The sequence below is a fragment of the Thermobia domestica genome, chromosome 2 (assembly GCF_964235325.1).
Source record: "Thermobia domestica chromosome 2, izTheDome1.hap1.1, whole genome shotgun sequence".
Classification (NCBI taxonomy): Eukaryota; Metazoa; Arthropoda; class Insecta; order Zygentoma; family Lepismatidae; genus Thermobia; species Thermobia domestica.
Window position 1 is genome coordinate 48470429 of NC_137455.1, and position 118614 is coordinate 48589042.

General features: G+C 35.7%; 1 protein-coding gene across 1 annotated transcript; it reads left to right on the top strand.

Annotated features, from left to right (window-relative positions):
- The first annotated feature begins 13339 nt into the window (after nucleotides 1-13339).
- LOC145671791 (DNA (cytosine-5)-methyltransferase 1.S-like) lies at nucleotides 13340-100934 on the top strand. Its single transcript, XM_081741010.1, has 27 exons — nucleotides 13340-13526; nucleotides 18015-18171; nucleotides 19891-20368; nucleotides 25323-25527; nucleotides 26129-26356; nucleotides 26785-26903; nucleotides 29575-29819; nucleotides 31638-31819; nucleotides 33714-33882; nucleotides 34587-34717; nucleotides 39737-39931; nucleotides 43606-43755; nucleotides 49127-49336; nucleotides 51611-51685; nucleotides 53012-53105; nucleotides 55153-55284; nucleotides 58906-59152; nucleotides 62672-62874; nucleotides 69297-69572; nucleotides 75019-75150; nucleotides 77355-77557; nucleotides 79315-79426; nucleotides 81094-81243; nucleotides 87292-87458; nucleotides 88895-89135; nucleotides 93338-93454; nucleotides 100609-100934. Exons 1-27 carry the CDS (start codon nucleotides 13474-13476, stop codon nucleotides 100726-100728), a joined length of 4791 nt encoding a protein of 1596 aa, XP_081597136.1. The 5' UTR covers nucleotides 13340-13473; the 3' UTR covers nucleotides 100729-100934.
- Nucleotides 100935-118614: the final 17680 nt, after the last annotated feature.

Below are 118614 nucleotides of genomic sequence, written 5' to 3' on the forward strand. Positions count from 1 at the left end.
TCGGGGCTTTCCCGTTTCTTCCTACTTTCTTCATTCCAGCATTTCATTCATTTCTCATCATCACCATCTCTCTTAGCCTCCGTGGCACGTTAAACTAGATATTACATCATTTCAAAACATATTAGTGGTGTTCTTCTAAAACTAAAGAGAAATGTAGTATTGAACATCGGTAATTCGCTACACTATAGGTGCGGACTACATGGGTATGACCTCGGCTCCAAGGATCAAGCACCTGTTAGAAAATTTCAATGTGTGCTAAAAAAATTAATATCAAAGTAACAGTTTCATAACATTGAGAAACTTGTATATGTGACCGCAAGTTTGATTTCATGGGCGGGTACTTATACGTTGAATAATTGTTTATCAATATAACTTTTAGCCTTCTCAGGTATATGACACACAAGGATATAACATTATACAACAATAAATAATCCATATTCACAAGTGAGAGTGATTTTGTACAATTATTTTTAATAACCTGGAGATGGACGCAATGTGTTTTTGTATTTCTAATATAGGTCAAAAGTATTTGTATAAGTTGAGTTTACACAAAAGGCATGAACAGTTGAGTCATTTTCAGTTTTTACTCAAATTATACTAAAATATTAAGATGTTTGATTATCATCGTTATTATTTTAATTTTTCTCTTTGTTTTTGGCCAATATTGCTAACATATCATCATCATAGGTATTCTGTCATTATTGGCAGGTCACTTGTTGCAACTCAGAAGCTTCGATATACGGTGGTCCTCAGCTAGTCTCTTCGTTTTCACGTAGAAATATTCTGTTTTAATACCTTCCTTCAACTAATCTCCTTTGCCCCTCCCTCTCTTTCCTTCCACCATACTCTCTTGCTTGTCCCTTATAATAAAGTTCCTCCTCAGCCAATGTCCCAGCCAGTTCCTTTTCCTCCTCTTAATTACATCTAAAATTCTTCTTATATCCTCTACTACTACTATTTCTAACACTTTCTCACTCGTTTTCCGTTCAACCCTGCTAACTCTCTCCTTTTATCGAAAGCCTCCAATATTTTTTTCATCGCTTTTGCAAATGTCCATGTTTCTATTCCATAGAGTATATATTGGAATCAGTAAAATAAAATCTCAATATTTAATTGGAAGTTTGTTCAATACAATGATTAGCCATTCTTGGTTCAAAATAAAAAATGTCAGACGCCTTTAGAGCGTAAAAATAATTTAGTAATTTATGATATTTCAGAAATCTGTACCGTCTTGATTTTCTTTCATGCGTCTCCCGAATTTGGGAACCTGTGGAGTATTGAATCTGTTAAAAATATAAAAAAGATTACGAAACGTTGTAATTTATCTTACAAGTAGTAAAGCGCGGGAACCCATTAAAAATAAAGATTATCAGCTATGTTGTATACTATCATCATACATGAAGTCCATTTAGAAACATACATTGTATTTCCGTTACTATTGGCGCATTGTAGAATTTATCCAGAGTAAAATTTACGTATGAAAGGCATAAGATTTCTTAAAAGCAAGACTTGCAAGACTCTTGCAGCAAGACCAAGACCAAGAGCAAGATTGAGTGTGCAAGACCAAGGCCAAGACTACGACCAAAGATTCTAGTGCAAGACCAAGACCAAGACTGGGTGTGTAAGACCAAGACCAAGACCAAGATGGTAGTGTGTGAAAATGTCTCTCATAGAAGTATGATAGGATTAAATAGAAGTCAAATTGGAGGGTATGAGAAGTGAGAAAAATGTCGGTAGAGTGATATGAATCTGGTGAATTGTGAATATATTGAAAGCTAATAGTGAATCGAAGTGCATTTAAGTGTTGGCTTTTTGCTTAATACTGTGAACAAATACTTATACTGTTGGCAAAAGTAAAATAAACACCTTATCTTGCGGGATAAATCAAATTAAGTGTTGAAATTGCAGGGCAATCGTTCAGTTAAAACGATTGTGTGTTGTTTTTAAAATTACTGAATGTTTACTTTAATATTAATTTTAAGATATAATTTTAAGTTATAATTAGCATGGCTCTTGCATGAACTTTAACTGATCTACCTTTAAAGTAGATTAATAAGTTTTAGGTTAAGATGTTGTTTCAAAGATTGATGAGGATAATAGTTTATCATCAACATAAACTTCTGATCCAAACATGTTGATCAATATGGCGGATCAGATAGATGATATGTCGGTAGCTGAAAATATTATAGTTTCAGATCTAAACTCAAAAGTACCGTTATTTTCAAATACGGGAAACAATCTTATTTACAATTCCAATACTAAACTGAAAAGTAAATCATTATTTGTAAATGAAAATACGAACTTTACGCACCTGGAACCTAATCAGTACAAAACATCTTACTTAACACCATATTACGTTTTTATAAAATCAAAACATGAGGAACTGGGCAAGAAACATATAATGTCAATTAGCCGTAAGCTATACTTTGCGAAAATACCAGGTATAGAAAAAATTGAAGGCATAGGTAGAGATCTTCTTAAAGTTCAATTCCGCTCAGGCGAGGAAGCAAATATTTTTTAGACCATGATATATTAACACAATATAAATGGGAAGCATTTATACCGAATCATCTGATCTTCACTACGGGAGTAATTACGGATATCGATATTGATGTTACAATGGATCCTTTACTAGCAGATATTCAGTGCGACATTCCAATAACATCGGTGAGAAGAATACATAGAAAGGATACCAATGGCAAAATTCAACCGACAAAAACAGTCATTGTTACCTTTAATTCACAACGATTACCATTAGACGTTAAGCTATATTATATGTGCAGGAAAGTTGACACATATGTTCCCTCCATAAGACAGTGTTCAAATGCCTGTTACAAATAAGGATATTTAAAAAGAAATTGCTTTATAAACAAAGCATTGTGTAAAAATTGTGGCTCTGTTCATCCATTTGAAACATGTATGATCCCAAGCAAATGTATTAATTGTGGTCAACAGTACATGGCAGATAGCACTGATCGTCCTGAGAAACTGCTACAAAGACACATTGTAGAATTAATGGCAATAAACAAAATCTTCTTTAGTGAAGCCAGTAAATTAGTAAATAAAAGAAATGATAAATCCAATCCTTCATACCAACTTTCTCAGGGAGTATTTACAAATCACATGGAAAATAAACAATATCCCAATCAAGCAAAAGCAAACTCAACATATGCTAGTCTGTCATATAATGCATATACCTCTCAAGTTTTACAACAGAAAACAAATGTTAGGTAATCACCTCCAGAAAAGAAAAGACGGAATATTAATGATTCGCCAAATCTAATTTCTCTCCCTCTTTAGAATAAAACAAATATTGGGGTGAATTTATTAGTAAACGATTTGAAGATCGTTTGTCACAATCTGAACATTCGAAATTCAATGAACTAGCTACAACTAATGAACACGAGGAAAATCGTTCCATCAAAAGAAAAAATAACCGTTATACGAATAATTCACACCAGGAATTACTAATAAGAACTCCTTTCATCAATAAAAAAGAAGACACTTTCAGAACCAAATAGAGATAAACCCTCAACTTCATTTAATGCCTCGTCCAAGACGAAAGGTTTAGATACAATTACCCACATTAACAACAAATATAAAGATGCAATTAGAAAGTGCTTATCCATTGTTTTGGTGGCCCTTTAGCAAACAAATTTGACACTCATTTAGAGGCTCTATTAACATCTTTATACTCTTCTCTAAATAAATATTAGGATGAAACAGAATCAACTCAATAGATTCACAATAATTCAGTGGAATTGTCAGAGTGCTTGGGATAAAATACATCATATCTATAATCTAATTCAAACTTTTCATCCTGACATTATTTTACTTCAAGAAACTTGGTGCAATACCAAGTTCACCTTAAAAATAAAAAAAACATACAGTAGTTCATTAATACAGAACAAATAATTACGGAGGTATTGCTATTTGTATTAAAAATACATTTTCATATTCTACTTTTACACTTCCAAATACTACTAATTCTCCACATATTCAAACGCTTGGAGTCATTGTAAACAATATCAAATTTCTTAATATTTATATACCACCTAAATCTCACATAGATGACAATTTTTGGGATCAATTACTAAATAACAAATTAAATATAAATTACATTGGAGGAGATATGAACATACATCATGTCATATTTGGCTCAAATCGCACAGATTCAGCTGGGAAATTATTTCTATCGAAATTAGCAGGCTATCAATATCTCTATTTAAATAATAGAGCTCCCAGCAGAATTTCTCATAATATATTAATTGCGAAGTTTCACTATTATGGTATTACTGGCTTGCAATTATCTTTAATTGCTTCGTATCTTAGTAATAGAAAACAAGCTGTTTCTATGGAAATGAAAAGTCAAGTCATGTGTGTAACAAATGGTGCTCCACAAGGTAGTGTATTGGGCCCCTTTCTTTTTCTTGTATATATAAATGAATTTCCAAGTTTTTTGCCCAATAGTTGTGTTTTATATGCTGACGATATTACTCATGTAAATTCAGAAAAAATATAATTGATATTCAAAGTAGGAATAACGAAATGTTAGAGTTGTCTTCTATATGGTTTAAATGTAACGGACTTACAGTAAATCAGGATAAAACAGAAACTATGTAAATTAATCTTAATAATTCTACGAGTCATTCAGATACACGCAAATCTGTAAAACTGTTAGAAATGTACGTCGATTCAAAGTTAAATTGGAATGAACATACAGAAAATTTATATAGAAAGTTATCCAGAGTATTGTTTTTATTGTGTAAATGAAATACTGTAATTAGTGAGAAATCTCTTATAACATCGTACAATACTTTTTTTCATTCACATTTGGAGTATGGAATAATATTCTGGGGTAATTCTTCTGGTGCACAGAATGTCTTCCAATGGCAAAAAAGAAGCAGTAAGAATAATTAAGGGATTGCCTAAAACAGCATCATGTAAGGAAGTGTTTAAGGAAATTCAAATTCTGACAGTGCCTTCTTTATTTATTTATTGATGTCTCATGTATATAAAAGAAAATTTAGATAATTTTAATCACCGAAGTGATGTTTATTCCTACAACACTAGGCATAAAGACGACCTTAATATGTTACAAGTTAGGTTAACCACTACTCAAAAGAGTTATAAGTATACAGGTATGAAATTATTTAATGTATTACCACAAAATGAACGCACAATGCCTCACGACAACTTCAAAAACTTTTGTAAATCCTTTCTTATAAGCAATTATGTATATAGTATTTCTGAATTTGAAAAATCTGTTATCAGGAGTTGAAAGCAAGAACAATGATACATAGATAAAACTTGCCTGATAGTGTGATAAAACTTGTGTGTATGTATGTATGTGGGTATATATATATATATATATATATATATATATATATATATATATATATATATATATATATATATTGTGTGTGTGTGTGTGTGTGTGTGTTGTGTGTTATCTTTAACAATGTCTATTGCAACAAATGTTTAATGACAATAAAGCATATCTTATTTTATCATATTTCACACAATTCGGCCACAAAATCAGGGATGGTACCGAGACCGAGACGGACTTTTACATACCGAGACGAGACCGAGACAGACCTCTATAAATCGAGACGAGACCGAGACGAGACCATGGTCAGTCTCGAAAGTCTCGGTCCCGTCTCGAATATTCATAGTTATTTTGCATTTACTCAAAATTTGTTTCGTTGCTGTATGAGATAATATGGGAACGGTTGACTGATGTACAGTGGCGTATTTACGGGGTAGGTATCGGGCTCAAGCCCCTCCCGAAATAAATTTGTAATCATTTTTTCGCATTGCACGTACAATACAAATGTTTGTTACCTGTTCCTCAAGCCTCTCCCGAAACAAAATCCACTGCTGTTGTATATAATCTTCTCTCTCTCTCTCTCTCTCTCTCTCTCCATATATATATATATATATATATATATATATATATAGATAGATAGATAGATAGATAGATAGATATACAGGGTGGCCCATTTTAAAATTTCCACGGAAATGTCTCGAAGACGGTTGAACATAAATGAACTGAATAAAAACTAAAATAAGAAATACCATGGGGCAGATCGAATGGCGATGTCATGTGGCCCCCGGGGCCGCTCTTCAAGGGCGCCCGGGACCCAAATTTAAAACCTTAAATGGAAACATGGGTCGAGTGACACCTCGTTCAATAGGTCTTTAAAAACTAAAAAGCAACATGGCAAAAGATTTTTCATATCGGTCACCGTATTCAAAATAGCCCGCAAGATATGTTACCTGCATCATATGAACATCCAGTAGCACTAATGTGAAAACGGTTGAACATAAATGAACCAAACAAAAATTCGAATATTAAATTCACGAGGCAAATCGAATGATGTTGTCGCGGTGCCCTCCAGGGCCGTCTTTCATGGGGGCTCAAGCCCAACTTAGAAATTTTAAACGAAAATATGGGTCAAGTGATACCTCGTTCGATAGATCTTCATACACTAACCAGCGTTTTGGCAAAAGATTGTTCATATGGATCACCGTTTTCAAAATGGCCGCCAAGACATGCTGCCTGCCAGATAAAACGTCCAATACCACTAATATGAATACGGTTGAAGATAATAACGATGAACAGAATAAAACTCCTATAGGAAATCACAGAGGGTATTTATCATTCCAGGACTCGAAAATGTTGCAACAGAGGAGAAGATGCTTATAGTAAAAGTGCCATAATGCAAAGGAGGAAATCTAGTTCCTAGAAAATCATCGTTCCAACTTCCTCCGTAAGTGGGTGAAGCGGGACGGGAAGAAACGGTGAAATTGCAAATGAGAACCTTAGTTTTTGCAAATTGTATCTACACAACAAAATTATCTGAAATGTGATTTTATAACAGATATGTGTCTGTAATAGAAAAACGTAGGTAAAATTTTTGTTAAATATTACTTTCCATTTTGATTGCAGGCAATGATTTGTGCAAACATGAATCAACTGAAATACGAAACCAATTTGTCGAACAATGCAATTTTAGAACAACGTGTACAAATGTTGGTTTTGCTCAAAAGTCGTCTGCACAATATTGGTTTATTATTTCATTACAGTACCAGTCACTTCTACACCCAAATGTTTCAGACAAACCATACCTATTGCAAGTAAAAGTGGGGTTCTCATTTGAGATTTTATCATTCATTTCCGCTTCACCCACTTACAGAGGTAGATCGGAAAGATAATTTTCTAAGAATTAGATTTCCTCTTTAGCATTATCTCACTTACACTTTAATAATCTTTTTCTCCGTTTGATTATTCTCGAGGTGTGGATTGATAAATACCTTCTGCGATTTCCTATACGAGTTTTATCCTGTTCATTTATCTCCAACCGTTTTCATATTAGTGGTACTGAACGTTTTATCTAATACAGGCACGATGTCTTGGCCCCCATTTTGAATACGGTAACCGATATGAAAAATCTTTTACCACAACACTTTTTAGTTTTTAAAGATCTATCGAACGAGATATCACTTGACCTATGTTTTTTCCATTGACAATTTTTAAGCTGGACCCTGGGTTCCCATGAAAGGCGGCCCTGGGGGTCACCACGAAATCATCCGACGTGCTTTATGTCATTTTCTTGTTTCACTTTTTGTTCTGTTCATTGTCACAACTCTGTTTAGTATTTGAAGGTCTATCGAACGAGGTATCACTTGCCCCATGTTTCCATTTAAAATTTTAAAGTTGGGCCCTGGGCCCCCATGAATGGCGGCCCTTGGGGACACCGCGACAACACCATTCGATGTGCCCCCATGGCTTTCCTATTTGAGCTTTTGTTTGGTTCATTTATGTTCAACCGTTTTCATATTAGTGCTACTGGGCAATTAACTGATATAGGTAACATAATTATCTTGGCTGCCATTTTGAAAACGGTGACCTATATAAAAACTCTTTTGCCACATTCCTTTCCACTTTTTAAAGCTCTATCGAACGAGGTGTCACTCGCCCCATGTTTCCATTTAAAATTTTAAAGTTGGTCCCCGGGCGCCTTTGAAGAGCGGCCCTGGAAGACACCATGACATCACCACCCGATTTCCCCATAGTATTTCCTATTTGAGTTTTTGTTCAGTTTTCGAGATATTTCCGTGGAAAGATTAAAATGGACCACCCTGTATATATATATATATATATATATATATATATATATATATATATAGGCGTGGATCCGGGATATGATCAAGAGAGGGACTAAACCATTACTTTGCCCCTTTATCCAGTGTAAAGAAGGATTGAAGCTCATTTTTTCAGTGTATACCTGAGCGTTAAGGGCGGATATAGCCCCTATAGCCCTTCCCTTGGATCCACGCCTATATATAAACATGCAGTGTTACCAACGCAAAATAAAGTTGCATTTTCTCAAATTGCACTATGTAAGGTATTACCTATTTCTAATTTACATATTAAAGAAAACCACAATACCACATACATTATTCAGTGTGGTAAATGACAATACAGTATCACTAACATCAACATTTTGGAGATCTCTAATAACTCAAATAGCATACACGGTGCAATGCGCATCATTTGTATCTTAGCGTCAAATACTATGATCATGGTGTAATGCATTTCGAATGAAGGAAGGACCAAAGTTACAAGAAATGAAAAATTTAACTTTTTCTAAAGACTTTACTTCGAAAACGTGCTGATATATCACGTCTCATCATGTAGATGCTTCCAAAAGACTTAAGTGATCATAATGTCATTTACAAAGAATTGTTATTTCAAACCGTTTCAGAGATACCAAACACATGGATAGTGATTGTTTTATTGCTTAAAATAACGCATTTGCGTTAAGTTTTTATAATGACTAGCAGCGTTCACCCCGCTTCGCTGCGGTCACCCCGGAACGCAATAAACTTTGTTACTTAGATAATTTTTACTTTTTCGCTTTCAAATTGCAGTAAATGTTAACATTATAGCGCCTGTCATTTATGTTAACCCGCCGAGTGACACGGTCATGCGGGTTGCATATAAATACGTTTATTTTTATACCTATGATGAACTAACAAAGGATTTGTACGTTATGGACACTTGAATGGTCAATTATCTCAAGACACTGGTAATTAAAAATTAAAGTGATATGATAAAAACCATCTAGGGTCCAAATCCTAATAACCCCCCAAAAATGAAAGAAATTGGTTCAGCCGTATTAGCGTGATGAGCTAACAAAGGATTTGTGCGTTCTCTTTTATATAATAGATTGTTGTTTTAGTTTGCTTCTATAACATTACAACAATAGTTTTTGGTTGTTTTAATTACAAGTTGCAATTCCATTATTTTAAGCAGTGCTGCCAACTTAAATAAATTGCTAAATATTATTCTAAATATAGTGCAAACAACGTAACTAAGCTGCAAAATATTTTAATAACTCGTAATTTGCTTTATGGTACAAGAATGGTTTCAAAAGACGACTTTTTTCATAGTCTTTGGGCTATTTATAATGTTAATGTCAAAGTTTTCGTTCCAGCAATACACGTAAATGCAAATTGTAACTGAAATTAAATGTAACTGACAACTTTTCAGTAACACTAGTTGTTCTCCTAAGCCTTAAGTCTGATGTACACAAAACCATGCTTAATTAAAAGTTCTAAATACAACCTAGTCACATTTCACTTGTTTTAGTTAGACCACCGACCACCTCAAACTCGATCCATACCATATAGCTATATGCAATTATTCAAGGACTTACAGTTAGTAATACCCATTGTGTTGATTTTTGGTTTGGTTTGTTTTAGTTTAACGTCCCACGATTATGCTAGGACGTCTAAAGGAGACGTGGAGCTAATGATTATAATGGAATCCGAACCACTTCGGTCGTTCAACTATACCCCCACTGGAAATCGAATTCGGGACCACGCGAACAGAAGTCAAGCGTGCTAGCCGCTAGACCAAATAGAGGTCCTCAGATTCTGTTGATTTAAATCATTGAGTCAGTGTTGCCAGATTCGAAGATCAAAAAGTAGCGTGTCTGTGCTCCAAAAGTAGCGGATTTGAACTATTTGTAGGCCAAATATATACAGTAGAAATGAATTACTTGGCAACTAATGACTGGTACTAAACCCTGTTCGGCCTAAGCTCTAAACTGCGATAAACAAAGCCACGTGAAACTAAATCTTGCTGATTTGCTGTTGGCCTAGCGACGCTTGTACTCCTCCGCAAACTATTTCATTTGATTTGATTATTACTTTCACTCTGAAGCTCGATATAAAACTGCTACATTATTATAAATGACAAAAATATAATAGGGATTATATAATAATACTGCAATCGAGTGTGGTTAATGAAACAATAGAAATAAACATTAAGCATGCGCAGTAATTATGGCACCAAATAAACTGTGAAGGCGTGTTCTGCTTTTAAGTCTGAAAGATGGCTGACATGAATCCCGGTTCAATGAGTGCTGTGGTGAAACACCAAGGTAACCTTTACTCACTAAGCAGCAATTGTTTACCAGCAAAATTCAAATATATACATATTTCTTTTTAGTCTTTCGAGTTTTTTTCCCTTCTTTTCTGCTGCTGCTGTAAGTATCTGGACAACGGGAGACAGTATTGCCAAAATGCACATGTATAATTTGCTCCTCCCCGTGGGGAGTGGGAGTGATACATCACTAGCCAGTCGTATTTGTGACAAGCGGAAGGATACAAATATTGGGCCTTATGCAGAGTCGTTTTGAAGCGCGATTAGTGTCATACTAAAGAGTTCGACTAACATAAGGCTCCTGCAGTAGTCAGTGTTTTAGTATGATGCTAATCATACTTCGAAACGACTCTGCATAAAGCGGATTTTGTTTATCGTAGTTTAGAGCTTACGCTGAACAGGGAATAATTGTATAATTTTTAACATGGGCTGGAAAACGTGCTGAATATATTGCAAGAAATTATGATCGATGAACAAAAACAATTCTAGACAGGATACCACGAGATAAAAACAGCCTAGGAAACGTCCTTATACAAGAAGGTTTGACGAAATCAAGAACCGCTTGTTTTGCCGGGACAGAAAAATAGATACATGTAGCTCGAATTACCTATATACTTACATAATATGTATGTCCGTGTTTCGCAAGTAATTTTCAAGCAATATAAAATTTCAGCGTAATGAACGCATGATTATGAAGATCACATGCACCGCTGAGAAAAATGAAATGAAATATGTGAGTTTTACGTCCCACGGTTATGCCGGTTAGGCTAAAGGAGACGGTGATAATGAGTAATGAATGAAATGGTGGAATGAAGAAAGTGGGAGGAAACGGGAGAACAACGAGGAAACCCACGCAAAAAGTTCACTTGGCGGGAATTGGGATCAAACCCGGGACCCCAAGCACCAGAAGTGAACGCTCTACCACTGAGCCACCACGGCCCCATGCACCGCTGAGAACTCAGGGATAAGCTTAATCTATGTTACGGCACTGGATATATGTTTATATAATACATTACGACCTTAATAACTTGTATAAGAAACAGAATGTACTTAAAGTGAGACTTGAATCTAACTTGTTTAGTGATCCAACCTGAGACCACAGATAGCAAAGATGACTGCCGTAGCTCCCACCATAAGGTTAAGGAAGTGCTTGTTTTAAAGTGTTAATTAAACACTGAGATGTGAAACGGTATTAAAGCAATTGATCAATTTGAAACAAAATATATGGTAGTAATAATTTACTCTATTTGTTAAAATAATGAACGTTATATTCTGTTTTTAAAATGACAATCAGAGTAGAGTGTTTTGGATACTAACTGAGAAATTGTAAAAGGAAATTGTAAGGAAGTAAATAGACCCCTAAACTGCTGTATAGTACTGGGATTAATTTAATAGATTTTAATTGTGTAGGCAGTACTGAGGCTATTTGAGACAAAATCTATTGCTGAAAGTGAAATATGGGTTACCATTAAGGTTTTATACCAGGTATGTTATACCCACTGATGATTGAACCCGGAACACACGCATGGGTAGCATTAGCGCTAGCAAATTAGCTACGAAGAGGTACATCATACCATAATTCTGTCAAGAATGAAGGCAAAAAATAAGAACCAGAAACGACAGACTGTACAATAATTTCATACTATTTATTTCGAGACTTTCGAGACGAGACCCGAGACCGAGATCGAGACAAGCATCTGTTGACCGAGACGAGACCGAGACCAAGACGGCGTTTTTTGACTCGAGACCGAGACCTCTACTTCTCAACCGAGACGTGACCGAGACTGTACAAAGTCTCGTCTCGTCTCGTCTCAATACCATCCCTACACAAAATGTGCAAAGATTCATTGAACAGTCTGATAATTGTCACATGATTCGAATTGTCACATGTTGTTTGGAAATTATTTCATTTTTCAGTACACCTACTATAACATTTCCCACTTTCCTAACACTAACAGAATTACTTGTTGCACGAATGCTCACCCAAAATTTTTCCATTTTTATGGACCTAATGTGTGTTAATGTTTCTTCATAGCACTTGGGTATCTAATTTTTCGAAAGCGTTCACTCATCTGGAGGACTTAAGTTCATATATTTAGTAAGAAAATTTCGGAGCTCGGGATTGTTTATCATAGATAGGGGTATGTCAGCATGTCATTATGTAGCCTATTCTCTTCCCGATGTTATTTTTTTCGAGAGAAAGTAAGAAACAAATCGTTGTGAAATTTAGAAAAAATAACGGACAATTATTAAAAATATGTATTTATTACAAAAAAGTCCAAAATATTTATTTACATAACTTTTTTCAGAAAATATTTATTTTTATGTGAAATAAAATTTGTAATTTACACTTACAGACTCGTAAGTGGGATAATAAACTTTGTTTTGGGCTTGTACGTGTTTGGAAAAAAATATGTTTTTCCATATAAATCCGGGCCTTAATTATTATACATTGCATTGTGGAATGAAGTAACATATATTTCCGAAAAGTGATATGATACTATGTGCATTCAACTTACATGTATTTTTTTATATTGAATACTTTAATATTTCAAAAATAAAATACTTCCGCACAATTTGTTTCTCATTACGTATTTTAGAAAATTCTCCAGGAACGCGTTTCTGCTGTAAATTTTGTGAATTTCTTAGATTTTGGTCCTTTTCTGCGGAACAAACTCCGTACTATTGTGTGAATAGCTCTATGGTATTGAGTACTGGGGAAGCTATATTCTGTCTTCCTATCGTCTATTTGTTCTTTGTAAATGTACATTTTGGGAGCTTGTTTCCTAGTCAATTTTCGAATAATGAATGGTAAATATTTATTACGTTATTTGGCAACGCTGGTGTCACTTCTGATTGAACGAATCGAAATTTTCAGTGATTTGTATCACTTTTATATGTAGGTTTTTATCCAACAGTATTTATATTCAGTGTTTTGCGCGGGAAATTGCGAAGATAGATGTGTATAGTGATTGGAAGTTAAGAAATTGTTTATTGTGGATGTGTACAAGAGTGTAATGTCAATCATGGAGCCGTGTGAAATTGATATTCCTCTGGAGGTGAAAAGAAGGTAATTTCAAACTAGAAAAGTGTAGTTATGACCAACACACGCTCGTCACGAACGCCATTATTATCTTATATTTTCAAAACTTGCAATTTTTGAATGTAAAGTAAGAGGGTGATTATTTACAAATTTAATGTATTAGTGTATATATAAAGAAAAAAAATCATAGACCTAAGTAGGTGGAGTAAGAAACAATTTCGGTTAAGGTGTGTAGATCGCGTGGGCATATTGCAAATTAGAGGGGAAACCAATTGTACCGGTGCGTTATAATTTGCATTTATTAAGTTGAGGGTGATCATAAAGAGATGATCAAATATTAATTAACTGGTTATTAATAGAGTGTGACAGTCATTTTAATGGATACCGACATTTCAGATTACAAATCAGAAGGCGCGGACGATCCGTTACGAACGATCTTGCTAAGTATACAGAAATGTATTTTACAGTATAAGTATTTGCTCGATTTTATGTAAGGAAATTAATTTTTATGGAAGAGTTAATGGAAAAATAACCAATAAAAACTTAAAAACGTAATTAGTACGGTGATATATGACTGTCATCATGCGTATTTAGAATTGAACGTACGAGTTCTGACAAGTGACAATCGGGAGCCGTTTTTATATTGTAATTGATTTCAGTTTCATTTCATATCAATTACGATATGAAATGAATATAGGGTTCTGCTGAACTGCGCGTCATTTTAATGAACACTTTCTTGTTTGTGACATAAAGAGGGGGCTAGTAGTATGTAATAATACTTATTAAGATAGAAGTTATCCGTTGAACAAATATTAATTTGGATATAGTATACGTAAAGCCGCGTCTGTTTCCGAAGGAGCTGGACGCTCATACTTTTAGGGATTATTCATTGAGTATCTACGAACTTACCAAGGGGGTAACAAAGCGACTTTGATTTACTTATCGACTGATAACGAAAATAAAAAAAAAACGTACCTGTACTTTATATCTGCATGTGTAGTGCCCTTGTACTTTATCTATGACTATGTGTGTGTGGGGGGGGGGATTTAACGCATATCGCATGTTTTATGCACATGGATACTTCTTACTATTGCACTACGTAGAAAATTTATAATATTTCATGTAGAAGTGGTAATAGAACACAGAAGAAACACAGATCACGGCGTTCTCATGTATACTATTACCGCACGTTGTTTTATGTCTTCGTTACGAAAGTTCACTTGGTTTTCCACACATAAGTTACTATAAAGTTCATGTTCGGTAATCTAGAGATAATTAGTTAAAATTTTCATCACACTTTGCTTAAACATCAATTTTCGGTAACTTTAAATCATCCTTTTTTTTAGTGCCCCCCTCCGATCTCTAAAGTGTTACAAGAAAAAATTTAATGAATTTTACTATTTAATTCTTTGCAGTCCGATTTTTATGTCTCAGAAAGAGCCTCGTCGAATTATATTCCAAGTGGTAATAAGTGCAGATACTCTTTGCCAGCTGCTGTGGAAACAAAGAACTATCAGAAAAACCAAAATAAGTCAGCTGAGTGCAAATCGGAATGCAAATGATTAAATATATATATATATATATATATATATATATATATATATATATATATATATATATATATATATATATATATATATATATATATATATATATATATATATATATATATATATATATGTCTGTTCATAGTAAACGGATAAGGTTTATGATTGTTTAGCAGGTGTAATTCATCTGCACGCCATTATTAACTTCATCTGAATTTTGCATCAAATTTTTAATTCTTGTTACGACTTGTGTCTGATAAATAAATATCAGATAATACCTGAATTTCAGATGTCCGTTGTTCGATTTTTTTAAAGGAGTTGTTGTAATTTAATCTCATAAGTTTCAAGGAAATACAAAATACTACTTAAGTAAACTTATTAATGATTTTTCTTTTTTTTTTGGGGGGGGGGCGGGCGGAGAAAGTCTTCGGTCTATTTTGTCTCTAGTTTCTTGTCCATTTTGTTTTCTGAACGTATGATACCATGATGAATCTATTCTTTGACAGTAGGGAATGTATTTTTTTAATAAGCTTATTGCCGCAGAGTAAGTTCACTGTTTTTCAGGCTGAGAAACGTGAAATTTTTGTCATTCGTGAGGAATCATTGTCATTACCGTAGAAAGTGTTTCTTAAGAATTCTTCGTTCTATATTCACTTTACAGTTTTGCGTGTAAATACTGCGTTCGGATATATGCCATAAGAATTATAGTGTAAAGAAAACCTGTGCTAGCTGTCCAATAAATAGCATGGATGCTATTTAATCGAGTTAGGGCGGGGCACAGTTGGGGGTGGCAAGGAGATCTATCCGTAGGAAGTAGGCGCGTAAATAAGGAAGTCGCTAAAAGCACTAGGTCTGTCTTTTATAATTTTGCATCGATAACTATAAATAATAAAACCTTCTCTATGGACAACTTCGTACACTCAAACGAGGTACCTTTTACTGCTGACTTTCCAATGACCGTGCAGTTTTACTGCACAGATCCATAGTAGAAGTAGGAATAGTAGTAGGAACGGGTTAGAGCCCCTCCGGGGTTCGTTGGGTTCTGTTCTCGACATAAAATTGATTGAGATCTTGTGTATTGATACTTGCAAGAAGCATGAAAAAACAACCTTCTTCCTGCTTTCCATCCTTTCTTGCATTACTTGTCTTTATTAACTCCTCTTCCGTTTTTCACCTACATCATAACATTATTTTTTATTCACATCATCGTCACATAATAAACACTTAAAAGTCATTGTCGTACAATGTGTAGCTGCTAATGGCAGCATAACACAACAGTAGACACAGGTTACATCTGCATACGCTCAGGCCGTTAGGAGAACTAAGCAAGATGTGAGGGATGTATTAGGATTACAAAACTCAAGGTCATGGAATAAATAATAATAATAATAATAATAATAAAGAAAAATCGCATGCAGTCTAAATTCTCCATTTACTATTACGTACTGTAGAATGCAAATGCTACATTATCATTTTACAACAAGCTCTTTCTCAGCAGCTCAACTACCGTACGGGGGATGGACAATAATATCTTAAAACCTGAAAAATTTTACATTACCTTTATTAATAGCGAGTAGGACCACCTTTACCACCAAAGCAGCTGCAAGTTGTAGACACGATTGTGGTGGGGAACGGGTTCGCACCTGAAAACTAACCACGAGGGCTTAATGATATTGAAGTCTGGCAAATGTGGAGGCCATGGCAGATGTGACACTTCATTTTCGTGCTCACCAAACCAGTCCTGGACGATATGAGCTGTATGAACAGGGGCTCTGTCATTTTAAAACACGGCATTATCATCTGGAAACAGAATTTTGCACCATGAAATGCATCTGGTCACTCAAAACCGTTACGTAGTTCTTGGCAGTGACATGTCCTTGCAGGGTGATGATGGTTCCGGCAGAATACCAGGATATGGCTTCCCAAATCATCACTTAACCACCGACATGCTTCACTCTTGGTAACAGACATTTTGTATCGTGCGCTTGTACTGGCATTCTTCACACGTAAACTTGGCCAGCAGTTGAAAACAATGTAAAGGAAGACTCTTCCGACCATGTGACAATCTTCCACTGCTCCATTGTACAGTTTTTATGGGCGTTGCACCACTGTTTCCGTATAGCAGCATGGTCAACAGTCACGAGTGGTTTGGGAATTGCAGATCTGCCATAAATACCCAGCTTGTCTGCTTGTTTTGCCACTAACAGGGTTTATAAGCATTGTATTCAGCTCAGTTATGAGTTTTGGCGCTATTGTGATCTGCTTGGTCACAATCCTACCCAAAGTGCGTCAGTCTTTGTCACGCGATGCACGTTTGCATCCACGCTGGTGCTTCGCTGGTGAGTTTTTCCGTAACACTTGTAGGCAGTCATGATCTTCGAGATTGTGGCTCTTGATACTCCAAACCTTTCCGTTACTTTCGTCACAGGAGCTCCCACCATACGCACAAACTTTTAGCGCTGACATGATTCACGATAACGTGCATGAACCGGTCGCTGAATTGTGACTGGCCCATCTGTTCGATTTACCAGGTTGTATACCTAACAGGAAGTGCCGGTGACCACAGTGACACCTACCATTCAGACGCAAATCGTGTTTGAAAGACTACCCCTTTTATACCAGGTGTTCCCATATTTTTGTCTATTCCCTGTGCTAGCTTCTCTTCTAACAGTTGGAAAATAAATGTGAAAATGTCATCTGAAAGATTTCAACAGGCAAGTTAGTTTGTACCGTAGAATATATATCTCCCCAAGGAGATGTGAAAAATGAGAAACGGGCTGTGCTTCTTGAACCTATTTAAAGAATATGGAATAAAGGTGTAGTATTGTCTTACCGTAACAACATTCTTAATCGGTTGTAATATAGGACCAGAGTCGACATTCTTGTGGTGTATTATAGAAATTCTAAAATTAATAACTAATGTAAGGATAAATACTTGTACATTCCTAATATATTTCGTATATTGCAGTCTCGAAGAACTTGAAAATGATTTCCTGGACGGAGATATCACGAAGAAAGGTTATTACAAAAGAAAATGTAGAATACTTAAGCCGTGCTTACCGGAGGCTGGAACGAGAGAGATACAGAAACTATATTCTGAGTTGGAATCGATACATATAGTTGAGGTACGTACATATGTAGAGGCATTGTATTCTTGTTTGATATTGGAGATCATAGTTAAATGTCATGCACTGCTTAGTAATTGTACAAATAGCATTATAGCCGTCACCAGGTTATATAAGTAATTTTTGTGGACAGAAAAGAGTCTTTCATCGTTCACTCATACATATGCCTGAAACCTTTTTTAACTGTGAGAAGTTTTTAGTGAGTAACAAAGGCTACATGCATTATGTGAACTACGTATATGATAATTGTATTTTCTCTTCCTTGGGTCCTCAGTGTTTCTTCCTTACTCATTAATATGCAAAGACTACGTTATATTAGCACTTGGAACTAAGTTGTTTTCTTCAATTGCTTATGAAAATACTAGATCACAGCTGCGGCAGGCGAGAGCAGACTGCCAGTTGTGTGAACGACTCACCAATGCCAACCATATCGTTCAGGGAGTTTTGTCTAGAAGTTCCCACGATGAATTTATCGTGTACTCTTGCATTGTGGCCAGTGAACTGTGAATTAACACATTCTTTTAACATTTAATTTGCGTATCCATACAGGTGACTTAACCTAATTACATTTTAAAATCAACTGCCAACATTGGCCAGTCCGTCAGTTCAGCTTATACGTAGAACACCTGGATGCGAAGAGTTTTCTCTACGCATCGATATAGCTAACACGTTCGTTTAACTCAATATAAAGGGGCATGAGCTAGTAGCGGATCAAAGACTTATATAGCGGCTAGACCCCACTTAGTGAAGTCCCGGGTCCGCTGACCCTGTTCGTATAAGTACTAAAGGTCCTCCAATGTCTTAATTCTACATTGTGACTCCATGTATCTGTTCGGTCGTTATGGACTTTCCTCGCAGCAGCCAGGAACTTACGTCGTGGGATTACTTAATTTTACCCCACAGTGTTAACCCCCACGTCCATTAGTGAGTGGTGTGAGAGAAGTGTTTATGGCGAACCCCCAAATATATATGTGTGTGTGTGTCTGTGTGTGTAAGTAAGAGAGAGATACAAATCTGAAGGGCTATAACGTCGTAAAATGTGAAGTGTAATTTCCTGTTTGTGGAAATAATTAAGTGTCTGCATCCATATCAGTGTTTAGTGTTGTGATTGTTTTTCTTCTATATATATCAATATTTTTTCATAGTGCATTTAATAAATAAGCATAGTATCAGTTTATTTAATGTGTTTTCGTTGCATGTATGAGTGATATTTTTGTATCGTGATCTGAACGATCATCTGAATGTCCGTGAGGATTTCGAGACGAGACATCCGAACCTTTCGGTGCTTGATGCTCATCTCATTGTTGAGACCGGAGGGTGATCCGGGAAAAGTTCTGTAATTCCTTTTTGGAAATGTTCTCTGATGTCTTAACCAGGTAAGTTCAGGTCTCCTGAAAGTACTCGTTGGTGGGACAGTGGGGGGGGGGGGGGGGATGGGGAGATCCGGAAAGCGGTTACAGCATAATTTTAAGCTGATACTCTTCTATACGCATTCCCTTCATTAATTAAGTAATTACATTTTTTTTAATTAGAAATTTGTCCAAATGATGAACACTACAGTGATTTTGATAGTATTTGGTACTATTTAAATTGCGTCCGGTCTATTATTGAGTTGTGTGGTGTCTTGCAATAAGTTTTAAATTTGAATATTTATTTTGTTTCATCTTGTACTATGCACTTGCGACATTAATGAGAGAGATTAATACTTTTCATTTTCAGGATTCCTTGAAGCAAAAGCTCGATAGGTTTTTCGCTACTTACATATTGGTTGTCCATAATAGAGATGTTCCGGTTAATAGAAAAAGTTCTCATGAAATTGAACCAACTCTGAAACAGTTCCATAAAAGCCCAAACAAGAATGCAAATTTCGTTGCTAGCAAGGTAATTTCGTCTCATACCAATGGTTTATCTGTATCTAGTAATATGAATGATAATGATATTGATATTGAATTCGAAGATCTTTCTGTTGAACCAGCAAAGGAAGAACCTGTAAGACGCTCCGAAAGAGGAAGGCGTTCCACTGCGAGAAATGCTCATTTAATGAGTCCTACAAAAGTTAGCGACGGTGAACAGTCTGAAAGCAGCTACCGTAGTAGAACACACCGAGAGCCAAGAACGGCTCCTCCAGAGACTCCAGAAAGCAATAGAAGATCCACCTCAAGATTATCCATGGCAACACGAACTCCAGCGAAGCAAGGTCAGTTTTATTGGAAAAGTAAGAATATTTACTGATGTTTTAATTATTGTTTTCTGTCCTGTCACTTTGTATTACTCAACGTTCTAAACTTAAGCAATGTGTGATCTTAACTAATTCGGAAATGTTAAAAGCAGTTAGTTTTAGCATTCATGTAGAAAGATATTTAAACATGAGAAACTATTCCTGTAAGATCTTGGTAATATTAGTTATTTTGATTTGATTATTGATTTAAATTAAGTATATATCAGTCAATATTACAAAATTTCTTAATGAAGAATATGTTAGGTTTAAAATCATGCTTTAGATACACTTTTATATTTCGTAATAAATCAACTTTGTCGTCTAATATTGAAGCTGTTATTATTATTAAAGATGCTATATCATGCCATTTTTAGAAATGCTGTATTTCACCTATTTTCTGCTTTCACTACTTTTATATGATACATGTAAAAGATGGATGATCAGTCAACCATGAAATGCACAGGATTTAAGCAATAGCTAAATACAAAAATGTTAACTTTCAAGAAATGAATAGCTGAACAGCGCATTTTTTCGGGGTCATAAAAATATTACGTAATTGTACATCATTAAAAGGACTTTGGCGTAGTTAAAAAGAAAACACATTAACTTTTTCCAGGAAGAGAATTATAAATATATTTTGGGATTTGGGGGTGATCTCTTGTTCACGATGATAGTGGTTTAAAACTGTCTGATTTCTTCAACACGGTGGCCACTGGAGTGAATAACCTGGAAAGAAATACTCTGTATCTGTCTCCGCGTTTCTTAGTACTAGTTATATAGTGTGTATACCAATACTCATTAATTCAGTGGAAACATCTAAAGAAAAAAAAAAGTGCAGCTTACAAGCTTCCCCTCAGTCTGTCACTGGTGTGGCATATTTATTCAACTTATTTTTTCAAAATGATTTATTTCTACATGATCTAATCTACATGGAAGTACTAAGATCTTGAATCGTTACCGGTAACGCCGGATCTGTGTGAACATCATCGCTCGTTCTTACATTTTGTGTTGAAAATAGGACTTCATGAAGTCACAGATGCAGATCATGTCAGGCGTTTCCACTATTAAATGAGCTGTTTAATTCAAATAACTTGGAATAAAATTATCAGAAAAGAATTAAACCCAAATCACAACCTCATTACTTGATAACCTTTATTTGCACATTAAAAACGGGTCAGCAGTAGTACTCTGAATTATGAGCTATTCATGATTCTTCGACTACGCATTCATTAAACGTAATGTTTATTAGCAACTCTTGATAAGTCAAGCATGATTGTCGTTCAAGAAAAAAAAAACTTAAAACAACGTGTTTGTATTGTTTATGTATAGATCACGTACATGGCAAAATCATTGTGCTAAGTTGATTATCTAGCAATGATGGTTGTATGTTTATTACACATAATTTGAGACCGATTCAGCGTTATAATTTTGGAATTTGAAGCAGCTTTAGTAAGCTAGATAGTCGGACTTAAACCTGACACTTATTAACAGGACATAATTATATCGATCTCCGACTAAAACAGCATTTCACTTTCAATAGACATTACGAGATTTAAACTCGTTGTCACATATGTATTTGACTTTAGAACTAATTAATCACAATGAATGTTATATACAACGGAATCAGTATTTTAGATTCTACTTCTTACAAATTGAAACATACAGTGTGTGTAAAAGGGAATGAGTATTGCATAATTATGTGCAAATTCGTGTGCAGAAATTATACACTGAACATTAATAAATTACCCAATAAAAACATAATTACCAAAATAACCTTATATCAGTAACATAAATAACAGTGATCAAGAAACTCGGATAAAATTCAACAAATAAGATAAAAAATATATATTACATACATCCACGGAATATCTCCGGGAGTTCTCATAGCTTTGGTTGGTAACCACAAACAATTTAACAGCGTAAAGATTAACAAACAGAAGCGGAACCAAAGTGGTTCGTAATAAACTTACCAGATGACGTTGGGTCATATTTCGCCCTCAGAACAGTTCTGATGCGACGCGGAACGGAATCATAAAGATCGAAAATGGTAGCAATTAAAATATTTCACCATTTGGCGTGCAATGCATTACCGAGTTGTGTGAAAGAGAATGAAGGCGGAAATTTGCGCCGGATTAGTCCCTAAAACGGACCACAGATGTTCAATTATTTTCAGCTCTGGGGATTCGGCTGGCCACAGGAGTTCATCTTCATCCCACTCCTCAAACCACTTCGCAACAACTCCAGCTATGTGAATGAGCGCATTACCATGGTAGACTATAGTGTCGTACCTGGGAAACATTGGACCTTAAAATGGCGAGATTATCACTATCAGTGATTAGATTGGTAAGCGTCTGAACAAGACCAGTGACACCGGGATATTGCGGCTCTCAGCGGCTAAGACTGCAGAGCATGCGCTTCTTTGGGTGTTTGCCATATACAAACACGATCAGTAGTTTATAATCCGATATTTTATCCGACAATATCACACATTTCCAGTCAGCGAAAGAGTTCTCTTTCCAGCGGTTTTTACCTGTGCAACCTGACTCAGTATGTCCATGTCATGTGCCTTGCGGCGGACTGAGATTGTCGACAAGGCTGTGGGAAATGCTGCTTGAGTTCGACCCTCACTTGCCCCAGTTTCGTACGCGGTTCTGAGTGATAATCCGCTTTAATGCTGTGCGGGACATAACATTGGGAATGTTCTTCGACCACGATTTCTTTTCACCGATGTGGTTTTATAGGCCGCCACGACTTCGGACACTGTCTCTCGCGACACATCCAGCACGTATTATTTACGTCACACTCAAACCACATAAGAGAGCGCCAACAATTTGCCATGTTTTTAAATCTGAGGCCTCATTTTACACTATCGCCGTCTGGTCAATTTACTGCCGTTGCACATTACGGAATTTGCACTACACATACCACCAATAGCTTGGCGCTGCGATAGCCACCTGACTATTGCTGAACCATACATCGTCTGACGCTTTTTTTTTTTTTTTTTTCATTCCAGGTATTTACATTAAATTGATAAGTATTTGTTAGATTGATGAAAATGAAATGCCTGCTTCGGCGTCTAGTAGTAAACTCACTACAGCAACACAATACATGGATAGACTAAAGGCATGCGTTTAACGTCACAAACTCAGTACACGTTCAGCAAACAGGGATGTAGCCTGACGGTCAGAAAGCAGTGCGTTGTTGAATACATTTGTATGAAAGTGCTCTTCGGAAAACACAATTATGAGTGATTTTTCTTTGCGAATTCATATTGAGGTAAACCACCAGTTCGGATCATTATAAAGTTCATAAAATGGAGCTCAAACTTGTCCGCAAGCACCCATCATTGGCTGACAGGCAGATGCCCTCAGGTTGCACAACAATTCATGCCCACATGCTACTCAAAGGACAGTGAGTTAGTGTGCAACCCTTCCTCATCCACCATATTCTGCTGACGTTTTCCCCCCCGGACTAATACCTTTTCTGACATCTCGATCACTTATTGGAAGGGAAGATTTTTCCTGACCGGACGGTGCACCGTTAGACATTTCACCACGGAATCCAATCGTTGGCTGGGCGATGGCTTAGTGTGTGGTTTCAGATGGCGATTGTTTCTATTAACGAGATTTTGTACGTATTATTGTTTTGGCTTTGGAAATGAGACACTTAGGGTGGTCATTTTATACGCACCAACCTAATACTTTTTTTTTAAATATATACAAGTACCTAACTGCACTTAACTTTTTAAGATTTGGAGATAATTTTAGATTGTGGAGTTTATAGTGAATTTGACTTCCTAATTTATGGTAACGCATTAAACTGAATTACGAAGCTAAAGATGGATTTAGAATATTTCGTTCCAGGATCTGCACGCTAATAAAGGTTGTTTCTAACTTATATGCAGAAGTAAAAAAATACTTTTTTTTAAAGTAAATAACAAGGAATCAGCCCAGTTTTTAAAGCATATTCATAATTATTTCAAGGCACGCAGACGAGCTCACTAATTAAATAAAGTATGCCTAATGAAATCCATATCTTGTTGCAATAATTATTTTCTTATTGTTTTTAATATGCCTGAATGTTACCGTGATTATACTAGTTTGCAAAACTTTAATTTATGCAGTTTTATATCTAAAATCATCTCATAGCAATCTTAGGTTGCATGCTTCAAGAAATTCTTTAAGTAGATGATCAGGTGTACGCGTCATTTCTGGTATGTTATCTTCTAGTATGGATATAGAGCTTCTAAAGGAGAGAAGTGTGTTGTTTTAATTGTACAATAAAACCACTTTCGACTATGAGTTCAGTCTAAACACAAAAGATTTAAGGGAATTACGTCAGTAAGTGTTACATTTAATTTAGTACATACATAAACTTAAGGGCCTTATGCAAAGTCGTTTTTAGCGCTGTATTAGGAAATTGACTAACTCATGATGCTAACTTTCGTATTTAGAAACATGTAAGTGAAGTTAACAACATCAACATCGAAAAAGGCCAACCACGACTTTACCTAGGGATGTCCAAACATTGTAGGAGAAATCAATATAAGAGAATAGGACTCACTCGTCTTGATTTCTCCCAAAGTGTTTCGACAACCCTGCGAAAAAGTCGTGGTTGGCGTTTTTCGATGTAAATCGTTGTTAACTTCATTTACATGTTTCTAAATACAGACGTTACCATCACGTGTTATTCAGGCTCTTAACACAACGCTAAAAATGACTGCATAAGGCCCATAAATTTTGAAAGAATTAATGTATATTTTTAGCCTGAAAAATGTTTTCCATTTTGAACGTAGTATATTTATCCCTAGCAACCTGATATGTTAGTTTGTGTCTAAAGCAGTAATTGCATAAAGGTATTTATTTTATTTGAAGTATTTATATTAGTTTAATTGAAGATAATTTATTTATAATTGATCTTATTATTCCTTCAGATCAGATTGTAAGTCCACCTTCGAGACGAGGACGAAGAAGTGCTACAGGAACAGATACTTCTCAGCAGCAAACAATAACAGCTATGTTTTCTAAGATGTCAAAACAGAAGATTGTAGAAGAAAACCATATCAAATATGAAAATGATTTCGATGACGAACAAAATAGTAAGAAAAAGAGATTGGAGAAGACTAAAAAGGATGATAGGTAAGTTCTGTCAATTACGAGGGGTTTTCGAGAAGTAACTACTGAAAATTCAAACTACTCAAAGCAACTACTGACTCAGAGTACTGTATTTTAAGTTTTACATGCTACTCTTCTCTGTTTAAGCTAGAAGCTTTGAGAAATTAATGGTAACTTTTCGACAGTAGTGCCAGATTTTACTGAGAAATTAATTCCAAAGATTTTGCCTAGAATAGAAATAATTATTTTTTTCATGATACGTAAACAATTTAACATTAGTAATTACAATAGTCAAGTCAAATCATATTCTTTCAAAAAAAAAAAAAAAGTAAACGAAACTTTTTAAATTGGAAGAACAAATCTAGTAATTTCTGTCTCCCTCTCTCTTTAAAAAAAGTGTGTCTATTCCTTGTCTTGTTCGGAAGATGTCACTCATACTCCTTTCGGTGACGCGCATACTGCTTGTAAAAGAAAGTATTCAAAGTACAGTATTGGCTGTGTACGTGCGTTTTATATGAGAAAACTTGCAATGGAGATACAAAAGTAGTTGGGTTGTGGGCATTATTTTTAGTGATGATGCTGTAGAATTATTTAATTTATCAAATTTCGTTCTTTACTTTTCCAGCAAAGGACTTCAGTCTTCAAAATCCCCTAAAAAAGGCATTCCATCACGCTGTTCTCATTGCCGTCAGTCTTCAGATAACCCTGATCTTCAGTTGTATCAAGGCCATCCAGAAGGAGCTTTGGAAGAAATTATTGCCTTGACAGACGCCCGAATGTCTGTTTTCACAGGGAAGGAGGATGAAATTAACGAGCATGATCTGAGGCCTCAACAAAAACTGACAGCGTTCAGGTAACTGCATTTTTCTGAGCATAAACTAAGTATACGAATAGGAAGAAGATAGGGGAACTAAAGAGATTATAAAGTTCGTTTCAAACTCTCCCTTGTTAAGTCCGAGTCGCTGGTTGGATAGTCTTGTAATTACAAGCCTTAGAATTTTCTAAAGCAGCTGTCCAGGTTTCTAACTTTTAGGAGTTAATCTGCATTGTTAAGTGAATAGAGAAGACAATTTTATGATGACGTGCGGGATACAGGAGGCGAAGGTGTGTCAGTACAGCGAACAAATTAAGTTGCATATTCAATTAATTTGTATTTTAGTTTGTATTCATTGTAAGTAATAGGTATGCATTATGTATTAACGATATATTTTCGTTAACAGTAATTTTTTTCGATACAAAACATATATTTTCTTAACTTAATTTTCTTTGTTCCTTTTCCAGTATTTACGACAAAGAAGGTCATCTGTGTCCCATTGATACAGGACTGATTGAAAGTAATGTGTTATTGTATGGATCAGGATACATTAAATCAATGTTTGAAGATGATTCAGATCCAGAAGGTCAGTGAAGATATTATATTCTTAAAATTTTTTGGTAGATAATTGATACATAGATTGTCTGAGTTTAATTTTTCACGTGTTGCTCACAAGGTTCACGATATGGTCTAAAGCCAGTATGGCGTCCTTAGTTACCGCTCTTTTCTTTCAGTCTCCCTCCTACTTCTTCCTCTTCCTGTCTGGTGAGTTGTCAGAGTAACCATTTACAGTATACAGGGTGTTTCAGGGAGAAAGGGCAAGACTTCGGGAAATGGTTACTGTGACTCTTCGTTTGGGAATTATTATAAATTGGGTAATCATTGTTGCTATCCAAGTCCTTTAAAATATTTTTAACTTCTTAAATTTCTCTCAGTACCTTTCCGTCCAAAAACACAACCGTCACGTGTTCCACAACTATCACGTTCACGTTGGAAAGGCCATTCCACTACCTTTCAAATACTCTGTGTCTTAGCTCTGTAGAATAATAACAGCGTGAGGAATAAGCAACATAAAACCAAAAATGGTTCATGACATTTAACTTTCAAACAGTTGAGAATAGGACTCATGTTCATATGAACTTTTTAGCGGAGACTCACCTATACTACAGTTTCCTAAATATTGGCATTTCCCCTTGAAATATCCTGTATACTATACGTATGTGAGTTTAGTTATGATTTCTTGGTAAATAAATCGACACTTATTTGATACTTACTTCAAAATAAAGATTCATTTCTCTAAAAAGAATGACGGAAATATAAAACACGAAACAGCTACAATTTAGGTATTTATATCTCTAAAACTCCAGAAAATGTATATGCTTGTCCTCTGGAAATAATGCAGTTTACCAGCAGTTATCAATACAATTAAAGCTTTCTGTTCTCCCTGTCATTGAATTTACGAAGTCAAATGTTAAGTACACTAAGTTAGGTAGGTTACCTTTGTGTTATTGGTAACGTCTAAGTTCTGGTGAAATTGGTAATGCCAGAGAACGTTGATTCACATATTGCTTTGTTGCATTCAAATGTGTTAACCAGTTCAGATAGTTGGTATGCAGTTTTGAAAGCAGAACTTTTTAAATATTTCCCGGAAAATTGTCCCTACCTACGATGTTCTGCCTTAGTAAATGTTCCTTCACAACCAAAGCAATTTTCTTGGACGGAAGGGAGATTGCTCGGGATGAAAAGTACTTCATTTTTCTTCAGAATCAATCATAGACACTTCCAGTTGCTTCAATTCAGTTATCAAAGCTAGACTTGCAGCTTACTGTTAATAATGCGTATGTGTTTATAAAACAGCTTCAGAAAATTTTATGAGAACTCGAAATAATGTCTGAGAATAATGTGAGTTCTTTTCAGCATTGAAATTAAATGAGACGTGAATGAATTCGTAGGTTAACGTAGGGTCCCATCTACATATCCGGACCGGAGGACGTGGGGTCTGTACCATAGATCGAATACAGATATTCTTCGGAAAGGAAAACTTAAGTACTAGACACAAGGAAGCTCGAATTGACTGATTCTTCGACTTGGATTAACGTACTCTACATCTTAGTATGTTTTCTCCTCTGTCTCGGTTATTAACAAATTACTGATAAAAGTAACAAATAATCTTTAAAAGCAATTAAGGATGTGAATAACGTACATAAAGCAGGATATGTTTGAAAACCACGTGTAGTTACAGAATACATGAAAACACCACACAAAGGAACAGTATGGTTTCTTGTTAATGTTTACATAGAACACTAAAAACTATATTTAGTGTAAATTTAACACTTAGCCTACTCAGATGCAACACACACTAAAATAGGTGTTCTAAGCATTTGATTTTGTTTTATGATCACTGTATGAAAAATTTTATATTCATGATGAGATAGAGTGGAAAATAGGAATGATATGTTCATTAGGAGATAGGGGAAGCAAGAAACAATGTGTACAAATCGTCGGTGTATGTGAAAGGTGCGAGGAGACAGAAAGAAAGAACACTTACTACAGAAGAAAGAAGAAGCGTAACAAAACAACAAAATAAAACAAAAAAAGTTAAAAAGAGAAAGTTGGATGCACAACTGAAAGACTTATAGGCGCAGGAACGTTTGAAAAGGGGAAATGATTTTAAATATATTTAGAAAATTATTGTGCGAACTTGATTTGCCATTTGATTTTTTTAGATAAATAAATAAATAAAATAAATATACTCATAAAGTTGTATTATAATTCAACCGAAAGTATTGTAGCATACAAGTATTACTGATTAGTTTCTGAAACAGCTTTACTATTAAACACTCGTTTGTGGACCCTCCGCACTTAGTAAATGACTAATATAATCTGTAAAACATGACACACACACACACACACACACAAAAAAAAATCCATCGTTAAAATTTCAAATCTTTTCCATGAACCTCTATCCAGAGCAACTCTTCAAATGTTCATGTACATTATAACTGGAAAAACACCTTGAAACTGGGTAAGAAAAAAATAGAAAAGTTAAGGAATCCATCAGAAAATTGATGAGATAAAGTTGACTGTAAGGGAGGACGAGGGCGATTTATAGAGAAGGTTCCTAGCTCTGCCATTTCTATCCAAAGTTAAGGAAAGTCAAATTTGTAGAAAACCTGGTGTTCCTCTCTCGAGACTTAGGGAAATGTTTTCTTTGTTTCGTGTGTGTCTTCATATTTCATGTGTTCGTATTTTTTCAGGAGGCATTCCTGTGAAGGATCTCGGTCCTATTACTGAATGGTGGATTTCGAACTTTGATGGTGGCGCCAATTCTCTAGTAGGCTTTTCAACAGGCTATGCTGAATATTATCTTCTGGAACCTAGTGAAGACTATGTTCCTTTAATGAAAACCGTCAGAGAAAAGATTTATATGAGTAAATTAGTCATTGATTATTTGTTAAATGAACCGAATGCCACATACGAAGATCTACTTCATAAACTTCAGGTAAGTTATTGTCCTTTAATGAAACATATTATACTTGAACTATTATTTATGTTTTATATAAATGTACGAAATGAGTTAATGTAATTCTTACGCGTGAGTATGTGAAAGCAGGAAAGATCATAAGTCGTGTAGCTACATATTAGATGTGATGTAGAGATGTTTATTTATATAGCTTTAATACGTTAAAGTTTTCACATTTAATATGGAAAATAATTTTATGTACCGATGGATAGTTCTGTTACAGTAGTGGAGACTGGGTTCATACAGGGTTGAACTAGGAACCACGCATACCAAAGGCACATGTTCACTATTAGACTACTTAGTATTATAAGATTTAATATCCGGCTTATAACGTCTCCTGTACTGAACTTACCATTTCAGTCCTCAATAGTTCATTTTCTTCATTAAGTTTAGATCTCTAAGAAAATGCTCATATCACACAAACTGAAAAGAATATGGCAAAACAAGTGGGTTAACAACGAAAAGAGTAAAACCGTTAAAGCAATAAATAAAAAAAGTAAGCTGAATGTAGTGTAGGGCTCAAAATTTCCGGTCGCCGTTGGCAACTAAAAATTCAGAACTGGCGACCAGTATTTAGTAGGAATGTTTTCTGCGTAAACTCACAGGACTGCGCAATTTGTTTCGCACGAAAGTAATTGTGACTGAGAAAAAATAATTGTCACTGATATGAATTTGTCCAATCCAATCCTGCATGTAATTGTCTGGTTTTGAAATGTTATGCGCTGATGCAATATCTTCTTTTTGTCAAGTCCAGGGAGGGGGGAGGCTCTCATAATTTGTACGTGAGAGATACTGCCGACCATCATTTTTGGATTGGCGAGTGCGTCTGACTTTGAAATTTTGCGCCTTGATGTGTGTCCTGAAACATTATCTCCCTTCGTGGAAATAAGTGTGTTGACAGATTACCAGGTGCTAGTTTGGTGATTGTCCTGATCCTTTCCTTTCCAATGTGATAAGCTTGGATATGATGTTTAATCAGTCGAAGCCACGTGATACCTTTCAAGTGTGCCAGAATACACGTTAACATGACATTGTGGATTCTTTTATCAAGCTATTTAACGGATATGGGTTTTTCCTCCTAATCTGCAAAACTTGGCTCCAGTGCAACGAATATTATGTAGAAATATCATTGGAACGAAGGAACATATTAGAGACTTGTGTAGGGGGCACGGTGGCTCAGTGGTGGAGCGCTTACCTCTGATGCGTGGAGTCCTGGTTCGATATCCGGCCAAATAAGTTCCTGAGGTACAAGATCGTGTCCGTGGGTTTTATCGAGAGCACTCCGTCCCACATTCTCATTCCACCAATTTTCCTATCATCATTCACTTGGCTTAATCATCGTCTTCCTTACCCTAAAAAGGGCATAATCATGGGACATTAAACTGAAAGATTTAATTTCATTTATATATATTTCCTCATAGCAGCTGAAGGAGGCCCTGGAATTTTGCTTTATTTTGACCGTTATTTCAAATTATATTCAGTTTTCTCTTGGATCATTTTAATTCATTGTTTGTTGTACCCTTTTGGTAGGTTTACCAATTTCTTGTAATATATATGGCATAAACGTAATCTCAAATAGATGAAAACAATGAAAGGTGAAGAGCTGGACCGTTAGTTCCTTTTCCAATACTTTCGTTTTAACTTCAAATACTTTCAAGCATTCTATATTATATAACACATTGACATACTTTGATATTAAATTTGCAGGAGATTAACTTAGTTTCCTGCGAGAAAGTCTTATATACAGAACTTGGAAGAAAATAATTCGGCAGCTGTTTATTATTTGTTCGTTTGTAGACTACTGCACGTCCGCGAGGCATTACAGCATTATCTGAAGAGTCGTTGGTGGAACATGCCCAGTTTATCTGCGATCAGGTGGCAAGTTTTGATTCCTTAGCAGAGGCAGAAGAAAGATCTCTTATTGCCGCGCCCTGTATGCGGACACTAGTAAAGCTTGGTGGTGTAACGTTTACTAAAAGGTTAGTAATTTTAAACTAAATTCATGTTTTGTTTGATCAAATCTTCTCGTATTTAAAAACAGTTTTCATTTGCAATATTGCGTGCATTCTTAATATATATTTTATAACCAGTCCACGGTTCCATGATTTTTACTCGAGTGCACAATGAATTTTCACCAATATTTATTTGTTCATAACATTTCTTATTTTGTGTGAGAAACGCGCAAGCTAAAATGTTCTGAAATCATCAATTTTCTTTTTTTCTTTTCGCAACAAACAAGGTACTTTTCATTCAAGAGACCAGTCAGATGTATTCGAAACTTTGTGAATCCCAAAGCTTAACTGGGCAGAAAGTCAAACTAACGATAACACATTCAGAATTGCCAAGTCATGATTATTTCGAACTCGTTTTTTGTGTATCGTTAACATAAAACATTTATTAAGTCGTTACATTTTTCATTGTAATCAGTCAGAAATATTGATAGGAAATTGGAATTGTGAGAAATACTTATTGGACATATTCTCAAGAAGGTAAAAGCGAGTAGTGACTTTCAGTGTGGTTCGAACTAAGCGTATCAGCGTAAGGGGAGTTATTATACACCCGTATATAGATTATCATCTATGTACTAGTAACATGTTAAGGAGGCTACTACAAACACCAGGATATTCAAGTTTTGCTGATAACGCCCAAATCCAATGCTGAGGAACTTTGTATTTCTCAGAAGCAGTGTAGCCGAGTACTTCGTTGGGCCATTCTTGAGATATTGAATATAGCGCAGTGGTGTTCAGTATTTTAAACTTTATACAGATACTATAGTTATATAATATATAATAGAAAACGCGCTAAAACGAGAGTTAACGGTTTTTCATTGCGGGAATGCCGTTACACCATTCGTTTTTAAACGAATTACAAGATTTTCAGATAGCTTAATTTTAACATAGCATTAGCGAACCTAAAAATTTCCAACATTAAGTCTTTCAAAACATCTGAAAGGTACAAAATACACAATAAGAAAGTGATAAGTTATTAAATCATATAAAGATGTGTGGGCTGTTTTTCATGCGAGCGAAGGGATCAAAATTAAACTTCGACATAGGCATCTGGAGAGAAGCTGGAATATCATTGGCACCTACCGTCATCCTAGTCACAATGTAAGTACAATATTTATTTATTTAAAGAAATACTTCCCAATGTACAACCACGTTATTCAGTAGGCCATCTATAAACTTCCAAGAGGTTGTTTTTGCATAATGTTAAGGACTACAGCCAATAAGACATAAACATATGTAAGCGAATATGAGATGCGGTACAATACGAATGATATATATTTGTTCTTGCTCCAGACTAATTACATGACCAACCGGAATGAAAAAAGGGAATCGAAAGACTTCCAGTTCCCTCTGTCACATTACAAAGAACTCTGAAAAAAAAAGTCAGAAGGTGTAATATTAGATATATAAATTTATTCAAAGTAAATTCATATTAAAACTCAAAAGAATAATTACTTTATAGTATAATGAAATTGTCTATACAGTTACTATGGGATTGAAGCACCAGCTTTTGTATAATTACCGTTAAAAGCCAATTGATTTTTTTTATATATTTTAAAAATAAAAATTGTGTAAAATTATTGTCTCAAGAGATGAGTCTGCAGTCTGAAAATTTTATGTTTATTAAAATGTCTTAAAGATTAACGTTTAAAAAGATAATAAAATCAAATAAACAAAAGATTTGCTTTTGTTGTTTCGAGGGGGACTTTAAATCTCCTTCACTCGTGTTACAGTAAACAGTTATAAAACAATAGAGTTCGTAATAATAATAATCTTTTATTCAGTGTGCTACTCCAATTGATCTAGTAATACCATTCCTTGTTTCGCTTTGTTTCGTAGTGTTTCATTTAACTTTCCTTTGTAGGCGAGCAATGCGTCGCATCGAACGAAAAGATTTTGTAGAAAAAAGAGCAGAATGTGCTAAAGCTGCCAGCAAGAGGACACGACTGAAAGCAACGATTACACCATGTGTAAATGATGTCATAGAGACTTTTTTCAATGATCCTGTACTAGAAGAGGAGGAGGCAAACAAGGTATAATAATTGCTACTTGATGTAAGAGAATGTATGCTCAATATTAATTTTAAAGATGTCCAGAATTATCCAACTGGAAACATTTCGGCAAAAGGTTATTACCTTCCTCAGCTCAAATCCTGTCAGAAAACTATCGAAGTCTATAGAACTACACCCCGTTGATTGTCTTCTGAATATCTTCTCTCTTTTAATTTCAGTAGTCTTACATAAAATTTCCGTTCTACTTATGAACCACTTTTCATAAGCACCAAACTGTATCTGGATGCTTTTGAAGTATCTAGTAAGTACTTTTTTAATGAATATATAGGCATAAGACATAAGAAGTGGTGAATCGTTCACAGTAAATAAAACTCCTCAATTTTTTTTTCTTCGATGTGAAATGAAGTTATTTGCTTTTAGGCGAGTTTCTTTTGAAATGTTTATCGCGCATATATCGTTTCGTGCTTGATTTGGAAAGTTTATTGAAATATGTTGTATTGATCTATTTGATCCAGAGGGCTAATGCGTGAGGAGCAATCCAAATGTTAAATTCGAATTGTCTGCACAGTTCCATTTCGAAAGCAATGGAAATCAATATATGCTAAAGTTGACTGTATTAAATCCGTAGTCGAAATTATTAATTATTTATTAGTGGAATTATATTATTAATGCAATAGTTTGTGATAGTTTTACGAAATATTTTCTACATACTTATCTTATTCCAGATACTTCGTCGTAAACTATGTGGAGCATGTGAATATTGCCAGATTCCTGATTGTGGCGTATGTACAATTTGCGAAGAAAGTGTATCATTTGGAAATATTGATAAGCACAAACGACCCTGTTTGAAACGAAGGTAAGAGATACTAATTTTTCCATTTTTCCACGTCGTTGTTAGGAGCGGTTTGGTAGGTATTCGTGGTAACTTCCAACATATTATTGGTAGAAAAAAAGCTTTCAGTGTTATGTCCCACGGTTATGCCGGCTAGGCTAATGGAAACAGTATATTATTGCCATGTATACTAGGCCCATCAGGCGCCAAGACCACAGAAACCAACACAAGGAATTTGTAGAAGCATATTTGGAAATGGTCCAAATATTAATTGCATGTGTAGCTCAAAGTGCGTGAACTTCTGATAGTGACGGCTTATCAATTGACAAGAGATGGAGTAAGCCTAAAAATTCGGTATTCAGTTAGTGGCAACCAAACTTAGTCGTAAGTTAGCAATTCAGCTATAAAATTTAATGACAGACTTAAGATATAAAAATAAAATAAAATTACAAACTTAGAAAAATTAGACCTTGTTCAAAACTTTCGAATAATTTCGCTAAGTTGGTAAAGAAGTGTTAACTTTCTATTTATTGTTCAGGTTTCACTGAAATTGAAGTTCGTTAAAAGAAAAGAATCAGAAGATAAGTGGTATATCCGATGCAACCATTGTTCCATTAGCCAGATAAGAATTTACAGTTTTTCCGAAAAATCGCTGCAATTTCAAAATTACTTATCGCGTTTGTATTTTTAAAACTAAGTTTTTCAAAATTTTTGAACATTAACTAACAAAGTGATTTAGTACCAGCAGAAAAACGTTATAAATTTACTAATGCTTATTGATTTCAAATTCTAGATAAGTATTTCGAGAGACTTCAGCAAAGTATTTCTTTAAAAATTCTTGAAGTGAATAAATCAAGTTAGAAGTTCTCTAAAAGTCAATGATTCTTTAAAGTGAGGAAGGAACATAAGTTCGAAGTTAATTTTATGGAAAGATGAGTTACCCGCTTCCAGGAAGTACGTCCTACGTTAAATAGATCAAAATAAGTGATTTGTTATTTTAAAACATCTAGGTTTTTACTGAGAATGTTTAAAATTTGTAGAATAGATTTTGCGCAAAGTTACTACATTGAACTTAACAAATATACTGTAAAGTATATTTTCTGTACCTGTATCTGTATGCTGTTACGGTGATCTTAGTTCAAAAATCATTCCTTAATTCGGTAAAGTTACTGGAAAAGAGGCTTATTTTTATTAGATAGATTAAATAGTTTAAATTTCCAACAAAAAATACTTTTTAAAGAAAGTTACACTATGTGATCAAAAGTATCCGGACACCTGGCTGAAAATGATTTACAAGTTCGTGGCGCCCTCCATCGGTACTACTGGAATTCAATATGGTGTTGGCCCACCCTTAGTCTTGATGACAGCTTCCACTCTCGCAGGCATACTTTCAATCAGGTGCTGGAAGGTTTCTTGGGGAGGAGTGCTGAACTGAGGAGAGGTATCGATGTAGGTCGGTGAGGCCTGGCACGAAGTTGGCGTTCCAAAACATCCCAAAGGTGTTCTATAGGATTCAAGTCAGGACTCTGTGCAGGCCAGTCCATTACAGGGATGTTATGGTCGTGTAACCATTCCGCTACAGGCCGTGCAGTATGAACATGTGCTCGATCGTGTTGAAAGATGCAATCGCCATCCCCATATTGCTCTTCAATAGTAGGAAGCAAGAAGGTGCTTAAAACATCAATGTAGGCCTGCGCTGTGAGATTGCCACACTAAACAACAAGGGGTGCAAGTCCCCTCCAAGAAAAACACGACCACAGTATAACACCACCACCTCCGAATTTTACTGTTGGCACTACACACGCTGACAGATAATGTTCACCGGGCATTCGCCATACCACACCCTGCCATCGGATCGCCACATTGTGTACCGTAATTCGTCACTCCACACAACGTTTTTCCACTGTTCAATCGTCCAATGTTTACGCTCCTTACACCAAGTGAGGCGTCGTTTGTCATTTACCTGCGTGATGTGTGGCTTATGAGCAACCGCTTGACCATGAAATCCAAGTTTTCTCACCTCACGCCTAACTCTCATAGTACTTGGAGTGGATCCTGATGCAGCTTGGAATTCCTGTGTGATGGTCTGGGTAGATGTCTGCCTATTACACTTTACGACCCTCTTCAACTGTAGGCGGTCTCTGTCAGTCAACAGACAAGGTCGGTCTGTACGCTTTTGTGCTGTACGTGTCCTTTCATGTTTCCACTTTCACTATCACATCAAAAACAGTAAACTGAGGGATGTTTAGGAGCGTAAAAATCTCGCGTACAAACTTCTGACACAAGTGACACTCAATCACCTGACCACGTTCGAAGTTCGTAAATTCCGCGGAGCGCCCCATTCTGCTTTCTCACGATGTCTAATGACTACTGAGGTCGCTGATAATGAGTACGTGACAGTAGGTGGCAGCACAATGCATCCAATATGAAAAACATATTTTTGGGGGTGTCCGAATACTTTTGATCACATAGTGTATATTTGAACAAAAGAAAAATCCTATGTAAAAACTGAGTTATTATACATACTGTACGTAAGAATGACTGTGTTGAGACATGTAAGAATGGCTAAAATTTAATAAATCCAAGAGAAGAAAAGAATTTGTAAGTAATTTATAAGAACTTTCACTAGGGAAAATTCGCTTTTGAGGTAAAATTTCTTCTAACTTTTGTTTTTCGTGATCAAAAGTTGCAAATTTTAAAGTTTGATTTTATATTTTGTTATTTTTAGAATAATGACAGATTTTTCTGAGATTATTTGTTTCGACCAAAAACAGCAAAAACTTGAAGTTTCATTTTAATTTTTTTTTACAAGATTTGAAAAAATATAATTAAAATTAGATAAATTTGGGATGAGAAATTAGTTCTCGTCAGTGTAGTTAGCCTTATGAATCTTAAGTAGTTCAACTGCTCTTATTATTATATTATATTATATTATTTTTTAGTTGCTTATTTTTAAAAAGTTAGTTTATTTTTAACAGCAATAACTGAGTCCTTAGAAGTCCAGTTGAGAGAATGTCATCCAACCCCAGGTGCAACCAAAGAATAAAAGCTATGTCCATTTTGATGATCATTGAAAATTTTATTAATTTCGTATTCCGTTTGCCAGAAAAATGATTCAAGTTGGAACGAAGTTAAAGGAGCATGAATGAATTTAACTAGATGGTTAATCTTCTTCAGGAGAAAACTAAGGTCTCATGCTTGCTTTATTATTATTATTATTATTATTATTATTATTATTATTATTATTATTATTATTATTATTATTATTATTATTATTATTATTATTTTAATTCTGAAACTCCAGCTAAGAATGAAACAATGGAAGTTCGAATCCATTATTTTAAGATGATATCATAGAAATTTTACTTGCAAACCATTAAGTAAGTCTAAGGGGTAATTTATTCTCGTTATTTACATGAATCAAGGACCTCGAGATTATTTGGTTCAGGAAACAACCTTGGGACTTCGCTGTTTCTCAGCTCATTCTTTAGCATAGTCACTGTAAATTCCAAGCCCTTTAGCCAATAAAATTGCAGTTTGTTTTCGCTGTATTTTTTGGAAGTATGTTCTCATTTTTCAGTGGAACATTTTGTCCCAACAATAATCATTAATACACACGAAGGAGCAGTTAATAGAACTTCCTTCAACTAGTTTCTCATTTGTTATTCAGGTATACTTTTGTGTTTATTTGTCCATCATTAGCACTTGAGAAAATATTCTTTTTATTTTCCAACTTTAGATTGACAGGTAAATGCCAAAGGTGTTGAACGAAGTCAGATCGGGGTCCAAAGACACATTAAAACATTATTTTTTAATTTTTGATTTTTATTTATTTTTTCATGCCTGGCCGTTTGTACAATTTTAGATGTGTAGGAGATACTTAACATTTTTTATAGAATCAATGACCGGGCCACGGCCGATCTTGAATCCATTTTGCCTGCAGCTCGCCAGGTTTGCCCCATTACATTGTGTCCTGTCACACATGAAATGCTGTCAACCTGAGACAGTTCACCTGTTTCAAAGGAAGATAGTAATCCACCATGCGGTATCTCGATATATTGGGCAGGATTAATGTGTCCATCTTGAAGAATTGATATATTGTGACGACCTTTCCGACTTACGTTCCACACCATGATATGTACGCTGCCGTACTTTAAGATTGTGTAATTGTGGTCTTTCTGTTCCTTCCACACCTACTATTGACCGTTCTCCGAGAATTAGCAAATTCGGCTTTTATCAGAGGATACAAGTATCTATGACATACTGCACATAGCAGTAACCCAGTTGTTTCTCCGTATCATTTGTGTTTCGTAAAGACTTCTCTTTGACGACGCATCGATACATTCCTACACAATGCAGATACTGCTGGACTGTTTATGTTGATCTGTCAGCTTGGGCATTGGGATCTGTCCTGTCTTTCACATATTTGGATAGCTTGGTCCGTACACTTTATAAACAAACGCACGTTTCAGACGTAGCATTGATCCCGATCTACCCAATATGGGACTAACCATGTTTCCAGCCAGTTTGAACTACACCATAATCCTATTAGTTTTGCTTGAGATGCACGTAGCCCAGTGCTGATGCTGCGCTGACATCTATCACATTCCCAGTAGACCTTGGGTAAACTCCTCCAGTTTCTCAGAGCCACGTCCGCGCGCCATAGTGCCACTTGTACTGCATTCTAATACCACTACTTACGTCATCCTCATCGTCCGTTCGAATTCGTTAGGTGTTTCCATGTAGGTGACTATTTATGTTACGGTAGTATATATTATGTAACAAATTTTCCTCAGAACAAATAGAAAAATCATGCTGACATAGAAAATGTCAATAAATAAATAATAATAATAATAATGCTTTAAACTCCTACAAACACTTTTACGTGCGTTCGATGTAATTTTTCATTGAATGATTAATATAATATGTCGTATGATGGTCTGTTTCGTAACAAGCTGCTATCTGTAAAGGAGATGGAGAGCTCAAGAGAAAAATTACCGTAAAGCTCAAAACAAATAAAATAAAGATGTAAAACCGTTACAGATGTCCAAATGGTGCGATTGAAGAAGCCGAAGAATCGGAGCCTGAAGATGAAGAGCAATATCGAGTTATGTCAGAAGAGAATTGCAAGACCACGGTTAGGAACCGATCACCGAAGAACTTGCCGCAAAAGAAAGAGGTAAAACCAAATTGGCTTGGTAAACATATAATGGATGATGGAAGTCGTATTTTTTACAGGTTAGTGAATCTATATTTTGTGTCACTAATACAGAATACAATCTTATTCTGTGTTACTAAAAGTTAACGAGAAAAATACTGCTATGAACCTCTAGAAATAACATACGAAAGATAAACCTATTAGAAGATTACAGTGTAGGGAACTCTATTTGAAATATATATACATGTGTGTTCCAAGTAAAGGCATAATAAATACACATCCGGTTTTCTTTTCGTATTCTAAACCAGTAAGTACAGAAATAAGGTCATAGACCTCCATAGCTATATTTTTGATATTCATGGACAAACTGCAACCCGTTTCAAACAGTAGTATGGATTTTAAAAGTTGAAAGATATATGTGACTTTTCCAGGCACATTACGCCAGCTGTACTAATAAGTGTATTCAAGGTATGATTCAACTCTTTCACCAGGGTATGTTCCGTCAAATGTTTCACATACTCATTTTACGCTTATGATCAGTTAATAGAAGAAATTCAATTTGATATATTAAAACAAAACTATATTACTCTTTTTTTAAAGCATTGAAAATAATAAACTACTCTCTGACAACAATAAGATAATTAGCAAAGTTATAGTTTGATATAATGTGACACACATTTATGTAATTTGTTTATATATGCACAGGATTCCCACCAACATGAAAATCCTAGAAAAGTTAGGGAATTATATGTAAAGCTGAAAAAACCTGAAGTAAAGGAATTCGTGGTCCCCAAATAAGTGGAAACCGTGATGTATAAGAACTGTATTTAATATGCTGAAACCATATAGTACAATTTAGAAGTAATAATAATAATAATAATAATAAGAAAAAAAATAAGCTATCGTCTGTTGAATTCCTTGTTTTCAAAAGGAATTCAGCAATATATTGAATATATTTACAAGTACAGTGAAACCTGTCTATGTTGGCCACCATCGGTTCCATCGAAAAGTGGCTAACTTAGACAGGTGGCCAACTTACGGAAAATAAGTGTGATTTGTGTATTTTTAGAATAGGATATCTAGTATTACTTGATCGTAAAATTTTAATAAGCAGTGGCACAACAGCTACTTATAAATAATGTATATAGAGTAATCATCAAAAATATACAGTACTAGAAAATATTACTATACTATGTTTAATATATGTGCATACTTTTCTCTTCCTGAAAACTAGTCTTGCACATTGGATTATTCGAATTGAAAACACAATAACACAAACAAGCATGAAATAGAAGCGTATGTACGCAGTTTATTGAAATTGATATTATAACACACTGAATTATTCAGATTGTAAACAAGAAAAGCTAAGTTATAAATTGAGAAATTCATATGCAATTTATATTACTTCTTTCCAGTTGTTACTGAATGGTGGTTAATTCTAGACGTATTTTTTATTCTTTTTGGCAGATAAGCACATACTAATATTGTAGTTTACCTCTTGTTAATGAGCTAGAAGTGTTTCCCTCAGAGCAAAAGATGTTTTGAGAAAATCTTGAGGGAATTCATATCTCAAAAACTCCGCTATCTTTTGACAAGCCGACAGGTGCCAATAGTTGACAATTGAGCTTTAACCTTGAGAATTTTCCGGAATTACAAAAGCTCCCCACTGATCAGAGGAATTGATATAGCCAATGGTTTTACCAAAACAGACGGAGTAAACAAATACGTATAACCATTTCCTAAATTCCTGTACGTGCTTTTTCTTATTCACACCTTCCTTCACCACCCCTTTATGAGGGTAGTGTTCTGGCCATTGACCTCCAAGAACAAATCGTGCGAATCTATGCTTCTTTGTGTCCAGTCACAAATACAGAACATCTGCCTCTCATATGGGAATACGAAAGAATTAAGAATAATAACAAAATTGAGTTTTGCGTGGCCAAGATACACAGGTAAATTTATTATCATCATAGGATAAACATTGCTTCAGTGTGGCCAACTTCCAAGATAGACAAGTGGCCAACTTATAGAGTAGTAAGTAACGAATGTCTTATGGGAAAATGCAGGTTAAAGACGAACTAGGCCAAGATAGCAGGTGGCCAACTTAGAGAGGTGGCCAAGTTGACAGGTTTTACTGTAACTCAGCTGTGAATAATTTTCTGCCCATGTCCGTAATTGCAGATTGTTTCCAGTGAAAACTTAAACATTTTGTGTTTCAATGGGTGCATTGTGCTGTCAGCTCCTGTATTAATTCTACATTTTGATCAGAATATCTACGTTCCCATCCGAGAATGGGATTGTGAAAAAAGAAATATAAAACTTTATTATTATTATTATTATTATTATTATTATTATTATTATTATTATTGTTGTTTTGTTTTATTAAAGATACTTTTTCCACCCCCTAAATATTAAAACATTAGATATGAATCTTGAGCTTGAAGAAAAATGAAATGTATTGTCAAAAATATGAAATGTATAATTGAACAATGAAAACCTGTTGGACTAACAGCACGAAATATAGTGTTTAGCGTTTATTTATCCACTCATTGTGCAACTCTGTGTTTTAAATAAAAGTAATTATTAGACAATTCTTGATGTGAATGTTACGTTAAAATGAACATATACGAAATTTAAAACAATTCTTAATAATTCCAGTTTTTAATATTTTATAATAAGAGAGAGTCTGTCTTGGCTATGATTTAGTTCCGTATTTCTTGCTATTAGAAAATGCGCAAAACTTATGTAATAGTAGAATAACGCTTATCGGTTATTTTCAAATCGCTATTATGCTCAACCAATCGCATACGAGGGGGAAAAAAAGTGTTTGCATATACTGATTTATTGCCAGAGTAGAAACCATAAACGAAACACTAAATCCTACGCACCTTTGTCTATTTTTACACATAATCACCACGTGTGTTGAGGCACTTGTACGCATTACCGTAACACCAACTTCTCGATGCCCGCTTCGTAGAAAGGAGCCAGCTAATCACGGAATCAGCGCTTCGATGTGGTTCGTAAACCTTTGTCCTGGCAGGAACTTCAACGGACCAAAAAGGTTAATCACAGGGGATGGACTGTAAGGTGATGCTCTATAATTTCCTATCCCCAAGAGTGAAATTGGCGATTGTTTTGTTCAATTCGCGCGATTTTGCGTTCTCATAGCTTATATGATGACGTATTCCAGCCACTTTCGGAATTGACAGCAACGTCGTGCGGTGAAAGGAATCGGAAGTTACACTGAAGCCGTTCCAAGAAAAGCCTACCATATCACTCGTATATCTCGATTTTGTATTAAAATGTATTACATGCTTGCAAAATAAATAGGCGCAAAGACCTTTCGATTTTCAATCGTACATGTACGAAAAATGGCTGCCGTATCATATGAGCAATAATATAATAAGAAGAATATATTATAAAACAGACTGAATTTTAGTTATATCTTGAAAAAAAAGTTAAATATTAGCAGAAAAGACGAAATTTCCATTCGTTATACTAAAAGTTCGAAATTCGTTATTTTGAAACGTTTCAACACATGTTAAATAGAGAAAAGTGGAGGGTTCTAAAAATAATTTAATTCTGAACATTTCGTTATACTGGCGTTTGCTACAGCAACATTTACTGTAATAGTAAAAGTGCAGTAATATTTAGTTGCGTTACATTTCTGTGTTACTCTTTCACAAGAGAAGAATCAATTACTTTTATGTGTTGAGGTTAAATAATGTGAAGAATAACGAAGTGTAATTTTCAGAAAAGTGCGGATTGCAGACGAAGAGTACGAGCTAAATAATTTTGTGTTAGTGCAGCCAAAGGATCCTCATGGAACACCTCACATCGCTCGAATAGTCTACATGTGGGAAAGTAGATTAAAGGGAAAATACTTCCACGCTCACTGGTTTTGGTACGTATTATGGAAATACCTGAAATAATTTATTGCAAGGGAAGTAAGTCTGGTGAATTATTCTAAATTATTAGTAATGCAAAAATTATTTATTCTCGAAAATTCATATTTTATATATATTTTTGAGGTTCATATTAACACAGAATAAACTTCTGTGATGTGATACTTAAGGATATGAATTGACGCATGTTTATAATAATTTCTAAACGTACTCTTTCATTTGCTACGTCTAATATTTACTTTACTATTACAGCTCTTTCAGATAAGAAGTAACATGAGCAGTAGCCAGTGGTACGCGATATTTAGCGTATCGTTGCCGGATTGCGGATTCCCCTTTCCCTTCTCACCATTTCTCTACCTAGCATTACTCCAAATGAATTGACAGCATTATTCATAATGTCAAAACTGTTATTCCAATAAAATTTACAGTATTCACTGTCCATGTGGAAAATATAAACTAAATTCTTTTAGTTTATTCCATTTGAACTGTTAAAAGTTCATCATCTGTTTCATCCTGCTATTACCATCGTCTGTGATAGTTTGTAATTTGTCGCTGTGTTAGCACGAGTCTTAATTTTTACAACAGGTTACAAATTTTATTACCAGTTTTGCATAAATTATTCTTTTGTAATTGTTCTGTATGTTATACAAAGGATCATCTCCAGTCTTCCTGTTAGGTAATTAGTTTCCTCGCTGATTTAGAGAAGGCTTCCCCCTTGAGGACTTCCTTGCTTCAGCAAAGATGAATCACACAAATGAAATGAATTCTAAAGCATTTGTTTTTATATTTTTGGAAATTAACTTTGTTTCTCTTCCTCTGATGCGAATTTTACTCCTACCTGTAAAATATATATAGTTGATGGAACCAGTTAAAAAACCGGTAATTTTAAATTCATTTTCTATAAATTACGGACACACAATGCAAATTTTATTTACTAAGAAAGAATTCGAGGAACAGTTATACGAATAAAGGTGAGAAGCCTTGTTCTCTCTCGATTGTGTCTACTGTCCGCGTCTCATAGCAGCCAAGTTTGTTTTGGGAGTGCAATAATTTATGGTATCATTTAGATACCTACACGTTTGTTCAGCAGTCATGAGCTCGTATGTTGAGTAGATTGGAAAAGAGGGGGAAGTAGATGGCAAAAGAGGGGGAGGATTGAATGATGAAATAGTCAAACGTAAAGCGCGAATCAAAATAATCATATTCTTTAAACCAGTTGTCTTGAGTGAGATTTTCGTAGATTTTTCTCATTTACACCAGGTATATGCTGGGATGGTGCCTAATATACAGGTCCCAGGCCATTTTCTTCCTTCCTTCGTACCTTCCCCAGATAATGTCGCCGAGGGATGTCATCTCCTATACGTGACTGACTTAAGACCATAGATGCCGATAATGCCCAGAAATATGTATTAATAAAATAATAAATAATAGACCAGGTGTGCATGAAATATAATTGATCAAGTGTTAATATGATAGTGTCCCTTCTTTCTTTTGAAAGTCTTTCTTCTGTGAAATCTTATTCAGAAGATTTTTACGAGTGCTTATAATTTTGTACTAATTTCTGGCAATGTTGTTCTTTTAAAAAGCACTTTGTGAAGATGCTGTTATATTTTTCAATCTACGTTAAACTTCTATTTTTACACTCTTGTCGTGGAATTATTCGAAACATAAATGTTATCATTATATAGCAAATACTTTGCTGCCTATTTGTTTCGAAGAATCACGGTAAGGTAAAAGAGAAATATGTGTAATCATTGAAGTTAAAGTACAAAATAACGTTTAACGTAGAATTAAGATTATAACAGCATTTTCACAAAGGGCTTTTTAAAGTGAGCACTACTCCTACAAACTAGCAGAAAATCGTATAAATCAATATAAAAATTTCTGCATAACTTTTCCACAGCAGGAAGACTTTTAAAAAACAGGGATTTTAGTGCAAGGGATTTAAATTGTCATATTATCGAATTTTTTGACCTCACCATTGTTGATTTGTACACAAAATAGCGCAAGATAGAATACTAAGCAGGGAGATGAGTTTCATGTGAGTTGCCCAGATGTACTTAGGACAGGTTAGGAAACTCCAAAACAGAAGTTAATAGTACGTAGACACAATAAATGAAACAGTACGTTTACAAAATATTGTGTAATACACGTGGGTAGTCTCGAAAGTATCCAACCTGACGTATAGGTCCGTTGTTCGGAAAACATTACTATGGTCGAAATTACTAACCTTATAAAGATTATGTTTGAAGTTTGAAGACGCTACGTTCTAACGTATTTGTTTGGCACCCATCAATAGTGAACGCTCTCAGTGGTGAATTTGTCAACATGGACAAAATGGGTAATCGTTATGTGATACAATACTTTGATTTGAAATATCTCAGTCCAACCGATATCAAAGCCAAGCGAGATTCTACTCTGGGGAATCGGCTCCTTCGTATACAACAGTAAAATATTGGGTTGTAGAGTTTGAACGAGTTCATACGAGCTGCAAAGATGAACATTGCAGTGGTCGGCCAAATGAGGTGACCACGCCAAATACGGTGAAGAAAATCCACAAAAAGTATTAGGTGACCGTCGACTAAAAGTGCGCGAGCTAGCAGACATGGCATCACATAGTGCTGTACATCGCATATTGACTGAAAATTTGGACATAAGAAAGCTGTGCGCGAGATGATTGCCACATTTGCTCTCAGTGAAACAAAAAACAATGTTGAGGAGTTTCAACTGAGCGTTTCGCGATGTTTCACAACAACAAAGCCGAGTTCTTATATTGATTCATAACCATGGATGTAACATAGGTCCATCACTTCACACTTGAGACGAAGAAACTGTCAAAACAGATTGGACCCCAAAGAAGGCGAAGACAGTTCCATCTGTTTGCAAGGTCATGGTGTCAATTTTTTGGGATGTACGTGGAACAATGTTCATTGATTCTCTTCAGAAAGGAAAAAACCATCAACGATGAGTATTATGCGAATTTATTTCATCGTTTTAGTGATGAATTCAAGAAACCACGGCCACATTTGGCTCTAAAGAAAGTGTTATATCATGAGGAAAATGCATCAGTTCACACATGCGTTATCACGATGGCGTTGAGTTAGTCCGAATTGCTTCTTCATGCACCCTGTTTGCTAGATTTAGCCCCCTCGGATTTCCTTTTTCAAAACTTGGAAAAGTGGCTCGATGGTAAAAGATTTATCAACAATGAAGAGGCGGAGTCTGCTCTTAATGGCTGTTCTAAGGAGCTCGACGCTTCACACTATAAACAGGTATCGAAGCTATTGAATATCGCTGGGAAAAGTGTATCGAGCTAGGGGAAGACTATATTAAGAAATAAAGGTAGTTTTTACCCATTTCCTGTTTTTTCTTCGTTAGGTTGGAAACTTTTGGGACTACCCTCTTATTTGATTTAGTGTAGATTTTATAGATATTAGTAGAACTACATTCAAACTATAAATGTACTTGAGACCGTATCAACAAGGATAATGTAGTTTAGCTAGTACAAATGTAGTTTTTCTGTTTATTCTGCTGTAATATTCACTTCATAGCTTTAGAAAACATAAGTTACCAGTATGAAATTTGTGAAATCCAAAATTTGCTTTTAATGAAATGAAGTATTAATAAACATTATTTCAGTGTTTTTACAATTTACTTTTTTTTTTTTTTAAAGTATATGATAGTTTACATTTGATTGGCTGTGGTTTTATAGGGATGTCTGCGCCTAGGCTATTTATTCTCGTCACGGTAAGTCCAATAACAGACCCATGCTTCACATTCAAATATCAAAATAATAATACTTAAAAAATGTCATTCAAACATAGCTTCAACAAAACAAGACTAAATCAAAACGGAGGTTGCAGCTAAAACGAAATAATATAAATCAATTTTAAAAAACAGCAATAATAATGACAACACATTATAGAAAAAATATTAAAGGAAAAACGGGAGAGAACGTTAACTGTTCTAATCTCACGAATAAGTGTGAGAGTACGGCCACCGAAGACCGCATTATCATTCAAAGATTTTTAGGTCGACTTTGAGGTCTGAATATTCTAGACGTCAAACAAAATGTCATAGCCTTTGCAGCATTATGTCGTAAAGAAGAAATTAGAAAGAAGTGACATTTATTAGAACATCCTTTGCAAGCTTGACAAAGAACATGACAGACAGCATATGATTATTTCTTCTGACCAACGGAAGGAATGTTAAGCACAGATGATAATGATTTCGCTGGTACAAAACAATATATAATAACTTGTCCGACTGAGTCATTAATGTCATCTGCTGCTATAATTCAAGTCGGATTAATTGTGATTGAAGAAGACAAAAATATAGGAGTGCACATTATTTTGTGAGGTATTTATTACACAGGAATTTAGATCGAGGATGCGCTTTCTCAGTATGAAGCAACAAAGTAAAACATCTGTACTAGTAGAGCAAACTGCATTCGTGATCAGGAATTTGTTTTCTTAATGTTTGGAACCAGCAATAGTATAGACTCGGAAGACCTCGATAAGTAAGCAATGTTCTTCGTAAGCTTAATGGTGGTTGTGTATTTCCAGGCATACTGCCAAGTGATTCTACCATCGGTTCACAAATCCACCGTGTATCTAGTTTATCAACGATGCATACTTTTGCAATACAGGAGAATGAAATATCAACCTAAACTTTTTGAAGGTCACAAATGCAGTGTAAATTGTGCGAAAAGTTATGACCTGGAAGCAGGAATGAAATTTTCTCCAGTGATGAGAAATTTTTGACGTCCCAAGTAGGTGAATATGTTACTAATACAATTTCATAAAGGAAAACACTACAGGAATAATGTAAAAAATCAGTAATGGTCTGATATGATTTTGTTTATAAAGGTAAATCAACGTATGTTACTAGTAAACTGAAACAGAAGTTAACCTGTTTACGGGTGTAATTATGGATCATTGTGGACTTAATAGTTGGATAATGATAGTGGATTTTAGTAAGGAGTTCAATGGAATGATGAATTGACCGGCTTACGTCAAAGGATAGTCGGATTTGTTGTGTAAGCTGGTGGAAGTGAAGTTGAACCAGCAATTTTAAGGTAGCTGTCATTACAGAGTTATAGAGGGATAAAATGAAAGTCCCCTTATCAGAGAAGCTAATGAATGATATTTTTGATTTACTATTGAAGTATTAGTATTAGTGTTGAAGTATTAAAAGCAGATTATTAAACAACGATTTTTTTTCAATCCTCAAAAAAGGGCACAATAATATGGTTTGCTGACATTTTTCGTGTCTAAGTTCACTTATCTAATATTTTAGTACTTAAATGATATTATTTTGCAACGTATCTTAACTGAATGATAATTATTTGTTCACATTGTTAAATTTCAGTCGTGGAGAAGATACCGTTCTTGGTAATATGTCAGATCCTACTGAATTGTTCACTATAGACGAATGTGAGGACGTGTTACTGATGTCAATAATCTGTAAAGTTACAGTACACCGAAAGCCAGCACAAACGAGTTGGTCTCCGGCAGGACAGGATACAACGAGAGACTCCCCAATGAAGAACAGTGGCAAGACCTTCTTTTACCAGAAAAAGTAAGCTCAGTCAACATATCTTTGCAAATTATTGAAAGTGTAGAATTTCTTGATTTTGTGCTTTAATTATAATTTATTTAATTATTTGTTTGAGTGGACTTCAATAATTTAGCACGTGAGGGGAGAGGAGGGAAGGATTGAGATGAAGAAAATAAGAGAGTAAGTAAAATTAGGTCTTTGTAAATCCGAAGATTTTTATTTTAAAGAAAATTGTCCACTGCATGCTGCCTGTAATAATTACTGCACTGCAACGCAACTATCATATATGATTTTATACAAAGATAAATATATCAAAGTATTTCTGTATAGACATATATACAAAAGTTACGCATCTGCTAGGTTTTTTTTAAACACACTGGACAAGAAATTAGTCATTCCTGTCACCTTTGGTTTAGATAACCACCAGGATTCTATTTGAAAGTGACTCCACAAGATGCTACAGATATGTCATATCAATGTGAACCCGTATATCATTTCTAGCAAAGTACGGGGATGCCTTATTCTGCGTTCCATTCGGTGCTTCAATAGATCTAATCTGGTAATTTTGAAACTCGGCCAGGTGCCTCTGTTCTCCAACGAGGCTCCATTTATACTATAAATGAATGGAAGAAATAATTCAGTATATTATTAAGTACAGCGTGGGAATTATGTATGTTTCTGTCGTAAACAGCTTACACATCAACGCGAAAGCGTGTATAGTAAAGTATTTATGTAATATCACAATATTGCGAGCGATGATGAGAAAAAGCGGAAAGGCTATTACATGTAGCAGAATTTTCTTCTACATGCAACAGGTAGCACTTTCGGAAGATGCAACTTCCTTCATCAGCCTGTGGTAGACTTCAAAAGCAGTAGACTTCACATATTTCAGAAAAAATCAAGATAATTCTGCAAAGACACATCAAAATTTCAGAAGTTCCTCCAAAATCTATAGATAAATACATAACCAAATTTAAAGCATTTTTTACTGACCTTTTACAAAGCAGTGGCGTCTATCGAGTGAAATGTCAGTGTGATAAAGTGTATATAGGTCAAACGAAAAGGAACATTTGTACTAGAATAACTGAGCACGTTCGTACCTCGAAATCTCGGAATCCACAACAGTTATCCGGTCTAGCAACGCATCTTAAGATTATAACCATCATATCGCGGAATTATGTTTAATTGAAAAAGCAAAAACAGCAAAGGAACGAAAAATTACAGAATCGGATTATATTCACAAGGAAAGGCCCTCATTTAACTTGGATAGAGAAGAAATAAATATAATTTGGAGTAATCTTTTCACTACATACTTTCATCATTTGGAAAGCAAGAACAGAAAACAGTAAACAACAGTGTACAATGACAGTGAGTTTCTATTCCCTTGTTTTTAATGTTTGACAGAAGATTTGTTTTCTACATATCCTAATCTTTTAACCATTTTTTAGCCATCCTTCATGTTTTTTAAAATCCTTTTTAAAGTCTACTACAGGCTGATAAGGGAAGTTGCATCTTCCGAAAGCGCTACCTGTTGCATGTAGAAGAAAATTCTGCTACATATTTTTGTGGTGAGTAATAGACTTTCCGCTTTTTCTCATTATTTATGTAATGTTTACTTTTGCCTTCTGTAAAACAATATGAACATTGCTATATGTTGTGGTTATTAATCTCTAAATCTACAATAGCCAAGAAAATTGGAATATTTATTGAGGTAGCGGGTGCTCAAGTCATTCAATATTGAATGTTGAAAAAATAGAATTTTCGATTTGAACCAAGACTGAGAGACAGTTGATGGAAGCTATTTGAATCACTTTAAGGAAGTGTCAAACTCGGGTCTAGAAAGCAAAAAACAGCAATAAGAGTCGATATGCTAATCACATACCATTCAGTTAAGTGATGTGTCCGGCAATAACCCTTTGTGGGCAGTAATACAGTGTCGAGGAATTTAATTTTAGTGCCTTCTAGCGTCACGATGTCTAAAGGTAATCCAGTGACATGGCTAGAAATGTTGAGAGCTAGTATTAATTTCGCACCTTGTTTTATTAGTGTTACTTGTTCATCAATAGGTAAAATTTTCTGTATTGTATTCAATAGTATGATACTCAATCCTACTGTGCAATGTGCAAACTGAAATTTTGTTTCCATGAACATGTTATTGCATCATACTATTGAACGTACTATTGCATCATACCATATTTACATATAATAAAACATGGACAGTTTTTATTTGTAGTTCATTACAAAATCAGATCAATAATACTTTCCTTGACTTTAATATGGATTCTTATCAAATAGGTACGACAATGTGTTTGGTCGTTTTGAAGACATACCAGAGGATCCTCCGTGTCCGAAGCCAGATGCGGCACACAGGTATTATTTTGGATTCTTTATTTTATTAATATTTACTTTGAATTGATGACAAATAGGTAATAAAACAGTTGTGAATTGGAATCGGATTGGTTAGTTGGATTACAGTTTGGTGGATTAGAGTGTAGGTTATTATTACATGCTTTCCAATGCTTCTGTATTTCCTACTTTTCCTATATATTTGTGTCTCTTCCTATAAACTTCTATATTTCCTACATGTTAACGAAACCACCTATATTTTTGTGGCATTGCTACTTCCACTTCTGAAAATAACGTAAGGAAGTAAGGTGCGGGTGGTTGGAGGGCCTTCTGTCTCCACAGTGGGGTGGTTGAATGGAAACTGTTCTGTTTCATCCTTTCCTGCTTATTGTCTAAAGATAATTACACCAAACAATATACAGTTAGCGCAAAACGTATTCATACACCTGCAAAATGGATCAAAAAATAAACTAGTTTCAACATATTCATTAAAAAGTTCAGTGGAGTAGTGATTTTAAAGACTTATAAATAATTTATTTAGGTGTATCAATACTTTTTTGCACTACACTTTGCACTTAGTACTGATGAGCTACGTACGAAAACACTAAAAAACTCGTATAAAATTTTCAACGAGATAATTACCCATTTAGTTATATTTAGAGTAGAATGTTGTTCATATAACAATTGGTGTAATTTCCATGTGACTTTTTTTTTTATTCCTATCTATGGATAATTGAAATGTTCCTTCCAATAGGTAGAGATATTGTTATGAGTTTCTTTGTTCCTTGTTCTTTCAAAATGTTCCAAATGCATAAGTATTCCTTCAAATTGTTGCAGGAAATAATCGAAATGTTCCTTTTTCACAGCTTCACGAAACCTATATTTTTTGTCGTGATTTCCTATTTTTTCATTAGCATTGGAAAGTATTATTATTATTATTATTATTATTATTATTATTATTATTATTATTGAATGTGTCCTGAGTCAAGAGAGTACAGCGAAGTTACTACAAGAAGTATTGAAATTTAATATCTTATTACTACGCACTTTTGTATTGTTTTTTTGGTTGAGCTGAACAAATATATGTTATACAAGTTAACTGAGAGAATAAGAACACAATAAAATTCATAACAATTTCGTTAACGTAATATTGTATTTTGATGCTGGCAGTGCTCTGAGGACAAGAAAGAGAAGGAAAAAGTATTAGGAGCATGTCGATAATATTTTTTATCAGCCCTTTTCAGGGCAGAAATTTTCGGGATTTTCTGTTGCTGTTATTTGTACTTGATATAGCATTGAAGGAATGATATAATATTGGTTTCTGCTAAATTTCATCTTAATTATTCAAAGGTATTGTGGTTCATGCGAACGTCTATATCGACTTTATAAGAAAGAAATGCCTTATGTGGAAGAAAAATCGGAAGTGAAATCAGAAAATGGTGAGGTACGTATTTCATTTCTTTCTTCACGATTTAACCATCAGTTTCTGTCTACTGAAACGTAGTAAATAGTCTTTTGGCAATGTTAGCGTAGTAACTTTGTATAAAATATGTGTACCACATAAAACCCGCATTTAATATTATTTAATTAAAGGACTTAGTGCAATATGTTACTTTTTCTGCGAGGATAAGTTAGAAATGACTGAAGGTGATACAGGGAAGAATTGTAATATGCACAAAGTAGTGTGAAAACTTGGTAGGTATTCTGCAGGAAGATGCCATATGAAATAAAGCCATATGGCATGTGCAATTGAGGGCGTGATTGTAATCTCATAGTGGATGTAACTTTTCTCTGTTTTATTTCGTTTCTTTCTTTCTTTTTAACGATTTTTCGGAAAATAGTGTCATAGTACTACTAACTTGCTTTTAGATATGTTATTTATACATTATGCAATATCAGGCAAAATGTAATTGCACTGATAAGTGACAGATACACAGTGCGGCAATAAAGTCTCGTATTGAATTTTTGCAAACCGAAGAACCAATCTAATACAAGAACGTCAGCAGCATGATGATCATATATGTCTTTCGAGTAACTACAGCAGTTTTCAACATTCTTCGTGTAGCAGTCGAGCGGTGCTAAACACTCTGCGCAATAATTCTGTCGAGTTTTCATCATGGAGCAGGGGTTGCTACAGAACGTTTGCAGGCATGAAACGTTATCTAGAGGGACAACGAGAAGACACGACGTCCAAGCACGAAGAGATGACAAAACTGTAGACTCTTGTAAGGAAGTTTGTTAACGACAGTCATCTGAGCTTACAAAAATATAAGCAGATCCTATCAAACGACATCGTTGGCGTGAGCCAGTGGGTTCGCATGCAGATAGAATTCAAGAGTTAGGTTCTTGTTGATTGCCTTTTTTTTATGTTGAGTGTATCATTAACTAGAAATTTGTTCCTGAAGGCGAGATCGTCAATTGTAGCTTTTATCCAGAGGCAATGAAGTGACTCCTCCATCAAATGAACCGTATCAGGCTATAGGTAATAAATTCCGGCAGTTGGAGTCTTTCCACGACAATACTATCTCAAACAACTGTAATATTCTCTTGAAACTTCAAAGAGCATGTTTAAGGATGTGGAGGTTATTAAGACAGCCATCACAATGGAGTTGGTGGCTTCCAGGAAGATGACTTCTCCAACAGCTTCCAGTAGCTATAATGTACCAATGAGCAAGGTTGTGTATCGAGATTGGAGGTGAATAGTAGAAAGTTTGAAGGACATCCTCTTCCCGGTAGTAATACTTTTCATCTCGTAATATCAGTCTGAAAACTTTATTCCCGGACTGTGTATTTGTAACATTACTTTGGATTTAGAAAACTTATTCAGTATACTGACATAGCTATCTTTCAAATAATTTTAAGTTAAAGTCTGGATGTCTTGGTGGTACTGCATTTATTCGTGTGGAGGAGGTTTTTCCTTCTTAAACCAATAATCACACTTCCGAAGAAAAAAGGTCGATGGCTCATGTATGTTAGATAGTTAAGATTTCTTGCAAGAGGGTGATACTGTGTCAGATAATTGTTGTAATTTGTGTGAATTACTCTTCATATAGGAATATGTTAACGACATTCATTACTTTTAAATGTTTTATGCTGTGTTCCAGCTGCATAAACATAATTAGTATCATATTTGACTTATGGAATTTTTTAAAATATAAGCTCTTCATTACTTTGAAACTCATAAAAGAAACATTGCATCATTCCATCCTAAGCTCTTCAGTTTTAATTCGGGAATCTCAACCTATTTAAGCTCGTAACACTCTGCTGAATGAGATTACAAATCGTGAGTATTCTTGTGAAGTTTTTTCCACACTTGCAAAATCGCTTTATACTTATATAGGTTGAGAATTTTTGTTTTTATCAATGATAATATGTAATTTAGTATTATTGTTAAATTAAATGTAATCACATCATGGGAGAAAAAGGAATGATATTGCAAAAAAAAATATCGACAATAATTTAAATCGACTAAACATGTTTACTTTCCACAGATACTGTATAACGTTGTGAAATGGAATGGGGATGAATATAGAGTTGGCCATATTGTATTTTTGTACCCAGACGCGTATAATTTTGCAATACAATCAGATCCTTCATCTAAAGATAGACAAGGAACTGAAAAGGTAGGTGAAAGCAAAATATATTTTCATATTTTAAATATTTAATCTAATTTAATTTAAAGGTCAGAACCGGTAAGAAGTAATTCTTAAGAAGAAAGTTAAATATCTGAATGTCCATGCATTATCGGAAGAATCAAACTATCATCATAATAAATTTTAATTTAAACTTTGATTTTTTTTATTTAATTTGCCATTAGTTGTTTTAGATCCATGTATAAACGGAAATATTCAACAAAACATACATAATTTACCAGGTTGTAATTCAAAATATACTGATCACTAGAGGCACACTTAGAAATACAGAATTTCCAGTATGTAAAGAAAACAAAATACGAACTAGAAATACTTGTCGTATAGCCTCGGTGGTAAACGGGACAGTACAGTCCAAATCAACCAACTAATCAATCCATTCCTTTACGATGCAAATATTTGTATGTTCAAACAACACCGATTGATGATTGTTCAGTTTCATGTTGCCATCTTCCTTTTACTTTCTATTCAATAACTTCGGCTTCGTGAGACTGCACTGAAACGAAAGTAGTATGATGCCATACACGTTGAGTGTTCTTTGTTTGATTATTATAGGAATAAAATGCAGAAAAGGAGCCCAAAAAAAGTGTTGAAAGTGCGAGAAAGTATAAAAAGGTGGTTGCGTTGAGAAAGAAAGTGTAAAAAGGTGCAACTAAAACTCAGTTACGAGTTTCTATTTAATGTTTTCTTTGCAGTACAAGGTAAGTTTGGTATTTTAGTAGTTAAACTGGCAACTTAGAAATTGTTCACATTTCAAGAACTATATCTTATACACAAGAATCTTGTCAGATCTAAACTAGAATTTGCAAACACAATTTAGTTAAATATTAAGAGAGCATATCGTAACAAAATAGAAAGGGTTAAGAAAAAGTTTTTTCCACTTACATCTGTACCAACGTTATTGTGACCACGAGCGATTATTAAAAGTCTTGAGCCTATATCTTTTGTCATGAAGAGGAGAACAACAAACATTAAAATTTGCAGAATCTGTATTAAAAAATAAATTACACAGTCAGTATTTACCAAATAAAAATGTCATTCAGGTTAGGAGCTCTTGGAATAAGGAAAACAAATTGTTGTGTACAAACATTTTAAGTAATTTGCGTAGCAATTAAAAAAAAAATGATGAACTTCTGTTAATACTTACTATGTTTTAGCCTGTTGTAGTAAAAAAAATGTCATATGCTTCTATTTTATACATAGTTTATCTACACTATTATAGGGGTTACTTCTAGTCTTCCAGGCTATACTACTATAGGTAGGAACGTGGAGGGAAGAGAGAAGAAAGAACTTTTTAAAATATGTATTCTCATCGATGTTGGAATGTTCCACCAAGAATTAAATATCTCACGAATCCGTGAATTGAGGGAGATGAAACTCAGTATATAAACTCTTCATTAGAAAGAAAGAAATAAGTATTTTAGCGTTTTCAAAAATTCTACTCTTAAATGGAGAGAGATGTTTACAAGACTCAAATTTTCCTATCTAATCAAAAAGTGGCGAATGTGAGAATTCGCTTGAGTTGAAAATATGAAATTCAGTGTATAAACTTTTAATTAAAATATCCGAATACGTGCTTCAGAGTTTTCAAAAATGTCGCTCCTAAAGGGAAAAGAGCAATTTCTGTAATCAAATTTCTCTATTCAGAAGGTGCCTAGTGTAATATTTATTTACAGGGTGGCGCACGAAATGATCCATCATTTTCTTTTTAAATAAAAACTTTATTCACAATCAGAACAGAAGAAATGCCCATCACAAGCAAGACTGTATTGTGGAGAAATGTTCTAATTCAAAACATGTTCAATATGGCCGCCATTGTTGATCTGAACTGCATTTAATCGAATACTGAGGTTATTCACTACTCGACGACACATGTTTTCATCAATTTCACTGCAAGCCTGAACAAGAAGTCGTCTGAGCTCTACCAAATTGTTGGGATGTTTCGGAAAAATCTTTTCCTTCAAATACCCCCACAGAAAGTAATCACATGGGTTAAGATCAGGACTATGAGGTGGCCAAGATTGTCCAGCATAAAACCGGTCTGGAAACCGATCAGAAATAACGCGCATGTGAAAAATGTCGTGTAAAATATCCAAGACAACATTCGCAGTGTGCGGTTTGGCTTCATCTTGCATGAACTACTGCGTGTTGATGGGCAAAGCAGTAGCAAGCAACTGCGGGACAAAGTTATTCCGGAGCATAGTCAAGTACTGCTCACTGTTTACTGTTTCTTCGAAGAAGAATGGCCCAATCAGTCCATGGCTGGAAATTGCAACCCACACTGTAATCCTAGGATCGTGGTGGTGTTTTTCATGAATGAACCGTGGATTTTCATTGGTAAATCGCAAATTTTGTTTGTTGACCACTCCGTCCAAATGGAAATGCGCCTCGTCAGAAAGCCAAACGTTGTGAAGGATTCGTTGCTTACCCTCTGCCCATTGCGCGAACACTAATCTTTGTTGCTTGTGATCTTTTGTGAGTCGTTGCACAATGGTCATCTTGTATGTATAAAAATGGAGGTCACTCTTCAGAATTCGTTGAACCGAACATCTTGATATGCCAAGTTTCACTGCTGCCTTTCTTGTCGACTTCCCGGGACTCCTCTGCGTTGCAACGCTAACAGCTTCAATATTCTGAGGCGAACACACAGGCTTCTGTCGAAGACGCTTCGGCTCCAATATTGTTCCTTCCCTCTGAAAGTTTTTATACAGTCTGTGGATGGTTTTGTTGGAGGGAGCCCATCGGGTATTAAACCTCTCTCGAAACCGTCTTTGAGCAACAATAACACTTTTTGATTTATGGAACAAAAGCACGACTGCTCTGTGGTCAGTTTGCTCTTGTCAGCCATCTTGAAAACTAGCCCTCTAACGGCGGCAGGATGAGTTAGGTGTCAGTTTCTTTTTCAATTGTTTCTCCAAACTGTACTGCTGCTTCTGTAAGAGTGTACATTGTGATTTCTTGTTCCCCTGAAACGCTTTAAAAAAAAATCGTGCGCCACTCTGTACATTGAAAGTGTACAATACACAATCTCGTCATTAAAAGTGACCGAACATGTGATTGGACTTTTTCATAAATTCCGCCTCTGAAGGGGCAATTACTACAATATTCAAATTTACAGTTTTGTATTTATTACGCCTTATTCTTCCAAAGCGAAGAACAGGCTCTTCTGCTAATATTTGAGCAGAATACTAGGTAAATCTAATCCTGATGAATCATTTTAGTGTCAGTATTTTACTATATATGATTTGGTTTCATACTGATATTTTTCAGTTATACTTACATATGGCACTTAACATACAATTTTATATTTTATACTTGTATTGGGTACAAATGTATTAAATTGCCTCGCGTATTACAGTGCTATAATTGGCTGGAGTTGTTCTTAGCACTTTAAATATGTAATTAAATTATTACTATATTATTTAGTAATAATAATACATAACGTGGTATTTCGGGAGTTTTTGTCTTTATTTCTTCCTGTTCCCATATGTTTTATTAATACCTTGTTTAATTTTAAATTAATAGGCTGATAATTTTTACATTTTTTGTTTATTCTTGAAGATAATTATAGAGTTATCTTTTTTTTTTATAAAGGCTGATGAAGGAATGTATCCAGAGTTCTATCGGAAATCCCTTGTTACCAAAGAATCAAAAGGGGAACTTCCAGAGCCATTCCGCATTGGGCTTATTACAAGTATTCATGTTACGACAGCTGAGAAGTTGATACCGTCAAGTGACATTTGGCTGAAAGTACAGAAATTCTATCGACCTGAAAACACGCATCGTGGAGTTCCATTAAGTTATGAATCTGACTTGAATATGTTATACTGGAGTGAAGAAGGTACGTTTTCACAAACACATGTATATTGCAAAGACCATACTTTGTAACAAAACTTTGTTATTAACCTTTGTGCTCTTAATGTTTGAATTTTGTTCAGTTAAAGCTGCCTGTTGGGCTGTCTTCCTCGAGAGGATGATGAGATTACAATTTTTAAAAAAATTATTTACTCTTTGTTAGAGTACGTTTGTTTTATCTTGGCACGCGTCCCGCCTAAAGGATGGATCTGTCTGCAACGCGTTCTTGCCAAAGTTGCGAGTTACAATACGCTAGGAAACACAGGAAAATGCCACCACTCACAAGTCAATACTTGTTCGCAAGTACTTCAAATAACCGCCAAATAGCAATGACCTCATTTGATGGGCTGGCTGACAACTAACTTCACTTACACGACAAAGCCAATAAGATTCCTATTGGAATAAAACGTTCACGTGAGTGCTAGCAGAAAGTACTTTAAAAGCCAACCAAGTGCCCTGGCGGGAAGCGTGCCAAGATAAAACAAATGTACTCTAAGCGTAGAAAGGAGAAAAAAATCTAAGACTCAACACAAATAAAGGAAATTTGGATTAGGAAGATATTTCAGTTACTGTTAATAAAAATTAATCTTCGTAATTGTGTGAAAATAGATACATAGAGGAAAATACACGATCATAGTTTTATGGAAGACAGTTACATACAAATTCTGTACTTGTGCCAGTTCTTTCAATACAAGATTTATCGACATCTGAAATTTGAAAGCAGAAGGTGCAGCTACAGAAGCGATATTATTTTCTAATGTGTTTACAATTATTAATGTGTTTAACTTAGTACAAGTTATTCTGTAATTCTTCAATAAATTCAAGAAGTTATTGTTTGAATGTAAAAAGATTTAGTTTCCACACAGGTGTATTCTTTTTATTCTAATACAGTGACGTAAGTAAATTTTTCTTAATTCGTAACCTCATAATCTCGGAAGAAAACTGCAACAAATGCAATTGAAGTAGGTATAGTTCAATTTTTTTATAAGAAGAACTCACAACATAAAAAATAATCATCAGAACTTCAAAGCAGAAAACATGTACGTAAGATTTTTTCTTTGCTTTGATAATAGATTATCTGCATTAAGTATACAACGTATTCGAGGTGATTTGCTTCTATTGTATCAGGGTGAGCCATAAGTCGCTGAGCAAGAAAACATTTGAAGTGAATTAGCAACTACGGAACTATGAAGTTATTACAAACTGTATATCATATCATTTGTCCTCCATTATTTTTAGTGCACAAATCACATCTTATAAGCCAGAAGAACATATCGTCGCTGCGCCTCGAAGAACCGCTATGTGACATTTTTGTCGAAAATAAGTTATGCTGTGCAAATAAACCTGAAAAGCTGTCAGGGAGCGTCTCTTATAATGTGATAAGCGAATATTCAATTGTTTCGCCACAAGGAAAAAGTAATAGAATGAAATTAAAGGATTCAGGTTCTCATCACGTACGTATTGATTTAAGTATACAAATCCTTTGTGTGCTTATAAAAGCGCAAAAGGTAAACCGACATATGCTACGTAAACACAAAAATAGTAGTATTATAATGTTAAACAAGCTACAACAATGCCCAGTGCATAATATATTTATATTATATCCAATTTATATTATATTTTTCAAGTGTTTTCGTGTATATTTCGCAAAATTTTAAGAATTTGAAAAATTTTTTTTTTCTTCTGAAAAGTTGTGGTTGTAACACATAGCGGTTCTTCTAGACGTAGCGACGATATCACATCACTAACGTTGGATGTTATATATCAGTTTAGAAGTAATGCGCTCTTTTAAATGCTCAAGATCCGTAACTTTATTCATGTTCTAGATTGCTTGTCGAGATGGCGATACAGTGTTCAGTGTATAAATAACTCAATTACTTTTTGGTAATCGTGGTCATATAACAACTAACTTTGAAGTACGAACACCCGTTCATCCTTGGATAACTATTTATAATATTTTACTTTATAATATTAAACTCAGAGCTGGTAGATTATGTATTCAGACAGATAATATCACTACATCATGGCTAATGGTTAGTGAGAGTCTCCCGATGAAAGCACACAATTCTCGTTGTTCTTGAGGTGGATTTTCTATTAGTAGGTAACGAATTTTGGTTTATAAAATTAGGAATAACAATGTTGAAAATCGATGCGCACATCACTAAGTTAAATGTGCGCCAGTAAGCTGGAAGGTCCTTCTTAACTGAAACTCATAATAATAAATAGTTTTGTTTGGTGCACAGGAAAGTGTTGGTAGGTGGAAGTGATTTTGGAACATCCCAAACATATTTTATAGGATGTTCACTTTAATAGCACTTGTAACCACCTAGAGCTACCACAGAAGCAGCTGTTCAGGAAGCCAGCCAGTTGTTCAGAGATGCTGAATGTCTTGTATGGGATGCGGTATCCCAAGCTCGCTATAAGTCTTGGCATTGGTAAGTGATAATCGTGACTCGAAGCAGACTGGTAGTCAAGTACCACGCCGTACCACCATATTTTACACATGCTTAATAAGACTAATTAGATCTGGTGACCTAGCTAGGCCAGAGTAGGAGGATAGTGAGTAGAGAGCACTAAGTAACCCTAGCATTATAAGACGCGGGTTATACTGCTGGAAAGTGGGGTCCCCAGCGTACCCAGATAAGGTTGGAGGACAAATGGCCACGGTGCAGATGTACGACGCATTGTTTATATTCCTGAATGAAAACTAAAGACAACCGGGATATGAAGCTTATTTCCTCACATATCAGAATTCCTGGTACGCTTCCTGATGGCGAGTGCAGATTTTGCCGCTCACCTGCGTCTATGGACAACCATATGACCGTCACTATGTAGGAGACAAACGATTCTCATCGCTGAGTTCTATCGCCCTCGACTCGCCTCGCCATTGATACTACCGAAGGTGTTTTCCTCATAATAAATAGATGCCAGAGATAACAACTGAGACTTAGAACTACCTCTAGCTACCGATTGTTAAATATTGGGCGCTCATGTATGGGTCCATAATTTCTCTGCTTGTGGTGGTAGTTGCCGTTGTCAGGGCGGCTCGAATAGTCGTATTCAGGCGCTCCCGTGTGCATACTACGGGTAAGAAAGCACGTCTTGTGTGGAAACAGTAACACATCACGACCCACGCGAGCGTAGATTCTGCAAACCAAACACCCGGCCTCAGTCTCATTATATGGCCACGCTGGAAGTGACTTAATTGCAGAAAAGTTTGTTTGCTGGCCTCGACGTAATACTACAGACTAATTGTGATCCACACTACGGATTCAAACACAACCACACCGGTCTTTTTTTCTTTCTTTCTTCCTTCAACGTCCATCAAACTGCTAGTAGCATGCCCTTTACAGACAATATCATCAGCCTCTTCCTGCGTGACCTTGAGCGTTGATATTTAATTAGATCAACTTCTTATCTATTACCCGTATACTTCTAAATTGTTTTTGTTCCAGTTTCTGTAATGCCATCAAAATATAATATTAATTTTGTCTTAATTTTATAGAGTGCGTTGTGAACGTGTTCAGCTTAGCTGGAAAATGTCAAGTTGCTTATAGTGGAAATATTGATATTCCCTTGAATGAGTGGGCAAACGGAGGACCCAATCGATTTTACTTCACGAAGGCGTATGACAGTGCTTCTCACACCTTCGAAGAACCACCGGAAAAAGCCAAAGAAATAGGAAAGCAGTTCAAGGGAATAAAGGAGGTACGTAGTTTACTCTAACGTGCACTAGTTTAATTTGATAAATGCATGATGAGAACCATAAGCTTTTATGTATTGCAGTGATAGTAAACGGAGACGACTATTATATTATGAACACAGAGAGTGAATCGGTTTCTATCCGAACAACATGTAACGTGCCATATTTGGTAACGATACATTTTTTTTTTTTTTTTTCACAGGGTTTGGATTTTTGTTTTAGGTTTCACTTTGTTCTTATACGTGCGAAGTTGTGTTTAATCTGTTATTATACGTGTTGCGCCATAGCCTTGGTATACGACCTTATTAATGGAGGGAAAACCTATTAACTAATTACTACGTACCAGTAATCGTATAATTAAACCCAACAGACTATAAATTTGACATAGTTGTCCGCTGCAATACTACGTTGGAAGTGTGCGTGGCCTTTTGCCTTCATAATATGACATGTAACAACAAATGCATATTAACGTAAATTGCCCTGTTATGTGAAATATATACTTGCATACGTACTTTAGGTTTTACTCAACTAAATTCGTGCATTTTATTAATATAATTATCATTGGCACAAGGAAATTACTTACTTTTAAATGTATTCAATACCGGCTGGTAGTTTATAACCACTGATTTGTGAAGAAAATTGTGTATCACGTATCTGGTCAACCACTAACATTGATTGTAAGTTTCCTTTTCTTTTTCACTTTTCACTTGTTTGCACTATTACAAGTATTACGTTACTCTTTTGTTTGAAAAGAGTATCGGCACGTGTTACATGGCGAGGTTTAGTGGGAATAATAAATAAATTTGTTATACACGTTAAAAAATTCTAGTTTAGGATTTATAAATATAAATAATAAGAGTAATACAAATCTTTAAATCTGAGCGGGTAATGATGTTTACATTTATTATTATTCGTGATGTGATCTATCATGCATAATGTGCGAGTAAGCATGTCGAGTGCATACGAAGAAGAGAAGAAAATCATCATGTTAAATTAAAACCCAGAGTGACGACGCGGAGTTCTTAATTTTTGAAATTAGTTGCGAAATTGCATATTTTCGGCGAACCTATATAAATTTTAGCTCTTGGATCAACCTTTGCTACGTTTAGCAATATAAAGAGAGCTCCGATCAAAATTTATTAAACCTAATTTGGAATATTGTCGTCACTATTGAGTGTTCGCTTCGTCCATCATGGAATGGGCGTTGTGGACCAAGATTAATATCGTGAGCAGCGTCAGGACCCGACCAAGAATCACCCCTGAAGAGGAGTGGAGTTCGGTGGTGTCGAGAGGTTGCTACCGATGTTTAAGTTTGTGAAACTCAGATAACTCAAATCTTCTTTAATTTTTAGACAGTCAGGAACTCGAAATTTTTAAAACCAAAATGGCGACTTCCACGCTACTATCATAATAATAATTTTTATTGAAATAACTTGAGTGACTGTGTTATTAGTTTATGTGTTGAAGGCGATGGATACAGAAATGTTAGGTTAAACTGTGTACGGCGTCACACATCTTAAACATTCTCTAATTGTCTCTCCACTAATGTAGTCTGTTAGAATTTTCTAGAGCAATGATAGCGATCATGGATAACTTCCGTTGCTATGGCAACTGTGCATAACTTCCAATTCCATCTTTCCTTCTTCTGAAATAATTTAAATCTTAGGTATAAATATGAGAACTCCACAAATTAATTAAAGTCTGGAGCTTAAGCATATATATAAGTAATTGGCTTATGACATCAAATAATAGAATAGTTACCAAGATACGCTTACGGCATCAGCTTGTTGCACTTATTTATGAGAGACTAACACTAGCGTGCGCAGGGCATTGGGAATGTGGGTGCCAGTTCTAAAGTACCACCATATGGAATGTCGTCCTCCCCCCTTTCTTCTAAGAAAAGATAGCGTCATTGCACCCAACGCTGCGTCGGCGACGCACGGCACACATGCAGAGGGGAAATAATTTACACGTAATCTCTTCAGTTTGTAATAATTCTACATAAAAAAAAGTTTGTCTAATGGGGGTGCCAAGGCACCCATGGCACCCACGTTGCGCACGCCTATGGAAACTAATCTGTTATATTAAAAAGACAGGATTTTTTTTTCTCTGGCACTTCGTGTGTGTTGAAATTTTGTTTCTACAGTTTCCCTCGCAACAATTGATATGTATTATGAATTAACTTTAATATGCTGTCTGGTAGGATTTTCTTTATGCATGTTCATTTGTACATATTTCATATTACATTACTTCATCATGTTTGGTTTTGTGGCTGAATTGAGCAATTCAATGTGATGACCATATAGAGTGATGCCTCATATCCGCCACTAGTTCCTTGTAATACTGAAAATGAGAAGGCGTGTGATTGTGGAATGTAGTAAAGGGGATATTATCGCTCATTTAAACCAATATATTTAACGAGACAGCTTAAATGTTAATTGGAGTCATGATACACAATGTTGTTAAAGGAGGATGATTGTAATGTGTTTTTTTTTTTTTTTTTTGTTTATTTGTTTGTTTGTTTATGAGTAGATTCTAGATAAACCTTAGATCAGTCTGGAATATAGTAGAAGTGTTACATATGTTACTGCAATGAGGTACTTTAAACAGAAAAGTAAGATTTTTTCCCCACTTTCTTTTATTCTTCTCAATGGAAACAAACAATGTAAAGTGTTCGATTTTTTTACTTCACTATGAAAAGAATACATTTCAAAACTCTTGTTCTGAAAATTAGAGATCGTATAAAAATATTAAGTATCATATAAATATTTTTTTCTTCAATCAGATGATATTTACTGTTATCCATATTATCTATAATGTTAATTTTTTTTTTGTACGTTGTTACATAAAAACAATGAATAAGATCAACAATATAAAAATGGAGCAGTCTAATTCAGTCTTATGAATCAATTAAGTTACAATATTATAAAAGATTAGTATAGATAATGGGATAGTGCCTTTTGAATTCTTCACAAGCGGTTACTATTTTAGTAAGAATTCTGGGAAAAGAGTTAGAATGCGTTGAATACAAACTTGAAAATAAAATTGGGAAAAATGAGAATAACTATTGAATTCGGAAAGATAACTATATTTTGTTGACATTCAGATGTTAATTATTCCGATACTATTTTTTAATGTTTAAATAAGTTGGGAAAATCTAGCCTTTTATCAATCTGGCGTATCAAATTTATGCTAGAAGTAGTATTTAACAAAGTGGCCTCTCCAACCATGATGAGATTATTTAATTTTTTTAACCATTGAAAATTTTAGTATTCTGCAAAGTGGCGACTACTTTTTTTTTTTTTTTTTTTTTTTTAGAAAAAAAAAAAAACAAATGTCTACAAAGTGGCGATCCAATCCAGGATCTGCCTGGTATGTTTTCTTTTTCTTTTATGGCGTGAAAAGAGATGTCTACAAAGTGGCTTAATTCAGCCAGGATAGTTCAAATTCTTCTTTCTCCTTTTTGTAAGGAGAGAAGTAGTCTACAAACGTACATAAGCGACACCTGTCAAGCTGGGTTCCACAACAACAAAACTGTATACAGGATGTTATATACATGTGTCACAATATTTTGGGAACATTCCTCACATCAAAATATGAAGAAAGAAAGTTCATATGGACCTGTGCTCAAAATTGGATAATTGCGGAGCTATAGCTGCCGATAACTTCGAGATAAATGAATTTTAAAAGTTTACAGCTCCACTACTGTGGGACCTATCGTAGTCGGGTTAAGACATTACTGAGAAACTGGTATATGTACTATCCAAATATCCATGTTTAAGAATGCTCCAATATTTGCACACCAATTTTTAAACAGGTGGGTGGAGAGTGAACAAGTGATGGTAAGTGATGCCTGTTTCCCAAACAACCTCTCTAAAAATGATTGTGCAAGTACCGGAGGTTCTGAAAGATGGATATTTGGATAGTTCACATACTAGTTCCTCAGTGATGTCTTGTCCCGACTACGATCGGTCCTATAGTAGTGGAGCTATGGACTTTTCATTTCACGTTTTCGGCACCCTATATTTCCGAAACTATCCACTTTTGAACACAGGTCCATATGAACTTTTTCCTTCATATTTTGATGTGAAGAATCTGTTTCCAAAATATTGTGATACATTTATAACACCCTGTATATATAATAAATAAATAAATAAATAGTGAAGTCCTATAGAAGGGAAAATGTTACCGAAGAAAATTGCTTTTGAGAAGGGTTAGTGATGCCAGTTTCCCATGCAAACTTAGCATTTTTCACATTGTAGAACATTCGGAACAATGGTTTTGTGGTTGGACGGCCCATTGTCAGTTATAATTAAAGGTCATGCACAGGAGCCTCCTTTACAACCCACGAGCTCCCTCATGGCTAAGTGGTTAGTGTAGAAGAGCTGGTTCAACTCCCGGCGGGAGCTCATGTGGTTCGGATCCCTGTTAAACTGCAGATCCACATCTTATATGTCATCTTGCTGAAAGAGGCGCTAAACTCAAAAGAAATAAAATAAAAATCCTTTACAACCCATATCATCAACGAAAATGCATTAGAAGAGGATGTTAGTGAAACTCACAAGACCTGTGCTAAAATTTGGGATATGGCGGCCTATGGGAATCCATTACCACAGCGTGTTATGACATAACGATTACATATGGCCCAATCAACAGTGAATTATTCAATCCATCACAAATGGAGGCTGCAAACTGTCCGAAAATCTATCGGGCATTCGTTAACGACGACATATCACGAAGCGAAAGACTGAGGGTAGAAGGAGCGAGCGCCACCTAGCTGGTTACTGCTGGAAATTTGTAACAATAAAGGCAGCACTGATCTACTTAAGTGACTGCATTAGTTTGGATCATCACCTACAGACGTGTTCGTGAAAGATACTCTTGTAACTTTGTGCATTAATGCAAAGAATGTCTTTCAAAAGATGTTATGGTTATTACTGGCTTTTGGTATAGAAGGAAACTCAAAATTAGTAAAGCTGAAAAGGAAAAAGCCAAAATCATGCTGCTTATTGCCAAGAACATATCCTATCCCCACCTCAGACTAAATAGTGTCAGCATTGTATGGAGATACTCATCGTGTGGAATTGCACCCAAAGAATGCTTAATCACATGCCCAGAACATCGGTAGTATTCTACTCGTACAGGGTATCTACCTGTACTGTCAAAATTATTCGAATATTTTTCATGTTGTTATTCGAATATCTGAATATTAGTTCTTAATATTCGAATGATTATTCATTGTCCGAGTAATTACTCGAATAATGAATTATTCAGGTACTAACAGCACTAGTAGCCACAACTACCATCTATGCTTTTCCGTTCAAGGATATTCCAGTTAAGATTCAAATTGCTAGTTCCATAGATTACAGTGCTTTTGGATTTCTCAAAACTGTGCCTTTCCTCATAACGGATTCTCGCTGTAAATGACCTCTGGAAAGTCTAAAGCAGAGTGGGACACTTATACACCTGGTATAGCTACAACAATGTCTGTTTTAGTGGAATCTAGGATGTCATGCACTGATCCATACCAGTGGCCACCACATCCAGCATGATCGATGTAGGCGGGGTGGATCTTCAGTTTGTTCTGATGCAAGCGGGTCGACCTTTGTATAAAAGTTTACACTCATCTGCTAAATATCATGCAGATTAATTAATGGGTTGTGGATTTTGACCAAGTTTTATGTCGTCTTCCAAATACACGTTATGAAATAATCAGTTTTGTGCAACTGAAATGTTAGAATACGTGTGACACTTTCAGAGGAAAGAAAGTACTATCCTGTTGCAGCAATACAATTTTACCAACTGTTGGATTCCATGACTTGAGAAATCTGAAGGTTGATCACGACCCAGTGGATACCCTGACCGTTTACAGTTTGTCGCAGAGATGTTTTACTCCGATGCGGAAATCGTAAAATAAGTGTTTAGGTCGTTAACAATTAATGCGCAATAATTAGATAGCAGTTGATTCCTAAATGTCACGTCTTTTTTTGAACGGTTTTCTTTTTACAATACAAATTGTGAATTTGTACGGACTGGAGTAATATTAGTTTACTGTGTTCTTACCAAATACCCGAGTTCAATTTCTGATGTTAGCTACCTCAAGTGGTTCCGTTTTTAAACAAGCTAATGTCTCCGTTTTTAATTTTTATATATTTATTTAAACAATGAATTTGGGACAAGGGAGTCTTTTAAGATTTTCTTGCTGATATTATATACTGTGCTTTTTGTCGTAGATTTCCAGTTTTATTAAATTTTTATTCTTAATAATTACTAGATTATTCCGTTGCTTAGTTGTGAAGTATTAAAAAGAAAAAAAGAAAAAAGTAGTTTATACTTTTGCTTATCTTTGATCTGAAAGCTGTTCCAAGTAAGACTTAAGGTAAAGTAATTGATTCAGTCACCAAATAATGTACTTTTTTGTAATTAGCCAAATAGAGCGAGAGGGAAAGGCCGAGGAAGAAAGTCAGCTGTTGAAGAGGAGAAAAAGGATGAGACCGATTGGCCTTCAGTGTCAAAACCTCTGAAAGGTTTTAGTGTGTTTGCTGGATGTGGAGGGATGACAGAAGGCCTCCGTCAATCTGGAGTTGTAGATGTCAAGTGGGCTGTAGAAGAAGATGAATCAGCTGCTCGAACTCACCGTATTAATTCCGATGCTGCAATTTTTGTGCAGGATCCTAATCTTTTGTTGAAAGCAGTAATGAACGTAAGTATTTCAAAGTATATTAGATAATTTCTTATCAACTTAAACCTCCCTGATATTATACCGTTTTTCAGGTTAATTTCATTGTTGAATTTCTGTTCATAATATTATCTTTCTTTAATGTTAACATTCCCCTTCTACTCCAATCTTAACTAATGTTCTTCAGTGTATATTGGAAAACCGATATAAGAAGACTGTAATTTATAAACCTTGCTGTCTTACAATAATTTTTAGATTTCTGTTGTATGTAATCGATTGGAAGTATTAATGCCAATATTTTGTGTGTGAAAGACGGTGGGCATGAATATAATTCATTTTCACAGGTGGTAATTCTTGGTGGGGATTGGAAGCACTTATTAAAGATCTACAAATGGTAATCAGAAAAATGGAAACACCTGAACGAAATTACAACTTACCAGATTAATATGGTGTCGGGCCACCTTTCGCCTTCAGAATAGCTTTGATGCGACGTGGGATGGAGGCATAGAGGTCGTGATTGGTAGCAAGTGGAATTTTACACCATTCCTCGTGCAGGGCATCGGCCAGTTCTGTGAGAGAGGATGGAGGTGGAAATCGTCGCCGGAGTCGTGTTTCCAAGACGGACCGCAGACGTTCAATTCTGTTGAGATCTGGGAATTGGGCGGGCCAGGGGAGGTGTTGAACTTCATCCCGATGTTCCTCAAACCACGCTGCAACAACGCCAGCTGTGTGAATGGGTGCATTATCATCCTGGAAGATGGCGTCATTATCCGGGAACAACATCCTTACCATAGGATGCAAGTGGTCTGCTAAAATTGCGACATAATCGTTGGTAGTGATTCGTCCGCTAACTGTGACCACAGGACCCAATGAAAACCATGATATTGCGGCCCACAGCATCACCGAGCCGCCGCCATGTTTCACAGTTGGGCGAAGACACTGCAGATCATAAGCTTCTTTGGGCGTTCTCCACACATAAACACGGCCCGTGGTTGGGAATAGGGTGAAGGATGACTCATCCGACCATATCACATGTTTCCAGTCCTCAACGATCCAAGTTGCATGGTCGCGGCACCATTTGCGGCGTGCGAAAGCGTTATGGTCTCTGATGAGCGGTTTGGCCCGTGCAACACGACCCCGTAAGTTCATGTCATGTAATTCGCGGCGGACTGTGATTGTCGAAACAGAGTGGGGGAGGTGCTGATTGAGTTCCTCCGTCACTTGCTCCGCAGTGGCACGACGGTTCTGCGTGACAATGCGCTTTAATATCCGGCGTGACCTGTCACTCATGATTTTCTTCCGCCCACTGTTCCGCTTTCCCGATGTGGTTTTCCCGTGTGTTGTGTAGGCCGTTATCACCTTCGACAATGTCCTACGCGACACACCTAACACAGTAGCCACTGCCGTCACACTCACTCCACATAATCGCGCACCAACAATTTGCCCTCTTTGAAAATCTGAGAGGTCTCCCATTTTACACTACCTCCGTCTGCTGCAGTCACTGGACACTGCTGTTCCACTGCGCCCGACGTAGTATGGAGACCGACCTAACACACCACCACCAGCGGTCCGGCGCTGCGGGCGCCACGACACCACTGCGAACCCATACATCTGACGTGTTGCTAACTACAGGTGTTTCCATTTTTCTGATCACCATCTGTATATTGTAGAACTGTTTTGTCTGCTGATACAGTTGCTATCACGCACATTTTTGATGCATGTAATCCCGGGTTTGATTCCCAATGGGAGGGCTTTGAAATTTGAATGTACTTCAGTGGTTCGGATTAGTTTATTCTTACCGTATGTGATGCGATCTGAAGCCTCTCTACAAATTATTAGGCTCTATTTAGATTCTATACTGAAACGTATGTAATTTCCGTAGTAGTACTTCCAATATAAGAGCAAAAGAAAGCAAATAAAATTATGTAATCTTTTCCTTAAAAAACTGTTTCAAATATTAGATTTTGTAATTACATATTAAAAATGTTCTAATATTTTAAGAATAAGTTCATATTTAAATGTAAGTTGCAGCAATCGTGTAAAATAATTTCCTAGTTTGTAGCAACCAGTTAAACTTAGAGATTTTCTGTCTCTTTCTTAATGAAATTCACATTTAGGTTTTTAAATAGGGAATATAAATTAAATCTTTCTTTTGCTTTGAGCGTCTACGTTTTCGTTCTGCGGAATAGAGGTAGGCGGAAGAGAAATGGAAACTAATATTGACGGAATAACTTGTCAATAGGTTAGTGGAAGGAAACGGTAGAACTTGAGAAAACTTCTTGCAAACTACATTTTCCACTTCAAACTCACGTACTTAGAATTAAACCAGGGACTTCCCGCACAGGAATTGAACGTTGTGTCACTGAACTACCATCCCTCCTCTTAAGGAGGTGTAAGTTGTTTGACGAGAGAATTTTTTAAAGTTAATTGAACTCGTTTCTAAACTTCATGTTTTAAAAGACATTAGTTTGCTTTCTTGGTAGTAAGCATGTGTTCTAGTTTTTGAAGTAGGTGCTTACCATAACTTTGGAATTAAGCTTACAAAAATATAATTAAGAATTCATTACAATAGCAAAGTAAATATCTTAACAAATTTGTTGTAGGTTAGAATTAATAATAACATTATTATCAGAGTTAGAGATACTGCATCTTGAAATCTGAACGAATGTACTCCTTTATTTTACAGCATTAAGCCGAGATAATATTTACTTATTAAATGCAGTGCTTACACGTTTGTTTGTTTGCTTGGTGTGAACTATCGACAAATATCATACAATTTAATAAAAAGTATGGAGAAAGGTAAAATAAAATTCTCAAGCTTTACAGTAGTTACTTATCATAAGTCGTTATATTTCGAATTCTGTCTGGTAGGTAGAAATATGTGAGTTTTATTTCTGGAATGTAATTTTTGTATATAGTTAAAGAAAGGGGCTCAAAGCGGGGGTGAAAAGTAGAATTGTTTTTCAATTTCTTTAAAGCGGCATTACATGGCAATTTGCTGAACAAAATAATAGAAGTGCAATGCAAATAAAAATTTGGCAGCAAAATGTTTACCACCTCACCTTAAACCAAGAAAACTTTGGCGACTTGCCCTAAAATAATTTACCTCCATCATTAGATGTTACCTTCCCCCATGAAAAAAAAGTTCAATTCCATATACAAAAAGCAGGTGAAACCCCTTTATTAGAAATGTTATGCTCTAGTTTTAGAGGAATAAGAAGTGGAACCAATAAATAGTTGGGACGCTGAAGTCATATCAGAGAACCACTTACCATTTCATATCTGTCGGGACAAACAGGACGGACAGAGTTGTCCTGTAAGACTTAATATGTTCAGAACTCTAAGGTAGGAAGAAAGAAGTACAGTATTAAAGAAGAAAGAAAAAAAAAAAAACTAGCAGTAAAGCACTCAAGTGTCCGGCGTCATCTTAGAACTCAGTTATGAGGTACTGTAATCAAGCTGAAGGGAGGGAGAATTTCGTTTGGGGAAGATAAAACTAATTGTAAGGAAAGGTCGGTAAGAGTATAGTAATAAATGAAGAGAGAAAATATAAATTAAGGAAGAAATTAACAAAATCAATATTAAATAATAGGAAATAAGTTATAAAGAACAATAAACAATAAGAGATAATGCAAAATGAAAAGTGTGTAGGAAAAACCTCCAAGACAAAAGTATGTTTACTAAAACGAAACGAGCGCAGTGATGCACATTAAACACAGTTAAGAGAAGAACAGTTCACAGACAGGATGGTTAAAAATTTCTCTCTCTCATTTTGAAAAACCTGGAAGAGCGTGGAAAAATAATTTTCAGGATCAATACGAAAAAGGAATAGTAAAATGTTATGTTTTGATGGGTTGTGAGATCTGCGATAAGTAGATGGGGAATTTAAGCCCTGTAGGAGATTGGAGATTGCTGATGAAAATCGAAAAGAAAAGAAAAAAAAAGGGGGGGGGCAAGAGTTCCATCAATGAAGAATGGTAGTCACAGAAATAATAGAAAATTCATGTTATCTTTGTGATGAGATGTTGGAAGAACAAACTGGTATCAAGTGTAGGACAGTTTTACATCTGAGTTTGTGGCACATCTTCGTTATAGGTGTGAAGTCTTTTAACCTTTCAAAACCAGAGCATATAAGAATATTGCTGTAGTTGTTTGTACCTGATATTATGGCAGATTGTATCATTGTCCTTGATTTACAAACTATAACCCACAGCTTGTCCTAACCTAGTGATGTACTGAGTACATTGGAGAAGCATCTAATGCAAAATCTAACGACGAAGTAAATACGTTGGCCGGGTTTGACCGGTTATGAAGCTAGCTTTCGTAACGAGTGTGTGGAGGTTCAGGAGTGAAGTTCTTTTGGTGAGTTCCGAGTAGGAATTCTCATACTACGTATTGTAGTGAACGTGCGACTATAAGAGAGATCGTGTTTGTTTGGTCATCTTTCTGGGGTTATCAAAGGTATTCTTTTGACGTGTTAGACAAATGCGGAATGGTGCACTACGTGTGTCCGGAGTTTATCCCTTTCAGTCCTTTGGGAGTGTCTCGCGTTAGGGAATGTCATTCGCCAGCCTTGAAAGCAGCTGCATCATAAAAGCCAGTTACAATCTATAGATGTATAGAGTATAATAAGTTATGACTAGAAAGGCAAAATATTGAAAAGCAACATTTAACTCAAAAAAAAAAAAAAAAAAAAAAAAACTTGTTAAAGTATTACATAACGTAGGCTGTATATTTGCCCAGTTCCATTGAAATATGGTTAATAGCTATAGAGATTAAAAATAAAATAAGTCGAACTATATACCTAGGTATATTAAATGCGACATTGAAAAAAAAAAAAAAACACTTATGAAGCTCGCATTCGCTCCCTAATTAACATAGGTTCATGATTCGTACATTACCTGTAGAGTGAACCAGGCTTTCGAATTATACCGTACGTTGTGACACGGATCCATAAATTCGGCAGAATGGTACCCGCTGTTGGGGCCCCAGGTTCAAATACGTCGAAGAAATATACCTTAAAAACTGCTACATATTCTAGGGTATATATTTGCCAAATTTCATAGAAATACCTTTAGAAGGTTTGAAGATATTTTTTCAAGGACAACAATTCCTGCTTTTAACGCGATTTACAGTGTTTCTCATATGTAAGTAGTGCGTAATATGAGTAAAACGGGGGATAAAAGCGCTTAGTTTATAAATGCCAGTTAAATAACACCTAATCATGTATCACTAAGGTTTCACAAGAGTTACAAAAAATAGATAGTTAAGTTATATAGTTACAAAAAATAGACAGATAGTTAGATAGTTGCTGCTGGAGATTTATAGTTCAGTGTACTTGCTACTGGCTGATGATTTTAGTGTTTAGTTATAGAAGTACTATGTGCCATTAATGTTCAGTATACTAATTTTCTTTGAGAAGTTGTAGCTTTCGGCCTAGAGTTGATGTTAACTTTTTTTTTTTCTCCAGGGTCAGAAAGTCAACGATAAGGGTCAAAAACTGCCCCAAAAGGGTGAAGTTGAACTTCTTTGTGGAGGTCCACTTTGTCATGGATTTAGTGGAATGAATACATTCAGATCATGGCAGTACCAGTTATTCAAGGTAGTACAGTATTACTTCATAGAATGTGATTTTTCTCTTGATGTACGTAAACTCATAATAATTCATGATCTCTGTAGTGATGTATTTCGTTCTTTGATAAAAAATTATCTAATTGGATTTTAATTATCTAATTGGATTAATTTTAGTGATTTAATATTTAGAGATCACTGAGTAGAATTATTTGCAATTCGTGATCGTAGATTTATGTAAACCTAAGTATTCCAATAAAAGTTTTTATTTAGGTATTTTCATTTAGTTTTAGAAAGAAAAGAAACAAACAATACTTATTTTTATGCCTAAGCTCTGTTTATCCTAATTTAATACCTTTTTTTAAATTTAATTTTAAAATGATATATACATTTTACAATGGGATGAGTTGGACGTCTTTTATCAGAATAAAATTTTATCTTCCATAAGGTTTTATTATTTCGCGTTCCTCCAGTTACAGACTAAACATATATTGTTATTAGGTTTAAAAATAGGCAGTAGCTACGTACACGATAACTAATTACATATTTCGTAGCTGGAAGTATTGACGTCACTGTGACGTAGTAAGCGATGACAGCGCGCTCTACATGAACTTATACAGCAAACAGGAAAAAGTGCTTTACTGATTTTGATGCAAAAATCAAAATGGAAAGGTCAAACAAGTTTAACAGTTTCGATGCCATAACGTGATATAGTATCTCAAAAAAAAAAGGCAGACTGTATAAACTAACAAGAGGCAGATTTCAGATCCGGTTGGCAGGTAGATACTACACATGAAATAAACGAATAGGTGTTTTTATTATTATTTTCTGCGCGGAAACGGCTCTTGGAAAAGGGGGGCACAAAGGCCCCTATCAAAAAAAAAAAAAAAATTATTACTCTGCGCCAAAAGCGCAGTAAAAAGTAGACCGAAGCGAATGAAATTCCGCACAGATATACTAGACGTAAAATAAGGAAATACGTGTTTCATATTTTTCTCCAGAAAAGTTTGAGTGGAGCAGAAGCCCTCCAAACTTATTATCACGAAATGTCAAAATTAATAATGAATACAGTTCAGTGAATACAGTTCAGAAGTCTAGAAATACATGCAGGATTGAAACGAAACTGCGTTGAGAAATACTATGTATAAATTTAGCGAATACGTTTTCTTTCTTTCTTTCTTTCTTTCTTTCTTTCTTTATTTATTTATTTATTTATTTATTTATTTATTTATTTATTTATTTTCTCGGAAAACTGTTCTTAGAGGCAAAAGGTCCCACTAGAAAATTTATTACTCGACGCCAAGAGTGCAGGAAAACATGAAAATAATCAAAGCGAATGAAATTGCGCACAGATATACTAGACGTAAAATAAGGGAATACGTGTTCCATATTTTCCTTCAAAAATGTGTGGGTGGAGCAGAGGCCCCTCAAACTTACCATGGGGCCGCGGTGGCTCAGTGGTAGAGCGTTCACCCCTGGTGCTTAAGGTCCCTGGTTCGATCCCAGCTCGCGCCAAGTGAACTTTGTGGTAAACAAAAACCGTGTGCATGGATTTTCTCGGAGTTTTTCCGTTTCCAACCACTTTCTTCATTCCACCATTTCATTCATTTCTCATCATCACCGTCTCCTTTAGCCGAGCCTGCATAATCGTGGGACGTAAACTAAAGATTTCATTTCATTTTCATTTTTCAAACTTAATATCACAAAATGACAAAATTAGTCATGGAGGTAGTTCAAAAGTCCTGAAGTAGGCTACATACGGGATTGTAAAAAAGCTGCGTTGAGAGATACAGTGTATAGAATAAGCAAATACATATTTTTTATTTTTTGCGGAAAACTGGTTTTTAGGAATAAAACCCCCCGCCCAAAGTTTTGAAAATTGACATCGACACCAAGTGTGCATAAACAAATAATCTGAAGCAACGAAATTGCACACAGATATACTAGACATAAAATAAGATTACGCAGTTTTACGTTTACTTTGAAAGGAACGTTTGAGTGAGGCTGAGGCCCCTCCAAACTTATTACCACGAAATGTAAAAATTAGTCATGAAAGTGGTTCAGAAGTACCTAAAGTATATGCAGGATTGTAATGAAACTACGTTGAGAGACAATATGCATAAAACTAGAAAAATATTTCAATCTTCTGCAGAAAACGATTATTGGTGCGTGCAAATATAGGTTTTTCGTTCGTTATTTAAATTTGGAAGACTTTTATTTTCCTTTCTTTTTCAGGAATCTCCGTTAGTAACTTTTCTTAGCTACTGTGATTTCTATCGGCCAAAATATATTGTTCTGGAAAGTGCAAGAAATTTCGTGTCATTTAAACGGTGCATGGTGGTGAAACTAACGATACGTTGTCTATTAAAAATGGGATACCAGTGCGCATTTGGAATTCTACAATCAGGGAGCTTCGGTCTACCAGTAAAGAAAAGACGGTAAGAAAAATTAAGTTTCTTCAAAGATGTTAATGACTGAATTCCTAACATATATCAGTTTCTGTAAGAAATGTATTTTCCTTGTATTCTTACAGTAAAGACTATCTTACTGTAAAGGTCTTCTTGCAGTGCTATTGATGGTGGTAGTTGTCCTTGGTAATAATAGTTAAGGTAATTGACCTTAGTAGATACTGAGACTGTTCGTGTTACTTTAGCATAACACAGGGAATTGGAGTAAGGGAAAGTAGACGAAAAGTATTATGAAGGTATAAATTTTATTGAACTTGATTTGATTTTTTATATTATAAAGATTAAGAATGTCTGGAAATATATGAGTTCCACTTTTTTCGTCCTGTAACGTAGATTGAATTCCTTCTTTCAATCAGAAACCAGATTAACTTTATAGATGTCGGTTCATGTAGGTTGAGAAAGGTATAGAGTAAGAAAGATATGTAAATGGTAAGTAGCCTATTATAAATTTTTCAGTCAGGTTGTAGCACAAAAGAAATGTAATAGTAATAGTATATATGCTAAGCACAGATTAGGCTAAACAAAATAAAGTTATCAAATATATATATAAATAATATGCAGAAGCCGAACCACAAAACAAAATGTTATTTTGATTTTGACTTTTTTTTTTTAACAAGCAGGTGTGGTTGCTGAAATAAGCTGGATTACGATGTTCTAATGATTAATCTAGTTTTTTTCTTTTTTTAATTAATAAAATTCACGTTTAGACAAATATTAACACACTGTAGGATTCTTACAATGGTTTTACTTACTGTAAATCCTGAAAACACCTTGTACTTCCATGCTATCGCCTCTGCCCTGGAGCCTTGGTCACAAAGATTAAAAACAGGAGGAGGAAAAGTAAAACCTTTGGATATTTATTCATACTACTTAAAGCCTGTGACACACATTTTGGCATTTCAGCTAAACGAATAAAACGCAAGCTCTGATGCGACGTTGCCAAGCGCTAAGAGGTGTCGCTATTTGCTAAGCAGACGAACTACAGCGCGACCAAATAACAGGGGATAGACGTGGATGTGTACAAAATAAACGTGGCAATGCTTCTGGCCTCTCATTTGCTAGCAGCATTTAAAGGGAACTTGGAGCGCCGCCTTCAAATGCCAAGATGTTTGTCACGCCGTTTCGTTTTAATAAGTAATTAAAGCTAGGTAGCGTGAATGGGTATTCGAAATCCATTTTATTGAGTTGACATAATGAAGTGAAAAGGAATGTATATTCCTACAGTCCTGAAACTTAAACCACTGACATGGAGTTGGGTTGACAACTGCATTAAATATTGAAATCTTTCAAAACTTTAGGGAAAAAAATAACTTAATTCAGGAACCACTGCACTGATCATACTGAGAAATCGGGATTTGTGAAATAAAATGCATATGCCGGGGGAAATTATATAGGTATGAAAAAAAAAAAAAAGTTAAAGAACATCTCAGGGACGCAAAAGCAGAACACCCGGTCTCAAGACTGTCGGAACATTTCGAAGAAATGCAACACAGTATTTGTGATCCGAGAGTTTTATTTAGGGCTAAAATGAAACAGATGCTTGTTTTCGAAAATTTGTTTATTTAAGAAATCCAAAGTTGAGTTTAGATAAGGGGTGGTTGTAAATATAATAATTTAGTTAGCTAATTGTCTTTAAGTAAAATTATTAATTAATTGTTATTTTTCTGATGTGTAAACCGAAGTGAAAAACCAATAATTGTAAAAACGTGTATCGGTTATACTTTCAGGACAGTCATACTGGCTGCAGCGCCTGGCGAAAAACTTCCTGTTTTTCCAGAACCTACTCATGCATTTGACCTCAAAACATACCAGTTAAATGTGGCGATAGATGATAAAAAGGTAATTAGTTTTATAGTTATATATTGCTAATGTTACGAAAAAGGTTAACGAAATCGAGTAAATGTTTACATTCATGTTTAAAGCGAGTTTCTTGATAATAAGGAATTTAATTGCGGTTTTAATCTTTTAAACATATAAAGTTATGAGTTCGGTGAAAGAGTTTCAGATATAGAAGATTTTGTAAATGTGCACTAGAAAGTAAGTTATTCTGTTGTCTCAGTGACTAGAGCTTCTCCTCACAGCTGGAGTCTCTTTCTCAGATTCAGATTCAACTAAGAGTATCTAAGTTCTGTCCTTCATAATCGTGCTGTTCTTTAACCTTATAAAATCCACGTGGGATCCGTGCGAACCGTAAAGAATGGTTATATATATCACCTTTGTCTTCGAGGTATTGGGACGTGGTCTTTCTATGATGATTTGAGCTCGCTTCAGTTAGTCGTCTATTTTGCACTATTGTATTTAGAAATTATATCGAGTTCAAGTAGTCAAAACTTATTTAGCCCACATGGTATCCGTACTGACCGTAATGGTTTCCATGTTATATGGCACAGAAAAAATTACTCGAATGTGTATGTATACAGGGTTTGTCCGGAAAGTAATAGGACTGAGTTGATTTTAAAAAAAAATATTGAGCCAATCGTTACAATTCCTTAAAAACTTTCAAAATAGGCTCCTTCTACGTCGATGCAGCGCTGCCAGCGCGATTTCCAAGCATTGAAGGCGTCATGGAAGTCATTCTCCGGAATAGCCTTGAGAGCCGCGGTGCAAGCTGCTTGGATCCCCTCTGTCGTCTTAAAATGCTTGCCTTTCATCGGTCGTTTCAGACGCGGGAACAAAAAGAAGTCCGGGGGGCCACATCTGGGCTGTAGGGCGGCTACGGAAGCGTTGGGATGCCGGCCTTGGTCAGGTAGCTGTTCACAAGAAAGGCGGTGTGAGCCGGGGCGTTGTCGTGGTGCAGCTTCCAGTCGGCTCCGATGTCTGGTCGGACCCGATTGACCCTTCGTTTGAGTCTCTTGAGCATTTCACGTAAAACTTGGCGTTGACGGTTTGTCCAGGAGGTCTTTCCAGTTACCCATTTTACAAAGACTGGGTGAAATCCCTGTGTCACTTTGGAACGAGAATAGAACTCAAAATAAATCGAATCCTGGTCGTTCTGTTAGTAGTTAGATTTCTTAGATTGCCGCTGCTCTTAGCTAAGTTGTATTACAATAAATTTGGAAATTAAGGCAGGAAGAAACCGCAATATTACAAAATTAATTGAAGTTTCTATCTTAATTTTTAATTGAAAGGTTGATTTTAGTAAGGGCTTATGTAACATATTTTCTTTCGAGTGACAGTTGGAAAAAAAGGAGGTATGGCGATCGTGAATAAAATCTAATTCAAGACTACAAACTTCGTATATGCCGAAAAAGTTACTTTAAATACATATTTTTTTCCTCTCTTTTAATAAAAAAGAATAAAACTCAAAATTTCAGATTTGTATATGAGCTCTTATCAAATAAACCTTTCAATTTTAATTACGTGATAAGAATTTCAGTAAAAAAAAAAAAAAAAAGAAAAAAACCTTGCTGAAGACGTGTGGTACGAGTTGTGAAAACACAGTTATGATATGTGATTATGATTTCTTTTAAATTTGTGTTGAAGTTTCCTTTCTTCAATACTTACAGTTTATATCAACATGTAGATGGGTAAGTTCTGCTCCACGACGGGCCGTAACAGTGCGTGATGCAATATCAGATCTTCCTCAGATCAGCAATGGTTTCCAAAGAGAAGAAATCTCATACGGTGATGAAGCACAGTCCCATTTCCAAAGAATTGTAAGTATTATTTATAAGTTACATATATAGCATACTTGAAACAGAATTTAAAAAACTAAAATCTTATTTAGCATTCTTTAGAATTTGCCAGGGTGTATCTTCCCGACTTTTGTTTTGTTTCTCTTTTTACTAGAATGATCTTCGTTGCTATTCTAAATACGAGTTCAATACAATACTTATCCATAATTAATTCGAGATACTTTTCTTTCATACAACATTTTGTATGTTACGCACTCCTTTTCGTTGAAAGCTGTACGTTTCTTTTTTCTTTTTAGGCGTGGTATACACACTTTGAGTTTACTCGGGCAGAGATTTTTTTCTCATATTTCCGTCCACAAATCTTCTATGTTGGTTCGTCGTCTTCGCAAACCGTTGGATGTGTCCAAAATCAAGACAGCAGAGGCATCTAAGAATGGAAATAAAATGCTCGATTATTAAAGCTTCGTATAAATGATATATTGTATTTGTATGTAACGGCTTCTTGTAGATTTCACTTGGAGAATGAATTTCCAAATGATATCTAACATCATTCTTCAGCTTTGTTCTGAATTTTGGCCTTACTTTTTTCTTTGACAATTCTACATCCTTATCTTTTAAGTTTTGTTCAATTATTGTGGACACAATATCCGTGATTTTCATTGCTACCGGTACACTGTATATGATGAATGACCAATGGTTTTTCTTCGATTTTGAATTCTTCCTTTGTGTTTCTGATTTTTTTTTTTTTTCTCCTATATCTTTAGTTTCTTAACGATTAGTGATCCATCCACTGGCTTGACACAGACAACTTGACTTCTTCCTGAATTAGATTAAATGATTTTACAGGCTTAGTGTAAATCTTTTTAATTGACTCGTTCTCCTTCCCTTTTACAAATATGACTAACCTTTGTTTTATCATTGCATCTTTGATTGCTTTTGTTGTAACAGTTTCTTGTATTTCCACTATCTCAGCGAATGTCTGTTTTAGTGGTTTGCAGTAATGCATGAAACACTCTTCTGGTTTCCTATTTTTTCTTCATCAGTAACTAGTCTAGTTTTGAGTTTTTCATTCTCGTCTTTTAGTTTTTGGTTTTCTTCCTCTGTGTTATCGATGATGCCCTCTTCTGGATAGATAGACGAGTAATTTTGTAAGTTCCTCTTTGTCTGCATGTATTTTGCCATCACCTTTTTTTGCGTACCTTGTTGACCAATTGTCTGCTACACTGTGAGCACCGTGGTTTTCTTATATATATATATATATATATATATATATATATATATATAATTTTCTTTTTTACCCTGTTCACACGATGTTCGGGGAGAGGGGAAACTTTTCTTCTATCGCTTTTTTTTTTTTTTTTTTTTTTTTTTTTTTTTTTTTTTTTTTTTTTTTTTAAGGTAGGTTTCTAGCATCTGTTCGTAACTACTGGAATTTTCCTGGTTCTTCTTTTGTCCCATTGACTTATTGCTCGTCCAGTATTAACTCCCAAACTTTTAGGGGAGGGGCTTCCAAGAGTGGGGTCACACAACTTTGCATGTAGTTGTTTGTTTTCGTGTATATTTTACTATTATGTGTTAACTTGTAATTACTACAGGATTAAAGTCTACTTACGTTACTCCAATGTTAATGTCTTTCTTCCTCCAAGACCTTCACATTCATACGAACAAGATAACTTACAAGATCATTCCACTCACTATTTCCGGTGTTTTTGATTAATTGACAGTTTTTACTTTTTAAGAAAGTCTTCCCTTATACGCTCTTTAATTGTAATAATAAGACTGCTGATTAAATGTTAGAATTATCACAATAGATTTAAACAAATATAACCTCTGTCACTAAATGCACTAACATTAGATTTTGACAAAATAACGCAACCACCTTTACCCGTAATTTGCAAAGCGGCGAAATTCAGCTTTACAGTTAACTCGGGTTTTACAGAAACTTTCTCGGAGCGTCCTTTCCACACATCCTCATACTGTATATTCTCTTTAATATGTCATTTTAAGTACAACAGCAATCTCCACCTGTGTTTTTCATTTCTCCGGAACGGTTTGTAATACGAGGGGCGGTCAATAAGTTTTTGTCCTCACTGTGAAGGAGTTGAAGGGAAAGGGACAAATGTAGACTTATGACTAGTCTTTCTCTACATAAGTCACCAAGCAAATTAACACATTTCTGCAACCGGTCTTTCACCTTCCACAACCACTCGTTGTATTTTACATAGTGTCTCATTGGTGGAAAACCAGTGCTCCAATGTAGCAGTAACCTCCGTATCTGAAGAAAACCTTCGTCCTTTCAGAAATTGTTTCAGTTTTGGAAACAAGAAGAAATCTGACGGCGCGAGGTCAGGCTAATACGGAGGATAGGGAAGTAATTGGTACCCTAGGCGTTGGACAAAATTCATGGTTTCCTGGGCTTTGTGGGCGGGAGCATTATCAACTAACTTTGGTGGGGATGCCACGGTGCTTTAGGGCATCACGAATTTTTTTCAGCAGACTTCTGTAATCAGTCACACTATGCCCATAAGTTAGGTAATCCGTAAGAATAACGCCCTTGCTGCAATCCCAGACAACTTCATGACCTTCTTAGAAGGCTGCACATGAGTCTCTTAGGGGGAGGGGATGCTATGTTTCCATTGTTTACTCATCTTTTTAGTCTCTGGATCAAAGTGATACATCCAACATTCATCCATTACAGAGAACCAACACTTTCGATGCACAATCAGTGCGTTGCTTTTTTTGAAAAGGAGTGAGTAACCTGGAAACCCACTGTGTGGGCACTTTGGATGGATGCAAGTGATCATATAGGATAGTGGATACTGAACATGAGAAATCTTCAACTCATTAACAATAATATTTATGGTTATTCGTCTCTCTTACATCACTAGGAGTTTCACTTTCCGAATCATGTCGTCATCAATCGCTGAACATGGTCTTTCCTCTCTAGATTCGTCCTCCAAACTCATCCGTCCACATTTTAGCTGTCTCTTCCATGTTTTAATAGTCTTCTTAAGAATGGGCACTTTTTCACCATAAACAGTTTTCATTTCTGCATAGATACCCTGGGCTTTCATCCCCTTTAGATGGAGGAACTTTATGACCGCGCGATATTCCATTTCTGCTACTTCTACACCACTTTCACTCTATCCAGACTTCAATAGTTTTGAACCTAGAAGCATAAAATTTACACATTAGTCTTATCATACATTCCCGGATTTCTTACATAAGTTGCATACAAATAGCTGAAACATTTCTATAGAAGGACAGAAATATATTGACCACCCCTCGTATCAAATTGCTGTAAGCGGCAGTGTGAGCTTTACTTCTATTGGAAAGCATGTAAGTGATTACATGTGATACTTTTTAAGTAGTTTTTCGAAATAAAGCCTTTCGAGAAAAAGTTAAAATTTTCAATTCATTGTATTTTCATTCCTATTTCTTCGAAATATCTCGTATCATAATCGTAGTGTTCGACACTAAGGTACTTATGTATGTTGCCCCAACACTCTCCCTTGCATTATTACTGCTGTAGAGGCTGCCAAAATTTGAACGTTTGTGATACTGTAACAACCTTAGTTTGCAACACTGAACAATACGTGTTGTTCTGTATTTTCGTTTAATATGTTGATTTGATAAATTACTTTCACGTACCCTGTAAATGGCGTAGTGATATTTATAAAAGTAAAAACTTTATATTTGGTTGGCAATAATGTTAATCTGGTGATATTACAGTGTGTCAAACGATGTTTTCTTGTTGGTGTTTGCAAGGTACGAAATTTCAGAGTTTTTCGTCTTTTATTTTAACCCTTAAGTCGTCGCGCAGGGTATTCACAGACCCCCAAACTGGTAACTTTTGTGTTGCTAGCCAAAAGTCCTGATGAAAAAATTTTTAAAAAATGTCTCGAAATGAGTACAAAAAATCTAAAATTGCAGCAAATACTTTTAAAAACATGTCTAGAGTTATGCTACATTGTCTTAATTATTACAAAAATATACTTAATGTAAAAAACTAATATCAATTTGGGGGTCTACTAGACCCCCGCGCGAGTACTGGTGTCACAAAAAAGGGCGCGAGTACGTAGGGTTAAAAGTTACAAGGGAGTTCCAAGGTAAGTGGTCCTCCAGCAAATTTTTCAAGTTCAGTGCATTTTGTAATGCCGATTTGAGTTCAATGAAAGAAAATAATGTAAATTTTATTTGAAACGTATTTTGTCGATTCGTGAAGAAAACTAGACTCACTAAGGTTTTCTTAATATAGAACTGTCATTTTCATTAAATATGCGATAAATAATACCACTGTTTTGTCTTAAATGGTGTTTCGATTCGTGATAAATGGCGCTGCATTTAGCGAATAGTAGTTGTGCCTCGTTTCTTTTAATTGGAATCCCCATATATTGTATTGAATTATGCTTCACCGTTGATGAAAAGTTAAAACGACTAAATTTTAGTTTCCTCTCGACATAGGAATGCTTGTTTTCGGTATATTCTCTTACCTCATCAGTGTACACAACTTAAAAATGTGTCTACTCTAATTTGGACTCGCGCATTAGTCATTCGTGTCGTATTTTCACGAGTTGTTGATAATTGTTGATGAATTTTATCTTTTAGGAAGCTCCACAGAAAAGAAATAATGTAAGGTCTGGTGATCTGGCAGGTCTGATTGAAACCACATGTCAGTCACTTTTAGAGCTCCAAGCAATAACAATAGTTAGCGTTCCGGAATATATGTATAGTGTTCACTCCCATATGTTCGTACTCACCCAATATGACTCACATTTGGCATTTTGGTATGGAGCAATAAATTACATACTTCACACGCTTCAGAAAAGACGACTAGTACGTCGTACATTCGTGATGATGTCACTTGTGTCCTCCAACCTTAGGACAATTGGTAGTACTTCCTCGAGCAGCGTAACGCGTGTCCCAAACCACCAGGGCAACCAAGAGTTCTCTAGTCTATATACCAGGGTTCACATTGACCTGTAAAGTTAGGGAAATTATATTTTACGGAAGAATCAAATAACTTCTTTAGCTGTACCCACAGAAAGTACTTAAGAACGTTTCAGAGAATCAAGAGAGATAAATAAAAGAAGAAAAAAAAATGGCTGGAAAATAGAAGTTTGAAAATGATCTTTAGAAATGGAGAATCTTGAAGCTCCGATAGGTGATAAATATTTCAAGCTTTGAAAGAAAAAGAACAAGTTAAATCAAAAATACTCAAGCGCGACAGAAGAAGAAATTAAGTTCGTTTTTTTCGTTGAAGATAATCAGAGATTGACCAAGTTTTTTATATTTATTTATTTGGTTAGTTTATAATTATTTGTTTCATGTTACGTTTTATTCCATTTCAAATACAGGAAGTTTCACTCATAATATGTATTTACAATAAAGAAATAAACTTATACTGTATTTAAGAAATAAGAAAACAGCTATAAGGATAACGTAGACCGATCCGAAGAACGTTATTTTTATTATCTTATTTATTTATGTACTTATTTATTTATTTATTCAGTCTGGAAATTCAGGAAATCAATACAGAATTTCAGTGTGAACTTTGTATACGTCATCTCCCCTTCAGCGTGTGCCAACTAGCAGTAATCCAGTAACGACAATCACCCAGATACACCAAGATCTGCAACGAGTGAGGGATAGACATTTGAACGACCAACTAGCTACCTGGCTGAGTAGCTGCTTGTAAGATGGCTTGGGTGGTTACACGTTCTGTTGTCAGTACACCTACAGGCGCAATGTAACAATCATTGGTACCTACCGTAGTTTAGCAATACAGCAAATTCCGGTGGTGTATGATGTTTCAGATCCAATTCCCGCATGAAACGAATTACAGTGGTTAAGATACTACTTTAAACCGTAGTCTCGTGCAATATAGCCTTTCTGCTGACAAAAGACATAAATACGAATCAGTCAGTCTGATGGAATCTCCTAAAATGCGTTGATGTTTCGCTAGAAATTACCAGCGAAAAATTTAAAAGCTTTAGTGTATTTATGATTTTAAAAATATATGCTTTATTGGTAACAACTTGTAATTTTGAAGTGATTTTTACTTCACAGATTAGAGGAAATCAATTTCATCCAGTTCTTAGAGACCATATTTGTAAACAAATGTCTCCACTCGTCGAAGCAAGACTGGCTCACATTCCTGCAGCTGCTGGATCGGATTGGCGGGATTTACCGAATATTGTAACCAGATTAACTGACGGAACATATACGAAAAAACTGTAAGTAAAGTTTAGAAAATGTATCTATTTGGTTCATGTTAGCTTTGCTTTAGTAATTCAAAATAGAAATAACACAGAATTCCTGAGCAAAACATTATATTTTTATTAAAGTATTTTAAAAATATAGATGTGTAATAGTTTCGCCAACTAATTAAACCTTGGGCTTCAGCAGACATATTATAATCTTAGTCAGTTGTCAAAACTGTTACACATCGATATTTTAATAAAAATATTGTGGCTTTCTGTTATTTCTATTAGAAAATGTGTGTGTTTTCATGAGTTCCTGGTAAATATGCATAAAGTTTTAAAATTACAGTTTCTAGCAAAGTAATTCTTACCACACACACACACACACATATATATATATATATATATATATAAAATACAGTATAATTAGCAGTATTCTAAACTGGCACGCATAATAGAAGGGCATGTTTGACATTCTTTCGGGAAAGCTTTGATCTTGAACCAACTCTCTAGTCTGGATCCGGAGTTTCGATAACATCAAATTAGTACTTACACAGATATGGGTATAGTTCTGTTTATTATTTTTAAAAACGAAATCTTAGCTCTTTCGTAGAAAGAACTGGAGTTGGCCAACCGCCACCTCAGAGCTAAGGTAAATAAAATTACATTATCACTCTTGTGCAGAGCACGTCTTGTAAAATATAATATCGTTCATGTCTTTCCTTCGGCCAACTGTGTTAAATTCCACATTTGCAAATTTTCAGTATTTGATAATACCAAAATAATGTCCCAGTGCAGTCCCGTCTCATTGATATTTTGCACCCCTTCCCTCTTCAAAAAATTTTCAGGAAGAAACCTCAACTTGGCCTTGGGAGGTGCATGATGTTGACCAAACATTGAGAGGAAATTTGGGATCTATTTGTATTAACAGGGTGCTCACCCAACATAAAACCGTGAAAAAGCCTTGGATTTCGTATACCATTAAAACCTGAAACAAGCCGTGAATTTCGTTATCAAACTTTGAATATTGAAAAAAAAAAAAAAAAAAAAAAAAATATATAGTTAATAGAAAAACTTGAAGTAAAAGTCATTTAACGTCGCAGACTGTTTTGGATCTATTTCAAATTAAAAGGTTCAAAACGCTGAGTTCGTGTTGGTACTTGAAAATTTCCTCTTCTCTCGGCGCAGCGCAGATTGAACGAGACAAGTTTAATAATTTCACAACGCCGCGCCTTGAATTCGGTACGGGCGATATTTGTCATTGTGTTGGCAGTAAGAGTTATTTTTATAAATTTTCCGATCGTGAAATTCTGGTTCGTGTAAAACCTGTGAATTCGATTATTTTAGTTTAAGAGACTTGGGCAAGGACTGGTGCGTGCTATAACGTCAAAGAGTTGAGTTTAATAAGACTTGTAAAATAATAATAATAAAACCAGAGAAAATTCACACAAATTATAATTTCTTTTCAGACAATACTTACATCATGACAAAAAGAACGGAAAGTCTTCTACTGGTGCACTTCGTGGAGTCTGTGCCTGTGCGTCTGGAAATCCGTGTGACCCAATGGATAGGCAGTTCAATACACTAATTCCTTGGTGCGTGTCACACACAGCAAACAAAAATTCCCAGTGGGCTGGCCTATATGGACGATTAGAATGGGACGGCTTCTTAAACACTGTTGTAACGAATCCCGAACCAATAGGAAGACAGGTAATTAGTAATGATTTTTCAAAATAATAATGCCTGTTGTTACCGTACGTATGCTGTTTCCGCCTAAAGCTTCCTGAATTTCGTATTATAGGCGTTCAAAGAAGTTATGTTCCTCATTTACTTACTCGTCAACCTTGAAAACCAGGTTTTGAAATAGTATTTTCTCTGTAGAGAAACACCATCGAATTCTGTTCTGAAAGTTTGTAACTCCTTGTTACCGGTAAACCTAATCCCTTTGAGTCTTTCCTTAAGTCGTGGAAACAGAAAATGATTACATGGTGTCAAATTTGTGTAGTTGCACTGTTTTCAACCAAGAGCTCAGTGCCCGAGAAGCCGTGTGTGAGCTGGTTTCTGTAATGATTCAGGGTTACATGAAGCTTTTTGATCGTAATTTACTCAATTCCTCGAGAACTGGGGGGGAGCGGGAAGAGGCAAAGTGGAACTTCTTTCATGAATCTCATGAATCCAGAAAACGATTTTCATAGTTTTCATAATCAAATTAATATCCATGTTTCGTCGCCTGAGACCACTTTCCACCATCTAATTTAGTCCAGCAGGAACTTAACCCGAAACTTGTCGGATGCTGTCGATCCGAACAGTGGTTCTTCTCTTAATTTCTTATAACTTTATTTTAAAATTTCTCTAGTTTTTTCCACAGTAGCGTTGTTTTTAGGAGTCGCTTTTGTTTCAGACTCTGCACTCAGGTTCCCCAGAAAAAAAAAAAAAAAAAAAAACGTACCGTACATGCGCATGTACAACATGCGCCTGGAAAACCCTTGAAATTGGAACACTGTTTTATGCCTGATCATGTGCTCATGTTTTTTAAAAACATTGCGTGTTCAGTCCCTGGAAAACACATGTTTTGTACCTATAACCGAACGCAACATCTGTGGACTGCATGTTTTGCAACTGATCTTAACGTGTTTTCTGTTCAACAGCAGCTGATCATCCGCTGAACATTGCATGTAAAAGGAAGAAGACTAGTGCTATTCTAGTATTGTTCGAGAGCACTGAACATGCAATGTACAGGGATCGCAAACATGCAGTGAAAGGGGAACTGGAAATAGGCGGTTCAGACGATACGAACACTACATTTTTCGATTACTTAACACTGAATGCACAGGTCCCCTGTACATTGCCTGTAGTAAATGAGAAATTTCATTTCCCTGCTCTTTCCCATTTCATGCCCCGCCGCCCGCGATCCGACTTAAAATTTCAAGATGGCGGCCATTATTTCAAACTGGCGGACATCTACACTCTAGGGCCCAGTTTCAGCCTCTTAACTAGAAACTTTCGAAGTAAAAGCACGATACCCGAAAATTGCTGTAGTAGATTTTGACGGCCATTCAACGTCAAATTTTAAGATGGCGGCGATCATTTCAAAGTAGCTGGCATTATCACTACGGGGCGTAAGTTTTGGCCCTTTAACTTACATTTCTGAGGGTAGAAGAACGAAACACCGGAATTTTTCTGTATAGATTTTGGCGGCCATTCAACATCAAATTTCAAGATGGCGACTATTATTTCAAAATGGCAAGCATCTACGCTACAGGGCGCAGTTTTTGGTCTTTTATCTTTGAGGGTAAAAACACGAGACACCCGAAATTTGCTGTATAGTTTTTGGTGGCTATCCGACTTAAAATTTCAAGATGGCAGCTATTATTTCAAACTAGCGGGCATCTACACTATAGGGCACAATTTTCGGTTTTTTAACCTGTCCCTGGTCTTTAGTCCTACTAGCTATTTTCCATTTTGTAGTAATTATAAAATGTGTACACTGTTGAATGAAACTTGAGTTCGAAATTTTGCTGAAGGAATAAGAATCAAGGCTGAATTTCCAGCAACACAGTGTTCCTAAACATACCAGTATCCGCTGCTGGTCCAGGAATATATAAATTCGCACCTGCAAATTTCTACCCATACAGTGAGCCTTCCAATATTATTGAGATTAGTCTGTTTTGCTGAAAATTCAAGAATTCATTCGAAAGCAACATGTAGCTGGACACTGCATGTACATGATGTTGATACAAGCAACATACACCTAATAACAAAACAACTTCCATTTTTTTAATGAGAAACCCATCTGAAAATAGCCTTTTCTCGGATTTAAAACATTCTGTCTACCGGGCATGTTTCTTTTATATTTCAGACAGTGTACTGTTTCTCTGTAACCTGCAAATACATGCTGTCACTACATACCATGTACAGTTCATGTTTATACAACCCTTTTCTGCTAAAACAAACCACCTGGAAATCCTATTTTCCGTATTAAAAACATAACATGTACCAGACATGTAAGCGACAAACTCCTGCTAAATGAACAATTCTCTGGAACCTGCATGAACATTCGGCAATACAAGGAAAAAACAGCTCATGTTCACAGCAGATTTCTTTCGAAATTCAGCATAGCTGAAAATCACGTTTAAAAACGGAACACATTATACGTAATGTGCAGAAAATTTTCGTTCAACATTTAAAATACCGGATGGCCTGGAACGCAAATGTACATGTTTACAATATCGGTGGAGTACAGTGTATGTGTTGGTACCGGTACATATGCAGACACGTTTTCACTAAATACCACGTACTACACATGAACTTACATTCGCTGATCTGCACATGTCTGCAGCCCGCAACATTTTCTTCTGAACATTGCATGTACATGCGCGTCGCACAGGTACTGATCAGTCAATGTGCAGTGCACACATGTGATTTCATGTCAGGACAAGAATTATTACATTCAAAAACAGGTGTTATTTCCCGGATAAGTGCCTGTTTCTGTTCTAAACCATTTACTTTACACGTAACACCTGTAGCACATGAGAAAAACATGCGAAAACAGGCACTGTACATTGCCTGTTTTCTCAAAAGTTTTCATGAGGGTCAACAAACAAACTTTACCTATGAGTTCTGGAAGCAAGTTATAAATTAAGAAAATCTACCACTCACTTCTGCTGAAAAGAAAGAAAGAAAAAATTCTGGTTATATTAGTTAAGCTATCTTACTTTACTCGATTGGTAATTCAAAACTTGAAAGTGAATGGCTACACGGGATTACCGCGGCCTCAATATACTCAGTTCGTCTGCTGAGTTTTGAGATTGGTGGTATAAATAAAAAAGACAAAATACCATAATCACATGTTATTCCTTATATGTCCCTCCTCTTCCTATACAAGTATTGGCACGAGTGTAGACCAGTAATATCCCCTTCTGGAAGTCTTCTTATGTGATCCTGTTCAGTTCACTGGTAGCAGCCTGCAGAATGTCAGAAATGGAGTCAAACCTATGTCACTTCTGTTTGAATTTAACCTTGGGCAACAGAAAGAAATCTGCGGGGCCTAGGTCGGGAGAATAAGGGAGAAGTTCCAATTAGCAGGTTGGGTCGGTAAATGTTCTTCGCAGCCGAAGAGGGTGCGCCGTGTTGGTGTTGTTCTTCATCTGAAGAAATGGTTCACAAATAAATCCATACCCGAGGATCACACCATCGCACGACCAATTTACAAAGACATTATGTCTTTGTTTTTCAAGAAACTTTGACGTGTGAGACCAGAAGTTCTTGAATCTTACGAATGACTCCTTATCGCATTGTCACAAGGCTCTTCTTGTCGAGCAGTTATTGGCCAAGAAACAAGTTGTCTGCATCAACCACTCCTTTGTTCTCCCTACCTACCCCAGCAGACTTCCTGATGTTCCCCAAAGTTAAATCTAAACTAAAGGGCAAAGTTCGTCTCTCTGTCTGATATCCAGCGGGCTGTTATCAGTGAATTAAACAGTATCATGCAACAAAACTTCCAGAAGGGGATTTTAGAGTTCTACATCTGTTTTTAACACCTTTCAATCCTGGTGTGTACATCCCATAATTTTGTAAATATGACATCTTCAAACAAAATGGTGATTGTATTTCATTTGTTAAGTCAAAAATCATAATAGTGCAAAATGAAAATAAAAATTGGTGAATAATAATAATAATAATAATAATAAAATGAGCCGAAAGGGTTAAACTGTAAGTCCACATTTTATATAACCTTGGTGTTGGAGAGGAGTTTCGTCGAACAATATTAATGATACAAATAGTCGTAAGTCTTTTTTAAACATCCATCATTAAATAAAGCAACTTGTGGATGCAGAAAAACTTTTTGAATGTTTATTACCTATGATTTATTACAAATTTTTTTCGATTAAAAACATACTTTGTATTTTTAGGGAAGTGTTATACATCCTGAACAAGCGCGTGTTGTCAGTGTGAGGGAATGTGCCAGATGTCAGGGCTTTCCAGATTCATACAGATTTTTCGGAAATATTGTAGAAAAATATCGACAGGTAAGGTTATTTTCAGAAACTAATTCCTGGTTTGTATAGCATATAATAGTGTATACTTTAAGGAATTATTACATGTTTTGGTATATACGAGGCCTGTCGGAATAGTATCCGACCATGTCCCGGAAAACCAGTACACTCACCTGACGTTTTCTTCGTCTTAACCCTCTTCAAACTAGTTTCCTCCTGCTTCCACGTACTGAGTTTGACAGACTTTCTGCTACTGGAAAGAGGCCTGGAACTCTCCATCGGGAAGTGCTAAGAGAGTATCCGTCGCGTTGCACTAGATCTCCTTTCGAGTGCCAAAGTTTTACTGGTACTCGTACCTTTTGATTTTTGGAAAGAGGCAAAAGTCTCAAGGGACTACCTGGAGAGTAGGGAGCTCGACGAAACATCGAAATTTTACGCTGTGGTGAAAAGGACAACTATTTAAGATGCGTGAATGGAACCATTATCCTGGTGCAATGTCCGGAGCTCTTGAAGTTTACAAATCTGGTCATTTCGAGCAAAGAGTGTCACGTCTGAGATAACACTGTCATATTTTTTATGCTGCTATTGAAATACAAGAACAGTGTGAAGCCGCTACATAAAATAACGACGTAAGCTTTGTGGTCTGATGAAGGGTATATTTGAAATACCGGAGGAAAAAACAATACAATTGGAAGAAACATTATTGAAGTTAGTGGATAATTCATATTACAGTGTGTTCCATACGCTCTATTCCTAAGTTAACATACAAATAATTTAAAAAATGCCTCGTATGAACCGATAAATAAATGAAAATGAAAACAATTAGAATTAAAAAAAAAAATAAACATTCACTTTTTTCTTTCTCTTTCCTTGTTTTATGTCAAAACGTGTCTCCTGTAACTGTGACAATACGTAGATTTTGAAAGGAAAGTAGGTTCCTCTCGAAAGTTCTAAACCTTCATCCAGAATTGTTAAAAATGGCGATTAAGAGTAGCGAATGACAGGTTTTAATCAATTTGAGTTTTCATTCTGTGATTTGCGGTAAGTAATGTTATTGAAAAGGATGACAAAGCCGAGAAATCTGATGAACTCTGCACTCCTTGATAAAACAAGGATTGTTGCTTGGAGTTCAGTGATAACCTGCGAGAGTCTGATTCATAATACCTTCTAATATTGAAAACCATGATGCAGCTGTAGTGCAAGATAATTTATATATATGAATTCATATATGCGATTTCTCTAAGATTAAATTTTTCAGTATAGTGTTTACTCTTAGTAATTTTTCTCTAACTTGATGGGATTATTAGGCATGTGTATATCGCTCGTTAAGAATAATATTTTATTTACTTTTAATAGTAACATTGCATCATGTTTGATGCAATAGTAATAGTAATATTACAGTTACGTATATAGCCTGCTCGGTCTGTCTTTTAGCCGACAGCGCAATCCAGATTGAATATTGAAAATCTGTTGTTTTAATGGATTATTGAAAGGTGTCAACACTAAATTAAATAAAATAAATTGGAGAGGAAAGGTTTTAAATTTATACACTTCTGCTCGCAAAAAACTAGACTGCCGTATAGAGCCTTAATTCCCCCTCCCCCCAAAAAGGAACCTTACGAACTTCCGTTAGATCTGCATCATTTTTCATGTGGTTTTGCCACAGACAGGGGTGGAAATTAAACGGTAATATTGCAGTATGAGTATGAAAATTTCATTGAAGATAAACAAACTAGCAACAATACAGGATCTTACGGTAATTTTAAGTCGCAAATTTGATACATTATTCGTATTTTTAATCTGTAACGATTTAAAAAGCAATAGAGGTAGGCGAAATATAACTGCAAATAGACTACATGATTAACTATCTGCTTCACGCGCTTTGTTAATTATTTCACTGCCAATTCAAATGTCTCCAAGACATGCCTTTGTCCGGTTTCCTCCCTTACTGCCAAAACTAGGGAGAACTTTATGAAAAGACATCAATATCAGGAGGGTAAAAGCAAGCAGCAGTATTTGAAAACATTGTGTTGTTTTCTGATATAACATGTAATTCATTCGACCTGTCTTTTGCATATAAGGTTGAGAGGGGAAGCTGGTCTTTATTTCTGAAAGGATTGGAGATTTCAAGAATCAAAGTAAAATCAGTTTTACTGCAATGTCATTGTTACAACCTTAATGCTACAGTAAAGTACCTTATGTTAGGATATACTACAGCAGAAAATAAAATCAAAATTTTAATTTACATAAAATAATTAGTTGTTCTTCTGTCTCTGGCGCGTGGGTCCCTAGACTTTGTGGTGATGTTCTCGGAGTTCTCTCATTTACTCCTACGTTCTTCAATCTGCCATTATCATCCATCTCATTATCAGTGTCTTCTTTAGCCTCTGTGCATAATCGTGGACGTTAAACTAAACCAAAATCTTTCTTCTACTTTTAAATTACCCCCTCCCCCCAAAAAAATAAGGTAAATTTAATAAGAATTCTATCATGGCGTAGCTCAGTGTGGCGTTCACTTCTGGTACGTGGGTTGTCTCGCAGATCTCCCACTTCATTCCACCATTTCATTCCTTCTCATCATCACCGTCTCCTTTAGTGTAGTCGACATAATCGTGGGACGTAAAACATAGTTTATTTCTTTAATTCTTAAAAATGCAAGAATAATGCTGATGTTTCATTATGTGAAAATAACCCTTGCGCATTTTAAATTAATAGTACTCGACCACTTAAAGGAAGATCGGGTTCTTCTAAAAGCATTCTTTCTTAGAATTTTAGTAGCTTATATTTATGTATATTTACGTCACTTTGGGTTAATAACGATCCCACTAGCTCGATAAAAGCAAATAAATTCTTTTTCTGTTCGTAAATAAACCGCGTAAATGAATTATGGGATAGCACCACATTTTCGAAGACTGCTGAAGTTTATTTCTTAACATGTAGATCCTTGAAGAGTTTGAATCCTTATTCAAGCAGAGATATTGATTACATTTCTTACATTTTGTTTTGGTTCTCTACTTTTCTCTTCTGCAAATCCGTTCGATTTTCATAGCATAAGGCACAGGCCAATCTTTTAATCCATCATACAAGTTTTTTAAACAGAGATAGTGCCCTGACTGCTGAGCTTGAGCAGGAACAGTCATTGCAACCATTTGGTTCACTGTCACTATTGTTTCTCTTTTCATGTGACCGCTTTCTTTTTTTGTTACAGTTGTAAGTGATTCCCTGATTGACAGCAGTAAATTTAACAAATCAATTTCATTCGATATTTTATTCTTTCTCTCTCCCCTCTACTTCACCCAAGAATACAAACTACTAGGTCTATTATGTGTAAAATTTGTTTTTAAGTCCACATTTAGTTTTGAGCCATGTGTGGTATCATATTTTATTTGCAATATTGGCGTCTCCTATTTTCTGATTGTGTACATACCACAGAAGGGCAAGGCACTGTTACATGGAATACACCCTGTGCTTGTTTAATCCACAATAATACCCTTATGATGTTTTCACTGTACAACAACTGTTCTTTCATTATCTCTTCAAAATTCCTCCATTTCTCCCCTTTTCATCGTGGGAGAACGGCTGTGAGATATGGCATTAACCTCCCTAAACTCAATAGTACCTGTTTCCTCAATTTTACTATTAAAAAAAAATTGGAAGTGTTGTAGAGTATATATCAAAATATTCGTAGACAAAACTATTTTCTGCTAATGTTCGTGTTGTCTAAAAACTATTGAGGCTTTGAATTAAAATTGAGAATACATTGAAAGTAACATTATGAAACCACGTATACACCATCTTGTTCGGTGACCTTCCGCCATTTGTCAGAATCCCGTCGCTATAGCACTTCTATGGCTTCTGGTCAAAAAATTGTGACCCATGGTTTTCACAGGTCTCTTTTAAACCTAACTTAACCCCGTTCAGGGATGTCTGCAGAAACCTCCAAAACAAATGTCTGACGGTTGTAGGTCCAGCCTATACAGTGGATGTATTGAAAAACCTTCTGCTAGGTTTTCTCAATTTCTGACGGGTCGTTAAAGATGTATTTTGTTTGGCGTTGTCCGTGTGGCATACATCAGTTGACCAGTCCCACCCGTTTCTTTTGACTTGGTAGATGCACTTGCACTGATTGTGGACAGTACACGTCCGCATCTATTGTTCTGTTGGGCAGCAGCAACTCGTGATGCATGATGCCCTTCCAATCCCACCAAACGCATACCACAACCTTCCTAGTCGTCATGTGAGGCTTGCCACAAACTGTGTAGCTTCTCGCTTCAACCACGATCTTTTTCACTCATCATTATCGTAGGTTATCCACTTTCCATCACTCGTGAGTAACTACTTCAGAAATGGCTCGAGTTCAGTAGAGATTCGTAGACAAAAATTCGATCGAAAAATCTTTTTGAGTCAAATCATGTGGCATCCAAACGTCGCACTTCTTTGTGCAGCCAGCTTTCTCTGAATGTTTGAACACAGTTTGGTGATGAATGTTAAGATTATTGGCTATGTCATAACTGCTTACTTGCCGGTGTTACCCGACTTTCATCAAAATATCGTCCAATTTTGCAGTGATTGGTCGCCCACTACGAGGAGCATCTTGAACATCGAAATTTTCGGAACGAAAGCGACTAAACAATTTTCTGACTGTTGCGTTTGGTAACGTATCTTGCCCATAAACACCTTTTTTTTTTTTTTCTTCTTCACAAGCTTGCGCAGCATTTGCGTCTTTATCGAAATAAAAAAAATGTAGAATGTAGCTCTTTTTTTTCCTTTTCCTTCGGAAAGTTCGGTCATCTTCATATTACAATATATCCCGTCTCATTATAAGAATTCGAACATCTAGCTTTGTCAGCTGTCAAATGATGTTAGGGCTGACCCGCTCCAACTCGTGTATCCTGAGATTTGGGACGCTAACACTAATGCGTGGGCAAAAGGTTCAATACTTTTTAAATGACCTGATGTTTGGTCCAAACCGAAATCTGAATCAATGATTGGCGTAAAGTCTTCCTGATAGATCTTAACATTTAACAAAATACCCTGAGGTGACGTGACAAGAATATTCAAGGCAAGTAGATGTCGCTTTCTCTTTACAAGCTTGCTTACAGGGCACGTACCGGAAAAGGTGATCATTTGCACATCTGTGGAAATACCAGATGATCTTCCGGTAGAACGGCTGTCATTCTTAACAGGTTCAATGATTTGTTGAATTTTCCACAACTTAACTCTTTCAGCTTCCGGAATGTTGACTATCTGCGAAGTATAAATTATTCCCAGTCGGGAGAAATTAGTGATTCATTGTCAATAAAACGTTGATATGGAGACCAGGACTAAATTCGTGCATTTTGCACAGACGACGATCATGATCGTTTTTATCCATTGGGTAACTGAACTCGAATTTTCTTTTAACGATTTTTGCCTCTTGGTGGCTTAAATTTGGTACTCGCTGATTTGTAGGATGCCATGATGGATCTTGATCAATATTGTTGCATCATAAGTCAAGTTCGAAGTTCTCGAAGAGTTCCCAATTTTATTCCAATAAGTAGCACATCAAGATAATCTAGCAGTTTAAGAATCGAAGTTCTGCCAAACCTTTCTTAAAGTTAAATGATTATTAAATATACATATCAATGTATTACTAAATAATAAATTCAGTGAAACCATATTACTATTATTTATAATTTGCTTCAAATAGCGCGTCAGTATTAAGTATTGTAGCAATGCGGAAGGAATTAGTTTGTTACACCAACTATGGAGATTTTTCCAATGCAAAAATCAAGGAATTCTGAGAAGAATCCAATCAAAATAAAATTAGCCCTCCGAAATACGAGCACTTCCAAATTATGATGATTAAACTTTTGTAATAGCATTATGAGCAAAAATCTTTGTTCGGTGTGAATAATTGTAAAACCTGAAAATATGGTGAATTTTTAAAGAATGTATCTGCAGAATTTAGTTTTACTTCGTGTTGAATGTTAAGTAGTGTTTTAAATGTATTCGCTTTTCCTGAATGATGAGACTGTGCTTTTGCTGGAATTAGACATTTTTCTGCTGACGTTACTGCCTTCTCCATACACTCACAGGTATCAAAGAAATTAAGTGCGTCCCTGGCAACCGTCGCTTTCATGTGAGAATGTAATATAAAACTTTAGTCCGGCTATTTCAGATTTTTATTTATTTATTTATTTATTTATTTAAAAAGTATCCCACTGTTGTGAGTGTTGGTTCTGAGACGATACACACACCATTTTCTGAGTATGCAGTTCTGTAGCATGAAAATTTCGTAAATATGAAACAACGTGGTTCTTTGTTTGAATGCTCTGCATTACCTTATCCATGTTAGAGATACCCGTATTTTTCCGATGTTGGTGTTCGTAAATTTGAACAACTATGGATATGATAATAATCGGAACTGCTTTCTTTCCTTTTTTCTTTCTTTCTTTCTTTTCTGTTTAAGAAATTTGAATCCTTTTTGGCCACTATCTAAAATTCATAACCATATAAAACTCAATTACTAGCCCGGGGGCCGCGGTGGCTCAGTGGCAGAGCGTTCACCTCTGCTGCATGGGGTCCCTGATCCCAGCTCACGCCATGTGAACTTTGTGGTGGACAAACACTGTGTGCGTGGGTTTCCTCCCACTTTCTTCATTCCACCATTTCATTCATTTCTCATTACCGTCTCCTTTAGCCTAGCCGGCATGCCTGCGGGACGTAAAACTCAAATATTTTGATTTCATTTCAGTTACTAGCCGTACTTTTTTCTATTTCCGAAGACATACAGATCTACAGTAGTTTAAAAGCGTAATTTCTGTAATCAAAGGACAATCTCATATTATTAGTAACAATTGTCCTATGCGTAGGCTCGCGTACCTTGCTTGAAATTTCGTTAAATTAAGTTGCTACATACAATTGTGGGTGACTGGATAAGTAAACCAAATAAACCTAGCATTGAGTATTCACATACCATATTTATTGTTGTCCTTCAAGATGTAAATAATGTAGTTTAATCACAAAGATTATTTTCGGAAGTTATTAAACTATGTTCAATTTCTGGAATATTTGTTATCTATATGATTTTCACTCTTTTGGTACTTTCATATGTATAATAAAAGACTAATTTGAATGTTAAATAGTACAAGAACAGCAAGAAATGAAGCAAATGTTTGAATAAATGTTGTTTTGTGATTTTACAGATCGGCAGTGCAGTGCCACCACCAATAGCTGCCGCCATTGGTTTCGAAATCAGAAGGTGTGTGAGTGAGAAGGAAAAACGAGAGAGTGGGGAGAAAATGGATGTAGATATAGTTGTATGAGTGTAGTGCAAACGCCTTGCAGGTGATTTTACAGAATGTCATGATTTTACTATTTGTGAGATATATATATGTATACATACACTAGCCTGTACAATATCACACGACATTTTTTTTAAATATGGATTGCTTTGTTTGATTCATTGTATTTGCCTTTTAATTTTATATAGTGTTTGTCCTAAAATATACATATTTAATATGGTAAAAATTTGTTTTATTTATAAGTGATTTGTCCTGTTGATAAAATTCGATGCTGGGCTACTCGTTGAATTCATTCCGTAAGTACCTCTAAACCTGAAGGAGGGGGGATTTAAAATGTGATTGAAAAATCTGTATAAATGAAGTAATTGAACGAATTGACTGGGGCAGCAGCATTTGTCTGTAACTGTGCTAACGACTTTAAGCCGTAATTTCATATTTGATCACACACACAGTGAAATATGTTTAAATAGAATTTGCGTTCAATTCTGTGGTTTTTGTCCCTATAGTACTAGATTTGTAGCAATTTTCGTAAAATTTAGTGTAAGAAATCACCGAGATGATGATTCTTTCGTCAGGAATTCTCTTTTTGATCAATGAGGTTCTTAAAAATGGCAGCTGAAAAACTCTCTCATATGCTTAACATTTGAATGTACGTCTTCTCTCTTTAAATCTGTTTATTAAATGTTTTACTGCAAGGAAACACTACTTACGGTAATGTGCGTAACTGAAGTTTCAACCATTGTGTTGTATCAACCGTGGCTTATTTGGTAACGTTTAAAACATTTCGTTTATGACAGGAAGTTACTAGTAATCTCAAAATTCGTCTTTAACGATGAAAAACTGCGGAGTGAGATCAAGTTTGCTGTTTCATCGCATATACCTTGAGTTGTTCGAAGGTCAAGATTTTAAGATTGGAAATGGATTTGTGTGCCCATACCATAGCGTAAAGTTAAGGCCTATTATTTCTACGAAGTTATTTTTGAACGTTGATATATCATGGATCGACCGGGTCCTCAAATCTGTAGACAAAGGATAGAAAGGTAGGATTTACCCGATTATTGATATCAACTTGTTAAATTTCCACTATTGATAAATTTATTTATTTATTGCACCTGTGCCACATTTTGCGTATACCTACCTATGAAAATTTTAGATGCGGTTAAGATTCATGCGTGTGCTATTATTTAATGCTCTCCAGTTACAGCTTAGAGATCATTTTATACTCGATATTTGAGAACAAAAAAAGATTTCGAAAGGAGTCCTGCTCTGCTCTTTTTGGAAGTCCCATCACAGCATTTGTCTGGCGTAATTGTGACGAACAGCAAAGGATAAATTCTGAATAGTGTAAGTGCTTTTCTTTTAATCGATATTCTGAATTAATAACCGGCAACGACGGGTGATTTCAGTAAGTTAATAATAAAATAATGTACGTATCAGTGGCGTATACTGGTTTGATGGCTTGGGCTACCACTAACCTTTGTAACACATTATTATTATTATTATTATTATTATTATTATTATTATTATTATTATTATAGTCTAGTTCAGTGTGCGAATTGAAAAATTTTCCCAGGGGGGGATGAATTTCACCCATATGCGCACCCAGTCCTCCCCCATATATATATATATATATATATATATATATATATATATATATATATATATATATACACTAACAAGTACAAAACAGTTAAGATGTGAGATTTTTCATAAATTTTCACTCAAGTAATATTTAGGTTAGCTACGCAAAGTAGACCTACTTATCTTTATGTCCACTTAAAAATACTCCAGAGGGGGAAAAAGGTATCCCTGCCAGGGATAAAATTTTCCTTCTCCAGGGTGGGAAAGATTTTTGTCAGGGGGGGAAATCCCTGGCATCCCCCCCGCCAATTCGCACCCTGGTCTAGTTTCCACGTTACTATACAATCTTCAAAATAAAAATTTAAAAAAAAAAACACTTTCCTTTTACCAAGTAGATGAATATGATTTTCCCTCCACTAGCAAAACACATATTATCTTATTAGTATTACGGAACAATGATGGTACATTTCTGCCTTTTTTCTTCCATGAAGTAATTCTACATTTTACTTCTACACCCTACTCACCAGAGAAAATGGAAGCTAATCGAGTAATAAAGAACGCTGAAATAGGCGATTAGCCAACAAAGAGCCTCAGTTTATAAGAGACCTGGGAACGAAACGCAAATAATGAAACAAGTATTTATAACAGCTTTATCAACTATCGCAAAATGATGTAAAACAAAATTTTTGCTGCGTTGACGCAAACCGCTACCGAACGAGGTTCAAGATGTGCGAGACAGTTCCCAGAGACCTCCAAAATGCCCCGTCACTCGTATAATTTCCCTTTGCTCTTCGCTCGCATCCAAGAAACCGACTTCTCTAGAGGCAACTGCTGTTACGTAGCAGCCCGTTCGTACCTGTGGGCGAAGGTGGAGCAAAGGGAAATGTGCCGATGCAATTCATGCTGTAGTAGCTAGAGTGTGGTAACTGCTGCGTTGTCATACCGAAGACCTCTTAAGGTAGCGAGACAGACTGAGTGTGAATACTACAGTTCTCAGAAACTTGTATCATTGAAAGAAGCTATTAAAGTGTAAAATTATCAATGTAATTTAGTTTATATTAGAATAACTTTCTTTTGTAATATTCTAGATCTACCGCCGGTAGGCGCGGTAGCCCACAAAATACGCCATTGGTGCGTGTCTGTCTGTGATCAACTTTCCGCATAAAAGGAAAGGACCTAGAGACACCACATTCGATACACGAATAGATCTTCATCAGATCTAATCGCTTACGAAGTCCTTTTTCGAATTTCGGCACAGGGCTTAGGATATAATGGTATATAATTTGCCGAGACGCAGGGTATTAGTTCAAAGTAATAGTTTTGGTGGGTCGCTAAGATTAATAGTAACTTTCCAAACATCGTTCGCTTCCAATTTTAGCCCCCATTGTCATGCAGGGTTGGGGTGTTTGGAAAATGACAAGTCAAATGACCGATATTGGTATTAAATTCAGAGTTTTTGGGTTGCTAAGATGAATAGGAACAGTTTAGATATAATTTAAATCCAAATATAGCCTCCATCGTCATGGAGGGTCGGGAAGGAGAGGTGTAAAAAAAAAAAAAAAAAAGTCCAAAATGACTATTATTAGTGTCAAATCCATAGTTTTCGGGGTCACTGAGATGAATAGTAACACGCCCGAAGCCGCTCAAATGCAACTTTAGCCCCACCGTCATGGACATTGGGAAGCATGAAAAATAACGTGTTCAAAATGACCGATATTACTGTCAAATTCATAACATGAATATTAACACTCCGCCATTGAAGACCAAGGTCTTGGAGGATTGAAGGAAGACATAAAAAATTAATGTACAAAGTGACCGATATTGGTGTAATAGTAACACTCTCGATGCCGTTCAAGGCTAATTTTATCCCTCATTGTCATGTGATTTGAAAAATAACTGACCTTATGCAGAGTCTAGGGCTCTTCCGATAATCGATAAAATTTCAAAACCGTTTCGTCGATAAGGAATTTTAATTTTATCGAATTGTTCGAGACACTCGAAGTGTTAGAAACATTTGACGAATTTGAGACGCTCGAATTGTTTAAAAGCAGCAAATACTGAAAGATCTCCGTATGATCGCAGTTTATCGAATCGTTTGAATATTTTGAAAAGTTCGTGATTATCAGAGTGTTCGGAAGGAACAATGCAATCGAGGTTATCATGGGTGTACATAATACATACTACATATATGTAGGGTGTTCATTTTAAAAGTTGCCTCCCTTGAAATAAAGTGAAAGGAGAGTTTCTCCCCATGTGTCTTTAGATCAATGTTTATGTACAAGCCTTAAGTGGTCTGTCATGAAAGGAAGAGATCGACAGAAAAAGGAAGGAAGAGAAGACATGCATCACATGAACAAGTTTGGAATCCAAGACACCATCTGCCTTACGCAGAGTCGTTTTGACATATGATTAGTGTTCTACTAAAGGCCTGACTACTGCAGGAAACATATCGTCGCATGAGAACCAGAGGAACGTAACTTCACAAATGCGGTTTTCACTTTCTTCATGTTTGGACATAATTTTGAAAGCCCCATTTGGTGTAAATGGAACGTAACGCCATCTGTTCTCCTTGTCGATTATATGTTGTATTGTAGCTCAATTACCGTCTTATTAAAAACACATCTTTCTAAGAAAATAATATTTTTGTCCTCTCGCCTGTAAACCTACGAAAATGGAGTTACGTTCCTCTGGTTCTCACGCGACGATATGTTAATCGAACACTTTGGTATGACATTAATAACGTGTCGAAACGACTTTGAATAAGGCCCCATTACTCTACGAACTGTTACTTTACCGATTGCCAACAATAGGGCAGGCAGAAAAAGGAAAATTTTGCATCTGGTTTCGAAGATTTAAATTAAAGTTCTCAATGGTGACAGCTTCTGATATAAGTAGAGGTAAGGAAGTTCAATAAGGCTGAAGACTTATCGAACTTCGGTTTTGAAACTTTATTATCTGGCACTCGAAACCCTTCGAGTATTTGAGATTATCAAAATGTCGTAAAATATCTAAACTTCGAGTATCATTGGAACAAACTTTGGGAATTTTGAGAGCCTGTATGTGACCCTGTCTGTCTGTGTGTGACGTCCGACGATAACTTTTGAACAAATTGTATGATTTTGATGGCCTTCATTTGGCACTGTTGCTCTTAAGCAACATCGCATTCTATTGCGTTATCCTGACGAATTATAACTTCAGTGATCATTTAATTGACATTATTGCTTTCATGCAATATTCATATACATGATTTGCGAGTCACTTCTTTAGATATTTCTAATCTTCGTCAAGAAGGGACCGGCAAAGTTAGTATTGTACAAGCTTTATCTCCTATCTTCCGCGAAAGTTTTTTTTTATTATTTTTTTATTTGTGATTTCTTGCTCTAGGAAAATATTTCAACGAAACTGTTGCTAATTACTGAGAGTATTCTTACGATATTTGACCACAATAGAGCAATGCTTCTCAGTAGGTACACATAAGACCTATTTTATGGCAATGTTGCTTTGAAATAAACATCCTGTATTTTGTAACCAAGGTACAAAAATACTTTAAAATTACAAACTGTGATCAGGAAGACATGGTTCAACCATAAAAGGAAACTAAATATTTTAATGATAATGCTATGCCAATTAAAGGGTTAAAATGTTCCTCTTTGCTTTCGTCATACACCTTTTTATATATATATTTGGTCTAGGAATTAATTCGTGCGGTTGGTACGCACACATTGAAGCTGTAGTACAAACACAAAATACATAAATACCTTAAGAAAAATATTGTCCATCGCTAGCCACCACTTTCGCCCATCTGTCAGGCAATGTACGGATTCCGTGGCGAAAGAAGTCCTCATCCTTGGAAGCGATCCAGTCAGAGACCCATGTTTCGATATCTTCTGAAGAAGTAAACCGCTGTCCAATCAAATCGTTGTTCATGCAATCGAACAAGTAGTAGTCCGAAGGAGCAACGTCTGGTGAATACGGCGGGTGGGGTAAAACTTCCCATCCGACATTTTCTAAATAGGTTTTGACCGGTTTTGCGACATGTGGGCGAGCGTTATCATATTGAACAATAAGTTTATCATGTCTGTTCTCCCATTCTGGTCGTGTTCTGGCCAGAGCTTGCTTCAAACGCATTAATTGTCGTCGATAACGTTCTCCATTCATAGTTTAACCCGGTTGCAGCAGCTCATAGTACACCACACCTTTCATATCCCACCATATGCACAGCATAACCTTTGCACAGTGAATATCTCGTTTTGGTTGTGATGGACCTGGTTCACCTGGTTTCACCCAGGCCTTTTTTCGTTTAGGGTTCTCGTAATGGATCCACTTCTCATCACCCGTAATAATTCGATGCAGAAACCCCTTTCTGCTCTGTCGTTGAAGCAGCAATTCGCAAATGGTTTTTCGTCTTTCAACGTCTCTGTCTTTCAATTCATGTGGAACCCAATGTGACATCTTTTGAATCATTCCCATGGCTTTCAAGCGTTTGGAGACTGTTGTTTGATCAACGCCTAATGCTGCTGCAAGTTGTTCCTGCGTTTGACACGAATCCTGCTCGAGCAATGCTGTCAATTCTTCGTCTTGAAATTTTTTTGGCTGTCCAGCTTGCTCTTGGTCTGCCAAGCCGAAATCACCACTTCTAAACCGTGCAAACCACTTCTGACACGTTCGCTCAGCTAGAGCATGGTCACCATACACTTCCACCAAAATACGATGACTTTCAGTCGCACTTTTCTGCATGTTAAAGTAATGCAGCAGGACACCCCGCAAAAACACTTTATCAGGCACAAATTGCGCCATGTTCACTTAACTACAAACTGGTGTTGTTGACGCTTTAATCCACTGCCCTATACTACGAACGATACGCGATGACAGGGGTTTGCAACACATGTGTGGATACACGGAACTGTGGGACGCTCCGTTCGTTGCGCCATCTCTTGTCCACCCGCACGAATTAATTCCTAGACCAAATATATATATATATTGCTTTATGACAAGATGAACTCCCTTGAATCCGAGTATTTGTTCCTACTTTGAGCGTATTCGTGATGTTACGATTATTATTATTACTGTTTTCTAACTATTAATATTACTACTACCACTACCAGTATAATTACTACAGTCATTTTTGGATCTGACGTTTAATACGTTTCAGTAGTATGTTTCAGACTTTTTTCTTTCTTCTTTGTGGACTCATGTAAAGCAGGTAGATTTCACACTAAATTATTGATATGTTTTAGAATAGTTTAAAATTGTACAACCAATATAAAGTTTAACTACAATCAGAAAAGAACACAAATGGTAACAGAAAACTAAATTTCACTGTCACTAAAGACCTCTTTTCATCAAAAGATCAAATACTTGCTGCATGTGAGTGAAAAACAAGCTAAACCCTCTCTCCCCCCAATGTTTGCATTTTCGTTTTTGTCACCATCTTGTTGTCTGTCAGTATCTTCTTTGCTACCATTTTGAAATGCGTATGATCATGTACTGCAGTAATACGTAACGATAGAAATCGGGACTTGAGACCATCTTTCTATTTTTAGCTTGCCTTTCCATGGCCAAAATTTCAGTTTTGCCGCCATCTTGAAGTGTCTATAACCATGTACCCCAGTAATCGGACCCATCCCTCCTTCGATAAGAAGGTCGCAGAAGAATCCTCATTTTTACCGTTTTCGAACATTTCTTTTGGTACCCTCAACTCCATAAAATTATAAGCCTGTAACCTGTAGGTGACTAAGGTCAGTAATCGTACAAAGAATTACTCGATTCGGTTCACCAGTTTAGAATATTAGCGCGATTATACTTCGTCACTTTCCCGTTTTCTCCATTTTCTTTTGGCCCCCATCTTCAAATGAAAAGGTGCGACTGACAACTTTTGCCGTGCCGGTTCTGTTGTCTGTAGCACTAACTTACAATGTTAGTGTGTGTGTGTGCAAAATCACATCGCTCTATATGGTGCCCTTTGCATGGCACAGACCACACATACATGGTGCGAGCCGTTACATTAGCCCGTCCCTTCTTATAGGGCGACTAAAAGGGATAGAAAAAATAAATTATAGTGGACGGCTCGATGGCTATAAGCAGGGTTCCCAAATGTCCCAGATTTTAAGGGATAGTTTCTTACAGGGTTCCCAAATGACCTGGATTTTACGGGACTCCCTTATTTTATGATTTTGTCCCGCGTCCCGGAAAGTTTCGATACGGGATGGCAAAAATCCCGTATTTTGCCCAAACGACAAATTTACCTCAGACAACGACTTTAAAGTCCTCAATTTTTAATGAGTCGTCATGAATGTGGACAGTAAATGGCAAACGATATTTCAGAAAAGCTCAGTTGCCAAAAACGGTTGTCTCTTTCTTTTTCTAAACTTCCAACTGTCAAATTTATTTGTGGAAAGTTTTCTCACTCATGAATTTGAAATGAACTGACTCAAGAAATAGGTGTTCTGCCCAGTTGATGAAAGCTGAGTTTTTCGACAGCCTAAAGAAAAATCCAAACTTGAAAAAGACTATAAGTGCAGTTAAGTCAAACATGAAGTACAATTTTTTGAAGAAAGTTGAAGTAACCTAAATCCAATGCGTTAAAAGTAAGATTTACCTATTTTTTCTTATAATAACTACTTGTATTAGTTAACGCTTTTGTATTTCTTTCAGTCTAAAATTATCACTCTTTTTATTTAATGTCTGGCTAATTTTTTAACACCAGATCATGTTTATCAAAACCCTTTCCGTAATACTTATTGAAACTCGTCAACCCGTCCCTTATTTTTACTACTATTATTTGGCAACCCTGGTTATAAAGTTTGAATCTGAACTTTCCTATGTTTTGGAAAACCATGTTAAAATATAGTATCCACTCCCTGTCCTCTGGGGCTACATTGATTAATTCTAAACCTTTCAAATTACTGGTAAAATATCAAACTTATTAATTTCCACATCGCTACCGGCACTTAAGATTTCATGCCGACCTTGTTAGCAAAGCAGGTTAGCTCGCTGCACTCCGAAGCTAGGGGTAATTGATTCGAATGTTAGTCAGGCACTTTTTTTTTTTTTTTTTTTTTGCCCCACTAGCCTCGTGTATAAGAGGCGGGCCTAAAATCACTTCAAAAAAAGAAATCATGATTGAGAACATTTGGTGACATTCGAAACCTTTTGATATTTGTCGAATGAAATTTCATAATGGTTCTACAATAACCGAAATTTCAGTAGGGAAGAGTTCCCAATATCGCACCAGGCCCGTATCCGCGGGGGGCAAGAGGGGAACGCCTCCCCCTAAATTTTTCTTGCCCCCCCCCTAAAATTTGCATGGAAGGCTTGCAAAATATCTCGATTAATTCTATGTTAATTCTAAGAATAAAATACAATATAAAAGAGATTATTCCAAGAATTTTTCCATTTTAACTATTTGACGAACACTTCTAAACATATTTTAAAGGAGTTAAAGTCAAGTTTATCAGTCTTCCCGAATCTCGATATGAAATGACACAATACATATTAAAGCAAGTTTTTACGAAAAGAAGGAATATGTTCATAATACACGGTTGTAATAGCAATCTGGGAGGTAGGAGAGGAAGTGTGAAGTGCTTGCTGCAAGCCAAATCATAAAAGGAGGAGCAGGAACAAAGCGTTTATCTTTTGTCGATTGCAGTAACGGCGGTAGGTTATTGTTATTCTATTGTGTACTTGTAATACATACATGCATTGCAAAATCCTCGTCAACAGCAAACCTTAGATTAACTGTGGAACAATTAGTTGTGAATTGAATTAAGAGTTCCGAGTTCCGTTAAAGGCGAGGGTCCCAATTATTGTGGTGTGATATGTAAAACAAGAACATTCACCGAAAAAGTAATGGTTGCAAAGATTTTCATATGTTTGTTCTCGTAGAAGAATAAAGTTAAGCTAAATTACCATAATTAGATGAAAATGAAATGAAATCTTTGAGTTTTATGTCCCACGGTTATGCCGGTTAGGCTAAAGGAGACGGTGATTATGAAAAATGAATGAAATGGTGGAATGAAGAAAGTGGGAGGAAACGAGAGAACCCCGAGAAAATCCACGAGCACGGTGTTTGTCCACCACAAAGTCCACACGGCGCGAGCTGGGATCGAACCAGGGGTCTCCAGCAGCAAAGGTGAACGCTCTACCACTGAGACACCGCGCCCTCCTTAATTAGATGAGTAACTGAGCAAGTGAACATATTTAACGTTTAAGTTTAAGGATTAAATTCCGGGTTGTGGAGCCAGCACTACTAAAAATTTGCAAGATTTAGAGGACAAATTAAGTAGCAAAATGTTTTGTATTGTATTTGGGGTGGGGAATCCCGTGCAAGTAGCTAGTTTTCATATAAAACATTGTAAATTGGAACTATTTCTTAGTGGCGTACGCGTAATAATGTAGTTCAACATGAAAGAAGCAGTGATGCTTTTGTATTCGATACTAGATGGGTGTAGCGTTTTACTTACATTGAGAAAAATCCGTTCTCCGGACAGTGGTATATTGTACAAATATACGAAATCCTCTTGCTTACTAGTGATGAGCACAAGAGTCTTGGTCTTGCAGTTTTTGCAAGAGTCTTGCATGCAAGACCAACACCAAGACCAAGACCAAGGGGGGCAAGACCAAGACCAAGACCAAAACCATACCTGCAAGACCAAAACCAAGACTCTTGCACAAGTACCAGCACTACTTGATTTTTTTATAGACTGTAAAAAAGAAGCAAATGGATTTCTTGGCTTCAGTAAAAAATGCTGCTGGAGTGAATGTGTTCCCAGTAGTTTATGGAATCCGTGTGAGGCGATCTGCCACTGTAGCATATAGCTACAGTATGTCGTTTTCTGAATTGGTTGTTCGCGTTTTCTGTGGATATTGCTCGTTTTCAAGCCACACAGGTGTCAGTCATCTTGCGCCATTTGAGCTTTTTTGGTGGACAAACACTACGTGTGTGGATTTTCTCAGCGTTTTTCCGTTTCCTCCTACTTTCTTCATTCCACCATTTCAGTCATTTCTCATCATTACCGTCTCCCTTAACCTTGGTTCATAATCGTGGGACGTTAAACTAGATACTTCATTTCAATTCAAAGCACATTAGTGGTGGTGTTCTTCCAAAACTAAAGAGCAATGTAGTATTGAACATCGGTAATACTGTACACCATAAGTGTCGACTACACGCGTATGGCCTTGGCTCCGAGACTCAAGTATCTTTTGGAAATTTTTAATGTGTGCTCATAAAATTAAAAAATGAAATGAAATGAAATCTTTGAGTTTTACGTCCCACGATTATGCCGGTTAGGCTAAAGGAGACGGTGATGATGAGTAATGAATGAAATAGTGGAATGAAGAAAGTGGGAGGAAACGGGAGAAGCCCGAGAAAACCCATGCACACGGTGTTTGTCCACCACAAAGTTCACTTGGTGGGGGCTGGGATCGAACCCGGGACCCCAAGCACCAGAGGTGAACGCCCTACCACTGAGCCACCGCGGCCCCCTCATAAAATTAATATCGAAATAATATTTTCATGACATTGACAAAAACTTAGTGCATGTGACTGCAAGTTTGATTTCATGGGTGGATGCTTATACGTTAAATAATTGTTTATCAATATAACTTTTAGCCTCCTTAGGTATACGACACATCGAGGATTGAGCGATATAAGATTATACTACAACAATAAATCTATGTTATAAAATTGAAAGTGACTATTTTTGTGACTCCTAATCTCTTGAACCACCCGACCAATCTCGATCAAATTTTCAACATAAATTAGGTTTGGGCCTGGGAGTTTTTTCATCATTTCACTTTGACGGTAAAACTTAGGGAGGGGATAAAGGGGAGTTATAAAATAATAAATAAAACTTAATAATTCTAGAACTAAACGACCAATCTCAATCAAATTTTTAACATGTATGAATTTCGATACTGGAAAGTTTTTTTAGAGTTTGTTCCACTTTGATGGTAAAACCTAGGGGAGGAGGAGGGGAAGGGGTGTATATACAGTGAAACCTGTCTTTAGCGGACCCTTTATTAAACGGAAATATTTCACGGTCCCATGAATTTTGGAGAACAAAACGTGTAAAACTCCCTTCATTAAGCGGAAACTGTGTTACGCGGTCAACGGAAAGAAAAAAAAAACATTTAACGGAAAATTCTGAGTTCGGACTACAGCGTTTAGAAGATGTTTAGACATTCTGTGAGACATATAAATTACACTGCCTGAGATAAAATGTTCGTTCTTTTGTTTAAATATTTCTGGACAGTGTTGACCTTCCCCAACCACTACTCATATTCACCCCCACAAGTTGTCCTTAATCCCCGCAACTTGATCAAGAATCATACGGAATGTCGGAAAGAAGAAAACGAGATAGAGAAAGAAGAGGAATACGATACCGAGTTCCAAGAAGAGTGTAGAATAAATACATATCAAGATTCTCTCAGAAGTTTAAAGGAACTGCAGAAATTTGCCTTATGAAAAAATTATTCTGATTCACTTAGTATAATTTCTCAGGCTAAAGTGTATGCGGAAAGTCAAGCAGCCAAGCAGCAAGGTACACAGAAAACCCTGCTTGTCTATTAGAAACATAAAGAAAACGTGTGCATAGCATATTTTGTATTCATTTGTGTGTGTGTGTGTGTTTTTATTCGTAGAAGAAAGAAGTACTGTAATCGAACAATGTACGTACAGCAATATATTTCCTCAGTATGCCCCTTTATAGGCATGTATTAAAAAAAAGAAGAAGAAAGGAAAAGTCTACCACCACTAAGCGGAAACCTGACTTTAACGGAAATTTTTGCAGGTCCCGCTCGATTCCGCTAAAGACAGGTTTCACTATATATATATATATATATATATATATATATATATATATATATATATATATATATATATATATATATATATATATACAATATATAAAATAAATAAAACTTAATAACTTTTGAAACACCCGACCGATCTTGATCAAATTTTCAACATAGATGAAGTTCAGGCCTCCAGCAATTTTTATCATTTTACTTTGACGGTGCAACGTAGGAGGAGGGGAGGAGGGAGATATATATTTTAAAAAATAAAAAAAATATCACTGACTGTCTGTGACTTCAAAGGTCTTCAACCAGCCGATCGATCTCAATCAAATTTTCAACATAGATGAGGTTCGAACTTGGGGTAGTTTTTTTTTTCAAATCATTTTGATAGTAGAACTTAGGTTACGGGGAAGGGATGGAAAATATACAAAAATAAATAAAATTTAATAACTCTTGAACAACCCGACCGAAGTCGATCTCATTTTCAACATAGATGAGGATCAGACCTGAGGTGATTTCTGTCGTATCACTTTGACGGTGCAGTTTAGGGGAGGGGGAATGAAATATATTTGAAAATGATCTAAAATGACCGACATGAAAATGGAATCTATAGTTTGGAGGGTCGCTGAGATAAACGGTGATACTTCCGATGCTGTTTAAATTCAAATTCAGCCCCGTAGCTTGGCGGAGGGAAGGGAAGAGGTATAAAAATGATCAAAAATGACGAACATAGTTTTCGAGGTTGCTGAGTTGAATACTAACACTTCCGATACAGTTTACGACCAAATTCAACCTTGTAACTTGGGGGAGAGGGAGATACATTATAATTAAAAAAAAATGACCAAATATTAGTGTCGAATCCATACTTTTCGGTGTCGCTAAGGTGAACAGTAATACTTCCGATCCCGTTTAAATGCAAATTCAACACCACAACTTGGGGGAGGAAGGAAATATATAAAAATTATCAAAAATGACCATTATCAATGTCGAACTCATGGTTTTCGGGGTCTTTAAGATCAACAATTACACTTCCGATGCCGTGCCTCGCAACATGAGGGAGGAGGAGATATATAAGTTTATTAAAAATGAACAATATTAGTGCCAAATCCATAGTTTTCGGGGTCTCTGAGACGAACAGTGACACTTCTGATGCCGTTTAAATCAGTGGCGGATCCAGGGGGCAACCGGGACAATCGCCCAGAAGAGGAGACTTATATATATATATATATATATATATATATATATATATATATATATATATATATATATATATATATATATATATATATATAACCCATCTCAGAGTTTGGAACTCTTAAAAGTAGCTCTAGGTAGTAGTATTACAACCCACCGCCCCCCTCAGAAGTCCGTCCTGGATCCGCCCCTGGTTTAAATCCAAATTCAGCGCCACAACTTTGGGAGGAGAAGGGGAGAGAAGTATAAAAATAATCGAAAATGACCGATATCAGAGAGAGCTTTACTAATAGTAAAAAGCGACTGACTAACGAAATATGTTATTTTATCATTATTATTATTATTATTATTATTATTATTATTATTATTATTATTATTATTATTATTATTATTATTATTATTATTATTATTATTATTATTATTATTATTATTAGTTCAATCCAACGAAGTGGGTAATTGATGCTAGTAATCCATATTCACAAGTAAGACTTCAAATAATTGGGAGTTTGATGCCGTTATTTTGTATTTCTAATACAGGTCAAAAGTATTTATATAAATTGAGTTTACACAAAAGACAGACAGTTCAGTCGTTTTCAGTTTTCACTCAAATTATTCTAAAATATTAAGAGATTTGATTATAATAATTATTATTTTAATTTTCTCTCTCTTTTCTTGGTCAATATTACTAAACATATAATAATAATAATAATAATAATAATAATAATAATAATAATAATAATAATAATAATAATAATAATAATAATAATAATAATAATAATAATAGCTATCTCCTATTATTGACAAGTTACTTGCTGCAACAGAAGGTTCGGCGTTCGGTGGTCCTCAGCTAGTCTCTTCGTCTTGACGTGGCAATTTTCTGTTTTAATACCTTCCTTCAACTAGTCTCCTTCTCTCCCTCCCTCTCTTTCGTTCCACAATACCCTCTATCACGTCCCTCATAGTACAGTTTCTCCTCAGCCAATATCCCAACCAGTTTCTTTTCCTCTTAACAATATCTAAAATTCTTCTTTTTTTCCCTACCGCTAATATTTCTAACACCTTCTCATTCGTTTTCCGTTCAACACAGCTAATTCTGTTCTTTGTTCTCCGTGTCCATGTTTCGAAAGCTTTTAATTTTTTCGTCGCTTTTGCGTAATGTCAATGTTTCTGTTCCATAGAGTACATATTGGAATCAGTAAAACAAAATCTCACTATTTAATTGGAAGTTTGTTTAAGACAAAGATTAGCTAATCGTGGTTGAAAAGAAAAATGTGGCGCCTTTAGAGTGTAAAAATTAATTTGCAATTCATGATATTTCAATAATCTGTTCCGTCTTGATTTTCTTTTCATGCGTTTCAGGGGTAGCCTCCCCAGTTTGGAAACCAGCGGAGTGTTGGATCTGTTAAAAAATATAAACAGATTACGAAACGTTGTGATTTAGTCATATCTTATAAGCAGTGAAACGTTGGCACCCATTAAAAATAAAATAAATGTCGTCACCTATGTTGTGCACTATCATCATACTTACACGAAGTTAAACTGTATTACATTTAGAAACATACATTGTATTTCCGTTACTATTGGCGCATTGTAGAGTTTATTGTCCCTTATATCTATAGTAAAATTTACCTATGAAAAGCTTGAGATTTGTTAAATGCAAGACTTGCAAGACTCTTGCATGCAAGACCAACACCAAGACCAAGACTGGGTGTGCAAGACCAAGACCAAAACCAAGACCAAGGGTCCCAGTGCAAGACCAAGACCACCCCGGTCTTGGTCTTGGTCTTGCATTTGCTCATCACTATTGCTTACTACAAAAATCAAAACGGAGCATACGTTATCCGTATGCTATATAGGCACTGACCTTAGGTGTTACATCATGCCGTTGCAGGATGTCTGATGTCTAAGAGTCTTCCTTATATTACATACATATATGTTTGTTACCTTCGTCAGCTATATGTTATATACATCAATTTGTATGTGAGATACTGACCGCCTACATTGTTTCATACGCAAAGTATGTATAGATGGAACACTTATACAGAAAGTATTATAAAACATGGTTTTCAGTTATACGCTTGTTGTACGTTGTCCAAAAATTACAGGATTTATAAATGTAACATACGATATTACGTATGCCGCATACATTTTTTTCTCTGTGTAGCTTTGAATAACATTATAGTGTTTTTTAAGCCGTTTTGGTATGTGTCTTCTTGGTATAGTGTGCAGGTGGTTCATTTATATAAAACGAGTTTAATTTAAGATTTTAAACAAGAACTATAAATATTAAAAAAAAAAAAAAAAAAACTAAGGGAATTACTTCAAAGTTACCCGTCCACCTAATTTTCAACAAAAACCATAATAAAATCTACAATCATCAATTTCTACTTAAACTTTACTCATTTTATGTTCTGTTACGTTACCTCGAGGGTGTGAGTACGGGTAAGGAACTACAATTAGATATGGAAATCCATTTTTAACCTAAAGGGAAGACTGGCGGGCCACGCGGAGCACGGTTGTGGGTACCGTATTTAATGGGGAGTGCGGAGTTGAGAGGGAAGAAGGAACGAAGCGAGAAGCCGAAGTAAGGTTGGATAGCATACTACTAGGTTACTTAGTTTAGGTTATGTCTACTTCGCACTTACCTTAGTACGTACTGAGGTTTGTAGAACTCTCCTATCTCAAGCAGAAATGCGTGAACGATTGTTGGTAGTCTTTGTTCTTTCATTCATTAAGCAGTGAATATTCAAAAGATTGACCTCATTATCAACATAATTTTTTACAAATGTTAGTACTGCCAATTCACATCCAGCGCAAAGACCCTGTACACTTGCAGGCATGTTTACTCGAAAGTTTTCCACAATCCAACCGTCCTTAACCTAGGGACAATAGTTCCCTCTACTTGCGAATTAATCCCGTCTTTATAACCGCTTAACAAAAGATATTGGGCGGTATTCAGAGAAATTCGTTAATCGAATGTTAGTCACAGACTAGTTAGTAAGCACACTAATTCTTAACTAAGGAAAGTGCACTTTTTGGTATTCAGAGTCTATTTTGAGTACAACTAAAATGGGTATGATTAACTTGTAGAACCCCAATGCATCCGTGAGTAAAATAAATGTGGCAACTACAGAAAAGTAGATGAGCGCATCTGTAAAAATGAAAATACATGAATTACGAAATACGAAATGTTGTGTCGCACGCTAAACCGTATGTAAAAGATTAGTATTTGCTCTAGATTAATTAGTCACCTGTGATTAACTTCGTCCAATACTACGTCTTAATAACAGTCTCTGAATACAATGTTGATAATCATCCGTTAGTCAACCCTGCAGTATGGTGTTCATCAAACGTCAAAACGACTCTGCATAAGGCCCATTATAATTAAATTACGCTTCTCTTACATGTTATCAAGCACGTAAGCAATCAAATTATCAATTTCTTCTAGGTAAATTTTCAAAATTTTGATAAAAACGGAAGGGCAATTTCGCAAGTTAACCCTAAACAAGAGCCTAAGTCAAGTTGAATTTCCTTATTTCACAGTAGATCATCTCTCGTTCTTGATCTTAATGTTAGTATTACATGTGGGACTATTAAAACATTTACCGCTTTATGCAGTCTTTTTGACGAATGATTAGCGTCATACTAAACGCCTGACTACTGCAGGAAATATACGTTAGTCGAACTCTTTAGTATGGCACTAATCACATTACAAAACGAATGCGTAAGGCCCATATATTTTAATTCTAATTCGTGTAGTTAGTAATACCCATTTAATAAAATTCACATTTTTTCAAGTAGATTACAGAATGTTAATGTGTGTGTGTAGAGGGGGATAATGGAATTAAGTAGAAGCAAAATATTTAAACATTCAAGAGCAGATATGATGAATTGCTGATGTTACTATTTGATGAACTATAATATGGTTGGCTCGCCCCCCTCCTGCATTTTTGGGCTGGCTACGGGCGTGCTTACTACTGCAGGAAATATATGTTAATCCAGGGGTGTCCATCCCCCCCAAAGCTGATGGCGCACTCCCAGGGGCGTCATTTCAGCCTTCGCTTGAGGGGGGCAAGAGCACCACCGACATAAGACTTTAACTTTTTGTACTAGTATATTAGTAGACAATCGATTAAAGTATATGTATTCCTCGAACTCTTGGGGGGCAATTGCCCCCTCCTGCCCTCCCTAAATGACGCTTCTGCGCACTCCCCGCAAAACTAATAATCTCTTCCCTCCTCAAAACTCAAGTCCTCTAAAAACAATTGCCCAGTGTAGCAGTAGTTTTTATAGTACTAGTAATTGTTATTTTTGTTGTTGTTTTTATTTCCTGTG

What these genes read in the sequence shown, in the direction of transcription:
- LOC145671791 (XM_081741010.1), top strand. Translation starts at nt 13,474, where the DNA reads ATGTCAATCATGGAGCCGTGTGAAATTGATATTCCTCTGGAGGTGAAA. An exon ending in GGAAGTCGTATTTTTTACAG is followed by an intron (nt 39,932 to 43,605) that starts GTTAGTGAATCT and finishes TGTAATTTTCAG; the next exon opens with AAAAGTGCGGATTGCAGACG. An exon ending in GGCAGTACCAGTTATTCAAG is followed by an intron (nt 75,151 to 77,354) that starts GTAGTACAGTAT and finishes TTTCTTTTTCAG; the next exon opens with GAATCTCCGTTAGTAACTTT.